Source organism: Erpetoichthys calabaricus, chromosome 5 (genome assembly GCF_900747795.2).
Source record: "Erpetoichthys calabaricus chromosome 5, fErpCal1.3, whole genome shotgun sequence".
Taxonomy (NCBI): domain Eukaryota; kingdom Metazoa; phylum Chordata; class Cladistia; order Polypteriformes; family Polypteridae; genus Erpetoichthys; species Erpetoichthys calabaricus.
The window spans coordinates 32,064,140-32,182,310 of NC_041398.2; the positions used below are offsets into that span (position 1 = coordinate 32,064,140).

The 118,171-nt window shown below is 40.0% G+C and overlaps 1 protein-coding gene across 1 annotated transcript; it reads right to left on the reverse strand.

The window, feature by feature from the left end:
* Positions 1-52,868: 52,868 nt before the first annotated feature.
* On the reverse strand, positions 52,869-97,338 carry LOC114644670 (sodium- and chloride-dependent GABA transporter 2-like). Its single transcript, XM_051928520.1, has 14 exons — positions 97,167-97,338; positions 91,681-91,815; positions 76,077-76,217; positions 74,874-74,961; positions 74,352-74,484; positions 74,088-74,222; positions 70,470-70,573; positions 69,338-69,462; positions 63,576-63,688; positions 63,349-63,486; positions 57,228-57,330; positions 53,399-53,499; positions 53,093-53,260; positions 52,869-52,979 (listed from the first exon to the last, which is right to left on the reverse strand). Exons 1-14 carry the CDS (start codon positions 97,336-97,338, stop codon positions 52,869-52,871), a joined length of 1,767 nt encoding a protein of 588 aa, XP_051784480.1.
* Between the last annotated feature and the right edge of the window lie 20,833 nt (positions 97,339-118,171).

The following is a 118,171-nucleotide window of genomic DNA, read 5'->3' on the forward strand; positions in this document are numbered from 1 at the left end:
TATAACCGGAGAAAAAGAAATCAGGTTAGTGCTGCTTACTGTCCCGCCTTCTTGGGTAGTATACTGATTAGAACTACCGACTCCGACTCATAAGGTTCTGGGTTTGAGTCTTAACGTCTTCCAAAATAAATATTTTGGGTAGTAAGCTGTTCTTATTGTTAATATTATACAATAAAAGCATACATTTGATTTGCGACTGTAACAGCTGCTGTAAATGTATAGTACTTGTCAAAGTTAGCGTCTTTTTTTTTAGTTTTACTAGTTTTACTTTATTTACTTATCTTCCTACAGCATAAAGTCACAAGTATACTGCAGAACTTCCTCTGTTTGATCGTCAAGGGCATGCTCACAAATTACACGTTTAATGCCACGAAAAATACCTGCTGACACTTTAGTACGCGAGCAATGGTACGAGAATGCAGTTTGACTTTTTTTGGGCACATACACCACGCTAGTGTTTAGATCTGGACAGTGTAGCGTTGGCGAGCTCTGTAAGCCCTGCTGTTTCTTTGAAGGACAGGTGATTGACAGGATGACGCTGGACTTTTGACTTTACGCCTGGAGCAGCTGCATTGTTCTTATATGTGAGTGGACATTTCTTGAGGGGATGGCTTCTGTTTTCTCCGATCTGAGTTCACCTCTGTTATAGCACGTCTTTATTTGAAAACGGCAGTGTCTGATTGGGGTGAGCGTAAACGCTGACTTTGACAAGCACTATAAATTTACAGCGGTTGTTACAGACGTAAATCAAATGTATGTATTTATTGTATAATATTAACAATAATAGCAGCTCTCTTCTCAAAACGGCAAATTTGAGAAGCTGCCAGCATCGAACCCAGAAGCTCTTGATTGGGAGTCAGCAGTTCTTAGCATTGCACCACGCAAGCTGTCGCATCAACTGCTTACCACAACCTGCTTTCTTTTTTCTTTTTTCTTCAGTTATATTCTTGAACAAAAGTGCACTTGTTCTGTTATACTTGTACTTGTGAAAGTGTTTCTTTGATATTTGGACTTCAGGCTTCACACCAGTCATTCTCAGTCACACACACCACTCACATCCACGTCCACAGTTTTCCCAGTCTCGTTCGCGCACAAGTTCTGACACGGTTTTATATACAATCATCAGAATCAAATGTTAACAGTTCCCACACACAACTGCTGATTCCCAATCAAGAGCTTCTGGGTTCGATGCTAGCAGTTTCTCAAGTTTACCGTTTTGAGTAGAGAGCTGCTGTTATTGTTAATATTATTCAATGAAAACATACATTTGATTTACGTCTGTAATAACCGCTGTAAATTGTAAAGTGCTCATCAAAGTTAGCGTTCACGCTCGCTGTTTTCAAATAAAGACACGCTATAACAGAGGTGAACTCAGATCGGAGAAAACAGAAGCCCTCCTCGCAGGAAATGTCGACTCACATATAAGAACAACGCAGCTGCACCAGGCGTAAAGGCGAAAGTCCGGCGTCATACTGCCAATCACCTGGGCCCTCATGTATAACGCCGTGCGTAGAACTCACACTATAACATGGCGTAAGCACAAAAGCGGGATTGTGCGTACGCACAGGAAAATCCAGATGCAGGAATCTGTGCGCACGCATACTTTCATGTTCTTCCACTACATAAATCCCGATCAGCGTGAAAAGTAACGCACGTGCACGCGCCTTCTGTCCCTCCCCATCTCCTCCCAGAATTACGTCTCTTTGAATATGCAAATCAATATAAATAGCCTTCTGTGAAAAGACAATGGGAAGAGCACAGGGGAAAATATAAGAATTTCAGTGAATACCAAGTGGAGGCAAAGGAAAAACATACTATTTGTTGGTTTAAACAGTGGTATAATCAACAAAAGAACGTTGATCGAGTGACAGAGTGTCGGAAAAACTCGAAAGATCAAATTCACAAAGTCGCACAGTGCCCGAAATAAAAAAGAAATCACATATCAAAGTCGCCGTGAAAAGGGGAGTCGTAGCCCACCGTCTGAGTGTCATATGAAAGCTTATTAGGGTACAAACAAAAAACATAGGCACACAGTGCGGAAAAAGCACGAAATGTCAACTTTAATCTCGAAATTTCCACTTTAATCACATAGTTTATTTTGCCATTAAAGTAGAACATCATAAACTTCATCTTAAAATCGTTTGTTTTACTAGTTTCTCAAGTAGCACGTTAAATGCTTTGTTCTGTGTTTGATCTTCTATGTGCTCTATGAGTGTGAATCACTACGTGCTTCCGTTCTTTCTCTTTCTCCGACAGGACACAGAATGCATTACATTTGAGATATTACAGCTCTCTGAATAATTAAAATACTGAGATGTATACGTGATATCATTTTCATGATGATAGGAATGAAAGCATGTTATTAAACATGGGAACACGGTGGTGCAGTGATTGTTCATATCTCACGCAAGAGGCTTGCTGCACTATGCGCAACCTTCGATGAAATAATTTATTACAGAAGTACTGTCTCTTTCAAACGTACTAACCTCCAATTCCTGTCCATACTTTTCTTTCTCCAATCGCCACACAATCAGCTCTGTAATAGACGTTAAGCCATTTGTAAGCTTAGAACACTGATTCTTCAAAACTTTTAAGGAACATTGAAATATCTTCGTAGTACATGTTTAATTATTGTATTCGTCTATCCTTCCAGTGTCGCGTCAGCACCAGCAAGAATACAGCGCAAGGCAGGAGCTATTCTTGAACTAGCTATACGCTGCGGCACAGTGTCCTCACATGTTTAATTATTAACAATACAGATTATTTAAATGAAGTTAAAGTTTTATCTGTATACTATAAGCACCATATTTTGCTGCATTTCATCTTAAAAATGATATTGTCATCATACGCGCTTTATAAAGTAGCGCAGGTTGTGCAATATTATAACTGTAGTGTAAGTTTACAGTGAGGTGATTGTACTTATAAGTACAAACAGTTCTACAAGGAGCACTTGATGGACTGATTGAGTGCGTTTATAGTTCTTGGGATGAAACTGTTTCTGAAACGCGAGGTCCGTACAGGAAAGGCTTTGACGTGTTTGCCGTGGCTGAGGTAGTGTGTACTTGAAACTGTATACTGATAATTCTCTTTCCGATCATCTGCTGCTGTGATTCACACTCAGATACAGTGATATAAATACTCCGAGTGGTGCAGTGAGAGTAATATGGAAAAAGATGATCCGCTGTGGCAACACCTAACGGGAGCAGCAAAAAGAAGAACAAGATGCAGTGAGAGTAACAACGCTAAAGCAGTTATGGTATTTGGAATACTATGGCTATTCCCTGGACCATTATATTGCTACAGGTTAATTACGATCAGATGCATTACACTAATAAACAATATGCAGTTAATTTCAGTGTATTTATAAAGCCGCGTCAGGAATGTGGAGCTAAGAAAGAAAGGATGAGCACACAGGAACAGTAGTTTGACCATTCTGTGGACCATTATATTGTTACAGGTTAATTACAATCAGATGCATTAAATTTATGAACGATATGCGGTTAATTTCAATGTATTTGATAAAGCCGCCGCCGTGGTTGTGTATCTAAGAAAGAAAGGGTGATCACACAGGAACAGTAGCACTGCTTTGACACTGGGTGCCGCCAGTCTGCAAAACCGAGCGGAGAAATTGCGTACGCCAAGGTATGAGTTACTGTGGAAATGTGCATGGCTTTACGCCAAGTTTAGGTTTTATACATCGCGATTTGAGCGTGGAAAGGTTCTACGCAACATTTCTGTGCGTATGCACCGTTTATAAATGAGGCCCCTGATCTTGAAAGAAACAGCACGGCTTACAGAGCTCGCCAACACTACACTGTCCAGATCTAAACACTAGCGTGGTGTATGTGCTCAAAAAAAGTCTAACTGAATTCTCGTACCATTGCTCGCGTACTAAAGTGTCAGCAGGTATTTTTCGTGGCATTAAACGTGTAATTTGTGAGCATGCCCTTGACGATCAAACAGAGGAATCTCAACAGTTCACTTGTGACTTTATGCTGTAGGAAGATAAGTAAATAAATAAGCTCGCATGTTATTTATTTGGATCAAATAAAGACGCGCTATAGCTATTTATCTATTCCCTTAGCTGTTTTTATCTATATTATATAATAACAGTTATAAAGACACTTGTTCATGTTAATTGCAGTCTCAATTGTTAAAAATAATATTTTAAAAGGAGCATCCCACATGAAAATACAACGATCTGACTAACTGACAGTGCATACCACTTTATATGGTTAAAAAGAAAAAAAAATAACACTTTCTTTTCAGCGGGGAATCGAACTCGGGTCTCTAAGGTGCAACAGTCCTGCTGCGCACTGATTGGCTGAGCAGTCTGTGTCAACTATCAGCGACTTAGTATGTATCGTGATCGTGATTTAGAGAGAATAAAAGTGAACAAAAAAAAAACGGAAACTTTTACAAGTCCTATAAATGTACACCGTGTGTTACAGACACAAACCAAGTGTTTGTGTGTACTGTATAATATTAACAATAAGAGCAGCTCATTACTGAAAACAGCAAATATAAGAGTGAGTCGGGATCGAATCGGGGACTCTTGATTACAAGTCAGCAAATCTTACCACTACTCTACAAAAACTGTTGTTTTTGCTTTAACCTTTTGTGAAAGTGTTTACTTGATCTTTGGACTTCAGGCTTCATATATTATATAGTTTATTCCTACATTTTGTCATTTACTACTAAAATATGAAAAATGTTTCTGTTTTAAAAATGTGTTTACACAGATTACTGTAGAAACAGAACACACATGAAATGCATGTTTTGCAAATAACGATCTATTATTTCCACACTAAAACTCTAGCAGTTCAGTCACTCCCAGATAATCAAACAAGGCATGATCTGGGAAAACTTAGTGAACGTTCTGCGACGGTGGGGGATGGAATAGCCGGCTGCTTGCTGGCTCGTCTTAATCGGCACATTTAGAAGACAAAAGAGAGGTGAGAACCGTTTTAAGGTGGGCCGGATCTACGAGTTTTTTCGTAGACTCTGGTAATTCTAGTGTTAAATCTAATCCAGGGGCCAGTGGGAAACTATAAAGTGTTATAAGCATAAGTGTAATAGAGTAAGCATAAAGCATAAGTATATTAGAATAAGCATAAGGCAAGGGTATTAGGTACAGACCCTAATTTATGCAACATTCTCAATGAACAAGGAAGGTTAAGGGAATGCTAAATCTCCACCCTGTTCATTACAAATAAACCGCAAAGGTCTGAATTAGCATAAGCCACACTAATTCAGCTGCTTCATAAGAAATGCAATGATTTAATATTTGAAATTTTAAAATGTGTGCTTCAATTTAAATGTTTAAATACCATTATAGTATAAATATTCTTGATTGTAATAGAAACGTGTCCCTTTAACCCTCTGAAAGAGGTCTATAGAAAGTTAGATCCCTAATAAAAGATCAAGAATCAAAATAACATCATATTTGTAATGATTGAGTTTGAAATAGTCTAAAACGATACTCCTTGTGGTTATTTCTAATTTGTTTTTAACCTTCTGGGGTGGTGCTTACAGGACTCAGACCACTGGTAAAGAATCAGATATGAAAAATAGCTTTTTTTTTTGATCAGCAACCTCAAAATAGCATACAAGTATGCTTCACATATCTACGTTATTGATTTCCAACTTTTTAACAGTTTCACCCCCTCATATTTAATCAGCATGTGAACCCCTGGGGTCTGTTGATGCTGCATGCAGAACTTCAAGTTCTTCTGATCATTTTTTGCCGCAGACACTCTTGGCTTACTCCTTATCATAGGGATGTCATTTCATGCATAAAACCTGGTCTCAAAGGGGCCTAACGATGAGTGTTTTTCAGGTCAGGAGAGCCAAAAATAGGAGGAAATCTCAAAAAGCTCAACATCTTGCATAACTAGTCATTGAGAAGAGTCGAAGTGTATATCATATGTGGGGTTCCCTTGTAAGTTAGGAGGCACCAGACCAAAACATAAAACCTGAAGTGATTTCAAAGCATTTGTAACTAATTGTTATGAACGCAAAAATCAATCAACTAATTCCAAGAAAGAATGGCCAGTCAAAACAAAAAACAGTCAGGAAAGTTAAATCAATCTAAACCTTACAGTGACGGAGGAACTACTTCATTAAACAATCTTCAGAAATGAGATGGTAGAAAGAGCCTAAAATGATGGAAACCATCCAGCCATTTGTCCAGCATTGTAGGGCATCAATGGCAACCAAGGTGGATGGGAACAAACCCTTGACAGGGTGCCAGTCTGTGACTGGGCACACTCACGTTCACATTCACACCAACATTTATTTGAGACTAATTACCTACCTACACATTTTTGGCATATGGGTGGACAGTGTCAAAAATTAATAGAATACAGTAAACAAATTAAATTGAAATCCACGCCTGAATGTTACTTCATTAATTGGAATTCCTGACTGCATGCTTCCACGTCCCCCTTCCATGCCTTTCGCATTGCTGACCTTGAATATTTAAACAGTTCATTCAATAACAATGTGACACCGTTGATTCTGGTGCGCGCAATTTGTTTAATCAGGAAAAACAGATCCGACTTTAGGCACCCTTCATTCAGGAATCCAGAAAATCTGAAAGGACTGATGAACCTTTACTCATAACTTTAGGTGACCTTTATATTTAAGAGAAGAGAACCTCAGACTGATTTACAGTATACTATAGCTACACAGAGGATGTGTTGTGAAAAATACACAACCAGCACAAGTGCTTCAAAATATTAAATATTTAAAAAAGATGAAGCTGTTGTTTCGAAGTGCAAAAGCCCACTTACCAGGGTGATGAGTCTCAGTTCAGAACGTGTGACCAGAAGATGAGATTAAGGAAAAAAAATGGGAATTAGAAAAGGAGTTATTTACTTTATTTGTTTCAGTTTGAGAAGGGCAGTATTAATTCATGCAAATTACCAATGGATGAAGTCCATTATGAAAATGAAGCACAATATTCAGGTCTGCTGAAGTTAAAATAGCAACATGCAAAACGTCTGCTTCTCAACCACAAAAAAAAACTTTAACCATTTAAAATTCATAAAAGTGTAGCTCTGCGTAGTTCATAGATGGTTGGCTGTGCCTGCCGTTTCAAAGTATACGAGCATTTTTCACTTCCAAGTATTTTAACAATTCAGACTTACTACTAACCAGCATGTTAACCAGGTACAAATCCACTAAGACCTCCATGTCAAGGAGCAACATGCCGTCTTTGGCAGCAATCTTACTTCACTTATTCAAGTGATTGAAATTTCTAAAGCTCAACATGTCCATAGTCAATCCTTCAAACCTGCTCCCAGTCCAAACGCTTCATCCTGAAGAGCAACTCTGTAGGACCAGAATGAAAATAACCCTTTGGTCAAATGGAGAATAAGGAAGACTGGAGAATGAGACCCATTGGTTGTACAGTGAGGTCAGAGTGGCAAAAAAATTTCTAAAGAAACCTTTGAGATTGTATTTATCTTTCAAGTGAGGTAGTGTAGAACATAGATCATCCTTAAACATGAGACCAGAAATACCAAGGTTAAAAAGGTGATTTAATTAATAAAATAATAATAATGGGAAGGAAATAAAAACAAGGAGGTACAATGTATCAAACAAACAAGCATAGGTAAAAGTCCTGCTGGGCCCACCTGTATTACTGTGATATTTCCCTCTACTTACCCTTTACCTGTTTTGTTCAGGGATAAAGGTACTCATCAGGTTCTTTACCGTTTTGGTCTACTGTCGCACCTTAAGATTAACACACACATACATTGATATACACATACACACAGACCCTAACCACAAAAGTACCATATGAAAGATGAATATACAGCACGTTATTTCCTAGCACTTTAACCCAAACAAGTACCGTATTAATAACACATGCACAGTTTGCTTTCCTTAGTACTTTAAGAGACTTTCTTTTCATAGGCTCGAACAACGTGCAATGTCTTAGATATATCTCAGACCTAAATATTACCTTTGGTCTCCAAGAATACAAAGACTCAACATCCCTGGCTAATGGGCCATTTATCAAACCAATGAATGTCTTACTTTAATGCACTGTTCATTACTGGATAGAGAAAAAAAGAAAGAGACACCTAAAACGTTTGGGATCCCAAATGGGTCAGATGCCATTTATTGATAATGATTTGTAAGGTGTATAAAACCAGAACCAGCGTTGTCTTTTGTACAGTAATGTGTAACTAATTATTTTTCTTCTTGGTCATCTTATTAAAGGGGACGAGGAGTGGGGTATGGCAATAAGCAGTGTGGTCGAAGGTTCGAAACAACAGCAGACAAACACAAATTCAAACAAAACAACTTCTTTTATTATTTCTTGATCTTTCTTAGTGAGCAGAGACCCGCTGCAGAATGCTGACAATTTGTCACTGACAGCATCCACGTCACAGGGGGCCCTTTGCGGTTTTCCAAACCGGCTTTTATTTCCTTTTAAGCACGTACACATAGTTATCTCATTTTTGCACCTTTACAAGTAGCCTTTCCTTAGAAGTGGAATGAACTTCTGCTTTTGCTAACTAGGACAGGGTGCGGTCCCTAGAAAGCTGATCCACCCTTTATTTATTTCTTTTATTAATCTTATGGCTATTTTATATAATTAGGCTCTAATGCTTAATATCCTTAACTTTCCTTCATCACAATCTCAATGCATTTCATATAATTTAACACACAGAACTCTTATACTTGCAAATACAATATACATATACACTTTCTTATATATATTTTTATACACTCAAATACACACAGATAGTAATCACCAAGGCGTTTTCTTTAGACTTGTTTACCCAAATATTCATTGCACTAAGGCGTAGTCCCCAAATCTTCTTCCCCTCCCTTGGACTGGGTTAAAAGCCCTCAGCCCAAGATTATTTGTTCAACTTTTATTTAATACATTGATTCAGATTTTTATTATTCCACAGCAGAAAGGAGCAGCGTTGTGGAAAAGTATTTGTCCCCTTCCTGATTTCCCCAATTAATTGTTTTTATTTCCAGATAAATTTAAAAAAATACAATGCATAGTTTTGATATGATCTTTTGATACACTATGGGGCTCTGCCCCCTGCTCGCTTCGCTCACCCACCTCTGGGTTTGGTTTACCGGATATACAATTTAAAGAGATTGTTTGTTTCATGGGAAGTGTTACATATGCAGTATTGTCACTCTTACTTTAAAACTTCTGTAAAAACAATACTTGTCCTTTATTTCCGGCCCCGGGTGTGGTTACATCTCTTTCTCGCAGGACGTATAACGCTGCTCGCGTTGTGAAGGGGGTGCGGCTGAATGCACGCTAAGGAGAAGCGGTCGGATCATCTGCTGCCGTTCTGCTGCTGGTGAGCTGCATGTTTTGCTTGTCACTTGTCGTTGTTTTAAGAGCTGGGAGCAAGTTAAAGTGTCTCTCGCAGGACTTCAAATTGTCTTCAGAGAAGATCACATCTCGTCTCCCTAGTCTCCCTCCCAAAGATTTTTTTTTATAATAGAGAGACATCGAAGGAAAAAAATGCTTCACCAACATCTATATCACCCATGAGAAAAAGTAATTAGCCCCAACTTAACACTTGGTTGTGCCACCTGCAAGCAGCAGCAACTACAATCAACAGCTTCCAGTAGCAGCAGATCAGTCTATGGCATTGCTGTAGAGAAATTTTGGCCTACTCTTTTGAACAGAAATCTTTTAATTTAGCAACATTGGTAGGTTTTCGATTATGGATTGCTCATTTATTGTCCTACCTAATGTTTGGGGAAGGACTTTGACAAGGCCACTCCAAAGCCATTCAGAGGTGAACTTGCTCTTCTACTTCAGGTCGTTGTCTTGCCACATAACCTAATTGCACTTGAATTCAGATCATGGACTGATGACCGGACATTCTCCTTCAGTACTTTCTGGTGGAGAACTAAATTCATGCTTCCCTAAGTTATGGCAAGTTCCTCAGGCCCAGAAGCAGCAAAACATCCCTGCACCATCACACTACCACCACCATGTTTGACTGTGGCCATGATGTTCTTATTGTGGAAAGCTGTGTTAGCTGTACACCATACGTATTGGGAATTATGTCTTCCGAAAAGGTTCAGTTTTAACTCAGCTGTCCACAAATCACTGTCCCAAACGTTTTATGGGTAATGTTAGATGAGCCTTTGGGTTCCTCTTGTTTAGCAGTGGTTTTCACCTTGTAATGCCCATCGTCTTTCTAATGGAAGACTCTTGAACGCTGACATAAGCTAAGCTGAGAAAGGCCTTCAGTTTCTTAGATATTCATCTGAGTTCTTCTGTGATTTCTACCTGCTCTTGGAGTCATTTTACAAGGATGGCCGCACCTGGGTAGATTTACATCTGTTCCAAGTTTACTCCAGTTGTAGATGATGGCTCTCAAAGTGGTTCAGTGGACTACATGGGTCTCAGTGGTCGCTTTGTAATCCCCTGCCGAATTATATTCTTCGGAAATTTTCTCTCTCAGGTCTTCTGGGATTTTTTTCGATCAAGGCATAGTGTGCTGCTTGTTGAAATCTTTTTAGCCATCTTCACACTGCTGGAATGGTTCTGTTTTAGTGAGGTTTACATTCAGTAAGGGCTGTCTGCAATCAAGCTTGAGTATGCCTAGTTTAATATAACCCGTGTTGATTTAAATTTGGGTCAAATCTCCTCTTTCACCTGGGTGTTGATGAGCTTATTTTTCCTTTAAAAAATCAAATGATCGTTTAAAAAGTTTTTTAAAATGTCCTTTGTCTCAGTCTAGTGCCTTTTGGAGGTTTTAACACCATTATGCTCTTCTCTTAATTCAGTCTCTGGTCAGTGACCCGTGTGATTTTACCTTTTTGTGTCATGTCATGTGAACAACAACAGTTTGTATTTCTATAGCACATTGTCATGCAAAAAATGATTTGCAGCAGATACGGCTATACAACTTTACAAAAAGAAGGTAAAAAACTAAAGAGCATTTATTTACAATAGGAATGAGAAAACAAATGTCCAGAATAGTAACAAATATTATGGACAGAGGAAATCAAAACGTACACCTACATTTACAAATTACTGTGCTTTCTGTCAGTTTATTTTTGGGTTTCCATTTTTTTGTGTTGTGTGTTTTTTTTCCAATTTGTTTTTATGTATTCAATTTGCTTTTACATTTTCTGATTTGTTTTGGTGTTTCCTGATTGGTTTCTGTGCATTTAGCTTGTTTATGTATTTCCAATTTGTTTTTGCTCTTTCTGATTTATTGTTGCATTTTATAATTTGTTTTTTGAATATTTTTTGTGTGTTCAATTTGTTTTTGTGTTTTCAATGTGTTATTGCGTTTTATAATTTATTTTGTATTTCCAAATTGTTTATGCATTTTGTATGTGTTTTCTGATTTGTTTTTGTGTATTAAGTTTTTTTGTATTGTAGCAGTGCTACTATTAGTTAAAACTGCATCTCCCAGCAGTCCCTGCAGGGTCTGTTGGGGTCAAAGGTGGTCAGAGGGGTTTAAAAGAAGGGCAGGTGTCCAAAAGGGGAAGAGTGTTTTTTGTTGTTGTATTTTGTGTTTCATTTACCTGTCGGATTGCCTTCTGTTAATTAAGCCATATTTAGTCGCGGTGTCGTGGATTGTATTCATTGTTGGGGTCTGGATCGTCTTCTGTCTACCTGTTTGCTGAGGACTGATGGTGGATTCATGGCTTTCCTGCAAGTATAGGAGTGCTCCTGAACCATCCATCCGTCTTCACCCTTGCAGTGTCTACCGGTAGGACTGTTTTTTCATTCCCTTTCAACATACAGATCTCTGGACTTACTCTCATCATCTCTCATTACATCCAGTGTGGTTTTCCATGGACTTTGCTGTGTGCAGTTGTGTTTTTGTGTTTAATGTAATATTGCTGTAGGGGTACTGGGGTGGTATTATTGTTTTCATTTATATTATTTAATTTAATTATATTCTTTAATTGTTGTTAGTTCCCAGTGTGCTTTATTTTGTCTCTGTTTGTGAGTGTGCGCCGGCCGGGCCAAGGCTGGGAGTGTCCCTGGGATCCTCTATAAAAATAAATAAATCACCATCATCTTGACGGTGTGAATCTTAGCGGCACCGGACCGCTACAGTATATTAAAGTAATTTCTGTGTGTTCAATTTGTTTTTGTGCATTTAATTTGTTTTATGCATTTTCTGATTTGTTTCTGTACATTTAGTTTGTTTATGGTCTGTGTTGGTCCGTGTACTTTTTGGTATTTGAAATTGCATTTTAGAAGCAAAAACGGAAAAATGAAAGGAATTTTCAGATTTTGATTTTTAATCAAAGAATGAAATGAGGGAAAATAAGGTATTTTTTAATTCTGTGGTAACAAATAGCAGTCATAAACTTAAAATTACACATACTTTTCTCGATTTATTTGTGAATCAAATAATGAAAGTGTTATAGCTCAGAAACAACAAAACAGATGCATTTTCGTTGTGTGAAACCGGAGGTGTTCTTCTGCGCGATTTTTGACGACACGTGCGAACAGCCCTCCTCCTCACAACACATCGACGACGGCCTTGAAGGTACACTGCATGGCATCAGCAGAGGATGGATCATTAGATAGATAGATAGATAGATAGATAGATAGATAGATAGATAGATAGATAGATAGATAGATAGATAGATAGATAGATAGATAGATAGATAGATAGATAGATAGATAGATAGATAGATAGATAGATAGATAGATAGATAGATAGATAGATAGATAGATAGATACTTTATTAATCTCAAGGGGAAATTCACATACTCCAGCAGCACCTTACTGATACAAAAAAACAATATTAAATTAAAGATTGATAATAATGCAGGTAAAAACAGACAATAACTTTATATAATGTTAACATTTACCCCCCCCGGGTGGAATTGAAAAGTTGCATAGTTTGGGGGAGGAACGATCTCCTCAATCCGTCAGTGGAGCAGGACAGTGACAGCAGTCTGTCGCTGAAGCTGCTCCTCTGTCTGGAGATGATCCTGTTCAGTGGATGCAGTGGATTTTCCATAATTGATAGGAGCCTGCTGAGCGCCCGTCTCTCTGCCACAGATGTCAAACTGTCCAGCTCCATGCCAACAATAGAGCTTGCCTTCCTCACCAGTTTGTCCAGGCGTGAGGCATCTTTCTTCTTAATGCTGCCTCCCCAGCAGACCACCGCGTAGAAGAGGGCGCTCGCCACAACCGTCTCAGATTACGTTGTTTTTTCGGAACAGTAAAAGAGTGACACTCCGGGACGAGGACATAACTGCAGAAAAATGAGTCGCATCTTTTAGGTAAAAATACAAGCTTTGCAAACTTTGCTTCATTGATGTGGCAGTTCTTTTATGAATGTTATTGTTATTACTTACTGTGAAACTGATAAAATTTGGTGATTTCATTTACTAACACTAAGTCTGGCAATTTTTATAGTGCTAGCATTTTGAATGGTTGCTCATTGACTTTTACCGGCTACTATACAGTAAACATTTCGAGTATTAACAGTGCGCACAAATGTAACACATGTTAGGAGAGCAACGTAATTTACAGAAAGTTTTCTTAACATGTGTTACACTTGTCAATGAGAATCCATTCACACATTTACACACATTCAAAATGCTAGCACTATAAAAATTGCCAGATTTAGTGTTAGTAAATGAAATCACCAAATGTTAGCTGCTTCACAGTAAGTAACAACATTAACGTTCATAAAAGAACTGCCACATCAATGAAGCCAAGTTTGCAAAGCTTGTATTTTTACCTGAAAGATGCGACACATTTTTCTGCAGTTATGTCCTCGTCCCGGAGTGTCACTCTTTTACTGTTCCGAAAAACAACGTAATGGTCCATCCTCTGCTGATGCCATGCAGTGTAACTCAAGGCCGTCAGTCGATGTGTTGTGAGGAGGACTGTTCGTACGTGTCGTCAAAAATCGCGCAGAAGAAGAAGTACCTCCGGTTTCAGACAACAAAAATGCATCAATTTTGTTTTTTTTGAGCTATAACACATTCATTATTTGAATACACAAATAAATCGAGAAAAGTTGTGCAATTTTAAGTTTATGACTGCTATTTGTTACCACAGAATTAAAAAAATACCTTATTTTCCCTCATTTTATTCTTTGATCAAAAATCAAAATCTGAACATTCCTTTCATTTTCGTTTTTTCATTTTTGCTTCTAAAATGCAATTTCAAATACTAAAAAGTACACGGACCCATGACTGCAGAAAAACTGAGTCGCATCTTTCCGGTAAAAATACAAGCTTTGCAAACTTTGCTTCATTGATGGTTCGTGTACTTTTTGATATTTGAAATTTCATTTTAGAAACAAAAACGAAAAAATGAAAATGAAAGGAATTTTCAGATTTTGAGTTTTGATTAAAGAATAAAATGAGGGAAAATAAGGTATTTTTTAATTCTATGGTAACAAATAGCAGTCATAAATTTAAAAGTACACATACTTTTCTGGATGTATTTGTGATTCAAATAATGAAAGTGTAATAGCTCAAAAACAACAAAACAGACGCATTTTCGTTGTCTGAAACCGGAGGTACTTCTTCTTCTGTGCGATTTTTGACAACACGTGCGGACAGTCCTCCTCCTCCTCACAACACATCAATCGACGGCCTTGAAGTTACACTGCATGGCATCAGCAGAGGATGGACCGTTACGTTGTTTTTCGGAACAGTAAAAGAGTGACACCCCGGGACAAGGACATGACTGCAGAAAAACTGAGTCGCATTCTTTCCGGTAAAAATACAAGCTTTGCAAACTTTTTCTGATTTATTTTTGAGTATTCACTTTTGTTTTTCGTACATTAAATTACTTTTCATGTGTTCAGTTCATTTTTGTAGTTTCAGATTTGTTTTTGCGTGATTTAATTTGTTTTTGTTGCACTGCACTTCAGAGAATTATTATTTTATGATGTGCACCTGTTCTGTGGATGGGTACCCCAAGAGGTGGGACCACCCTGACAGCAGCACTCAGGCCAGAGATGACAAAGGTCAGGCAGTGGTGCATTGAAGCTGTTGGAGTCTGTAAGTATTGTGTTGTTTGCTCAGATTTCCTGTTTTCTATTATCCTGGATTGCATATTGGAACTTTGTACTCAGGATTCCCTTTACGCAAAGCAGTTTTTACTGTTTTTGAGAAATTGTTGTTATTCCTGATTTTTTATAAATAAATATATTAATCTATAAAGAACACTTTTTGTTTTTTTGTTACAAGCTGGAAGTTTCATTATTATGCTTATTTGAGCTTCCTGGACATCCCCTGTCAAAACCATTGATATTTACTTTCTAAGAAGGCTTTGGTGTGCCTGGATTTGGAAGTGGGGATTGAACGAAAAGACCTGGCACAATATCATCCCGTAAGCATTCCACTTCATTCCAAAGGTGTTCAATGGGGTTGTAAAAAGAGCTCTGTGCAGGTCACTCATGTCTTTATGGACCTGACTTTATGCAAAGGGGACACAACCATATTGGAGCATTAAAGAACCGTCCACAAAATATGGCTGCAAAGTTCAAATTGTAGAAGTGTCTAAAATGTCTTTGTCTGCCACTGAAAAGCAGCCCAGCCTCTTATCCGTCGTTAACCAAACTCATCAGTAGGCACTGTGCAGTCCAGAAGTTACTGTTCCCATGACATTTGCCAATCCCAGATAATGACATGTGATTCATTCCTCCAGAGAACATATTTCCACTGCTCCAATGTCCAATGGCAGCGTCCTTTATACCAATCTAGCTGACACTTGGCAATGCACACTGTGAAGTTAGGCTTCAGTGCTCCTGCTCACCCATGGAAAGCCATTTTAAGAAGCTCTTGACATATTTCTTGTGTTGAAGTTGCTTCCAGAGACAGTTTGGAACTCTGTTGTGAGAGGAGAGGCAATTTTAACATGGTATGTTCTTCAGCTCTTGGATACCCTGCTCTCTGAGTTTGTGTGGTCCACCTCTTCATGCTTGACCTGTTGTTCCTTCTAGATGCTTCCACTTCACAATAATAAATGACAGCACCGCATTTAAATACACTGAGCTCGTAAGTACGACCCTTTCTACTGTCAATGCTTGTTAATAGAGATTTTTTTTTTTGATTTCATATAATAACAATCCCAGACGGGAATATTTTGCATGATGTTTTGGGACCAGAGTGCAGGGTCAGCCATTGTACAGCACCCTTGGAGCCATTTTTTTCAGGTTAAGGGCCTTGATCAAGGGTGAAATGGAGTAGGACCCCTTCCGGCAGTAATGGGATTTGATTGTACGTGTATGTGCTTGATTTTACTGAAACATCTGAGCTTAGATATTTGGATAGGTCTCCACATACTTTTTCCATATAATGTACTAGCTGTCCCCTGCAGCTCCGTCCATGTAGTAGTGAAACAGGACAACTTTAAAAATCAATAAACAAACAGGTATCGCTAGCTAAGCGGAGGCAGGGTACACTGCAAAACGTGGCCAGAGGTAAAATGACTCAAACAGAAACTGGCGTGTGAGTGAGGAGGGCCCTGCCCGGTTCCCCACTCCTGATATCACGCTTCCCCCTCCCCTCGGCACACAGCCTCTGTGTCTCGGATTAGTGCAAATAAATCACTCTTGCAAGTGAACTATGATACTAAGCGCAATGAGAGAAGTTGCAAAATCAACTGGAAAGTTCAAGCAAATTATAGAAAAAAACCCGATCTAAATCCGTTAAGTAGTTCTCTCGTGAAAAGCAGACAGACAGAGAGACAGACGTTGGATTTTATATATATATAGAGAGATGTTGATTGAGAAGATCTGATGTAGAACAGTAAAGTCAAGGCAAAGCTCACTTCAATACAACATCCATTACCATCAGAAACCTAGAAACTGCATGAGAAAATGTTTTTGTACCGAGCGTGTCAGCATTATTCTCTGCCTCAGGGCTTCGAAAATTCAGTCCTGGGGGGCAAATGAGGCTGCAGGCCTTTATTCCAACCAGCCTCACAGATCAATGGGTCAGTCTTACTTTTAGTTGATCTAATTGTTTAATTAACTGGCTTTTTTATTCTTCTCTTGCATTGCATTCAATAAGAATGCTCCAGTATGAGAAGAGCTTGAATTTGTCTGTCTGTGCACGGTGGGGTTCATCCTCAATGGCCTCATCACATTCTGGTATGGCATCTCCTTGGCACCAGATTGTAAAGCACTGCAGTGGGTGGTGAAGGCGGCACAGAATTTGACCAACACCCAGCTGCCTTCTGTTCAGGACATACTCGACACTCACTGTTTTAGAGATGCAAAGAGGATCGTCAAACACCTCAGCCATCCTGCTCAGCAGCTTTCCTCATTCCTGTCTTCAGGGCCATTGGCATTCACACCCGTGGATTCAGGTTTAGTTTCTACTGACAAGTCACAAGGACACTGAACAGCCTGTTTATACAGTCATATGAAAAAGTTTGGGAACCCCTCTCGGCCTGCATAATGATTGACTCTCCTTTCAACAAAAAAGATAACAGTGGTATGTCTTTCATTTTCTAGGAACATCTGAGTACTGGGGTGTTTTCTGAACAAAGATTTTTAGTGAAGCAGTATTTAGTTGTATGAAATTAAATCAAATGTGAAAAACTGGCTATGCAAAAATTTGGGTCCCCTTGTAATTTTGCTGATCTGAATGACATGGAACTGTTCAATACTGATGACTTGTAACACCAAATTGGTTGGATTAGCTCGTTAAGCCTTGAACGTCATAGACAATCATGAGATATAAAGGTATTTAAGGTGGTCAATTGCAAGTTGTGCTTCCCTTTGACTCTCCTCTGAAGAGTGACAGCATGGAATCCTCAAAGCAACTCTCAAAAGATCTGAAAACAAAGATTGTTCAGTCTCATGGTTTAGGGGAAGGCTACAGAAAGCGATCTCAGAGGTTTAAACTGTCAGTTTCAACTGTAAGGAGTGGAATCAGGAAATGGAAGGCCACAGGCACAGTTGCTGTTAAACTCAGCAGGTCTGGCAGGCCAAGAAAAATACAGGAGCGGCATATGAGCAGGATTGTGAGAATGGTTACAGACAACCCACAGATCACCTCCAACGACCTGCAAGAACATCTTGCTACAGATGGTGTATCTGTACATCGTTCTACAATTCAGTGCAATTTGCACAAAGAACATCTGTATGGCAGCGTGATGAGAAAGAAGCCCTTTCTGCACTCATGCCACAAACAGAGTCACTTGTTGTATGCAAATGCTCATTTAGAAAAGCCAGATTCATTTTGGAACAAAATGCTTTGGACTGATGAGACAAAAATTGAGTTATTTGGTCAGAACAAAAAGTTACGCAGGGGTTGGATATTCCAACAAGACAATGACCCAAAAGACAGTTCGAAATCTACAAAGGCATTCATGCAGAGGGAGAAGTACAATGTTCTGGAATGGCCGTCACAGTCTCCTGACTTCAATATCATCGAAAATCTATGGGATGATTTGAAGCTGACTATCCATGCTCGGCAGCCATCAAATTGAACTGAACTGGAGAGATTTTGTATGAAGAATGGTCAAAAATACCTCCTTATAGAATCCAGACACTTATCAAAGGCTATAGGAGGACAGTGTCTAGAGGCTGTTATATTGGCAAAAGGAGGCTCAACTAAGTATCGATGTCATATCTCTGTTGGGGTGCCCACATTTATGCACCTGTCTAGTTTTGTTATGAGGCATATTACATATTTTTTGTTAATCCAATAAACTTAATGTCACTGCTGAAATACTACTGTTTCCATAAGGCATGTCATATATTAAAAGGAAGTTGCTACTTTGAAAGCTCAAGCATGGGTCAAATGCGTACCAAAAAGAAATCTCTCCCCAAAAAAGGTTTGTTTTAAAAACATTTAATGAAAGTTCAAAGCAAACAGTCCACAACAGAACAGAGAAAAGTTGTAACACACGTAGAATTAAAGGCAAAAAAAGTAAAAATGTTTCTTCTTGTTAAACTTCATTTATTTCTATACTTAAGGATCTCAATGTTTTATTTCACAGTCAGTACATTCTAAATGTACGGCTCTGCACATTCAACTGAGCACGTGAAGGCCTGGTTTGAAACTTTGTGCCCTCCATGATTTACTTACAGCAAGACAGTAGTCAGTGGGACAAGAAATAGTTAGAATATACGAATTCAATTCAGCTTGGGGGTGTTATAAGAACCTCCCATATGCTATGCACTAATTTATGGGCAAACATTTAATATAGTTTGAATAACTAGCAAATGACTCTTACAGTATTACTGTCACTATTCTGAGGAGACAAGCAAGAAAGAATTAAATTCTATTGTGTACAATTGACAAGAAACTAGAACTTGAACCGTTCGACAGTTAATGTCGGTTTGTGAATATTAGCTGTTGCTGTTTTGCTGTTTTCTTAAGTTGATGTTTTTTGTTCTTTATTACTGCTTTGCATGCAATAAACAGACTAGAATGGTTTGTTTTCAAAGCACATTGTTAAAGGTTTGTAATAAAATCTGAGACAAATGGAAATTTCAAACAGCCCCGGGGCCAGAGAGATTAGCTGAAGAGCCAAAGGGTGGCCATGAGTCAGACACATTTTCAAATGTTAATGGCTGACATTCATTGGAGTTTGGTTTCCTAGCTTCGCTTTGTGTTTTGCAAATAATGGGCCTGTAGCAGTGGGCCAAAAACAGATTTGAATCCTGCTCAGCTTGGCAGAGGTATTGCTCAATCCTGGTTTGGTTGTTTCCTTTTAACTGAGGCTGCCGGGTAAAGTAACACTGAACAACGTGGAGCGATGGGTGAGTGAGTGCAGATGTGTGTGGGGGGGTCTCTGTTGCTGCATTGCACTTGATGCTGCCAGAATAGGCGCTGAAGACTTACAGTACACCGTGACACTAAAAGGAAAGCAGGTTCAAAAATTGTAAGTGAATGTGGGTTTGCTTATGAATGTGACAGGTGGAGGTGTAGCCTTTTATCAAGGCCTAGTCCCGCCATTCCGTCATTGTTGCTGGAATTGGCTTTGGCACATCATGACACTGAATGGAAGGCAAGTTCAAAAAGTAGATTGTTGCATAGACAGATAAGTGTGGCCTGGGCAGAGGTAACCTTACGTCCAATATAAGTTCTTACATTGCACTTGGTGCTGCTGGGATAGACTCTAGCGCCAACATGACTCTTAAAAGCAAAAAGTGGAAAGATGGATGGAGAGATGGCTCTGGATCTGTGCCTGAGTGAAGCAGGAAATATGGCTGTCAGTCAAGTGCTGTTAGGTGTGGCCTTGATGTTTAGATGGACGTTTAAGTAAGTGTGGGTGGGTGAGGGAACCTTTTGACAGACTCCTGTCATCAATCCATTGGAAAAATGTACTGCTCAAAGGTTGATCTTTGATGGCTTAACAGAGATTCTCATTTACATTTCATTTAAGTATTAACTTTGTCACATGTGGTTCTCTTAAGATTCCTTAGATTAAAGGAGACACAACTAGGGTGAAAGGAGTCAAAATTGACCTTTTGGTTTTAGAAAAGCATTCTGTGAGATCTCTTTGTAGTCTTGTTTCAAATTTATTTTTGCTTTGCACCCTCACCCATCATAACCTATCACCTACACAGAAAGTCCAAATGCTTTAGATTCATCAATAAATTTGATTTCCGGTTTTCGAGGGATTTTGACATTTTAGGGTCCTCTGATAACGAAAACATTGATACAGTGCATCCGGAAAGTATTCACAGCGCATCACTTTTTACACATTTTGTTATGTTACAGCCTTATTCCAAAATGGATTAAATTCATTTTTTTCCTCAGAATTCTACACACAACACCCCATAATGATAATGTGAAAAAAGTTTACTTGAGGTTTTTGTAAATTTATTAAAAATAAAAAAACTGAGAAAGCACATGTACATAAGTATTCACAGCCTTTGCCATGAAGCTCAAAATTGAGCTCAGGTGCATCCTGTTTCCCCTGATCATCCTTGAGATGTTTCTGCAGCTTCATTGGAGTCCACCTGTGGTAAATTCAGTTGATTGGACATGATTTGGAAAGGCACACACCTGTCTATATAAGGTCCCACAGTTGACAGTTCATGTCAGAGCACAAACCAAGCATGAAGTCAAAGGAATTGTCTGTAGACCTCCGAGACAGGATTGTCTCGAGGCAGAAATCTGGGGAAGGTTACAGAAAAATTTCTGCTGCTTTGAAGGTCCCAATGAGCACAGTGGCCTCCATCATCCGTAAGTGGAAGAAGTTCGAAACCACCAGAACTCTTCCTAGAGCTGGCCGGCCATCTAAACTGAGTGATCAGAGGAGAAGGGCCTTAGTCAGGGAGGTGGCCAAGAACCCGATGGTAACTCTGCCAGAGCTCCAGAGGTCCTCTGTGGAGAGAGGAGAACCTTCCAGAAGGACAACCATCTCTGCAGCAATCCACCAATCAGGCCTATATGGTAGAGTGGCCAGACGGAAGCCACTCCTTAGTAAAAGGCACATGGCAGTCCGCCTGGAGTTTGCCAAAAGGCACCTGTAGGACTCTCAGACCATGAGAAAGAAAATTCTCTGGTCTGATGAGAGAAAGATTGAACTCTTTGGTGTGAATGCCAGGCGTCACGTTTGGAGGAAACCTGGCACCATCCCTACAGTGAAGCATGGTGGTGGCAGCATCATGCTGTGGGGATGTTTTTCAGCGGCAGGGACTGGGAGACTAGTCAGGATAAAGGGAAGGATGACTGCAGCAATGTACAGAGACATCCTGGATGAAAACCTGCTCCAGAGCGCTCTCGACCTCAGACTGGGGCGACGGTTCATCTTTCAGCAGGACAACGACCCTAAGCACACAGCCAAGATATCAAAGGAGTGGCTTCAGGACAAATCTGTGAATGTCCTTGAGTGGCCCAGCCAAAGCCCAGACTTGAATCCGATTGAACATCTCTGGAGAGATCTTAAAATGGCTGTGCACCGACGCTTCCCATCCAACCTGATGGAGCTTGAGAGGTGCTGCAAAGAGGAATGGGTGACACTGGCCAAGGATAGGTGTGCCAAGCTTGTGGCATCATATTCAAAAAGACTTGAGGCTGTAATTGCTGCCAAAGGTGCATCGACAAAGTATTGAGCAAAGGCTGTGAATACTTATGTACAAGTGACTTCTCAGTTGATTTATTTTGAATAAATTTGCAAAAACCTCAAGTAAACTTTTTTCACGTTGTCATTATGGGGTGTTGTGTGTAGAATTCTGAGGAAAAAAATGAATTTAATTCATTTTGGAATAAGGCTGTAACATAACAAAATGTGAAAAAAGTGATGTGCTGTGAATACTTTCCGGATGCACTCTATCTTGATGATGGGTGTGTGTCTGTGTGTCACAGTTTCTGGAGGACAAATGGCTGGATGGGAAAATACCAATATTTGAAAATTAAGCCTGTAATGAGACAACGATGTGTTGATAAGTTTTTGAGCCAAATCTTGTAAGAGAAAGAGGCACTCTAGAGAACCCTCAGATACCGTAATTCTGCCATTAATTAGGAATTCTTCTCGTCAATTGCTACTGTAATGACATATTTTATGATCAGAAAGATCAGCATCAGAGCAGTAAATAATTACTGAAATGTTATACAATAATTTGGGTCATTTGGTTCCAAGGGTGCAAAGCCTATCGACACTCACGTCCAAATATTTTACATTCTTGGCTGATGCTTTTATCCAAGGTGACTTACAACATTTCAGATACAGTTGGCTCCATTTCTTTTTGTCTTTCCAATGGGAGCACAGACAGGTGAAGCAGCTTACAGAACAGTGTCATCACATATGACCAATTTCCAGATAGCCTGCCCTTGAGAAATAAACAGCCTGAAGTTCAGTAGTTGGTGATCATTTGGAAGCCACGTTCTTAAAAGATGGAACCTCCGTTGAAGAAGCAGCTGTATTTGTGGGGTGCATTTTTTGCTTTTATTATCAAATATCTGTCTGATTATGATCTCATATCTAGGTATATTGCTGGGTATATGTTATTTAAACAAATTTCATATACTTTTTTCAATGGGTCATTAATAGGTTTTAACAGGTTAATAATCTGTCTAGTCATTGAATCATTTTCACTTATTCAAAAAACAGCCAAGGATTGCTCAGGTGTGGCCACACGTTCTTGCTGCTGTGTAGTTTGAATCACTAACATACAGAAGATCAAATCCAGTGCCTGAACTTTGAACGTATTATAATTTATGCAGATAACTGACCAACTTCACAGATAAATAAACATCTCAGTACCCAGACTTATCAATGCTGTGCTGAGGTTTATTACTGCAGGAGAAACTCTGGTGTAGTTTGTATGTAATGATGTCAAAGGTCAATCTGTCTGTGCAGATCAAAGCCCAGAATGCATTAGTGCTTCTCAAGCTTTATTTCTCCAAGGTCACTCAGTGAGCTATGAAGAAATATGTGACCCCCCCCCCCCTTCCTCCAAATACCTCCCACTCCCACACACACCCCATTTATGCTCTTTTTCATTTGCTGCACTCTTGACAAAGCTGCTTCTTTTTGAACTTACTGTACTTTTATTAACTAAATGCTATTTGCTAATAGTGTTGCTACACTGCCTGTATTTTTAAAAGCGTAATATAAAAATTAATAGCCATTTCCAGAATGGCCTATGTGTTTTTATGAAATAAAAGCTTTTCTTAGTAGTGCCTGAATACTGTATCTTAATCACAACATAAAATGAGTTGGCATTTTTTGAAGGATAAATAAAAATCAGTAATTACGAAAATGTAGAATTTCTCAGAGCTAATATTTTTATAACAAAGGCTACTTGCTTGTCTTAAGTTTTACTTTTTACATTTTGCATAAAATAATTACATACTTGTGAAAATAGGCAGCACGGTGGCCCAGTAGTAGCGCTGCTGCCTTGCAGTAAGGAGACTCAGGTTCACTTCCCGGGTCCTCCCTGCGTGGAGTTTGAATGTTCTCCCCGTGTCTGTCTGGGTTTCCTCCGGGTAATCCGGTTTCCTCCCACAGTCCAAAGACATGCAGGTTAGGTGCATTGGCGATTCTAAATTGTCCCTGGTGTGTGGGTCTGTGTGGGTGTGTGCGCCCTGCGGTGGGCTGGCACCTTGCCCGGGGTTTGTTTCCTGCCTTGTGCCCTGTGTTGGCAGGGATTGGCTCCTGTATTTAGGATATAGCGGGTTGGATAATGGATGGATGGACATTTGTATGCATAGCCCCATTTGCCCGTTTTCATTTTTTTTTTCTTTCTTCAGTAATATTTCAGCAAACCCGGAGCTTGTCAGTTCAAATCCTGGTACTGACACAACTGTGTGACCCTGAGGAAGTCACTTCATCTGCCTGTTCTGCAAGAAACAAAAGTAATGTAACAAATTGTACCTCAGATGATGCAAGTTGCTGGAATAAAGGCATAAGTCAAATAGATAAATATGTATTATACACATAGGAACTATTCATTTATTTTCAGTTAAGTCATCTGCAGCAAACCTTTATAAATGAGGGTTTCTCCTTTTTAGATAGTGCAAACTGTTTCTTCTTCATTGAGGTTTTCTCTTGGAGAGCTTTTTTCATCTCATTGAAAATTAAAGCAGCAGCTGCCAAAATATGTAGCTTTCTTATTAATTTTTCAACATTGTGTAAAATAACTTTATAAAGTAACATAAAAGGTTTAAATACTGGTTATCCTTTTACACTAAAATATTACTAAAGAGATACAAAAAAAGTAAAATGCATATGTTGTTTTTCTTTAAGGAGATTAAATATTACTGAAGAAAGAAAAAAAAAACTAAAACAGCCAAATGGGGCTATGCATACGAACTTAAAAGGTTTAAATAAAACAGAAATATATACCTTTATTTTTACTTCCTTAAATTGTGGAGGGTGTATCCTGTAGCAAAGCCCTAAGTTTTTTCGTGAAAGCCCGTTTCAGTCAATAAGTCTTAAAAACAGGTGTAAAGATATTGACAATAAGCTATGCAAACCCACCAAGACATGGAATTGTTTAAATCAAGGCGCTGCGCTACCTTCTTCCAGATCGGCCCCAAGGCGTTCATATTTTTCCAAAGCAGTACTGGTCTCCATCGGCATCTGCAGCTGAGTCGAAAAACACCATCCCATACTTTTAGTTAACAATTAACACGTTTCTATATGTATTGTAAGTATACAATACAATTGATAATATGTTGCGCTTATTTATCTGTTGTACCAACATTTTTGCACGTTTAACGGCTGAAATCCAACGTGATTTGTGCCCTTCAGAATGAAAACAGTTTGCATTTACCTTTTTAATAAAAGGCGAGCTTTTAAGCCTGAGAAATCACCCGGTAAATGCACACGTTTAATTGCACATGTGTTAATATGTATGCTTACACAGTATTAAAAGACACTCAACAATTAACGTCATTTACCTTCGTTCCCGTGTTTGAGTTGTGCTGTAAATTCTTACTGTGAAATATAATTGACAAATAATTTGGTGAATGAACTTGTGAAGAAGGTGGAGCTGGAGTATTACGTCACTTCATTAATGAAACATGCCGTGATGTGCGGAAGGGCGGGGGGAGTGTGGGGGTTGACGGAGAATGTTTTCTTCAGCGCTCTTTGGGGCTCTTCCTTTTTTTCAGTTCATGTGATTACGTAGGAGGCGTGATGACGCGATACGCGACTCCACCTCCTCCATTACAGTATATGGACAAAAAAAAGGTTCCAGTTATGACCATTACGCGTAGAATTTCGAAATTAAACCTGCTAACTTTTGTAAGTAAGCTGTAAGGAATGAGCCTGCCAAATTTCAGCCTTCCACCTACACGGGAAGTTGGAGAATTAGTGATGAGTGAGTGAGTGAGTGAGTGAGTGAGTGAGTGAGTGAGTGAGTGAGTGAGTGAGTGAGTGAGTGAGTGAGTGAGTGAGGGCTTTGCCTTTTATTAGTATAGACTAGCAAAATACCCGCGCTTCGCAGCGGAGAAGTAGTGTGTTAAAGAGGTTATGTAAACATATACAGTATATACATAAACATATATACATATATATACATATCTACATATACACATATCTACATATACATGTATATCTACATATACACATATCTACATATATATATACATATACACATCCACATATACAGTATATACATATATATATATACACACATATCAACATATACTGTATATATACACATCCACATATATACACATATATATTTACACATATCAACATAGATATCCAGATACATATACACACATACATATATACATATACACATACATACATACATACGCACACATATATATATATATATACACACACATACAGACACATATATATACATATTTTCATATCTACATATATATATATATACACATATATATACATATCTACATATATCTATCTATCTATCTATCTATCTATCTATCTATCTATCTATCTATCTATCTATCTATCTATCTATCTATCTATCTATCTATCTATATATATCTATATCTATAAATATCTATATCTATACATATCTATATATTTATATATCTATATATCTATATCTAAATCTCCGCGAAGTACTGCTTTTAAATTTTTATTAAGAAGAAAAGAAAACCTTTTTAAATGGAGGGAAAATATACCAATAACAATTTGTTAAGGATCTGTTTTTTGTGAAGCAGCCTTAACACAGCTTTTCCGCTGTTTTATAAACGAACGCCATATAAGGTCTTCCTTTTTCCTTGCTTCGCCAACGGAAGGAGCCATTTTATTTAATCCACGGGTTCTTTGCTTTTTTATTTTTCCTTTTTTACGATTGTTATAGTTCTGTTTGTATACCATGTTGTCAGTTCAGCACTCCGGTTGTAATATGACCAAGCCGTGCAAGCTTACTGTTAAGAATGCAACGTATAGTTGTACAGGAGAAAAGCAATCTTGCCTCAAATCAATGGCAACCTTTTGTAGGTCTATGAACTTAATTTAAACTTTAGGTTCACACGGTGCTTTCTTTCCGAAGTACCTGCACTCATGAATATGTCTGTATGCGTCAGTCGCTCAAATCCCCGCGCTTCGCATCGGCGAAGTACTGCTTTTAAATTTTTATTAAGAAGTAAAGAAAACCTTTTTAAATTGAGGGAAAATATACCAATAACAATTTGTTAAGGATCTGTTTTTTTTGTGAAGCTGCCTTCACACGAGTGATCACTTCGAGCTGACTTGCTGGCCAACCATAAGCGTTACCTGGTAGGTAACCACCCATACAATCAGATTGTGATTCAGAGTGCGAATGCCATGAATGTAATTACCCCGATCTACATGCTGTCAAATAAACGAACCACACGCCGTGGCGCAATTTTAGGGACTTCGCCTCTAGCGCTGACGTCCGAGGTTCGATTCCCGTAAGGGAGTGCAGTGAGTGGGTGGTTACCTACCAGGTAACGCTTATGGTTGGCCAGCAAGTCAGCTAACATCAGCCACGGTGCCTTCAGTTGTGAGAAGCAGATCATAGAATGGTTGAAAATAGTTTACTGTCAAATAATGCAAAGAGTACGCGACACGTGTTTTGCCCTAATTCTTGGCTCATCAGGCATATATATCTAAATCCCCGCGAAGTACTGCTTTTAAATTTTTATTAAGAAGAAAAGAAAACCTTTTTAAATTGAGGGAAAATATACCAATAACAATTTGTTAAGGATCTGTTTTTTTGTGAAGCAGCCTTAACACAGCTTTTCCGCTGTTTTATAAACGAACACCATATAAGGTCTTCCTTTTTCCTTGCTTCGCCAAGGAAGGAGCCTTTTTATTTAATCCACAGGTTCTTCGCTTTTTTTTTTTTCTTTTTTTACGATTGTTATAATTCTGTTTGTATACCACGTTGTCAGTTCAGCACTCCGGTTGTAATATGACCAAGCCGTGCAAGCAAACTCTTAAGAATGTAACGTATAGTTGTACAGGAGAAAAGCAATCTTGCCTCAAATCAATGGCAACCTTTTGTAGGTCTATGAACTTAATTTAAACTTTAGGTTTACACGGTGCTTTGTTTCCGACGTGCTGAGTTCTGTCTCATTAAACTTGTATCTCGCGAATATGGTATTGCAAACGGCAGCGGTAGCGTTTCTATAAATTTAATTTAAACTTACGTTTTACACCGTGCTTTGTTTCCTCAGTATCGAAGTGATCACTCGTGCTGCATTCAGTCAGTTCACGCGAGCCGCTCTTTTGTGCCTTCTCAATTATGTAATGAATGTTTTCTTCAGCGCTCTTTGGGGCTTTTCCTTGTTTTCAGTTTACGTGATTACGTAGGAGGCGTGATGACGCGATACGCGACTCCGCCTCCTCCATTACAGTATATGGACAAAAAAGAGATTCCAGTTATGACCATTACGTGTACAATTTCGAAATGAAACCTGCCTAACTTTTGTAAGTAAGCTGTAAGGAATGAGCCTGCCAAATTTCAGCCTTCCACCTACACAGGAAGTTGGAGAGTTAGTGATGAGTGAGTGAGTGAGGGCTTTGCCTTTTATTAGTATAGATGTATATAAAAACACGCGCATATTCGAATGCAACGTTGTGTTAAAATTTCAAAGCAATCGGTGAAGAACTTTTGGATAGGGGTGGGCGGTATGACCAAAATTCTATATTACGGTATTTTTCTAAATTATCCCGGTTTCACGGTATTCGACGATATTTTTTTCCCCATGCATGAGTGGATGGTAACCACATTTTCCACTGCAATTACTGGCTAAGAATAATCTATTCCACTGTCAAGACTATTGTACATTGTACAAAAAAAAAACATTTTAATGTTCACACAAGTATTAATACAGTTTTGCTTTGCCCCATAAAGTGATAGTTTTCATGGGGGTGGCACTAATGGAGAAGGTATCACATTGCATGACAGATGCAGTCAAAATATAGAACCTTTTTATTGAACAAATTTTGCAAAAACAAACTATAATTTTGACAACATATTTTCAACCATACAAAGAGGCATTTAGACTTAGTAAAATATCCAGAAGTGCTTGTCAAAAATTGTATTGCAACGAATATGTCTTAGAAAAGGAATAAATAGTAAATATTTTTTTTCGGCTACTTTCGACCGGGAATGGAAGCAATTGCCGAGTAACAAAAATTATTTTTAAGTGATTTCGCATTGAAGAAATAGTAAAAACTTGATCACTTGGGTCAATACCTATAGAAATACACATAGCAAATGCAATTGAGAATACACCAGAATCTGTATGATTTAATTGTTGCTGTGCGTCTTCATAAACTATGGGAGGTTTGTAAGGAAACAAAGCACGAAGGAAACAAAGCTGCTCTTCGGTGAGGTTGAATTTTTTATCAGTGTTTAAACTGTCATAGACATGAATTACAGCACCATCATAATAGGTACACACCCAGTGAGTCACTCGTTCAGTAGCTGCAGAAGGTAATATTTGAATAAGTTTTGCATTTTGTGGAATGGACATTATAGGTATGTCAGGAGTCCACATTAGCAAAACCTTTTGAGGTTGGAAAATTGTATGCGCAGCTAAAATTTCGTTGAATTTGCTCATGTGATCTGTTGATAAATAATCATTATTTACCAACTCATTCATTGCAAAATCTGACAGTGGTAAGATCACTCCTTCCATAACACTAAACACAAACACTAAGTAGACACTAACACTAAAAAACGGCAACACCGCCGGGAAGAACACTAAATGAGATATAATAAAGAAGTTTAGTAGACTTTTGCTTTAACTGCTTTATTATAGCAGGTGAGGGGACGCTGGTGCACGCTTGTTGTTGCCGCTCCTCCCTGTTAACAACACTTTTAGCAAAATTTGTCTTAATTCTGCACTTTCTTACGCTTGTTTTATTTCGTTTATTGTACGTATAGTTCGTGGATACAGCTGACTCGAATTGCATGGATTTGGCTTAATATTTACAGATTTTATGGACTCCACTTTACTGGGAACAGCTGAGTCTGTGGATCACAGGAACGAGACCTACAAACATTTCTTTGTACCTGGTGATCTAGCATCTCGGGATGATATGTCTCCGTGATTATATTCGCTATGCTGATCTGCTCCCATTTCATCTTACAGTACCCAACGACCGGGAACGCATCTGATGTTCATACTAACCTGGTTTATGGCTTATGGCTCTGGGGCGATCACGCCTGAAATTACCAAACGTTACTGTTTATGGCTGTGTATTGGAACATCCAAATCCTGCTTCCCCCTCCTGCTGTGCTTTCTGCTGCTTGCTATCGCCGCTCACCTACACTACCACACCCGCCTGTCCTACCGGCTCCGTTGAGCTGTGCTGCTTCTACACTGCTATCAGCTAAGTATCACTCACTATTTTAGTGCTTTGAGTACTGAGAAAAGTGCTATATAAATGTAATGAATTATTATTATTTATTATTAAACACTAAAGTACAAAAACGAAGTAGAAAGTAACACTAAACCGCAACACCGCCGGGAGCACCGACACACCGCGTCTACTAAACACTAAGAAACACTAAAGGAACAAATACTATTCAGTAAGTACCGCATCTACTAAACAGTAAATCAGTAAATCAGTAAAGGACTAACCGCGTCAGCTCGGAGCGAAATGAAGTGAATGAAATCAGGTGAATGGGAGGGGAGATGATCACGTGACTCCCCCACCTGCCTTAACTCACCATCCCTCCACAAACATAGTCTCTCGGATCCCAACTCTCCTTTCGCACACCGCATCTACCAAACACTAAGAAACACTAAAGGAATAAATACTATTCAGTAAGCACCGCGTCTACTAAACAGGAAAAGAGAAAGGACTAAACACTATGGAAAAAGAACGGCAAGACCGCGTCAGCCCTGGAGCTCAGCTTGGAGCAAAATGAAGTGAATGAAATGAGGTGAATGGGAGGGGAGATGGTCACGTGACTCCAACACCCGCCTTAACTCTCCGTCCCTCCACAAACACACAAACACAGCCACATGGATCCCAACTCTCCTTTATAGATATAGATGTGACACAGGACAGAAGCAGCCGAATGAATTCTGAGGTGTTCAGAGACCTACTGTCTGCTCAAATCCAGCTAAATGCAGTCAAATTGATTGGGCGGCGTTTCATGATACAGATGGACAATGACCCAAAACATACAGCCAAAGCAACCCAGGAGTTTATTAAAGCAAAGAAGTGGAAAATTCTTGAATGGCCAAGTCAGTCACCTGATCTTATCCCAATTGAGCATGCATTTCACTTGTTGAAGACTAAACTTCAGACAGAAAGGCCCACAAACAAACAGCAACTGAAAGCCGCTGTAGTAAAGGCCTGGCAGAGCATTAAAAAGGAGGAAACCCAGCATCTGGTGATGCCCATGAGTTCAAGACTTCAGGCTGTCATTGCCAGCAAAGGGTTTTCAACCAAGTATTAGAAATGAACATTTTATTTCCAGTTATTTTTTTGTCTAATTAGTTTTGAGCCCCTGAAATGAAGGGATTGTGTTAAAAAAATGCTTTAGTTGCCTCACATTTTTATGCAATCATTTTGTTCACCCCACTGAATTAAAGCTGAAAGTCTGCACTTCAACTGCATCCGAGTTGTTTCATTTAAAATTCATTGTGGTAATGTACAGAACCAAAATTAGAAAAAAGTTGTCTCTGTCCAAATATTTATGGACTTAACTGTATTTGCATAGCATGTTCAATGTTTACATGTTATTGTTAAACTGATGATGTGTAAATTAAAATAAAATTAATAATAGTTATTGAAAGACTATACATTATATTGAATACAGTTTTTAATATCATGTACACATTTATATTTCCATGATACAAAAAATGCGGATGGTTGTTTAAACTACTTCCGGTTGAGTAATTTTTCTCAAATTTCATATCTGTTTGCTTTTTATCGTTATGTCTATACAAAATTTGAATCATCTGTCTGTAATTATAACCATAGCTTGAAAATTCGCAAACATATTCAGTTAAAGTACCACTTCCGGTTGCTAGAAGTGACCCAAAAGTTAATACGATTCCTTATTTTTGATATAAAGCAGGTGTACAAAATCTTATTGACCGAGGGCAAAGCAATTTCGAGTTATCGTGTTTACATACAGACAGACAAAATTTAAAAAATGTTCGGTGTCAGGAAGGTCTAAAACATCAAGATTCATCAAAATCTCAAGGTCAAATTTTTTTCACGATTCCTATACTTTCTTTCTATTATGTATAGGATGAAGTAAAAAGTTCACTAACACCTATAATCACACATCTGAAAAAGTAATTGGACCCAACCTAATACTTGGTTGTGCCACTTTTAGCAGCAGCAGCAATTGCAATCAAATGCTTCCTGGAACAGACCAGTCTTTGGCATCACTATGGAGACATTTTGACAACTCTTCTCTAAAGAATTGTTTAAATCCAGCAACATTGAAAGGTTTTTGACTATGAACTGCACATTTAAGGTTCCACAACATTTCAACAGGGTTCAAAGCAGGATTTTGACTTGGCCACTCCAAAACCTTATTTTTGTTTTTCAGCCATTTAGACATGGGCTAGCTTTTGTGTTTCGGGCCATTGTCCTGCTGTATAATCCAATCGCTCTTGAGATTCAGATCACAGACTGATGAGCGGACGTTCCCCTTCAGTACTTTCTGGTAGAGAGGTGAATTCATATTTCCCTCAGTTATGGCAAGTCACTCAGGCCCTGAAGCAGCAGATTCTCTCTACACCATCACACTACCACCACCATGTCTAAATATGGGCTTGATGATTTTATTGTGGAAAACTGTGTTAGCTTTACACCAGACTCATGTCGTCCAAAAAGTTTCACTTTTGCCTCATCCTAAGTCTAAAGAAGTTTTTTGGAAGTAATCAAGGTTTGGTTTTTTGGGGCAAATGTTAGATTAGACTTTATGTGCCTCCTGTTTAGCAGTAGGTTGATTTCACCTTGCAACTGCCCATGGATACCATTTTTGCCCAGTCTCCTCCTAAAGGTGGAATCATGAATGCTGATATTATCTGAGCAGAGAGAGGCCTGCAGTTTCTTAGATGTTCATCTGGGTTCTTCTGTCATTTCCCGCCTGAGTTTTCTATGCATTCTTGAAGTAATTTGGCTAAGCCTGTCACTCCTGGGCAGATTTACCATTGTTCCATGTCTTCTCTGTTTGGAGATGAGTTCAAGGGTGTCAGAGATTGCAATCTTTGTAGTCCTTCCTGACTGATATATTTCAGTCATTTTCTTTCTCAGATCTTCTGAGATTTATTTTGATCAAGGCCTGTTGGGCTACTTGTTGAGACCTTTTGGCCAGCTACACATTGCTGGAAAGGTCCTACTGAAGTGATGTTTTAGATTGAGAAGGGCTGACAGCTGTCAAGTCTGAGTGTGTCCAGTCAAATTTAACCCGTTGTCATTTAAATTTGGGTCATTGGTTGATTGAGTGCTTAAGGAGCAATTACATTTTCACATGGGTGATGTAGGTGCGGATGAACATTTTTCCTTCAATAAATGAGACAATCCTTTACAATGTGTGTTTTATATTTATTTGCTCAGGTTGTCTTTTGCATTATGCTAATTTTTTTAGGAGATAAGAAACAATTATTTGTTATGAAAAAGCACAAATTGAGGAAATCAGGAAGGGAGCCTTTTATTTTTCTTGGCACTATATGTGGCGAAGGCAGCACAGAATTTGACCAACACCCAGCTGTCTTCTATTCAGGACCTGCACAACACTCAGTGCCTTAGAAACGCAAACAGCATTACTGAAGACGTCAGACATCCTGCTCACCTGCTTGCCTCATTCCTGTCTTCGGGGCTATTGGCACTCACACCAGAGGATTCAGGTAGAGTTTCTACCCACAGGCCACGAGGTCACTGCACAGCCAGTCTAGTAGTGTATGCCTGTTCATGACTACACAACTAGCCATAACACTAATATGTATTATATGTCCATGATCCTGTATATAAGCAGTATAATATGTGTACAATTGTGTATATATTTTCCATGCTACATATATATGTGTTTTATTGTGTGTCAGTGAGCGTGTTGCCTTGTTGTTGGTATTGTATGCAAGATAGAATTTCATTGTATTGTGTAGGTTGAGGAGGCCCTGGAGAGCTGGAGCTATGCTCTGGAGAGGAGAGGAATGAAGGTCAGTAGGACCACCAAGACAGAATACATGTGTATGAATGAGAGGGAGGTCAGTGGAATGGTGAGGATGCAGGGAGCAGAGTTGGCGAAGGTGGATGAGTTTAAATACTTGAGATCAACAGTACAGAGTAATGGGGATTGTGGAAGAGAAGTGAAAAAGAGAGTGCAGACAGGGTGGAGAAGAGTGTGAGGAGTGATTTGTGACAGACGGGTATCAGCAAGAGTGAAAGGGAAGGTCTACAGGACGGTAGTGAGACCAGCTATGTTATATGGGTTGGAGACAGTGGCACTGACCAGAAAGCAGGAGACAGAGCTGGAGGTGGAAGAGTTAAAGATGTGAAGATTTGCATTGGGTGTGACAAGGATGGATAGGATTAGAAATGAGGACATTAGAGGGTCAGCACAAGTTGGACGGTTGGGAGACAAAGTCAGAGAGGAGAAATTGCATTGGTTTGGACATGTGCAGAGGAGAGATGCGGAGTATATTGGGAGAAGAATGCTAAGCAGGGGTGTGGAAATCAATTTTTTTTCTACTTGTCCACAGACAAGTAAACTTAGAAAATCCACTTGTCCGCCAGTTAAATTCACTTGCCCATAAACAAATAACAAAAGTGAAAAATAGTTTATTTTTTCTGATTACTTTTATTGATACCAAAACTGCCTTCCATTTTAAAACTTAAAAAAGTTCTTTCAGGGAGTAGTATTTTGCCACCTTGCTCTAGAACATTATATAAAAGATTCTCTTATCATTTTAACTCACTAATAAACAATGCCTTCATTACAGCTACACTAGTTCTGTTTCTCATATTACAGTTACATAACAGAACACTGTCCTGATTCATTTTTTGCCATGTTCTTCAGCTTTTGTCTTGCAACATCTTCTCCCCCAAGAATCTTTACCATCTCAGACAGCATGGGCTGAATGCTGTTCATTTCTGCTTGAGCTGAACTGCATGGTTCCTGGACTGATGGTCCTGCAGAAGTGGATTGCTGATGACTTTTCAGGTTTTTATGAGTGATGTGCCTGTTGCCAGATGACAGCCAGAATTCCACAGCTGGTAGTGGGTCATACTCTTCTAAAGGTTTGCCATTAACAACAATGCGCATCTGGTTTTGAAGGTTTTCCTGAGTCAGGCGGGTTCTTAGAGAACTCTTTACTAAATTCATATTGGAGAATAATCTTTCACAAGAAGAAAAAATAATCACGTCTAAGTGAAGATTTTTATAGATATTTCATAACATTTGGAAACCGTTAGAATGTTTTCTTCTTTATTTTTAATAAACTGACAGCGTGAAACCAACTTGTTTTATATGAAAAATTCTCTAATCAAAAACGATCTATAGACAGCTCATCAAAATTGATGTTGTCACGCAATAAATTTCTTAACTCCTCAATATATCACAACCTACGCGAAATCGCAAATTTCAGGAAAGATTAACTGCCTAACAAGCTTTGTTATGTGGTGAAAACATTTGCATTGTAAGTAAAATGACCGCATTTTTATGTAGAAACAATGAATTTTATCAATCGTCTTCTATAATACGCTACCGTGGCTGTTCGTTTGTCTGTCCAGGATTTTAAATCACCTGTAGCTCACAAACCGTTTCACCTATTGACTTGAAATTTGGTACACATATACTACGTGACGTCTACTATCCGCTTTCGTGGTGATGATTTGTATTACTCTTCATTTTTATTTTATTTTATTGTTGAATCAACTCTCAGCACCGCGCAGCAGGGAGGCCGTGCGGCGCATACGTATATGCGCCGTTCTCATTCCCTACCACCTTCGCTAATCATTCTTGTGGCAGATTGAAGACTTAAGTGCCAGCTTAAGTGAAAAATTAAAGAAAACGTACTAAGTAATTGCAACACAAAAACTAACTTAATCAGTTTTAACGCGAAAAGATGCCAACGAAAGAAGAGAAACAGTGAGCCGCTAGGGTGGAGAAAAGAAGAGCTGCTCAGGAAGCAGCAAGCGCGTCAACCTCTGAGCAAACGAATGCTAAACAGAGACAGAGAAAGAGGATGAAAACTAGAAATGCTCAAGTCAAGTGTATTCACTGCACGTTATCGTGCAGTACGCCGTTACTGGTAATATATAAAAGTTATTGATTAAAATGAAAAATCATCAGATTACATCGTAATGTCAGCATGAAAAAAATGATTGCATCTCCAAGCGTGTAAATAGTAGGGTAAAATACTTATGTAAGACCATAAGAGTGCTTCCCCTTTGAAAAATCAGCTGTCATTTTGAAAACAATATTGAAGACCAATTTCAGACATGAAGAACATGCTTAAGTAGACGGTTTCCATACAAAGTACATAACCAAATGTTTAAAATTTGAAAGTAGTGTTAAAGATGTGCCCTGCACAGCACATAAAATTATTTTTTCTCTTGTCTCTTGCACTTGTCCGCGGACAAATGAAACCAGAAAAACACGCTTGTCCGACGGTCAATTTACCTGTGTCGGACAAGTCGGGCGTTGGATTTCTGCACCCCTGCTAAGGATAGAGCTGCCAGGGAAGAGGAAAAGAGGAAGGCCTAAGAGAAGGTTTATGGATGTGGTGAGAGAGGACATGCAGGTGATGGGTGTGACAGAAAAAGATGTAGAGGACAGAAAGATATGGAAGAAGATGATCCACTGTGGCAACCCCTAACAGGAGCAGCCGAAAGAAGAAGAAGAAGAGTACAAATGACAAGAAGCAGGAACTTGAACTTGAAAGTTAATGCAGGTGTGAGAATTTTATGTTATTGTTTTCCTGAATGGCATTTTCTTGTTTTTTATTACTGCTTTGCATGCAATAAACAGACTAGAATGATTTGTTTTCTAAGCACATCATTAAAGGTTGTAATCAAATTTGAGATGAATGGAAATATCGAACAGCCCCGGGGCCAGAGAGGTTAGCTGAAGGGGAAAAAGGTGGCCATGAGTCAGACACGTTTCAAATGTTAAATCCAAGTCATATGGTTTCGTTTGAGTGTTTAAAGGTTTGCACTATGGCTGACAGACATCTTGGGTTTGGTTTCCTAGCATCTCTTTGTGTTTTGCAAATGATGGGCCTGTAGTAGTGGGCCAAATACAGATTTGAATCCTGCTCAGCTTGGCAGAGGTGTTGCTCAATCCTGGTTTGGTTGTTTCCTTTTAACTGAGGCTGCCGGGCCAAGTAACACTGAACAACGTGGAGCGACGGATGAGTGAGTGCAGATGTGTGTGTGGGGGTCTCTGTTGCTGCATTGCACTTGATGCTGCCTAATATTTTTTAAAACTAACAGCCTCCACCCCCTGCTCGCTTTGCTCACCCACCCCCGGGTTTAAAGAGATTTTTATTTTCATGGGAATTGTTACAAATGCATTATTTTCACTTTTACTTTAGAAATTTTGTAAAAACAATATTGCGTTATGAAGGGGAGGGGGTGGGGCGGATGAACGCACACTAAGGAGATGCCGTCGGATCAGCTGCTGTCTTTCTGCTACTGCTGCTGCCGAGCTGTGTGTTCTGCTTGTCGCGCTGCGCGTTGATCATTTAAAAGCCTGTACAGCAGCTGTCATTTTGTCTCACTGCCTTGTCTCACATGACGTTAAAGTGTCTCTCACGGGACATCAAATTGTCTTCCGAGAAGATCACATCTCGTCTCCCCTCCCAAGATTTTCCAAGATTTTTATTTTATAATAGAGAGATTTTTAAATCAACAGATAAAGATTATGTTCTCATATGAGCACATTTTATGTTGTAATTTAACACTGAGACAAGTTAAATGACCCATAGCACAGAGACATCTGATGTGTATTAAGTGAGCACAACTGTTAAATTGATGCTTTAAATGAAATGATGTAGCCCATGTTTACTTAAATCTCTGAGGGCTGAATATTTTTTCCAAAAAACACAGTTTTCTGAAAGCGTCCAAAGCAATGGTTTCACACAGAAATCAACATAAAACATCTGGTACTGCATGCTGCGCAGGCTGTCTTCACGTGGAGGGGAGTGGCAGAGCAGTCACGGTTCGCAGTGCATCGTGATATGGTTTGTATCTCTGGTCATTATAAGTGGTGGCCCTCCCAGGCGAATGTTGTCGTACGAGTGTCAGCAACACGATCAGCTGATGCTGGTACCTCACATTCGTTTTCGATCACTTGTATCAAAATCAGAGTCCGACAAGTCAGAGTCCAATTCAACGATGATATGCATAACGTCGTCCACAGAGTATTTTGCTTTGCACATTCACTTCTATCTCTCGCCAGATGTCAATGCCATTTTTTCTGTTATTTGCTACTCGCGCAAGGAATCCAGGTCATACCAATGAAGGCTAACTTGCCTTCTAGCAAAGAAAGTCCATTTACGTTTGATTACCACGGTCCACCCTTCCTTTTGACAAAAGTCAACATCCGCCCTGAAAGAGTTAAATATAAAGAATAAAGATGTATTGTAATTAGGTAATTAGTTCGCTTCTCTTACTCATTTCCTCATCTGTAAGAAGACCACCGGTAAAGCAGTTGCGATTATTCATCTCTGTGCGTGGAGTCAGGCTAAGAGTGTGGAAGAAAATACAGACACCCGCTACTGGAATGCACTGATTTATGGAATAAAGCACAGGCAGGAGAAAGCGTCAATCGATATTCTTTATCTAAATCTCACAAGAGGCAAAAACTTGTCATATAATTCATTGATTAGGTCACTACTCAAAAAAGGAATTCATTACAGAATCAGGAAACGTTTAACATGATTGGTTACACCTATGACAAACATTGATACCTTGAATGACCACAATTTGATTGATAGTCCTGTTAGCTTAGAGTGTGCAGGACTTTTTAAATGTATTATTTTTATTCTTATTTTAGGAAGAATGTGAGTTTTTCCACGTTTATCCTGTTTCTCATGGTTTGTAGAACAATGGTCTAATTTTTGAATGGTCTAGCTGGGTACAAAAATAGGAAACTTAGTACCAAGCAAAATATAGAAAAATGATTATGCCATGAAATATGACATTTTCTCTTAAGGGGTTATATATAAAATATATAAAAAATTTATTTTATCATAGTAAATAATAAAATAACAGCATCAGCTTTTAAGCATAAGCTCAGAAGGATTTAAGACTCAGGCACATACCAGGTGCACATTGGACCAGGGTTCAAATTCAGCTCTTACACAAATCTTTGATATTCCAGTAAAATGACTTGGGAATATACTGAAGTATACAATATCGAGAGAAATACGTCTCACTTAAGCCACTTGTGACTGTCCTAAAGTTGTTATTTTAGCAAGTCACACTCTGAACAGATGAATAACCACTTTGCGATGCTTTACAAATGTCATAAAGAACAATAAAGGCTTTAGTTTCGGTCTTGTTTTGTAACAGTATATGAGTAAAAGATGCATTTTTATATCACCTAACTTAAAGTATTACCAGCATTTTAAGGACCATCCCCACAATGGATTAATGAATGAATAAATTAATAAGTGCACATGTACTGTAAATATTCCGAGATGTAAATTTAATTAAATACATTGAAATATATTTATCCTCATATCAGCATATAATTCATAAAAACTTAATAATTTTTACTGTGAAACAACTTGGAGAGTGCTTGACACAGGCTTATCTAGCTTTATTTATTTATTTACTTATTTAATATTTATTTTTTACTTTTAACTAGTTATAAATGCTCAAAAAATAGATTTGTGAGCTGTTTATATTTGCATATCTCCCAGACATCCACTTATCATGTGACCAACATAAACCTTTCACATTGGCAGATTCAGCAGGAAAGAAAGTAAGCTAAGACAGTAGGTTAGAAAATGGAGAAAAGTAGCATTTGAAGGAATATCAATAATACAAACAATATTAGGGCACCATGTCATAGGTCACAATATTGCAAGGTTTTATTTAAATTTGCAAGTAGTACTTCTTCTGAATAAATAGCTGTTTGGGAGTCAGCATATCCAACTTTTGCTCATAAGCTGTAGCCAAAATGACTCGATTCACTGAAAAGAACTGAACAGCCTGTTGATGGCCCAGGCTTTCTTTTTGTATTTCTGCAGTTGGCTGTCTGTATATGAATGTCAAGAAATTCAGACAAGAGAATCATGGCGCTTTCTAGACAGTTGTTCCCACAGATTAAAATGTAAAGGGTGTGGCTGAAGTAAACAAATAAATAGATAAATAGATAGCACTTTCATTACGACACTGTGTTAAAGTAAAGCATTTCTACTTTGTAAGATTTCCCATGCCCGGCCAGGACGCCCCTGCTGCTTATGTTCCGGGGGAGCAGCCATGGGCAGCTCAGTACCTCCCCCGGGATGCTTAATGGCAGCCTCCCTGGCCAACGGTGATTCCCCAACCTCACACAGGGCTCCATGGTAGATGGAGTCCTCCACAGCCTAGTTGGGGCCCGGGGAAGTCGCTAGGGGAGGCTGTCTGGTTTCAACAGCCTGGCTGGACGAATCTTCAGCCCCACCCGGAAGTGCAATTAGGACCAGGTGGTCAAGCACCTGGAACGCTTCCGGGTGGGCTATAAAAAGGGCCACCCACCACCACTCAGGGAGCCAGGGTCGGGAGGAGAAGGACTAAGCTTGAGGAGGAGTGGTGGGAGAGGAGAAAGGATTGTTGCTGTGTTGGAATTGTGCTTTGGGACTGTGTATTGCCTGTGGGTCACGGGGAAGACGTGCGCCCACGGGTGAAGAAAAATAAGTCTTGTTAGTTTTATACATGTCTCTGTGTCCTTCTGTGTTGGGTCAGGCGCCTGCACTCTCTTTTTCACCTCTCTTTCACAATCCCCATTACTCTGTACTGTTGATCACAAGTATTTAAATTCTTCCACCTTTGCCAACTCTACTCCCTACATCCTCACCATTCCACTGACCTCCCTCTCATTTACACACATGTATTCTGTCTTGTTCCTACTGACCTTCATTCCTCTCCTCTCTAGAGCATATCTCCACCTCTCCAGGGTCTCCTCGACCTGCTCCCTACTATCACTACAGATCACAATGTCATCAACAAACATCATAGTCCACGGGGACTCCTGTCTAATCTTGCCTGTCAACCTGTCCATCACCATTGCAAATAAGAAAGGGCTCAGAGCTGATCCCTGATGTAATCCCACCTCCACATTGAATGCATCCGTCACTCCTACCGCAGACCTCACCACTGTCACACTTCCCTCGTACATATCCTGTACAACTCTTACGTATTTCTCTGCCACTTCCGACTTCCTCATACAATCCCACGACTCCTCTCGATTCACCCTGTCCAGGTCCACAAAGACATAATACAACTCCTTCTGGCCTTTTCTAAACTTCTCCATCAACATCCTCAGAGCAAACATTTCATCTGTAGTGCTCTTTCTTGGCATGAAACCATACTGCTGCTCACTAATCATCACCTCATTTCTTAACCTAGCTTCCACTACTTTTTCCCATAACTTCATGCTGTGGCTCATCAATATTATTCCCCTGTAGTTACTACAGCCCTGAGCATTCCCCTTATTCTTAAATATCGGCACCAGTACACTTCTTCTCCACTCCACGGGCATCCTCTCACTTTCCAAGATTCCATTAAACAATCAGGTTAAAAACTCAACTGCCATCTCTCCTAAACACCTCCATGCTTCCACAGGTATGTCATCTGGACAAACAGCCTTTCCATTTTTCATCCTCTTCATAGCTGTCCTTACTTCCTCCTTGCTAATCCGTTGCACTTTGTGATTCACTATCTCCAAATCATCCAACCTTCTCTCTCTTGTTCTCTTCATTCATCAGCCTCTCAAAGTACTCTTTCCATCTGCTCAACACACTCTTCTCACTTGTGAGTATGTCTCCATCTTTATCCTTTATCATCCCAACCTGCTGCACATCTTTCCCAACTCGCTTCCTCTGTCTAGCCAATCGGAACAGTTCCTTTTCTCCCTCCTTAGCGTCCAACCTCTCATACAACTCATCATACACCTTATCTTTAGCCTTCACCACCTCTCTCTTCACTTTACTCCTTATCTCCTGGTACTCTTGTCTACTTTCTGCATCTCTCTGACTATTCTACTTCTTCTTTGCCATTTTCTTCCTCTGTATACTCTCCTGTATTTCCCTATTCCACCACCAGGTTTCCTTTTCCTCCTTCCTCTGTCCAGATGTCACGCCAAGCACCCTTTTTGCTGTCACCCTTACTACAACTTTTCATCTTCAAAACACTCTTGACATACTGTTCCTTCAGAATAACTCCTATCTCATTTCTCCTCCCTTCCACACCATGATAGAACAATTTGAATCCACCTCTGATCCACCTGGCCTTACTCCCTTTCCATTTAGTCTCTTGCACACACAGTATATCAACCTTCCTTCTCTCCATCATATTGGCTAACTCTCTCCCCTTACCAGTCATACTGCCAACATTCAGAGTTCCTGCCCTCAGTTCCAATCTCTTTACTTTCCTCCTCTTCTCTTTCCTCCGGACATGTCTCAACCCTTTCCTTCTCTTTCTTCGGCCAGCAGTAGCCCAATATCCACCAGCACCCTGTTGGCTAACAGTACTGGTGGCGGCCGTTATTTACGCGGGGCTCGACCGATCTGGTATGGAAATCCGTATTGTTGTTCACATATTGAGTTGGTAAAATTTTACACCAGATGCCTTTTCTGACGTAACCCTCCCCATTTATCCGGGCTTGGGACCGGCATGAAGAAACACACTGGATTGTTCATCCCCTGTGTGCTGGGTGTTACAGAGACAAGTGTCTATGCCTTAGATAGCTACATCTCAGCTCTCTCAAAGCTGACAGGCTGATTTTTTAAAAATGAAACTGAATAATGGCTTGCACATCAACTGAAGGTGCTTGGAAGAGCGAATGCTTATCACACTGTAAACATTTTATCAGGCAATTGCTGTAGCATAGAGTGTCAAATGTATAAATATATAAAAGAAGGGTTTTTACTTAATAAACAGCTGACCTTTGACACAAAGGAGATCTTAGTTATAGATTGATAACTTTGCGCACGCTTGGACTAAATGTGGCGATTTGGTAGGTTCTGATTAAAGTGAGAAAACCTGGAAATATAACATTTAAAGAGGAAAATTGTGAACTTCAAGTACGTATAACAGTAAATAAATAAATGACTAGAATTGTTTAGTGTTTATATTGTGTGATAAGAAAAAGATGTCCACAACTTTAAAAAGAGTTGGGGACAGTCCCCATATAATGTCCAAAGAAACAAAGAAAATGAAAAGGCAAAAATATGGTGATCAAAATTACTTTTATAGTACATCACCACAGCTTTTACAAAATGGCAGCTTTTATACAAAACAAAGATGGCAGGCGGAAATGAGTTGGCAGAAAATGACGTTGAAGCTGATAGACATCATAAAAAGTGACCAGAAGTGATGTATGGGTGGAAGTGATGTCATCAACTGGAGACGGGAAGTGTCATCATAGGTTGGAGCCGGGCAGTGATGTCATCAAATGATGCCTGAGGTGACGTTCCGGCGGCCATCTTGGAACCCAGAAGTAAGGTAGGTTTAATTTTCTTCCTTTTGTCTGAAGAAAGAGAGAGAGAGAGGCATTAGTACCGCAGATTGACCCTCTGTCTTGCGATATTTCACTCATCTCCAGGCTTGTTGACTGCCTCCTAATCTCATGCGTGTGTCAATTGTTATTAATCAATTTATTAAAATCTTTTTCTATATCAGTTAAAAAGAGTGGATTTTGAAACTGAGGTAGTTTATAGTAGAAATTTAACATAATAAATATGCCTTGCTCAGAAGAGTTGCAGCATCATAATATCGGTGGAGATTCAACTGATGCTGATGCATATGTGAAAACCAAATATCGGCCCAATATGAAGGTGCCCAATATTGGTCAGGCCGCAATTCTAAACACATGATAAACGTTAGTGATAATTAGCTTCTAATCCAAGTAGGCTCTGGTATTAAGTTTAATTTTGGCTCTGAGTTTGGTTCTGACTTTTGACCTTTGATTTTTTCTTTGCCCTTTGTTTGCATTTACTCCATGGCTTTGTCCTTTGGCTTGTTCCTGACACATTTTTTCACTTCATGTATCATCTCCTGGGGCCTCATGCATAACGCCGTGCGTAGAATTCGCACTATAACATGACATAAGCACAAAAGCCAAAATGTGCTTATGTACAGAAAAATCCAGATGCAGGAATCTGTGCGTTCGCCATCTTCCGCATTCTTCCGCTACATGAATCCCGCTCAGCGTGGAAATAAACGCATGTGCACGCGCCTGCTGTCTCGCCCCAATTCCTCCCAGAATTATGCTTCTTTGAATATGCAAATCAATATAAATAGCCCTTAAGCCCAGCATTCTGTGAAAAGGCAATGGCAAAAGTACGAGGAAAAATAGAAGAATTTCAGCGAATACAAAATGGAGGCAAAGAAAAATGTACTATTTGTTGGTTTAAACAGTTATATAAGCAACAAAAGGAAGCTGATTGAGTGACATAGCGTGTCAGAGAAACTCGAAAGCTTAAGTTCACAAAGTCGCACCGTGCCGAAATAAAAAAGTTGTCACATATCAAAGTCGGTGTGAAAAGGTGACTCGTAGCCCACCGTCTGAGTGTCATATGAAAGCTTATTAGGGTACAGTGAAAAAAAAGGCACACAGTGTGAAAAAAGCACGAAATGTCAACTTTAATCTCGAAATTTCCACTTTAATCACGCAGTTTATTTTGTCATTAAAGTAGAGCATCATAAACTTCATCTTAAAATTGTTTAATTTACTAGTTTCTCAAATCCCATCGTAACTAAAGTAGCACATTAAATGCTTTGTTTTGTATTTGATCTTATATGTCCTCTATGTGCCTGAATCACTACGTGCTCTTCCTCCGACAGGACACAGAATCCATTATGTTTGTAATATTACAGCTCTCTGAATAATTAAAATACTGAGAAGTATACGTGATATCATTTTCATGATGATATGAGTTAAAGCATGTTATTAAACATAGGAACACGGTGATGCAGTGATTGTTCATGTCTTACAGCAAGATGCTTGCAGCTCCATGCGCGACCTTCAATGAAATACTTTATTGCAGCAGTACTGTCTTTTTCAAATGTACTAACCCCCAATTCCTGTCCTTACTTTTCTTTCTCCAAATATCCAATCACCACACAATCAGCTCTGTAATAGATGTTAAGCCATCTGTAAGTTTAGAACGCCGATTCTTCAAAACTTTTAAGGAACATCAAAATATCTTCATAATGTTTAATTATTCTATCCATCTATCCTTCCAGTGTCGCGCCAGCAACAGCATGAATACAGCGCGAGGCAGCAACAAACCGTGAACGAAGCTCAAGGTTGCTAGCGCTGCGGCACCGTGTAGTTAAAGTTAAAGTTTTATCTGTATAATATAATCAACATATTTTGCTGCATTTCATCTTAAAAATGATATCGTCATCATATGTAAATACGCGCTTTATAAAGTGGCTCAGGTTGTGTAATATTATAACTGTATCATAAGTACAATTACCTCACGGTAACTTGCAAGTACAAACAGTTCTACAAGGAGCACTTGATGGACTGATTGAGTGCGTTTATAGTTCTTGGGATGAAACTGTTTGTGAACCGCGAGGTCCGAACAGGAAAGGCTGTGAAGCGTTGGTCAGATGAGAGCAGTTCAAATAGCGAATTGCTGAGGCAGTGAGTGCTTGATGCTGTATACCGATAACTCTCTTTCCAGTCGCTGTAGATCTGTGATTCACACTCAGATACAATGATATAAATACTCTGAGTGGTGCAGTGAGAGTAATATGGAAAAAGATGATCCACTGTGGCAACCCCTAATGGGAGCAGCTGAAAGAAGAAGAAGATTAAGGTGCAGTGAGAGTAACAACGCTATAGCAGTTATAGATAGATAGATAGATACTTTATTAATCCCAAGGGGAAATAGTTTGACTATTCTGTGGACCATTATATTGTTACAGGTTAATTACAATCAGATGCATTAAATACATTAATGATATGCGGTTAATTTCAGTGTATTTGATAAAGCTGCCGTCGTGGATGTGGATCTAAGAAAGGGTAACCAAACAGGAACAGTAGCACTGCTTTGACGCTGGGTGCCGCCAGTCTGCAAAACCGAGCTTAGAACTTGCGTACGACAGGGTATGAGGTTGTTATAACATGTTTGTTATAATATTTAAGTTTAATGTCACTGTCTCTGTACACACTATTATGGATTCATTCATACAGGCAGACCAAGTATGGTACGCAGGGGCTCAGCATTTAGAATTGCAGAGCCAAGCACAGGATTAGATAGCTAAAGACAACTGGAGGATTGAATAGTCAGCCTAAAGACAGAATAGTATATTTATGTCCTCTGTCAGCACAAAATCCTCTTTCCTTGTTGGGAGAACGAGAACTGCATGTAGGCATTGTGCTATTACTGTATTTTTGAAGGTGGGGTTTGAGTCCTTTCCTGTCCTTGTTTGGAGACCAGAAAGGGTCTGCACGTGGAGCAACCAGTATATGAGGATGGGCTTACTGCCAATACACTTTGAAGCTATCGGACGGAAGATTATGTCCTCTGTCCGGAAAATCCTTTCAGCATGGCGACAAAAGATGGCAGACTGCATAGATCAAGATTCCCACCTTGATAGAGTCTGTCATAAGCTTTCCGTCTGTAATACCGGGTAAAACCGTCAGTAAAGTAAGCTAAAGTATATCTTTGTCACTCATGTGATTTTATTTGTATTGCCATAATCACTATGGGAGGGATATCGCCTTTTATGTCATATTTCTATATTTTTTGGTTACTTAACATGCTGCAATTTCAAAAGAACACATTTCCAAAGAGCTAATGCCTCCTAAGGAAACAGAGGTACCATGGAAAAGTGCGTGGCTTTACGCCAAGTGTAGGTTTTATACATCGCGATTTGAACGTGGAATTGTTCTTACGCAACATTTCTGTGCGTACGCGCCGTTTATACATGAGGCCCCTGGTGAGTAGTGATATCAGACAGAAACTGTCAAAGGGGGTGATATGAATGATTGATGACCTTAAGCCCCCCAAATATGATTAATGAAATATGATTTATGAAAAGCATCCATCCATCCATCCATTTTCCAACCCGCTGAATCCGAACACAGGGTCACGGGGGTCTGCTGGAGCCAGTCCCAGCCAACACAGGGCACAAGGCAGGAAACAATCCTGGGCAGGGTGCCAACCCACCGCAGGACTATGAAAAGCATGATGAATGAAAATTATGCATTATGAAATAGGATCGATGAAAATATGAATTATGAAATATGAACAGCTGCATCCTGTGACATAAAGTTTATTGATAAAGCCACGGTTTGAACATCATGGCCATATGCTTTCAGCTGAAGTCACATCAGCTTCGTGTTGCTTGGTCAGTACTTTAAAATCTTTAATTGTCTCCTAGAATTAGTAAATGCAACAGTAAAGGACGTCTGTTCGATGGGGATGATCATTTTAATTAGGCTCTTATTATTATTTGCTTTTAATTTTAAAGAGATACACACAAGAAAGAGAAATCCATCCATCCATTTTCCAACCCGCTGAATCTGAACACAGGGTCACGGGGGTCTGCTGGAGCCAATCCCAGCTAACACAGGGCACAAGGCAGGAACCAATCCTGGGCAGGGTGCCAACCCACCGCAGGACACACACAAACACACCCACACACCATGCATACACTAGGGCCAATTTAGAATCGCCAAAGAAAGAGAAATGTATATTTTTATATTTGCTTTGAATTTTAAAAACATGCACACTTGCCTGGCTTTGTATTATAATCAAGATAAGTGTTTATCGTAATAAGATTCCTATTATTCTATATTTTCTTAATATTAATAGTTTTGAATCTAGTGTTTATAAAATGAAGTCCCTGTGTCATAGGCATTATAAGTATCATTATTGATAATTCTGGGGTGAGGTTATAAATTTCAGGCTGGGGGTACATAAATCATAATTTGGAGTGGGGGTACATTGCATAGCTCATATTTAATAATTTTTTTTTTCATAAACCATATTTAATAATACATCATTTTCATACATCATGTTTTTCATAAATCTTATTTTGGGGTGGGGCTTAAGGTCATCAATCACTCATATCACCCCCCTTTGTCTGATATTACTACTTTCCATTTTTGTGCCCTGTGACTGTACTGTGAACAAAGTAGATTTAGGTATTGGATAAATGGTGGAATTAAAACAACAGAACAGAGGGATTACGTTATGCTAGCCCTCCAGCTTGTTGATTACTTTTCCTTATTGGTCAGCTCCTCCGTTAATTGGTGATTGGTGAGTATATAGAAGAGTGGTAAGATGAGAGGGGTGCTTTAATTTTTTAATTATTTATTGATTTTAGCACAACCCGTTTTAGCCCGTGCTGTTGCACAGCCCAGGGGTGAGCACGTGTCTCCAACTTAACAAGGCGATTACCTCAATTATGTTGTTGGCAACACAACAATCTGCTGTTTCAGGAGCTAAGGAAGATATGTACGGACAGCGATCGTTAGTCATAGAGAAAAAAGAAGAAAGCACAAGGCAGCAGGGTTTGCTTATGGTTTTTAAAAGAGCAGGACCAAAAACTGAAAGTTTCTGCGGATAGTGAGCAGTGGAGTGGGTGAGAAGAGGAGAGGCCACTGGACCAAGTTGGTGGAAGGTGTCGTAAGTGCAGCGGCATCCAGTAAATGGGCAAGGCATCCTGGGAACGGTGAGGAAAGTTGTTGGGCAACCTGGATCCAGGTACGTGATTAGAGATACAAGCCAGATGCAGCTGCATCAGAAAATTGACAAGGAGCCCTTGGAGCTGCCGGCGCCCACAGCTTGAATCTGCTTGTTGGATTGGAGATGCGTCAGATTGCGACACTGAGGTCTCTTGCTGTCTTGACTCGGATCAGGGAAGGAAGAAAAGGCAGAATGTTATGATTTTTAACTCTCTAACATTTGGGATTTTAATTGTGTTTATTTGGATTATTTATTTGCACACTGTAAGAAAGTTTAATAAGGTCATGCCCTCGAACCGGAAGTGATTGCCTCCTTCATGAGAGACTATTCTTCCACCATATTGGTTTCCCTACAGAATGTTTGTTTGTTTATTGTTTTCAGTTGTTTGTTACATTAAATAAAATATTAAATACTGGAATTCGACAGTCCCTCATCTCCAGTCATCTGACCGTGACTCCTGCTCTCGGCTTTCTGTTAGCTAAACCTTGCCACCCCTCTTTTACACGCACCGCAGGATGCTGGTTTTCTGGCACAAATTTACTGGATCTCTTTATTTGAAATATTTATTTCAGTGCATTGATGCCCTTTTGTAATTCTATGTATTTAGTCTTCCTATTATGTTGAAAAACTGGCCCACACTGTCTACATAAAGTTAAAAATCACATTAAAGCTAATAGTATTTCATGGAGTACAGCAAATCGTGTAGGCCCTGGAACCATTTTAATTACATCAGAAGCTAAAAGTCTGCCTTGGCATGGCGGCAGTGAAGGTGCCCATCAGGGCCGGATTTTCCTATAGGCTAACTAGGCTTCAGCCTAGGGCCTCAAGATCAAGAGGGGCCTACATTCAATTTGTTAGCAAAATTAAAATTACACTATTCTAAAAACAGTGAACACTAAAACACTGAACCGAAAATAAGGAGAAATTCTATGCATATGACTAATAAACAAACATAAAAATGTATTGGTTAATCACAGTAATGATGTATTTTATTATCTCTCATGTAATTTACAAACTTAAAAATGGAAGATGAAAGGGCCTCATAAGTGGAATAGCCTAGGGCCTCTTTTCATATAAATCCAGCCCTGGTGACCATTCTACATTACAATCTTTAGATACTCCTCTTGATAGTTGCTGTGTTCCATTCTTCCCATTTATTGGAGGGCGTGTAATGGCAGACTCATCCTCGGAATCCTCTTCACCTGAGGCACATTCAGCATCTGGATCTTCAAGTTTAATGTAAATCATGATAAGTTCAGACGAGGTTCAGCAATTCTGCTCTGTACTTGTAATATTTCTTCTCTGTTATTATATTGTACTAGCCATGTGCGCCCAACTACGTTGCGCGTGTTAAAGTTGTCTGTGAAGGGCTCCCTGTTTAAACGCGGCTGCCAGTCGTGAACTGGGCCCTTCGTTGCACAGCATTATGATTTTTTATAAGGGAAACAAAATTACAAAACAAAACCCTTGGACATTGATTCAATAGGAACGGCCTACTCGGAATCACTGTCCGAATAGTAATTATGTGGTGGTGGAGGAGCATTTCTGCTTCTCTTCGTTCACAGTCCGTCTCGTTTTCATGACGCTGTCGTTTCCTCTCACAATCTCTTCTCAACCTTTCTCCAGTCTCGCAGGTTGCTTTGTGGCAATCCAATGAGTAAGGAAGAACCAATACTTCTTTCTTGAACTCCAAACGCCGACTGATGGAAAATCACAGAAGTGTGTCTGACTTATATACTCTGACTGCCGACTCCAAGAAGTGGGTGAACATTCGATTTGGATGAAGTGCTGCCAACGATGGTTGATAGAAACACAATAAACCACAGTCTCGACAACGAAGCAGGTGTCAACGCCAGATCTAAACACAAAGCACGGTGTCGACGCCAGATCTAAACACAAAGAGTGCTATCGACAGTGTTTGTAAACAAAAGTAACAACCAAGGTGTTGTGTGTTCAGCCAATACAAACAGCACGTAGTCTCCTTTAGTTCAATCCTCTTTAATCACCACACTCCAACCTCATCCAACGATCCTTCCCCTCACTTCCTCTCCTCCTCCATCACTACTGCCCTCTACTGAACACAGCAGGAACACCACACAAGGCAGTGTCAGGGGAACATGAATTCGCGGACAAACAAAGATCAAGATCCAAATGAAGATTATATATAAAGATTGAGGATGCCTTGTGTTCCATTCTGTGTATTGTATTGTATTGACCCCCTTCTTTTTTGACACCCACTGCACGACCAACCTACCTGGAAAGGGGGTCTCTCTTTAAACTTCCTTTCCCAAGGTTTCTTCCATTTTTTCCCAACAAGGGTTTTTATTGAGGGTTTTTCCTTGTCTTCTTAGAGAGTCAAGGCTGGGGGGCTGTCAAGAGGCAGGGCCTGTTAAAGCCCATTGCGGCACTCCTTGTGTGATTTTGCGCTATACAGAAATAAATTGTATTGTATTGCATTGTATAATGTCCACTGTATTAGAACATTCTTCCCCCTCTGAAACCTCTTCCCCTATTTCACTGTTTGGACATCTTGGATTGTGTTTTGCAGAGCTATTTTTGTATGAAGTCTATAAAGGTTCTCAGTCATCCAAGAGACTTGTTACGTTCTATAATCACGTGGGTACTCCACTGGCATATAAACTCACAGGGGTGGCCTGAGCGTTGGCACTCAATGAGAGTTGTACATGGATGTCTGGCTCAAGTAAAAAGATGTGTGATTTGTTTTTGATGATTGGCGGTAAGGTGTATATTATTTATTGTATGTCACTCAATCCAGAGAAGAAAATACACTGAGGGGGTCGATTATGCCCCCCACATACTGTAGATACAATAGAGTCTAATCAGCTGCTGCCCTATTCATCAAAAACAATCCATACTTTTTTTGACTTTAGTCAGACTACCACCCTCAGCAACCCACCCAGATGCTTTTGTTTTGGGTCTGGGCACATTTTTCTGTACCTTAAACTCAAAATAACCAGCAGCTTCATCTTTGTATAATACTCTGCACAGATTTTCCCAAATGCATTAGGGTGATCACACTTGGAGTGTAAGTTCATAAGCCTAAGCGACAAAACGAGAAAAAGTTTCAGGGAGAAAAATAGACAATAACATGGGTGTGTCGGAGGACTCCTCTATAGGCCGGGGAAAGGTACACAATAAGACGAGAGGGGGGCTACTGCTGACTTTGTCCTGTTGTTCTTCTTCCCTCCCAGCTCTGAGAAGCCACCCGGTAAGGGCACTTAACCCTGCCCCTTCCGGATGTTGCGCTATAAAAGAAGTGCCGGCAAAGAGAAAGGGGTCTTTTGCCGGGAGACCGGAACGAGCACGTGACACTTGAAAGATTCCTTAGAAGAAAGAAATCCCTGATCGGGATGGTGCATTGGCTCTGTTTTCATTATTTTTTCTTTATTTTGCTTGTTTCGTCTTGATGATGATTAAAAGGGACAACCCGGTTGGCATCCCAACATTTTAACTGTTTCCAGGCTGTCCTTCCACTGCCCGACCACAACTCAGAAATGGAAACGGGTCAGCTTGACCCATAACATCATAAACTGCCATAAACCGGATTTTAGTCTTATTTTCTGCCTCATTCAGCTTGGCTCTTCCTGATCATGAAAACTGATGTCCCAGGCCTCACAAGAAAGCTCTTTTTCCCAGACTGCAGTACTCATCGAGTTTATCTGCTAATGTGAGTTTTATTCTGATAAATGTTGGTGTGCCATGTTGTCTCTTTGCTATGTGAGATGGAATTCTTTTAAGTATTGTCGGCTGACTTTAGTCTGTTGGCATGAGTGGGGTGATGTAGAAATGTTCCTGGGGGTCTGCCACTTCATGGTTTGTGAATGTCTCTTCATGACACTAGACGACTCAACGGCCATACAAAAGAGTTGATGTGGTTGACTTTTTCTGCAGTTGAAGTTTCTTTCTTCCAGTTTCATTGTGTTCTTATAGCATGCCATTTTATGCAAGCTTTATTTTACCTTGAAATTGTTTCTGTGCTCTGATAATGGCATCAACCACGCCACGCATCCCACGGTCTATTGCAGTATATTGTAGGAAGTCAGCATGTCACTGCAAGCACTTGATAATTAAATTCAGCTACAAAAATGTTTCTTAACTTTATTCATATCTTTATTTTGCCCTGTTTTGTTTCATTGTTTTTCATTGTCTTCACATCGCAGATACAGCTCTGTGGCATCCATTTTGACTCGTATTTTACTCTTGCTTTGCTGAAGTCTGGATTTACAAAGTGAGTGGAAGCGCTGCACATGAAACACATAAAAGATCCACACTTGAGATCAAGTCGCATAAAGCGTTTGACAAAACAAGAGGAGACCATTCAGCCCATCAGACTTACTAATACTCCCCTGCTTACCTCACAAAGTGTTCCTTTTGCCCTAAAAAGTCCGAAAAGCATCCAAAGTGGTATGAAAGTAACAGAAGATAGACTTAAGATCCATCCCAGGACATACCCCCATGCTGGATATACGTAGGTGTTGTATTTTAATGGGATGTAATCCACCAGAGAGAATATAAAAGTGCCCTTGAAAAACAGAAAGACAAAGACAAGAAGAAAGAAGGCCAGGATGCAATTTCTTACTTCAGTTCGGCTACAGATTCATTAATGGTCTGAGGGTCTACAAATAATAGGTGCAAACATACTGTAAAATAATGGTCTTACACTGCAAAGGACAGGTGTGAAGATCATCCAGCAGTATTTAATGAATGGTCTGGGACGATAGCCTATCATTTCTTCAATGTTCTCAAAAAAGCAATCAGCGCCTGAAAAGAGAAAGGTATGGACAAGGACATCGGCCATGGTGAGCAACACCAGGAATTAAAATGAGAGGGGGGCTCTTTGTGTAAGCCGGGACGCTGTATTCTCTGAGGTGGATGAATGATAAAAGATTCATTTTAAGTATTTTAGACTGATTCAGATGGAAATAGTGAGAGTAAGTCACAATTAAGAACTTGATAGATCCCTAACCGATTAACTGCTCTTGTAATAAGTTAAGAACATAAGAAATCAGACAAACAAGAGGAGACCATTCAGCCCATCATTTAGCTAATAGGTAAGCTGTTCTAATATTTCATCCAATTTCTACTTAAAGGATATCACGGTTTCTGCTTTAACTTCATGTTTCAGTAGTTTGTTCAAGACTCTCACAACTCTTTGTGTAAAGAAGAGCCTCCTGGCTTCAGTTCTAATTGCACTTCCTCGTAACCTCCACTGATGTCCTTGAGTACGTGATTCACTCTCGAGCTGAAAGAATGTTGCTGGATCTCCTTTATCAAAGCCTCTAAGGATCTTCAATACCTGGATGAGGTCCACATGCTGTCTCCTCTGCTCCAGACTAAACAGGTTTAATTCTGTGAGTCTGTCACAATAGGCAATGTCCTTCATCCCCATGATGCACTTGGTTGCTCTCCTTTGCACAGCTTCATGTGCTGCTATGTCTTCCTTGTACCGTTATGACCAGAACTGCACACAGTAGTCCAGATGTGGTCTTACTAGTGCATTATATAGTCTGAGAGTAAAGTTCCTTAACTTAAATTCAACAGTTTTTATGGTATAACCTAACATTTTATTTGCCTTTTCAATTCCTTCTGTGCATTGTTTTGTTGATGAAATTACTGCATCAACATAAACCCCTAAATCCTTTTCAGAGGTTGCTTCCTGTACCTCAGTGTCTCCCATCGTATATATTTGTAATTGATGTTCCTTATCTGCGATGGGCTGGTGCCCTGCCCGGGGTTTGTTTCCTGCCTTGCGCCCTATGTTGGCTGGCATTGGCTCCAGCAGACCCCTGTGACCCTGTAGTTAGGATACCTTTTATCTTTCTCTATATATTGTAACAACCTTAGGGGGGTGAGTTGGGGGAGACAGTGGAATGAAATGAGCCTGTTTATGCTGATTGTTGGTCAATGGCCTTTGAACAGATCATTGGCATCTTCAGAGACTGCTTCCGCCATGCTGCTCAGGTCTTCGGCGGTGACACAAGTTCCCAGTTGCTTTGTGCCTTTGTTTGCTCACACACCCTGGCCCACTTTGCTTCACTCCACTCTCCCGGGATCAAATTCCCCAGCTCCACAAGCTGACCCAAGGCCATTATCCACATCCGAGGCTTGCTGGCAGCCATGCATCCAGGCCGATGTCTTTTAGGAATGTGGAGATGAGATTGTGGTTCTCTCTAAGTTCTGACTGCAACCCCATTACTTCTCACAGAGCTAATTATTATGGCCTACTTTTCACAGTATTCTCGACCCCTCAGATAGGTCTCAGGTCCAGACCCTGAAGTCACTACACTGCCTCTTTCTATTAAGCTCTTGTCCTGAGGGTAGCGCAGATCCTTCTAGAGCGTGCGAGGCAATCTGTTCCGGCCTGCCTGAAGCAAGCCATCGTGAGCTTCATTGAGTGATCCACCAGTGTCATATGATCTGTCTTTTACTCACTGCTTTAATTAAAGTGCAGCGTTCTGTTTTGCTGTTAAAATGATGTATTGAATTTGCCTATACCACATCAGTGTTTATCGTTTTTCCATCAAAATGCAACATCACCGTCAAAAGCTCCTTGGCTTTCTTGAACATCCTGATTCAGCTGCATACAATATGATGTGATATGATATGATATGATATGATATGATATGATATGATATGATTATCTACTAAATGGGTGGGGTGTTTCAACTTTCAAACGACAATTTCCATGTTTTCCACTTTCTATATTTCAGATTTTTCTTTTTTTTGTGATGATGTTTTTGAATCTTGCAACTACTGGTGTTGTCGTGTGGATGCACATTATAATTTCTTTACAAAAATAAGTACATTTACCCCCAAGGGGTATGCGAAAACTAACAAATTTCTAATACGAGAAATCGTATAAGACGAAATAAAGAACAAAAAAAACAAAGAGTAAGTTCTGTCCTTCAAAATGATTCATAGTCCATGGGTTTTCAATAATGGATAGGTATGCAATGGATAATTATTTAAAAACAGTATAATACAGTAACAGTACAGTAGAACTACACATATTACTTGTAGATATGTCATTAAAAAATGACTGGTTGAACCTGAAACATTCACTGACACTTTTATAGTTGTTTGATGCTTTTACGACGCCCATGAAAATAAGAATAAAATAAAAAATTGCATTTTATTACTTACTTATTCTTCTGTAACATGTGATTACAACATAACTATGACATTCTCCAGCATAACTATGACTGTTTCTCTGCATTTTATTATGGTTACCTGTCTCTTGAAGGCAGAGTGTTGTTCTCTGAGGCTAGGGATCTGTGCCAGCAATTAGAAGGTTGCCGGTTCGAATCCCGTAAATGCCAGAAGAGACTCTACTCCATTGGGCCCCTGAGCAAGGCCCTTAACCTGGGTATGATGTTAATCTTCATCCAACCCAGCCAGCAGGTCCTCTAACTTGCAGGGATTGGTGGCAGGTTTGGCTCTCCAGCCACTGTAAAATAACCTCACACTGTTCAGGGTGGTGCTGAGGTGTCACCTATCTATCTATTCACTAGATAGATTAGTCTTTGTCTGGCACTTGGGTCTCAATCCGGGTGGTTCGCCGTGTTGTGGGTGCGGCAACACGCTGTAATCAGTGCATGTTTCCAACCTCCTGCTTTCCCTTGAGAGTCATAATGAGATTATTTGGGACATTTTAAGTATTTTGAAGTCAAAACCCCTTTATAGGCCTGTGTAGGCTAAGGCAGGTCAGTAGATGTTGGGATCAAGCTGCCTCGGGTCAGGTCTATTCTGGGTAGGCTAAGGGAGGCCTAGCCTGGCTTTTTTTAATCTTGTTTTTCTGTGTTACACCCTTTTTGCCATTTCCAGGTGAAACATCATATTATGTATTGCAATTTTTGTAAATACATCTGTTGATTTCCTAGCTATAGTGGATAATGTTGCTTTATCTTTGGACTCTGGGTATTGAATAAAGGATTATGTTTGTTAGCCCTTTGACTCATGTTTACCTCTTGTCCTGTTTGCTTTATTTCTAAGCTTCCTCTTTGGGGTCAGAATGCCTGGGGTGAGACCAGGCAATTGAAGGTAATAGACTTGTTTGTGGGTGTTTTTAATGGCCTGTATTACACTTTTCATCATGTTTCTGCCACCTTGTCACAGCACCAATAATGACACTGTCAGAGAAGGCTAACAATATCCCCTCTAAGCACTAGAAGGCAGATCGTTTGCTGAAAGAGAAGTATAGAAAGGGATTGGATACCTTCTAGATAACAGGGGGCAGCATCAAGTCCTAGGTCAGGAAAAGTTACATACTAAAAATATGTTAATTTAGCAAAACACATTTTATAAACTATAAGAGGTTAGAATCTTTATTAAGTAAAAGAGAGAGAGAGAAGGACTGAAGGAAAAAGTGGCACCCATGGGCAGCTGGCCACAGGCTACAATACCTTCCAGCCAATAGACAACAGCACTCAGTCCCAGGTGAGGAGATGTCAGACACTGAAAACAAGAATCTTTAGGGGGAACCTGCTCACCATAAATCCAGCCGATGCAAATGCTCTGAAAGATCGCGATGAACAGATAACATCTCCCACTGCATCCATAGTAGTCGATGATCTGGAAAATGTATATTCCACCCTGCAAATGTAAAGAAGACAACATGCCCAGCCAGTGTGTCAATGAGATCTAAACAACAATGTGATGTATCTGTTGTTAGTTGTTGGCATATTAGCTTAGTGGTTAGCATCACTGACTCAGAGACATAGAGACTCGGGTTCAACCTCTCATTAGCTATATTGTGTTTCCACACTCTCCTCATGATTGCAGGACCCTTCCAGCAGTTTTACTGAATGCTCATGACTGGCAAAGTCTGCATGACTGTCTTTGTGTGTTCTGTGATGAACTGGTGCCTTACAAGGTCGGTTATTGATGTGTTCTTTGTATTGCTGTTTTAATGACTCCAACTTGCAATGAATTAATGGAGGGATGAATAGAAGTATGGATGTATGAATGAATGGATGGATCAATCGATCAACACGTAATGGTTAGTCTTTGTCTGGTATCATCTGTGCATCCTGATAAAAGAGGCTTCTAGATCTGAAAATGAAGGGACCTTTGGATGTTAAAATAAAAGCTCGATCACAAAAACAGTAGGCTACCTAGCAGGCTTTCAAAAGATCAAGAAAACCTGAACTTAGCCTGTGTGATTGTAATCATCAAGAGTCACATTAAAATCAGGGGACCACTGGCATTTCACAAACCTGTTAGTCAGTCAATCAGTCAGTTATTTTCCATCCTGCTATATCCTAACACAGGGTCATGGGGGTCTGCATGTAGCCAGTCCCAGCCAGCACAGGGCACAAGGCTGGAACAAATCCTGGTCAGGGTGCCAGCTCACCACAGGACACACACACACACTTTGGACTGTGGGAGGAAACCCATGGAGACACAGGGAGAACATGCAAACTCCACGCAGGGATGACCCCCGGGTAGCGAAACCCAGGCAAACCAGTTAGCATATATGTATTATGTTAACTGTTAATGGATCTAAATAAATAAAACTTCGTTCTGGATTCCTCTTATGGATGGTTCTTATTGAAACAAAAGATAGTGATCCTATAGCATGATTTTGAAGAACCACTTTGACACCTTTATTTTTATCTGTGAATATACATCAGCAAGTGTTTCAAGTCTTTCAACATCATATACTCTCCTCCAGGTGACCCCACCAGGGTTGGTCAGACCCCTGCCTCTGTCCAGACGGCTAGCTGCTCTGACCCCAAGCCTCTTCCCTCTTGAGCCTTATCCATTTTGAGGCTCTCACTACTAATTCAATGATACTGTGCATGGCTCTCTCCTCTTCCTCACTCCTTTGATGCCCAAACTGCTAAAGGCTCTGACCAAAGAACAGGCCACAAATACCTTGCACCCGACCTCCACTGGGAGACACCTAACTATCCATCCTGACTGCTGACACATGCTGAACGGTTCCATGTACATGGAGAGCCTCCTTTTAAAGTCTTTGTCCAATCAAATAGTGTATAAAATATATTCATCCCCTTGGAAGTTTTCACATTTCATTGCTATATTTTTATATTCTTATTAAACCACAGTAGATAGTATTAGACTGACTAATATTAGTTTGAAAACAGATCTCTGCAAAATAAAATAAACTGATTACAAATATAAAACACAAAATCGTTGATCACTTAAGTATTCACCCCCTTCATGTCAGTATTTGGCAGATGGAGGCCATGACAGCCTTGAGTCCAGGTGCACAGGCCACTGTCTGCCAGTTCAGCCATTTTTCTCCCATTTTTTTTTTTGCAGACCTGCTCTATCTCTGTCAGGTTCCATGATGATTGTGAGCGAACAGCCGTTTTCATGTCCAGCCAAAAATTCTCAATTGGATCGAGACTAGGGCCCATATTTATCAAGCATTTCAGAATTGCACTTGAAGTCTGACTAGAATAAGAATGTGTCTTACCAAAAGAGTAGGACATGAGAAGAAATTATGAAACGTCCAAGTCTCAGTTCCAGTGAGGAGTAGAAGGCAATGTGTGAGAGCAAACAATGTCATGAATTTATAGCACTCTTTGCCACAAACTAATATTAATGATGACAGTCATGGTGTACAAAATCTCTAAATTTTGGTCTATATTTTCATTATATTTTGTTCAAGACAAAACAACAGATGAACTTAAATACAGGTCACTTGCATGGACAGTTAACGTCAAAGGCAATCTGTTTTCCTGAATTGTACCTTTATCAGAACCATCTTTGGAGCTGAACAAGAATTCAGGAGATGCCTCAAGCTGTATTGACGATTTTATCACCTGTGAAGGAAAAGGCACCAGGACTAAATTGATTTACAGCTTGGGAAAGGAAGACATGCTATGGTTCAAGCTGTACTCGATTATCTTACAACCTGTGAACAGAAGGAGATGCCAATGGACCTGAAATGACATCTTGAGACAGGAGATTGTTAAAACATTAGAAACGTATGTACTTAAACAAGATTAAAGAATCGGAGTGAATTCATCCATCATAATGAGGTAGAGTTTCATAGTAAACTAGGGGGCTCTGCCCCTGCTCGCTTCGCTCACCCACTCCCGGGTTTGGTTATCCGGATATACAATTAAAAGAGATTGTTATTTTCATGGGAATTGTTATATACTCTTTCAATTCTATGTTGCATTACTTGTCCGTGATCATAAATATACACCTGACCGAATTGTAGTTTCTTCGAAATTAAACTTGTCATAGCTTTAATTGTTGCGGGACCTCAGATTCTCATAGCGTATGGTCCATTATTGTGTAAATCTTCGTTTTGAGCATTGAATGATGCAAACGCGAACAGATTATTGTAGACTTTGATTTTTTGCCTCTGCTGTTTGTGGATTTCACTTTCACCAAACAACAAATCTTTTAATTCTCACAGATACGCCTCTTCATTGGGAAGAAACACTACTTTTCCCTAATGGCAGCATGAATTAGACAATCTACAAGTCTCCGACTTAAACTTTAAAGCCTTACAATACCTACATACTTCTGAAATATCACTTATGTCCATATATTTGATCTCTTTTTGCTTTTCCGGTATTTCACCGAGTAATAATTTCCTTTTGTTTGCACTAATGTGACCTTTACTTTCTTTTTTTTGATACTTTTTAATTTTACTACTTTCATATTTTGTAACTTGCTCTGCATGTGTATCACACCAACCTTTTTGAACGTCTTTATGAAGTCTTTTATTTCTGACCCCGATTGGACCTACGAGGTTTTCAATTCAATTGGTCCGGGCTGATTATTACTTTCCTTATTTTCAGAATTTGCACATAACTGCTCATTCTTCTTCGCTTAGTCGTTGACGTGCCATCCAGAACGTATAAAACTTTTAAGAGCTCGGAGCACATGAAGTGTGTCTGCCAAAAGCATTCCAACAGCTTCAAGGTTAGATGTCCGTGATATTGTTTTAAATTGTTTGTAAGTAGGGTGTGACATGCAAAATGGGTCTTGCTTTCAAAGGTTGTAAAGTCTAGTCTCGTTGGACGTCAAAGTGTCTTTCCGAGAAGATCACGTCTCGACCCAAGAATGTTTTATTATAATAGAGAGATATGCCTCGTCTGAAAGCGACGTCAGAAGAGGAACAGCGATGATGGAAGAGTGACATCAGAAGAGAAAACAAAGACACGTGTGACCAGTTTCATCCAATCGTGTCAGTTAATAGCATTTCATGAACATCGTTTGCTAAATCAACACCTCCCTGGGACATTCATCCTTGACATCTCTAATTTCTTTCAGTAAGCTTTTTTAAGACTACTGCATGAATGTTATTTTCTATTATTCTTTGTTCTATTTGCTATTATTATTATTCATGTGATGAATACCATATTACTTTTGAAAGTTCTATACTTTTTTTTATATCTGAAGTGATTGAAGTAATAAAGTAGATTTTTTTTTGAGCACCTGGGGCAGCTGGAAGTTTGCCATATGCTCTGTGTGCTAGCTTTATTAAGGCTGAGGGTAAGAGCACCACCCAATAGTAGGGAACAGTATGTAAAGTAATATATCTTTGATTTATAAATGACGTATAACCAAAGATGTTGAGCCTTTGTATGTTTAAATATATTCCTAGACACAAAATTAATATTTAGGTCTGAGATATATTTAAAACATCATATGTTGTTTGTGCCAATAATAAGTAAGTCTTTTGAAGTGCTAAGAGAGTGACAAGTTGTTTTATTCATAAGGCGTTTGTGTGGTTTGAAGTACTAGAAGTTAACCAGACGTGTGTGTCATTCATAGGGCACTGTTGTGGTTAGCGTCTGTGTGTATGTGTACATCTATGGATGTGTGTGTTATTCTTAAGGTGCGGGAGTAGACTATCCCAATAACGAACCTAGCAAGAGCATCTGTCCCAGGAAAAGGTAAGTAAAGGGTAGAAAGAGGGAAAAATCATGATAACACAGATAACGTTTTGTAGTTGTTTTATACTAACACAGAGGCATAACCACAATAATAATAATAATATTAATAATATTCAAAGTAGAAGTAGAAGGAAAATATAATAAGATAGGATATTGCTCTGAGGTGCACATAATTATTGAAACTTTACAACATCATGAATAATATTGCAACAAACACTGAGAGGGAAAGACAAAGGCTCACACACTGAATGAGAGTTAATGCTGACAGATTTAACAACGAATGATCTACAGCCGTACTTTCAGAAGAATCACCTGTTATAGCCATAGGAGATGCCTCATTAATTATACTGAAGTCACATTAACACTTGCACTGCTCTCGAGGATCTTCCAGAGCTGAGTGCCATGCCTTTCTCTGTTTATTCTGCAGGGTTCTATTTTTCTGATACAGTACTCTGGGAGTTTCTGCCTGCCTTCTTAAACCTTTCTGTGCTTATACAGTATAAAGTGAATGTTCCAGGGGTTCATGAAATGCAGAGCTCATCCTTCTTGTGTGACATTTTACTGTCAATCACCCATCCTGCCCCACCTATCTTCTGGGTAATATGCTGGATGCTACAGAACATCCATGACCACCTGTGTGTTGATACCGTGATATCGATTGTGATTCACATGTGTGTGTTCATCCATACAGTGGGCAATGACCTTAATATACATACTAATTTGCATGAATGAGGCTTGCTTTAACATTATCTTACATGGAGTGGTGGGGAAATGCATTAACCTGTATTATCCCACACGTTGTAAGGGTTTTCAAAGTTGGGTGCAAAATGCGAGAAAGGCCTGGTTGTGACAGAATTAAATTACAGCTATTACAAAGCTGCCTTTTCCCTGTGGCATATATGTGTAAGGTTACCAACACTTCCATTTTGGCTGACAGCACATGGTATCTCGGTGTAGATGGACTGATCACATTATGTACAACAATGTTATACTGTAAGCTTCTTGCTGCAGCCTTGTCATGGTCTTGTCCCTGATGTCTTTTGAAAGTACTCTGGTCTTGCCCATGGTGGTGGAGAGGTTGGAATGGAAGAAATGGATTCTGTGGATAGGTGTGCTTTATACACGTAACGAGGTGAGATCAGGAATATCAGTGACTGATTGACTGATTGATTGATTGTAATTGGCACACAGTCAATCTCTGGGAGCCGGAATTCTGGCTGGGTTGCAGGGGATCAGATTCTATCAATTTATAACTTGTATGTAATGTGTTTTTTCTGGATTTTTGGTTGATATTCTGTCTCTCTCCATTAAAATGAAACTACCATAAAAATTAGAGACTCTTCATTTCTTTGTAAGTGAGCAAACGTACAAATTCAGCAGCAGGTCAAATCTTATTTCCCCCACTGTATTTGTATTTTAATTGAGACCACTTTGAAGAGAATTGCTATTATTTCTGCTGATTAGTGCCATTAAAAGCCAGAATTCAGTGTAATTCAATGCCATATAACAATGAAATGTGAAAACTTACAAGAGTGTAAATACATTTTATAGGCACCGTTTAAAGGATTTTTATTTCCATATATTTGATCTTTATAATTTGTATATAACTGACCACATCACCGTTTGAATGTTTATGATGATTGATACATGGAAGGAAGACCTGATCAGTTCTGTGTGTCTTATAACAATCCTATATAAAGCACAAATTGTTTTTTCTTTTTCTTACCTCTGAGATCATTGGGAGCTCTAGTATGTAAAGAGAAATACAGATGAGCAGCAGTAGACCCTGTAAACGTCTTTCCTTCTGTAGCAGATGAGCAAACATGTCCTTGGCAGTGGCCATGATGATTTCAAGAATCGTAAACTGATGAATGACAGAGGAACACAGAGTTATCCAAAGTAGAAGACGCTGGACAGCACTTCAGAAATTACTTAGTTAGCAGGCACGTTTACCTGAGTGTCCAGTCCAAGAAGAAAAATCATGAGAAACAAGCAGAAGGTCCACAGTTGAGGAAGAGGCATCATGGAGATGGCATATGGGTACACAATGAAGATGAGGCCTGGACCTACACATGAAATATCAAAGGAAAGTCACCTTTGTCACACTGATGCAACCCACACATAAGGATCTATCAGTTTAATGGGAGGGCAACATAAAGAGGACATGTTATGTTTAGGGGCTTTTCACTTTCACATACTGCATTTCACTCAGGGAGGGGACACTGGCGCACGCATGCTGTTACCGCTCCACCCTGTTAACAACACTTTTCGCAAAATTCGCCTTAATCCTACACTTTATTATGCTTGTTTTATTTCCTTTATTGTACGTATAGTTTGTGGATGCAGCTGACTCGAATTGTATGGATTTGGTTAATATTTACAGATTTTATGGACTCTACTTTTACTGGGAACAACTGAACCTGTGGATCACGGGACGAGACCTACGAACATTTCTTTGTACCTGGCGATCTAGGAATTCGGGATAATTTGTCTCCTTGATTATATTGCTATTCTCGTCTGCTCCCGATTCATTTTACAGTACTGAGTTACTGTTTATGGCTGTATGCTGGAACTTCCAAATCCTGCTACCTCCTCCTGCTATACTTTCTACTGCTTTGCTATCGCTGCTCATCTACGCTACCGCACCCGCCTGTCCTACCGGCTCCGCTGTGCTGTACTGCTTCTCCACTGCTATCAGATAAGTATCACTCACTATCATGCTAAAATACTGTCATGACAAACTCCTTCATATTAAACAGTTTGTCCAGAGCAAATGGTCTGACTGGAACATCCTAAAAGATGGAGGGATTTTGCAGCGCCCGAAATATGTACATCGCGGGTCAGGTCACTGCCACCACCGGGCTGCAAATGAAAAGACCACTGGCGGCATTTGCTCAGGAATATGCCATCCTACTCATGGCCCTGGAAATAGAAGTGTTAGTATGCCAAATTTACATTATATGAAAATAAACTCCAATCACGGCTCTGTGCAAAAAGAAGCCTCATTAACTAATATTGTACTGTTTAACTCGAGATCTCTTAATGGCAAAGCGATGGTGCTGTCAGAATTCATCACTGATACCAAACTTGATATACTGTGTTTAACAGAGACTTGGCTAAAACCAAATGAATTTATGTCTCTCACAGAGGCGACACCTCCTGGATTCATTTTCCACACAGAGCCCCATAGCTCAAGACAAGGCGGTGGACTTGCAGTAATTGTCAGAGTGGATTTACACATCAAAAGAATCCCAATTGACTGTCTTTATCGTCCTCCAAAATACAATGCATCCTTCTTATCTGATCTGACTGAACTTTTAACCCACTTAAGTTCCTTTTCCCAGAGAATTATCGTTCTCTGCAATTTTCAACATCCCTATTGACATTACTACATCTAAACTGAAAAATGAATTCCTATCCTTACTGGACTGTTTTGACCTGACACAACATGTTGATTTTCTCACCCACTCTGGTGGTCATATACTGGACCTGATCAGTACTTCTGGATTATCTGTTGCCAACATTTATAATGCCAACAACTCTATCCATTCTGGATCCATTTCTGATCTTTTACTATCTGCACCTATTCCGTCAACACTAGATAGTCTTGTTTACCACTATAACTCAGCCCTTCATTCAGCATTAGATAAAACAGCACCTTTAAAACATAAGGAGGTTTCCTTTAAACGTTTAGCTCCTTAGTGTAATTCAGAATTGCGATCTATGAAAGCAGCTGGCCGATGCCTTGAGAGAATGTCACGTAAGTCTGGCCTCACCGTGCACATCCAGGCTTTCTCTGACCACCAAAGAGCTTACAGAGAAGCACTAACCGCTACCAAGAACACCCATTATGGCAGAATAATAGAAAGTGGCCACGATAACCCAAGGGTTTTGATCTCTGTAGTTAATAAACTACTCGAACCCGCATCTGGCCCAACTACCTCTTCTACTGAAGTCTGTGAAAAATTCCTCCACTTTTTCCGTAACAAAATTAAAGATCTAAATAATTCAAGTAACATAAATACATCATCTGTTTATATCTCTCCCTGTTTTCCCACTCCATCCAGCTACTTCTCTAAGTGTTCACCAGTCACATCTGCGTCTGTTAATAACCTGCTTTGTAAGATGAGGCCGTACTACTTGTGTACTGGACCCCATTCCCACCACACTACTTAAATCCTGCCTTCATGCCATAATCCCGACTGTTACAACAATAATAAACTCATCCCTTGACACTGGCTCCGTGCCGCTCACTTTTAAAATTGCTTCTGTAACCCCAATGTTAAAAAAGTCTGACCTTGATGCTGACAATCTTAACAATTTCCAGCCTATTTCCCACTTGCCTTTTCTAGTCAAAAGTTCTTGAGCGTGCTGTAGCTTCCCAACTCACTAATTACTTAACCTCTAATAATTTCATAGAACCCTTTCAGTGTGGTTTTAGGGTGCAGCACAGCTGTGAAACTGCTCTGCTACGGGTAACCAGTGATTTGCTTATGGCAGCAGCCTCTGGACAAACCAGCATATTAATTCTGTTAGATCTCAGTGCAGCATTTGACACTCAGGTAAGACATGACATCCTACTGTCCAGAATGGAGAACATGCTGGGTATCTCTGGCACTGCCCTCCAGTGGTTCAAGTCCTATCTGACTGATAGGCAAGAGTTTGTTAGTCTTGGCAACAGCAGATCCAACTCAGCGCCAGTCACACAAGGAGCTCCTCAGGGCTCTGTCTTCGGCCCTCTTCTCTTCTGTATCTACAAGGGGGCTCCGCCCCCTGCTCGCTTCGCTCGCCTACCCCCGGTGTTTTGAACCCGTGCCCGCTGGGCAGCCACGTGTGAGGATGACGCACGTTTAATACGGAGCGTTCGCCCGTGTACCTGTTTATGACGTTTTACTTTGCTTTCTACTCTGTCTTTTATTTCTGATCTCGCTTTTTTCTGCTTTTGTTTTAATGACACGTGGTCCGTGGTGAATATATTTTGCCTTTTTCGAGTAATAATGTTGATTTGTTTGCGATACTGTGATGTTTATCGTACTGTTACTAATACATCACTGTAATGTGATTCACTTAGGGGGGGTAAACGTTAACATTTAACATTCTACAAAGTTATTGTCTTTTTTTCACCTGCATTATCATCATTCTTTAATTTAATATTATTTATTGTATTAGTATGCTGCTGCTGGAAAATGTGAATTTCCCATTGGGATTAATAAAGTATCTATCTATCTATCTATAGTTTGGACGTGTGAGGATGACGTATGTTTAATACGGAGCGTTCGCCCGTGTCACTGTAGCTCTTTCCGCACTATTATGTGGTGCATTGTGGAGCACTGCGGACTCTGTAGTGATTGCCGTTTGACTTTGTATCCCACGTTCATTAGATCTGTCCACGCGGGCTCGTTGCCGAAGCTGTGTTAGTTGTTGAGCTGTTTGGTTTTGGAGCCGAGACAGTTTTGCTTCCGCGGTTTCAGGCGCGTGTCCGTACCATCTTGGGTTTGATGTATGAACCTTTGTGGACTCCGTACGCATTAGTGCCACTCACAATATGGCGCATAAGTGCCACTCACAATATGGCGGCGACGCCTGCGCCTTCCGTATTATGTCAGTTCTTACCATGCTGTGTAGGCGCATTTGCCTTTTGTACTTCACTGGGCGTTCTGACGCCCGATGTAGGCGCCTGAACCTTCAGGGTCCGCATCCGCTGTGTGGTGTGGACGTTTAACTGTCGTTGTTTGTGCCTTTATATTCTGTATCTCGGTGTGCATGTGTTTAATTCCATAGGTTTTTTTTGTAGCTGTTGCATTCCAGTTTTCATCATCTGTAAACCGCTCTCCATGTGTTCGTCCCCATTCTTTAATCCCTTTATGAAGTTTTGGTTCGTTTCCTACTCTGTGTTTTATTTCTGACCTCGCTGTATCCTGCTTGCGGCATGTCAGACGGTCCGCAGTCTTTCTCGTTTTACTTTGGGGAGGGTGGCTTTGCTTTGTAACCTGCTCTCTATGTGTTGGTCCCCGTTCGTGAACCTGTTTATGACGTTTTACTTTGTTTCCTACTCTGACGGTTTGTAGTCTCTCCCGTTTTGCTCTGGTCCGGGTTTGCTCTGGTGCTTGGTGCTTTGTGTGGTGTCTGTGCACGTGCGTAGTCTCTCCCGTTTAACTCGGGGGGGAGGTGGGGGGTGGAGGTGTGCTTTGTTTCTTTAATCCCTTTATGAAGTTTTACTTTGTTTCCAACTCTGTGTTTTATTTTGTTTCCAACTCTGTGTTTTATTTCTGACCTCGCTTTATCCCGCTTGCGGCATCTCTTTATGACGTTTTACTTTGTTTCCTACTCTGACGGTTCGTAATTTCTCCCGTTTTGCACTGTTGCGGGTTGTGTGGCGCCTGAGCACGTGCGTAGTCTCTCCCGTTTCACTATGGGGGGGGGGCTTTGTGTGGCGCTTGCGCACTATGTCTTTTGCGTCCACGGGCATGTCCCTGCTTCCATATCCGGTTTACCATTCTCGTTTAGTAATATGGATATGCTTCCCCTTGGCCATATTATCCGTAGCTATGGACTGGGTTATCATTTTTATGCAGGTGATACTAAACTCTACTTCAATGTTGAAAGTGAAACTTCATCAGAGCTTTCTCAGCTCACAACCTGCCTCAAATGAAACTAAAACCTGGATGGAGCAGAACTCTTTAAAATTAAATTGCAACAAAACTGAACTCCTGCAAATTGAGACTGAAGTGCAACTTAATAAAATGAGCTCCTTCCCATTCCATCTTGGTGATGATCTCATCAGACCTGCCTCTACTGTAAAAAATCTTGGTGTTATTTTTGATTCCTCCCTTTCTTATTCCACCCACATAAATCACATTAAGAAATTTCTTACTTTTACCTCCATAACATATCCCGTGTTCACTCCTTCCTCTCTTTCTCTAATGCTGAGAAACTTGTCCATGCTTTTATCACATCCCGCATCGATTATTGTAATTCCCTACTGGCAGGTGCCCCTTCTAATCTTATATCTATCTATCTATCTCAGCTCCAGCTGATTCAAAACTCGGCTGCAAGAGTCCTTACTCAAACCAGCAGCAGCGAGCACATCACACCCATCCTGCTCCGTCTTCACTGGCTCCCTGTGTCTTACAGAATTGAATATAAAATTCTACTAATAACCTACAAAGCCTTAAATAACCTCGCACCAAACTACATCAGTGACCTTCTCCATCACTATGTGCCTGTCCACCCACTAAGGTCCTCTGATTCTGGCCATTTTGTTGTGCCCCACACTAATCTACACTCCATGGGTGACAGGGCCTTCAGCTGTATAGCGCCCAGACTCTGGAATGACCTACCGAAATTAATCAGGTCAGCAGACTCCATGAATTCTTTTAAAAAACAACTCAAAACTCATCTGTTCAGGAAGGCTTTTAGCTCTACTTGACTTTATTACCTTTCTCTCAGTTTACCTTTATGTCAAGATGCTCACGTAACCTGTGTGTGTGTGTGTGTGTGCATGCGATACCATCAATTATGTTGTCTGTTAGGCTTTTTCTCTGAATTTACTGTCTTAATCATGTTTATTTATTTATCTGGTTTAGTACAATGCTATATACTGTATACCCTGCCGTTCTTTTTTTAAACTCTGTGAAGTGCCTTGAGCATGGGAAAGGCGCTATATAAATAAATTGTATTATTATTATTATTATTATTAATATTATTATGCTTACCAGACTCTGCCACTTCATTGATGGACACACCTTGTTCATAAGCCATGAAGCCCAGTGTAGAGAAAACAGCAAAGCCAGCCAAGATACTTGTTCCACTGTTCAACAGGCACAGGTGAATGCAGTCCCTAAAAATAGACCAGATCAGTACATCCATTAAAATGATTACATCCTGCCTGAAGAAGGGGGCTGAGTTGCCTCGAAAACTTTCATATTGTAATCTTTTTAGTTAGCCAATAAAAGGTGTCATTTTGCCTGTCATCTCACTACATATAAAATGGCTAATATGGTACAACACCCTAATACTACATTAAAATGAAGTAACCTAACCCAAATGCATGGTCACAGGAGGCCAGAGCTTATCCAGGCAACATCTGGCACAAGGTAGAAACCATTAGTGGATGTGACAGCCGCCCACCACAGAGCACTCAGGCTCACACACAACACCCAGCCAACGGGTGTCACTGATTAACCTAACAAACAGGGTACCGGGGGCCCACAGAGATTCATCATGGCAGACACACTTAGAACATGCAAGCATTAGAACCAGTGAGACACAATAATGTTATCATTTATTTTTTAAACCTGATTTTTTCCAGTGTAGATGGTAGGGAGATGTAATCAGGCCGGGTAATGGAGTGTGCAAAAGGAAAAAGAATCCTGATTGATTAGTTGAGTATGTCCATTGATAGTTTATATCAGTATTTCCCATCCACCAGGTTGGTGTAGGTGGGTCACAAGTGGTTGTTTCAGTTTCTGCCAGCTGCCAAAGAAATCGACAGCACTGCACAAAATTGTTCCCTTTTCTATTTTTCTAACCACGCTTGCTTCACAATGGGGGACATTCTTCTAATTGCACTCATTTCACGGGCTCCTTAGTTTTTGCCTGTGGGTCATCACAGAACCTAAGAGCTAAAGAGCTATGGTCCTGAGACCATAAATATGGAGAAATACTAGTTTATATGATGCATCTTAATAATGAAAGATTATTTGTACTGTGTAAATTGTTTCTAGTATCTCCTAGAAGTCATGGATTATTTCTAATAGCTCCTTTATTATGATATGTAATTTGAAATTTAGTTTGCAATATGTTCAAGAACAGAAGCAATTACAGAGAAGCAGAAGAAGGACTTACTTGTAGCAGTCATTTGTGTACTTGTTGTAACTGCTGAGGGTTATCAGATTGCCAATGCAAATAGCGTAAGAGAAGAAAATCTGAGTTCCAGCATCCATCCAGACCTGAAAGGGAAATAAATAGTTACAGTACTTTGTTTTAAGAGTTAGATTGATGTGTTGAGCTGTAGTAACTACAGAGGGATAAAACTGATCAGCCACAGAATAAAGTTATTGGAAGGAGTAGTGGAAGCTCGGTTAAGAAGTGAGGTGATGATTAGTGAGCAGCAGTATTTTTTCATGCTGGGAAATAGCACTACAAAGGTGATTTTTCTTCAGAGGTTGTTCATGGAGAAGTATAGAGAAGGCCGGAAGGAGTTGCATTGTGTCTTTGTGGACTTGAAGAAAGCATACTGTATAACAGTGTGCCTCGAGAGGAGTTATGGTATTGTATGAGGAAGTCGGGAGTAGCATAAAAGTATGTAAGAGAGGTAAATGTCCACCCTGGGGTTTCGCTGAAGTCAGGTGTATCTTACATAAAAGGTTTGTCATTGGTCAGGGCTATTTTGAATACAATGGGCACCAGGCACCACTGCCATTGCTAAACCCTTCCTATGTTTATCCCAGTTACAGCAACTGTACTGTTCCCCGTGTTATTATTGAGTTTAAACACCATTTAGCGGTTGGTTGATAATGCCAATTATTTACAATAAAATATCTGCAGATAGTATTATTCAATCAATTCTGTGTTAATTATGTTGACATAATTGCTTTCCCCTTCCACATATTTCCAGAGAAGTGACTTTTTTTGCACTCTCTTAGCTAACTTACCTAAAGCAGCAGAAGGCGCTGCTGTGTGAGCTGTATGTACTCACAGCCCAGTGTCTGACTCCCTTCCATTGGGAATTAGAGAGGCTATCAAACGAATAAATGAGAAAAAGACACAAAATATACAAGTTCAAGCAACCGCTCCGACGGTAAAATTGAAACAGTAAACTAATTCTTAGTTGAACTCGCAGAGTTTAAAGATTAACGTGTTTGCAAATTTGCCAATGCTTTTCAATGGGAAATTTTGAAATTTCAACACTTCATAAAGCATGATCTGTTCGAGATATCTCAACAAAAATTGAACTGTCTCGACAAATAATAAGTGCCCCACATCTCAACAAGATTGGTTTCATGCAGACAAACAGACAGACAGACATATCACCATGGACTATTGCAATAGGTGCTTCTGAATTTATGTGAACACACCTAAAAAAAGTTTGCTTGTGTAATTCAATAATTACAAATAACAACTGTGTCAAGAGCTTAAGAGCTAAATATGGTAATAAGCAATAATTATCATCATAAAATTGGCTAACAACTTTATCCATCTTTTATCCAAAATGACTTACAGAAGTGGGTGGCACAGTGGCAGTGCAGCTGCCTTGCAGGTAGGTGACCCGGGTTCGCTTGTGAGAGGGGGACATTTTTTTTTGTGCACTGGGTGGTTCCATTAGGCACCCATTGTTGGGACTGGGGGGTGAGAAGTTAAAAGGCTGTCTGCAGGATGTATTTATTATTCAAAGGAGTCACCACTTTGAAGTTTATGGCTGGTTGAGATTTACAAGCAATGTCACGTGTGATAACAGAACTGCTGCTTCCTTGGAGGATCCTGGATAATCCAGTTACTGATTGTGTCAGGATTGTTTGTGTAAGTATTTACTGTCTTGCAAAGGAGTTGCCGCTTTGAAGTCTGGCCTTGGAGGATGTCTGTGTTTACCTGACTTGGAAATATTAGTTTCTAATCAGCATATCTGTACTTATTCATGATTGGTAACAATTCCTTTTTTTAACTTGTGTTTTCATTAATTGTTAAACCCAGAAAATGCAGATGTACCATTGTTTAATCTGATTGTCCAGAACTGATAATGACAGGGACTGAAGTAGATAAAAACTCCTGGCAGCAGAAGGCAGAGGGGAGAGTCCACAGAAAACGCTGCCAAGGCACTCAGACAGAGCACAGGGGCTTGCAGGCAGACAAGGGTACCTGGCTGGCACAATGTGAGGCACAAGGACGGCAACACTTCCAGGGAGGAAGAGACAGTTCTACAAAGAGACGCCGGATGTGGGTTCAGGGAGAGAGGGAATCCGCATGAAAGGACCAAGCGAAGCTGACAGACGAGAAATGAGGCGTGCCTAGGTCCCAGCAACACAAGGAGTCCAGAGTGGAAGAAAAAGGAACAACGAAGAGACTCAACAATTTGACACAACTTCTGTAGGGGAATGAGTGTCCGGGGAACAGAGTGCATCCATGGACAGTTGAACAATTAAGTGTTGGGGTAACACAGTGCACAAACTGGACTCTGCACCACTAAAGGTTGTATCCTCCAATTCTTGTTTTTAACGGACTTTTAGAGGGTGGACTGTGAATTTTCCTTTTTTAAAAAAAGGGAAATTGATTCCTGATATGTTTAGTTTTTGTTATGTTCGTTTATCTTTTTAATGGGGTGGCGCAGTGGGTAGCGCTGCTGCCTCGCAGTTGGGAGACCTGGAGACCTGGGTTCGCTTCCTGGGTCCTCCCTGCGTGGAGTTTGCATGTTCTCCCCGTGTCGGCGTGGGTTTCCTCCGGGCGCTCCGGTTTCCTCCCACAGTCCAAAGACATGCAGGTTAGGTGGATTGGCGATTCTAAATTGGCCCGGGTGTGTTTGTGTGTGTCCTGCGGTGGGTTGGCACCTTGCCCGGGATTGGTTCCTGCCTTGTGCCCTGTGTTGGCTGGGATTGGCTCCAGTAGACCCCCGTGACCCTGTGTTCGGATTCAGCGGGTTGGAAAATGGATGGATGGGTCTTTTTAATGTACCTTATATTGTGTTGTGTAATAGAACTTACTGTTGCTTTTTTCTAAAATTACTGTTGTGTCTTTCATTGTGTGTTTACTCACCACCCAATTTAAAGAAACCTGTGTGCTATTACTGGTAAATTTCAGCAGTTCCCAGTCTCTTAATAAAACTGGGTGGCGTAGTCGGATAATTTAATGGTGTCTAAGTTAGATTACCTATAAGTGTGACCAGACACCTGTGACACGCTTCCCAGGTCCTCCCTGTGCGGAGTTTGCATGTTCTCCTCGTGTCTGAGTAGATTTCCTCCCACAGTCCAAAGACATGCAGGTTAGGTACATTGGCGATTCTAAATTGTCCCTGGTGTGTGTGTGCCCTGTGGTGGGCTGGTGCCCTGCCTGGGGTTTGTTTCCTGTCTTGCTCCCTGTTTTGGCTGGGATTGGCTCCAGCAGACCCCTGTGACCCTGTAGTTAGGATATAGCGGGTTGGATAATGGATGGATGGATGGATGGACTTACACTTGTACCCTGACAGGAGTCAGCCTTGAATAAGATGCCCCTCAATTATATAGCACACTCATGTGTAGATCAAGATTTGGAGTCAGCATTAAAACATATTATGTCTTTTGATTGATGGAGGAAATTGGATTGGTAGATATGATCCATGTGAACACATAAGTAACATGCTAATTCTGCTAAATGATCTTTTTAAACTGAACTGAACTGAACTTTGGCCCAAACAGTAATGCTACACAAAGTAAGGTACCATCTTATCATTAGAACTCATTGAAGCAACTGTATTAATTAGATTAGTTTTGTCACCTGAGGATCTGCAAGTCGAGATGGCTCTGGATACAAGTAGTAAATAATACCATCCTTGGCCCCAGGGAGAGTGAGTCCTCGCACCAAGAGGATGATCAGCATAATGTAAATGAATGAGACCGTAAAATACACCACCTGTGAGAAGCAGAGACAAGTCTATTGATATTGACATTGTCAAACTCTATCTGCTTACTTAACTTTGGTCAAAAATGTCCTCTTAGTTAACCTAATTCTTCAGTACTGTGTGTTACATTCAGACCTCACCTTGCCTACGGATCTCACTCCCTTCCAGACACAGAAGTAACAGATAATCCAGGCGAGAAGGAGGCACAACGCCATCTCCCAGTTCAGGCTTCCCAGTTCGTCAATCCCTCCAGAGATGTTCAGCACCCGTCTGCTGTGTGATCAGAAGGCACAGTGGTCACATTCAGCACTGGACTCTCGAGCTCATTCTGCTCAGGCCAAACCACTGCTGCTTTAGAAAGACTTTTAAAACTTACTTGGATTTGCTTTGCTTACACAGTTGTCTAAAAAGACTGTGAGTAACAGCAGGAGAAGCATATTGTTTAGTGCTGGGAATTGAACTGACAGATCTGTGGTTTGAAGCCCAGGCCACTCTGACTGTTATATTTGTTCCCACAAGTTTAGAAGAGCTGATTATCTGCCACACCAAGTGGTCCTCAGCTATACTTCACTTTTTTCCCAGTATTTATAGGTAAACCCTATCTTCATTAGCTATACTGTACACTCACTTAAAGTATATTATCCAAAACAAGGCTGGCTTACTCCCAGAATTCCACTGCTGGTGAGGTGGCATTCTCCAGTTTCGTCCAGTTGGTAGAAAGGCTACTCTTGTGAAACTCCTCGCAGGTGGCTGCAGGGTATAGAAGGACAAGTCAGTGTGTCATGCTCCTATGGAGAGAAGCAGGAGCATATACTGCAAAGGCTTGTATTGGTAGATGGTTTACCAGCTCACCACCATGAAGTGGTCCTTATTCACATAAGATCTGACTTACTAACATTTTTTTTTGGACAACAAAGCTTTTTAAAAATAAACCAGAGCTCTCTGCATTGGCAAAATGTGATTTCAAAAATCCATTTAAAAAATGTCTGGGGTATTAAGAACATAAATATTGAGAACACTGTCACACTAAACAACCCAAAGGCATTTTAATATGGACTGGATGGACCGATCATAACCAATAAAGTTATATCCAGTTATGTGCAAGTTTTCCAAAGCTCCAAAAACAGATTTCATTGGGTACCATTCTAATATTTGACAATTGGGCCATTTCTGCACTTAGGTAAAGCAGAAAACAGATGCTGCCTCATAAATGACCATAGCTAAGAATAATAAAACAGAGTGACAATAAAGATTGATATTATTTTCAAGCCAAACACAACTTCTGCCCTTTTTACTTACTTTGCTTTCAAATCTAACAATAAAGGATCATTAGAAAACTTCAAGAACGCTGTTTGCAGAAAGTGCTTCAAAACAGAAGCCATTACATTGCCACATATCAGCAATTTAAGGAAACACTCAGAATACAATGAACACAATGCTTTTGCTCAGTTGATGCTCTCCCTATGTTGTTGTTCGCCTCCCCATGGCTCATAATAAAGTTCACCTCATAATAAAGTTGATCTAATCTAATCTAATATACTGCGGTGGGCTGGCGACCTGCCCGGGGTTTGTTTCCTGTGTTGGCTGTGATTGGCTCCAGCAGACCACGTGACCCTGTAGTTAGGATATTGCGGGTTGAATAATGGATGGATGGATAATCTAATCTAATCTAATCTAATAAATCACTTGCAGAAAGTCCCTGAAAAATTCAACAAAAACACCATTTATGACTGTATGGGAGTTCTCCATGGGTTACCCAGGTACATTAAATTCATATTTTCTTTTACTTCCTTTTACTGTTTCTCATGAAAAGTAATTTCAGATGGATGTTGTCCCTTGTTTCCCCTTTTCTGTCTTTACATTACCTGTATTCCATGTGTTACTGCAGCTGGCCCAGGGTAGCACTTTGCTAAAAGAGTGGAAAAGATAGAAGAGTGCCCAGGCCAGGATGATGATGTACATGATGGCAGTGTAAAAGATAATCATCAGGCCTGCATATCCAATACCTACAAAGATAAATGCACATTAGTAAAAGCTTCTAATATCACAGTTCTAGGGGACCTGTAATACAATGCAATAACAGCAGCAACATTTATTTGTATGAAACATTTTTGTCTATAGAATATGTGCATGTCAAAATCACCCAGGCTCTCCACCTCAACTCCGACCTCTCCTACTAGTAGATAGATAGATAGATAGATAGATAGATAGATAGATAGATAGATAGATAGATAGATAGATAGATAGATACGTTATTAATCCCAAGGGGAAAATCACATACTCCAGCAACAGCATATTGATAAAGAACAATATTAAATTTGAGTGATAACAATGCAGGTATACAGACAGACAATAACTTTGAATAATGTTAACGTTTACCCCCCCCCCCCCCCCCCCCCGGGTGGAATTGAAGAGTCGCATAGTTTGGGGGTGGAATGATCTCCTCAGTCTGTCAGTGGAGCAGGACATTGACAGCAGTCTGTCGCTGGAGCTGCTCCTCTGTCTGGAGATGATACTGTTCAGTGGATGCAGTGGATTCTCCATGATTGACAGGAGCCTGCTGAGCGCCCGTCGCTCTGCCACGGATGTCAAACTGTCCAGCTCCGTGCCTACAATAGAGCCTGCCATCCTCACCAGTTTGTCCAGGCGTGAGGCATCTCTCTTCTTTATGCTGCCTCCCCAGCACACCACCACGTAGAAGAGGGCACTCGCCACAACCGTCTCTCTTCCCACTCCAGTAACTTCGTCTGTCTTTAATCTCGGAATCAAAATGGATTCGTTCCTGAAAATGGATGCTCAAGTCAACAGCACCGTAAAATCCTGTTTTTTCCAGCTCAGGCGTATCGCCAAACTCAAGCCTATTCTGTCTAACCATCTCCTGGAATCAGTAATCCATGCATTTTATTACGTCCCGGCTTGATTACTCTAATTCCTGCCTTTATGGTACCAGCAAAGCCACTCTTTCTAGACTACAACTGGTTCAAAATGCGGCTGCAAGGCTTCTAACAGGGAGTGGCAGAGGCCAACATATTACTCCAATTTTAAAAACCTTACATTGGCTGCCGGTTAGATTCAGAATCGATTTTAAGATACTCCTCCTAACTTATAAGGCATTAAATGGTCTAGCCCCCGCCTATTTGAGTGTTTTGCTCCATCGATACAATCCCCCTCGCGTTCTTAGATCCGCAGATCAGCTGCTTCTAACCGTTCCCAAGGCACGTTTCAAAGCTCGTGGTGAAAGGACTTTCTCCGTCGGTGCACCCAGGCTTTGGAACTCCCTACCCTTAATGGTTAGGCAAGCCACTTCAGTTGCCACATTCAAATTACGCTTAAAAACGCACTTCTTCACATTGGCTTTTAATTCTTAACTTGTTTCATTTTCTACTTGTTTTTCGCTATTTTCTCTATTTTATTGGGTCCTCTGACCTGTTTTTAGTTTCTTAGTTCAACTTCTCTCCTAATGTTTGTTTTTAATATTTTGTTTTTAGTCCTGTTTGTTTTAACTGTACAGCGCTTTGGTTGGTTGTAATGCTGTGTTTTTAAGCGCTCAACAAATAAATATGGTATGGTATGGTAGAACATCTGCAGCATCTTATTGCAGATGTTGAAGGAAGCCAGCCTTCTAAGGAAGTATAGTCGGCTCTGTCCTCTCTTATACAGAGCATCAGTATTGATGGATGGATGGAAGATGAATACGTTTAAGCTGTGCAATCCATGACAAAGTTGTGGTAGCTAACTCCTTTGGCAGTATGGGTTGGTGAACAGATGAGGAAAGGCAACCTAGCAGTTAGCTGGGATATGGCTTGGCAAGATGGCACACATCGACAGCAGGGTGTGCTGCTTGATATGAAAGTGGTCCATGGTATCATACATAAGCCAAGTGAGGAGGCCTACTTTGAAAGGATGAGTAACCTCAATTGCCATGGTGAAGGCAAAACACCCTGAAATGAAAGTATCAGGCCCACCAGGTTAGGGATTGCTCAATACCCCTACACCATCAAACACTTAAACTATCAAAAGCCCTGAGATGATAGCCGAGTGGAAAACGTGGTTAAACCTAAGCAAGGTAAAATGGATTTTGATTTACAGATAGCGACATGGAATGGGAGGAATCTCAAGAAACAACTCTTAGAAGAGTTAAAAAGTGAACACAGAAGCAATTCAAGCAATATGTTGGATTGGCAAAGACATCATGAATATTAAAGACATTATAATATATTACAATGAAGGATGTCATGTTCTGGGAACTGGGTTAGGTGGTGAGAAATAGAGAGACAGGGTTTGAACTGGAGGATGAAAGGACATGCTCACTAAGAATAAGAGAGAAGTTCAATTATATATGTGTGCATGAACTAACAGAGGAAGTGGAGGAAGAAGGAAATGTTTTATGAAAGATCAGAGAGATTATATGACAACCAACACAAACCATAATAAAAGGATGAAAATTGCAGATCTAAATGCTAAAGTAGGGAATGAAGAAGAGTATTATCCGATTGTTGGAAGACACAGTCAGCATGCAGAATATTGTTGTATATTTAGGTGTATATATGTGTTTTATTGTTGTTTTTGTAAATTATGAATAATTATGTCTTATATGTATATTTGTGCTGTTATTTGGCTAATTATGCACTGTGTCTTTAAATGGCAGTATGTTCCATGTGTTTTGTGACAAATCACCACCAGGAAATAACCTCTGTCTTATAAATCTAGAGGGTTTCCCACAGTTCCTTGATAGCTTGTTTTGAATATCTAGTACACTTTTAATTCATGAAGGGAAATTGTCTTTCTGCATGACCTTTGGGGGTAAGAACACAGGGTCCCCTGGAGACCTTTTCAGGTTAAAGGCCTTGCTCAAGGGCCAACAGAGTAGGATTCCTTCCGACAGTAACAGGATTTGGACAAGAGGAGCACAAAGATTCAAGAAAATATGGGAATGAATTCAATGTGCTTTGTGATTTTCCAGACTGTTTTTTGACCTAACTTTCGGATTCTATATTGTGACTTGTTTGCTTTGGATTGCCCTTTGTGTTACAGGCAACTCCTGAAGCCCTTTTGGATCTAGCTGGGGCATTTGACAATGCGCACCCATCCCCACAATGGGCATTTTTGGAAGTACATACACCAGGGTAGAGTGCGGCAGTGATCGTAACATGGTGGTAGCCAAACTAAGGCAGAGACATGAAATGAGAAAAACAAAATGAACGAGTGTTAATATTAAGCAGGCCTTTAAAAGTAGTGTAGTGCTGCTCGCGTATGGGGATGTGGATGAACAATTTAAACAGATTGGTGGCGGAAGACTGGATATTGTTAACGAATGTAGATATTCTTCGGATATTGTAAGTTGTTGTTTTCATCTTCCGCACAATCATCACCAACAGTTTCAGCATTGTCTATTGATACGCATTTAACCATTTTGCTGTGTAACCGATCGACAATTTTCGCGTTAATTCATTTGACTTCATTCTTTCTCAGTGCTAAGAATGCCCGTGTACTAATTTCTTCGGTTGATTACCCTTTGGGATGAAATTCTTCAATCAGATTTGGACATACAGTACAGTCTCGCTTATCCAACCTTCCCTTATCCAACATTCTGTATTATCCGATGTCCCACCGCAAAAAAAAAAACAAAAAAAAACCGCATCAATCGGCAACAAGAACTACAAGTTGCGAGCGTGAGTGTAGTCTATTTTTTGTTGCTAAGTTCATTTTTTCAGTTAAATTTTTCTGTTGTTTTGTTGTAAAACATGATTACAGTGGATTATGTGGCTGGCCCTCTCTGGCGTGCGTGTCTCTCTCGTGCGCATGTGTGTGTGCGCGTGTATCTCTCTCTCGCGCAGGCGTGCGTGCGTGTGTGTGTGTGTGCGTGCGTGCGTGCGTCTCTCTCGCGCGTGTGTGTGCGTGCGTGCGTACGTCTCTCTTGCGCATGTGTGTGCGTGTGTCTCTCTTGAGTGCGTGCGTGCGTGCGTGCGTGCGTGCGTCTCTCTTTCTCTCGCGCGTGCGTGTGTGTGTGCGTGCATGTATCTCTCTTTCTCTCGTGTGTGTGTGTGCGTGTGTCTCTCTTTCTCTCGCGTGTGTGTGTGTCTCTCTCTCTTGTGCGTGCATGTGTCTGTCTGTGTCTCTCTTTCGCACTCTCTCTCTAACGCTGCACAGGGAATGCACAGGGAAAGACTGAACATGTGCAGAAATCATTGGCGCTCACAAACCGAAAAGAAAACTGGCTTGTTCCTATACCGAGTGTGTGGTCGTGCACAGATGCAAAAGTTTGGCGAACTTTTTGGTCATAACTCGATTTGTACGTGTTCAGAGATGTTCGTGAACTGAGGTTCCACTGTATTAGTCTCGTAATGTGTAAAATTATAACATAGTTTGACATTTAATAGGCTTTTTCTTAACACCTTCCATTATCCAACATTTTCGCTTATCCGACGTTCTGCCGGCCCATTTATGTTGGATAAGCGAGACTCTACTATAATAAGTCTTCTTTATTTTGGATCTTAAAGTGAGGAAAACATAAAGATTTTTAAGAGCTGAGAGAGCAGGAACTGTGTCTCGTTTCACAGAACTTGAAAAAATCTCTTGGAAATAGTGTTGTCTTGTCTCGTCTTAGGATTTTCTTTGATAATAGAGAGATGTCTTTGCATCCTTTGAACAATTACACTCCAAATTTAATCTCCCATCAACACAATTTTACCACTATGTCCAAATTAGAAACTTTGCTAAATGAAATCTGCCCAATTTTCCTCACCCCTGACCTATTTGTACTCCAGAAGAGATATTGATCAGTCTTGGGGACTAAGACAGTATTTCTATAATATATAAAACCATTTTAAAGTCCCTTCCTTTTAAAGTTCCCAGAGTACAGTGGGAAAAGGATCTCTTACTCAACATTTTAGAAAAGGAGTGGAATGCAGCCATGCACAGAATTAACTTGAGCTCCATATGTGCAAAACATACAATTATTCAACTTAAATGTTTTCATCAAGCACATCTGTCTTGTTTGAAATTGTCCAAAATGTTTCCAGGGCAAGATCCAACCTGCGAATGTTGCAATCGAGCTCTAGCCTCACTGGGCCACATGTTTTAGGCCTGCACCAAATTAACATCATTTTGGACCAAAATCTTTAAATGCCTCTCAGACAGCCTTGGTGTTCCTCCTAACCCATTAACAGCTATGTTTGGTGGACTTCCAGGTGGGCTTAAAGTGGAGAAGGACAAACAAACTGTGATTGCCTTCACTACACTATTGGCACGCAGACTTATCTTGCCCAACTCGAAGAATCCTAACTCTCCTCTGTTAAGTCAGTAGGTATCTGATGTTATATACTATTTGACATTGGAAAAAATCTAATTCCCACTTAGAGGATCTGTGCAAACCTTTTTTAAAATCTGGCAGGATCTAATCAATAAAATTTTAGAATAAGCTTTTAAATTTGTGGAAAAGACTCCTTTCTCTCTCTACTACTATTAAAAGTTTTGCTCTGGCTGTTGGCCTTCCTCTCTTTCGCATAGGTCGTAGTTGATTTGAATTTAGTTTTGTTAAGTTTGACTTGATTGTATGGAATGTTATATCCTTTTAATAAATTCAATAAATAACATTAAAAAAATAAATAAAAAAATAAAGAGTAAAAATAAAAAAGGAGTAAGAGAACTAGAAGGAATAGAGTGGACTATTCAAGAAAAATGTCAGTGGATTTAAAATGGTTTTCAGAAAGGTAGTGGAGGAAGAGGTGGGATTCAAGCAAACAATGTAAAGAGTGGTACACTGAAGAATGTAAAAAAAGCTGTTCAGAGGCATAGTGAAACAAAAAGGAGAATGAATCAATAGATAACAAGGCAAAGTACTGAAGAATACCAGACTAAAAGAAAAATGATAAACCATCTATGTAGGCTAAAAAAGAGAGCGACACATCAAGAAAAGTTACATTCATTGGAAGAGATGAATGAGGAAAGGAAGTGAGGAATGTGCATGCATTAATCAAAACGGAGAAAAGAGAGTATCAGCCATGAACAACATGCTGCAAAGATAAAGATGAAAATATAGCAAGCAGTGAAATAGAGTTGCTGAACAGGTAGAAGGAGAACTTGAAGGAGAGTTAAGCTGAGAAGGTGAACGAGATGAATTAGAAAGGGAAAGAGAGGAAAGGACAGTTCCTGAGCCACTTGTAGAAGAAATGTCTTTAGAAGAGTTTGAACAAGCTGTTGAAGAAGGAAATAATAACAAGTCTCCTGCAGAGGATGGAATCAGAGCAGAATTGTTGAATGCAAGTGGTGGGGAAGAGCAAATGCTTATCTACATGAACTTTTTGGTGGAAGTATGGAGAAAGGAAGAAACTGATAGAGTGCATTGATTGGACCATTACAAAAGGTGATAAGATGGTTGGCAATTGCTGATTGTTGACTATTGCTGGAAAAAAACAGTGAAAAAAAATTTAAAAGGATAAGCCTCAAGAGAGGTTTTGAAGGAGAGTGAAAACACCATTGAATGCATGCGTAAAAACCCGTTTTTTAATACTGTTTTATTCTATTTTTTAATTTTTACTGGTTCTGTTTTTGTTTGATTTGAAAATAATTTACAATGGAGATTATCCATAAAATTTGAAAGGAATGAGTCATGTAAATACCGATGATCGGAGCATTTTTTTCTAAATTTTTTTCCTTGTGTTTCTTGGAAAAACCTTACGTGATAGGAAAAAAATGGATATTTTCGAATTCTGTGCCCCAAAAAACATAAGGAACCGTTGAAACATTGAAGACAATTTTCAGGTCATTGAATTTTGCAGGCCTGAGTTATAGATGAATATCATTGCTGAATGTACCCTACAAAATTTTCACAAAACTGCTTGCAAGACTACTCCAGACACATACGGATGAATGCCTAGGTGACTACAAGTGTGGTTTTAGGAAGGATAGGGATAGGGATAGGGATAGATCTCCTATACACCCTGTTTTTTGCATTAAGAAACATATAATGAACACAATGTGAGAACCCATGAGTCATTCATAGATTTACAACAAGCATATGACGAAGTAAAAAGGAGTAAAATACTACCAATTATACTAGAATCCAGTTGCCCATCAAAACTTATCAGACTGGTAAAAATGACAGTGACAAAAAATATAAATAATGTTAAAGTGGGGCGGAGTGGTGGCTCTGAGGCTAAGGAGCTGCGCTGGTATCCCATCACTGCCAAAAAGGCCACTGCTCTGCTGGGCCCTTGAGCAAGGCCCTTAACCTGTAATTGCTCCAGGGGCGCTGTACAATGGCTGACCCTGCACTCTGACCCCAAGGGGTATGCGAAAACTACCAAATTCCTAATACAAGAAATTGTATAAGGTGAAATAAAGAACAAAAAAAAAAAAAAAGTGCGAGGAAAGTATATCAGGTTGGTTTAAAACTTACACTGGAGTTCGTCAGGGAGGTGTACTCTCAACAATGCCTTAAACGTGTGTTAGAGAAAGCAAAGGCGCACTCTTTCATCTATTATTACAGAGAGGTGCATATCTCTGCAGCCTGGATACTTCAGCTAGCACCTCCAAGTAAGTGGAGCTATCTTACTTGACAGTCCTTGGCTTTATTTGAGTCAGATAACCCTCTCACAACCCTAACCTTAACCATAGCATAGCCAGGTAGAACTCTGGAGGTCTGCAACTGGGTTCAGTTGATGCCTATTGGAGTCAACTACACCTACTTGGAGCTCCAATGTGGAAGTTCTGGGCTGTAGAAATATACACTTAGATGATGTGGTCATTGTTATAATACTCTGAGAGAAGGTGTAAGAAGAAGAAGTAGGTTTTAAAATGAAAGACCAGAAAACCAAGTACATGCCATCGCTAAAGAGGTGGACTGGAAGTTAATACTATATAATAGATAGTCAAAACTTTGAACAAGGTGATACATTTAAATATTCAGGTTTAGTAGTTGACAGAAAAGGAAGTATAAATGCTGAAATAAGGGAAAGACTTGCAGTTGCAAATAGGTGTTACTTTGCGCTCCAGAATATTTTAAAGTCAGTGATGGCAAACAGGATGACACAGATTAAGATATATAAAACAGTAATAACACCAGTGATTTTATATGGACCAAGGAGCTAGAAAGGAAGCTGGAAGCATTTGAAAGAAATATTATGAAGAGGATTTTCAGAACAGTGTTTGGAGATGGAAGTTGGAGTGTCAGAACAAAGCAAGAGTGGAGATTATTATATGGCAAACCTGATTTAGTGGCTGAAATTAAATCAGCAAGAATAAGATGAATAGGGCATGAAAGGACAAAAGAGAAGAGAAGTGTCAAGAACAATTACGTAGGAGTTCCAGATGGAGGAAGAGGCAAAGGCCAACCAAGGAAGACATGGAGGGATGAAGTTCTAAAGGATTTGGAAGAACACGGGTATCCGGACTGGAAGAGGAAAGTAGGGGACAGACATTAATGGGCATCTATGACAAGGGAGGCCAAGGTTCTTCATTGACTTATACCACCAAGGTGTAAGTAATGCTTAAAGATGCTAAAAGTCAGTGTCAGATTTTATAACATATTCTATGGGCAGGTGGTCAGGCCAGGTAGAAAAGGAAAACTGAAAGCTGTAGGTATATTATTATTAATATCTTTCCTTAAAATCCTGCTCTATTCACTAATGGGGCTACCATGTGGGTGTAATAGTTCACCTGATGGATAAAGTCCTCCTCACTATATGAGCAGTACCAAGGAGGACGATCTTGTTGACCTGTTGTATCTTAATATTACCAGGGTTTTTGTTTGTGTAGTTTTCCATCTCTTTCTTGACTAGTCTGAAAGCATCTATTACCTCTGGTATTATTGCTGTTTTCATACCTCACATTTTCTCAATTTCTACTTTTAGATTTTTATATTTGGAGAGAAATTCTGTAGTTTTTAGAGGGATATTTCTTTAAGTGGGGACAAACATGTCAATGAGCAGACAAGATCTCTCCTTCTTATTCTTCACTACTATATTGGGTCTTTTAGTCTTGATTTCTTTATTCATTTTGCATTGTAATATCCCATAACAACATGGGTTAAATAGAGACAAGAGTTTCATAACTAGATATGAGGATTGTTTGCATCTCTCGGACTGACCCACAACCTGACTACAGATGCACATTGTATTGAAAAACTTCAAAAGATATTGCTGGACAATTATCTTATCAAAAGATCTTGAGTATACATTGTTCTCCTCTCTTGCTAAATGAATCTTAGCCTGAAGAGGTCTATTAATTTTTTACATTTAAGATGTCTCACTTAAAGGTTTTCCAATGCCGTATTTGTCCTGGTGTCCATATAAGCACAGGGAACTCCAGTTTCTGTTTTAGGTCTTACCTGAAGAAGGGGTCTGAGTTGCCTCAAAAGCTTGCATATTGTAATCTTTTTAGTTAGCCAATACAAAGTTTAATTTTGCTTGACTTCCCACTCATATCCCATAATATAGTCTCCTGATCATTTTCAGTTACCATTGACGGCTTGTGCTCGTAACATTTTGCCTTTGACTTGGATGTTATATTGTGTTTGCATATTGCCCAATGGAGGTATGCTGCTGTTTTCTTATGTCTTTGTACGTATTCCGTTTTGGCTACTTCTGAGCTGCCAGAGACTAGATGGTCTTTTGCCTCTTCTTGTTTGTTGCGTATCCTATACATCGCATTAGTGCCGCCTTTCAAGATCTTGTTTTGGTAATAATTGGTTTTGACGCATTAGTCTTGAGCAGCAATGATGAGCCCTTCAGTTTCTGACTTTAGGCCGGCTGTTTGTTTGGGCTTGGTCCACATCTTTGTCATTTATTTGTTTCAGGTAATCTCCATGTAAAGATTTTTCTTCCCATATTCTCTTTAATTTTTCTAGTGCTTGATGTTTGGCTTTCATTTTTGTTCTTCTATTATTATTATTATTAGTAGTAGTAGTAGTAGAAGTATCACTGTTATTGTTGTTGTTGTTATGTATAACTAATAACAATACCCAATTAATAATAACTACTCTATATATCAGTTTGTTTTTTTTTTTCTAAAATTATCTTCTACAGAGCATAGCCATTATTTTTCAGCTGAACTGTTTCCGTGTTGTGAAAGGTTTTTTTTAACACTCCTCACTATTATACAGAAATATACTGTATATTGAATTAGTCAAATGAATTAAGTTGAATCTGTGGTAACTCTTCAAAACTATTCATTCATTCATTTCCTTTAGTGTTTAGTTTTGCTAAACATGAGAATCAGAGCCTAGACAAGCAGCAAATTCAAGAAGAAGACAGGGTGGTACACCATTGTAGGTCCATACAAAGCCAGTTTAGGGTCAACAGTACTGTGACAGGTACATTTTTGAAGATGAATGGACACTAGCGTACCAAGATAAAACCAACAGACAAGAGATTCAAATCTATACAGCTGTGAAGCAGTGGGGTCACCGTGCTACCTCTTTCACTAAATATTTTCACATTAAAGGAATACTCTAGAAAAAAAAAGCACATTTTTTTATCTGGTTCATTTCATGCATAGTCTACGTTTTTAGATTACGTAATACAAAGAGATCAACATCATCACCAGTTTAGCAGCCATTTCACGTGTTTTTTCGGGTTGCCCCCATATCTTTTTCCTCCAATCTTCATGGTCCTACTTTATACATCATCTGACAAGACCTCCTTCCATGTCTTCTTTGGGCTCAACCTTGGTCTCATCAGTTACTGTATATCCTTTACATTGTGACAGATGTCCAGGGACCTTGCCCCACCGTGACGCTGTGAGAAGGGAAGGAGCGGGAGAAGGGCAGTGTTTTCCCTGGAATGGAAGAGAGCAGCCACCCTGGATTGTGTTGGGGCCATGGACCTGGGGAGCTCAACCCTGTGGAGCAACGTGGCCACCACCAGGGGATGCCTGGGCAGTTCCGGAACTGTGGTTCGCAGCACTTCCGCCACACCCAGAAGTGCTACCAGAGGAGGAGCTGAACGACTTAACGAGCCCATCTGGGCTGTGATGCAGTCACACCCGGAAGTGCAGCCTAATTAGGCTAATTACCACTTGAAGCACTTCCGGGTGGGATTTAAGTGGAGCCTGCAGCCACCACTCAAGGAGCCAGAGTCGGGTGGAAGTGGACAGAGTTTGGAAGGGAGGAGTGGAGGCGACAGACAGACAGACAGACAAAGGAAAGAAGTCTGAAGGACTGATTGATGGTGATTGGTGCACTGTTTGGGGTGTTATTGTGTGTTACATAATAAAACGTGTGTGTTAAGGACATTCTTTGTCTGCCTGTTTATGTCCGGGTCCAAATATTTCACAACACTAAGACTTTCTCTTTAATCAGTAATCAGCTGCTCCTAACTCCTGATCATTTTCATCTCTGCTCTTTCAAGCTTTGCTTCATGTTCTGCTCCAGCCCCTCTCTCCCTCAACTCAATCTGCACTCAACATGTGACCTAAGTAACAGAATTTGAGTACTTTTTCCAAAACAACTCCCCTGCTAATTTCTACATTTTCATGCATACGTCACCATTCTGCGCCCCTCTGACATACACTTCTGCAAATAAGGGTCACAAACCACCCTTTATAGCGCCACATTTATTATACAACCACTTCTGGCAAACCATACATTAGATCAACTTTCTTCCACCATCTTTACCAAAACCCCAGCATGGCCATACATGCCTACTCCCCCTCACATCATCACCTCTGTCTTTTTTGCATTTGCAATATCTTAACGTCTTCCAAACTAGCTTATAACTTTTGTATCCTTTTCATCATTTTTGCTTCACTTTTTTCCGTAAGTATGAAAGCATCTGTGTAACAGAGCTCCCAGGGCAATCCTTTACAAGCTTCTCTGGTCACCACCTCCATTACTTTCAGGGGAATCAACGGACTCAGAACACTACAGAACATTCACTACACCCATCTGCTGTCCTGACCACAGTTTATGTTTCCTCCTAGCCTGACATCACTACAAACACTAACCAGTTGTCCACACCTAGTGTTCTCAATGCTCACTTCATTACCTCATATCATACTGTCACACTCCTTCTCCAAACCTACAAAAGCATAATGCAGTTTCTTCCCCTTTGCCTGTTGCTTTTCCAACATTTTCCTGACAACAAAGATCACATTTGTTGTTTCCGTCCCAGGCATGAAAAGAAACTGCACTTTGCTATCTTTCCCCTGATCACTGACTGTTTTCTCCAGCACTTCATTACCTGCTCCAAATGCTTGATCACTCCAGATGGCCCACACTCTAATGTGTTCCACTTATTTCTCTTTACTGGACTGAGCACAACCCCTGCCGTCAACATTTCTAATACCAGCTCATTTGTGTCCTGCGATCTTACAGCTCAATGCAATTTGCTCACATAAAACATATCCCATTTGTAATCTTAATTCAGCAAATTCTCTGTGTACTTCTTCCAAGATATCCTTAATCCTGTTACTATCAATTACGATTTTTTCCTTAGTATTTTAGAAGCAATGCACACCTATTACATCCTGTCTTTCTTCTGCCATCTGCAGCTCACTTACAAACTCCCGTCGTTTAGTTTCTCGAACTCAACTTCTTTTCTAGCATTTAACTTTACTTCCTTATAGATTTTCCTGTCACCTTCTTTTTTGTGGCTACTTCTAGCATCTTCTCTCTCTCAAGATCCTCATCTCCACCTCATTATTTCACCATCATGTTTCTTTTTGTCTTGGTGGTATTTTTGTCCAATTGTTGCCTTCTTCTATAGTTTTCAACCAGACATTCATCATCACCACACAATTTACACCCAATGCTTCTGAAACCTCATTGCCACCCATGTTATGTCAGATTTACCTCTCATGCCCTCTTCCTTCAACTTTCAACCTCAGAACTTATTCCCTCTTATTTTCCACATTTTTGCTATCCTTTGATCAACTCTCTTCACAAACAAATGATCTTTACATGATCAAATGAAAATGCCCCTGCTTATTTTCCTTCTTCTTAAACATGGTGTTGCACACAGTCATTTCCAGCACAATACCAAACTCAAGAGTTCTCTGAACCTCAGCATTCCTGGTTGTGAAGCTAAAGCCCCAATGGGCTCCCTTATAATAATCAACATGTCCATTCAAGTCACCACTTTACCCTGAGACACCCTGTCAACTTGGCTGAAAACTCACTATTTTCTTCATCACTTCTTCAAACCATATGGCACATATTCCAAGGCTATTTCATCTGTCATTTGCCAGCAATCATCTGAGCCTCTGCAACCTGCTCATTTATCTTCTTTTCTTCCACCACTTTTTCTTCCCATTTCTGTGTCCCCAGAATTGCCATCACTGCTTTCCTGCCAGAAGAATGTGTATTTTCCACTATTCCTACTAAGCATTATAAAACTTTACATCTTATTTCATCAGATTTTCCCATCATACTCCCAATATTACAAGTCACAGTCCTTAAACTCTCTCCCTCACAACCTAACCTTCATGTCCAAACCAGCCTCATCATACTGTGTCAGGTCTGAGAACATCATTAATTAGGTTTCTGCCTGTGGTTTTTTCAGGTTCTACAATGTTTTTTTGGTATTTGACGGTAGATGGTGGCACCCATGTGATACTGTGGACTGTAACACTCATCTTTGTGTGTCATCATCAAAGAGGTATTGGGGCAGATATTATAAAAAATCTATCAATAATAGATACATGAAAGTATGGTGTAATAGCCTCCATAATTTCTTTCAACATTACAAGTCTTGTTTTATAGACTGTAACACCCTAAACAACAAATTGCTACAGTGTGTGGTAAATCAAACAGGTACTGGGCCTTTAATTACGTTTGCCACTAACTGGCTTGATATTAATGAGTGATTTCCCAACAAGAATGATGTCTGACCAAATAGTAATGAATGATAAATTAATTTGTAAATTTTGAGAAACACAAGATCTGATGCATGGAGTTTTAATCATTTAATGACTTTTATAACTATTTGAACGTGCATGAATAATATTTTTAAGCACTATAGAATATATTGTTTGTAATGACCTAATTCTTCTTTTTTTGACTGCTCCCATTAAGGGGTTGCCACAGCTGATCATCTTTTTCCATCTCTTCCTGTCCTCCACATCTTGCTCTCTCACACCCAACACCCACCTGTCCTCTCTCACCACATCCATTAACCTTTTCCTCGCAGCTCTATCCTTAAAAGCCTTTCCAAAAATACCTAGCATCTCTCCTCTGCCCCATTCAAACCAACACAATCTCGCCTCTCTGACTTTGTCTCCCAACCGTCCAACTTGAGCTGACCCGCTAATGTACTCATTTCTAATTCTTTCCATCCTCATCAAGCCCAGTGCAAATTTTAACATCTTTAACTCTGCTACCTCCAGCTCTGTCTCCTGCTTTCTGCTTTCCATATAACATAGCTGGTCTCACTTCCGTCCTGTAGACCTTCCCTTTCACTCTTGCTGATACCCGTCTGTCACAAATCACTCCTGACACTCTTCTCCACCCATTCCACCCTGCCTGCACTCTCTTTTTCACCTCTCTTCCACAATCCCCATTTCTCTGTACTGTTGTTTCCAAGTATTTAAACTCATCCACCTTCGCCAACTCTACTCCCTGAATCTTCACCATTCCACTGACCTCCCCCTCATTTACACACATGTATTCTGCCTTAGTCCTACTGATCTTCATTCCTCTCCTCTCCAGAGCATATCTCCACCTCTCCAGAGTCTCCTCAACCTGCTCCCTACTATCTCTACAGATCACAATGTCATCAGCAAACATCATAGTCCACGGGGATTCCTGTCTAATCTCATCTGTCAACCTGTCCATCGTCATTGCAAATAAGAAAGGGTTCAGAGCCGATCCCTGATGTAATCCCACCTCCACCTTGAATGCATCTGTTGCTCCCACCGCAGACCTCACCATGGTCACACTTCTCTCGTACATATCCTGTACAACTCTTACGTACTTCTCTGCCACTCCCGTCTTCCTCATACAATACCACAGCTCCTCTTGAGGCACCCTGTCATATGCTTTCTCCAGGTCCACAAAGACATGATAAAACTCCTTCTGGCCTTCTCTTAACTTCTCCATCAACATCATCAGAGCAAATATTGCATCTGTGGTGCTCTTTTCTGGCATGAAACATATGGCATGTAATGACTTACTAATGAAAATTATTATAAAATGTTGCCAGTATATGAATTACCATTTAATGACATTTAAATATTTGAATGGATAATCATCTTTTAAACATTATATAATGTACTGTATTTTAATGAAAGTTATCATAAAGGGTTACCAGGTGCTTTGTGTTTGGCTATATTTACAAACCTTCATTGCTGTTTTTAGGTAAAAACCCTTTTGTGGTTTCAGTGTCATTGAGGGCAACAGGTGCTGATACTGTTAAATTAAACAAATGCAAAAGAAAAAAAAATTGCATTTATCTTAATTTTCAAATACTGATGCACACAGTACCCTTCTTTAAACTCCTTAAAAATGATAAACAAGCACCTTTAGCATCTCACCTTTAAAGAGCGGGCAGATGTTCCTCCAGGAGATTATTCCAGATTTACGGGTGTACTGTCCCAATGCTGTTTCCATGAGGAAAAGGGGAACACCACAGGTGATCATGAAAAACAAATAGGGAACTAAGAAGACCCCTGCATGTAGGACAAAAGAAAATTTAGGATGCAAGCCTTAATGTCCACTCAGTTAACAAATTCATTCTGTCATCATGGACACTGTCAGAGAGCTGACCATATGCTTTGTTTACTGCAACTGAAGTCTTCAAATCGTTAATCATGGAGTCCATCTGACACCGAGACACAAAGGTGTGCAGACAGATACAAAACCTTATGGACATTGGGGGTGTCAGCAAATGTCTATCCAAAATGGTGCCCCACTGAGATCACTGTCAGAATGTTAAAAGTTATAAACAAAAAGAGAACAAAAGTCTAAAAAAGAAAATAAAAGTCTGAATCTTAAACATCCAAAACCCAGATTTATCATATGGGGTAACATAAATAAGGCCCAGTGTCATATGGGAGGGACATTCTGGCTACCACAATGTACTCCTGCTTCACTAGAGATTCTTAACACAAGAATTACCAGAGCTTACGAAAAAAACTCGTAGATCCGGCCCACCTTAAATCCCATTGCACCTCTCCATCAGCATCTTTTGTCCTGTAAATGTGCCGATAAAGACAAGCAGCAAGCAGCCTGCTATTCCATCCACCCACCGCCACAGAACGTTCACAGCTCATGCCTTGATTGATTATCTGGGAGTGAAGTGCTGGAGTTTTGGAGTGGAAATAATAGATCGTTATTTGGAACACATGCATTTCATGTGTGTGTCGTTTCTACAATAATCTGTGTAAACACATTGTTAAAACAGAAACGTTTTTCATATTTTAGTAGTAAATGACAAAATGTTGGCATAAACTATATGAGGCATGAGCGGAGAACTTTGTGTACGTTGTGCGTGTAGTGTAGTCAAGACTGCCAAAATACCATTTACCCCTTACTGCAATGCCTCATCAGACGAAGGTCATGTAAATTGCTTTGTTTACTGCGCTTCAGTAAAAAGATAAATTTCTCCCTTTCTGATGAACAAAATCTATCTAACAATCTATCTACTGTCAGGTCTATAAGTATTTGTACAGCGACACAATTTTCATAATTTCAGGTCTGTTTGCAACCACTTGAAATAAAGCAATCAAGATGTGATTGAAGTGTAGACTTTCAGCTTTAATTTAAGAGGTTTACCAAAAATATTGTAGGAGCCATTTAGGAATGACAGCCATTTTTATACATGGTCTTCCTATTTTCAATGGCTCAAAAGCCTTTGGAGAAACTAACATAATCATAAATGTCAGGATCATTTTCAATATTTGGTTGAAAATCCTAAACAGTCAATGACTGCCTGAAGTCTTAACCCAAGGCCACCTCCAAGTGCTGGGTTTCCACTCAAGAGATGCTTTGCCAGGCCTTTACTGCAGCTGTCTTCAGTTGCTGCCTGTTTGTTGGACTTTCTGCCATCAGTTTTGTCTTCAGCAAGTGAAATGCAAGTCCACTTGGGTTGAGGTTAATTGATTGACTTGGCCTTTGAAGAATCTTCCACTTCTTTGCTTTGAAAAGCACTTGGTTTGCTGTCACAGTATGCTTTGGCTCATTGTCCATTGTGGGAAGCAGCCCGGACACAGACAGATGGACACCGTTTTAACTCCCAACACACTTTTATTTACACAGTATAAAAAGTGTACAAACCCAGTGCCGCAGCACCAATCATCCCACAAGTCCAGGCCAAAACCACACTCTGCCATTCCTCTCTTCAGGCCACCTCTTTCCTCTCCCAGACCTCGTCCTCTTCCACCTGACTACAGTCCTGAATGAAGGGAGGCGGCCCCTTTTATTGTCCCCCGGATGTGCTCCAGGTGTGCTCCGGCAATCTTCCACCGATACGCCCCAGTGTGGCGGAAGTGCCAGCTGTATCCCCGAAAGCACTCCGGGTGTCCCTGCTCCTCTTCCCCCCAGCACTTCCTGGTGTGGCGGAAGTGCTGAGGTCCAGGGCTCTCCAGGCATTGGGGTGCCCCCTGGCGGTGACCACAGGACCCTACAGGGTTGGGCTTCACAGCCCTGTGCCCGTGGTCCCCAACACAACCAGGGCGGACACCGCCTCGTGGTCTGGAGGAGGCATGAGCCCTCCTCCGGTCCTCTTGGGTGTCCCAGGTGAGTACCACCCCCAGCCACGTGCCACACCATCTGTACTGTGAAGCGTCGTCCTATCATTTCTGCAGTATTTGTCTGAATCTGAGCTGATAGTATAGCTCTATACACTTCAGAATTCATCCTGCTACTTCTGTCAGCAGTCATATCATCAGTAAACATCAGTGACTGACTTCCATTCACAGTCATGCAAGATCAGGCCATAAAGCTGCCTCCACATGTTTCACAGAGCATGAGGTATTCATCAGATTATGAGCTACTTCTTTTCTTCTCCATAGTCTTCACTAGCCATCATTCTCATATATACTGATCTTAGTTTCCTTTGACTAAAGAAAATTGTTCCAAAACAGGACAAGCTTTTAAAAAAAAGTTTTCTGGCAAAGTCTAATCTCTTCTTCCAATGCTTGAGGATTACCAGGGATTTGCACCTTGTGGTAAACCCTCTGTCTTTACTTTCTTGAAGTCTTCTTTTGATTGTAGACTTTGGCGATGATAGGTCCACCCCCTGGAGAGTGCTGTTGGTTTGGCTAAATGTTTAGAAGTTCAGAATTCTGCAATCATCCAGCACTGTTGTCTTCTGTAGTTTTCCAGACCTTCTGGTGTTGCTGAGTTCACCAGTGTGTTCCTTCTTTTAAAGAATGTACCAAATGGTTGATTTGACCACTCCTGGGGCCTCATGTATAACGCTGTGCGTAGAACTCACACTATAACATGGCGTAAGCACAAAAGTGGGAATGTGTGTACGCACAGAAAAATCCAGATGCAGGAATCTGTACGTACGCAAACTTTCACGTTCTTCCACTACATAAATCCTGATCAGCGTGAAAAGTAACGCACGTGCACGTGCCTTCTGTCCTGTCCCAACTCCTCCCAGAATTACGCCTCCTTGAATATGCAAATCAATATAAATAGCCTTCTGAGAAAAGACAATGGGAAAAGCACGGGGGAAAATATAAGAATTTCAGCGAATACCAAGTGGAGGCAAAGGAAAACCCTACTATTTGTTGGTTTAAACAGTGGTATAATCAACAAAAGGAAGTTGATCGAGTGACAGAGTGTCGGGGAAACTTGAAACCTCAAGTTCATAAAAAAGCACAGTGCCCGAAATAAAACAGAAATCACATGCCAAAGTCGCCGCGAAAAGGCAAGTCGTAGCCCACTGTCTGAGTGTCATATGAAAGCTTATTAGGGTACAGACAAAAAAATAGGCACACAGTGGGGAAAAAAGCACGAAATGTCAACTTTAATCTCGAAATTTCCACTTTAATGACGTAGTTTATTTTGCCAATAAAGTAGAACATCATAAACTTCATCTTAAATCGTTTAATTTACTAGTTTCTCAAATCCCATTGTAACTAAAGTAGGACGTTAAATGCTTTGTTCTGTATTTGATCTTCTTTGTGCTCTGTGTGTGAATCACTAACTGCTTCTTAAACGGGATTTCTCTTTCTCCGACAGGACACATTATCCATTACATTTGTGATATTACAGCTCTCTGAATAATTAAAATACTGAGATGTATACGTGATATCGTTTTCATGATGATAGAAATGAAAGTATGTTATTAAACATGGGAACACGGTGGCGCAGTGCTTGTTCATATCTCACGCAAGAGGTTTGCTGCACCACGCGCGACCTTCAATGACATAATTTATCACAGCAGTACTGTCTCTTTCAAACGTACGTTTGAATTTCCGTGCTTCCGTTATCTCTAACCTGCTCTGCATGTGTACCGCGCCAACATTTTTCAATTCTTTATAACGTTCTACTTTGTCATCTACTCTTTGTTTTATTTCAGGCCCCAGGCCCGCTTAAATCTCTTGGCACAAAGACTCTTCTCGTGGGACGTGAAAGTGTCTCTCTGAGAAAATCACGTCTCATCTCCTTCCAACCTTCCAAGATATTTTTTTATAATGGAGAGATTTTGCAAATTATTTTTCTTTAATCATTTTTCATGAATTGGAAGCTTCTTTAAAAGTATTACATAATATATCTTCTTTACAGAATTATTTGAATACTAAAAACAATTATATTTTGGTCTCTATTTTTGCTGTTCATGTTGTTATGGGATTAGAACTCGGTCGCTGCGAGAAAGAAATATTGTCGACAGAACGGCAAGCTTACACCAATACTTCCTCACCCTGATCGTCAAGGCCACTCCTTTGCAAGAGTAAACAAGTAAAGTCGGCACACATATTTACACCCTCCACTCACTGGAAGAGGCAAGTAGGGGCAATCCGATGCGTCTCTCACTTGTATGCTCCTATATCACACTATATTCTCTCCATCATTGCTGTATGTGCCTTAATTGGAATTGCTTAACCACTGATTATGGTGAAATTTGTTACTTAATTGCACCAGTTTTGACAGATTATTCTGTTATCATCAATACTGAACACGTATGCAAAATTTTAAGAAATTCACTTTGCCAGAAGTGAGTTTAAAATCAGTTGCAAGATTTGACCCAGACAGAGTCAAGTTAAATAAAATCGTTCAATAATAACAAAAATGGCTCTCATTCCTAAACGGAACATATGATATTTTTGGTAAACCACTTAAATTAAAGCTGAAAGTCTACACGTCAATCACATCATGATTGCTTTATTTCAAATCCATTGTGGTGGCATACAGAGCTGAAATTATGAAAATTGTGTCGCTGTACAAATACTTATGGACCTGACAGTAGTTAGATTGTTAGAGAGCATTTTGTTCATCAGTAAAGGATAAATTTATCTTTTTACTGATGTTCATGTTCAGTAAACAAAGCAAATTTAGGTGACCTTTGTTTGTTGATGCACTACAGTAAGATGTAAATGGTATTTTGGGAGTCTTGACCTCTTCTTGTAAGTAAGGAGCCTACTGGACTCCTCATGCCCCTTCGTGTAAATTGTGTTTATTATGGGGCACAGGCTTACAGTAAGTACTGAAATGTCCCTACATATCCTCTGGACCTTCAAATTCTAGCTGTTATGAATCTGTGTTGCAAGCTTTATAGATTTGAAGTGAACATGAAAACCCGGCTGAAAGTTAGTTTTGTGGACTGTTTCAAAATAGTAATGAAAAAGAATTCATCATGTAAGTGAAAATCTACCCTGTTAATATAATCCAAATATATGACACCTTTGCTTTGTGATGGCCTAGGTTTCCATAATTATACTGAACATTTGAAGACCCCACAGGCCAAGTCAATGTTTATAAATCCCAAGATGACCTTCTTATCTTACACGTTAGACATTTTTAGGTATGGAAAGATCTTTACTTTCTTGTTTGAACACTTTTCCCTCACCTCCTCCATTCTTGTAGCACAGATAAGGAAACCTCCAGACGTTTCCCAGGCCCACAATGTTTCCAGCAACAGCCAAAAAGTATTCGGCCTTCTTCGCCCACTGGCTTCTCTTGTTCTCTTTAGTCTCTGCTTCAGTGTTGATCTTATTAAGCTGTAGTGAAGTGTTGTCCATGGTTCCTATGCTAAAAATTCCAAAATAGCATGCGGGATAAGAAATATGAAAGAAACAGAGCAGAAGCAGTTCTATTCATTGATATGACGGCACATCGTAATGTCTCTCCATAGAGCCTGGAGTGCAACTCAATGCCTGGCTGTGGCAGCCTGTGTGTGAACTTTGCATGTCTCCTGCTCAGTCTGCCACTATCCGAAGTCACATTTTTAGGAAAACTGGTGACACTAAACAGCCCCAGTGTATCTGCAGAAAATTATTTATGTTTAGGGTGACATTAAAATTAAAGAACATTAATAGAGACTGAGAAACCTATCAGTTAGCTAAATATACCGAACTGGTAAAGTCTAAGATTGTGAGGTTGAATACAGAAGACAATAGTATGATTAAACCCTTATTGTAGTTGGCACCTTATTTTTCTAAACTTGTCAATAGCTCATCCTTACAGTCAAGAATCTTCCATCCATTATTATTATTATCCAACCCGCTATATCCTAACTACAGGGTCATGGGGGTCTGATGGAGCCAATCCCAGCCAACACAGGGCACAAGGAAGGAAACAAATCCCGGGCAGGGCGCCAGCCCACCGCAGGGCACACACACCCACACACCAAGCACACACTAATCGCCAATGCACCTAACCTGCATGTCTTTGGACTGTGGGAGGAAATCCACGCAGACACAGGGAGAACATGCAAACTCCATGCAGGGAGGACCTGAGAAGTGAACGCGGGTTTCCTAACTAAGAGGCAGCAGCGCTACCCACTGCGCCACCATGCCGCCCAGTCAAGAATCTTAGTTTAATAAAAACTCATCCTTCACAATTCAGATAAAGACGCATGCGATATTGATTACCTGTGCTCTGCCACGTCTTCACATTCTTTAAGTGACCTTTCCACTCTGCAAACTGATACAGATGATTTTAAAGCAATACAAGTGGCTTGTTCAATATCAAGAGAAAGCTCAGTACACTTCAGCAAGTCGTGTACACGAAAATGACTGAAGACTGCAGCAGTTCTCTGGAATTGTGCCAGAATTAACTTCAGGGAAGTCCAGTGTCCTTAATGAGTTACCAACTGGGCTAGTAAAATGTCCAAACACACACACACACACACACACACACGCTGCTGCACAGCTTGATATTTAAGCCCCTTCCATATATAAAATTTGTAACTTTTTCCATCAGTGCTGGCAGATTCCCCCTTCACACACTTGCAGCCCACTGCAGCATTACACCAACTTTCCCAAGATTTGGAGTGTACAAGGAACTTCCTCCAATAAGTTATCTGAGAATAAAACCGCATGTGTGAAAGAGGCTTTGCAAAGACAAATGTTAACCTCACTAATTTAACTAAATTCCCAGACATTCAAAAAATGTAGCAAATGACACACAGCTTCTGCAAAGTGACTTTAGTATTTTATTTACTGCTCTAAAAGTCAAATAAACTGTTTGAAGAAAACCTTGGAGCCCTTTAATTTAGATTACTCCTCCAGTGATCTAACCACATTATTGTTGTTAAATTTAGGCAAATTTAAAGGAAGTAGAGAACTCCATGATTTTTTTTTTGTATTTTTATCTACGCAGTACACGCTACAATTGACAACATTACCATTTCACCACATAACAACCTTTTTCATTTTGCATTTCCATCTGTTAACCTAAACCCTCATCCCCCCCAATACATTTGTATGAAAAAGTCTTATTGTTCACACATTTTGGTTTAATTCCAATTCTCAATTAAATTCTTAATCCCCATTGACCACAAATCCTTCCATCTCTCCTTCACAGCTGCATGATCCCATCTCTCAATATCGCTCTTTATTTCTCTTTGTATTCATCCATCCATCCATTTTCTAACCTGCTGAATCCGAACACAGGGTCACGGGGGTCTGCTGGAGCCAATCCCAGCCAACACAGGGCACAAGGTAGGAACCAATCCCGGGCAGGGTGCCAACCCACCGCAGGACACAAACACACCAAGGCCAATTTAGAATCACCAATCCACCTAACCTGCATGTCTTTGGACTGTGGGAGGAAACCGGAGCACCCGGAGGAAACCCACGGGGAGAACATGCAAACTCCACACAGGGAGGACCAGGGAAGCAAACCCGGGTCTCCCAACCGAGAGGCAGCAGCGCTACCACTGCGCCACTGTTCAGCCCTTTCTTTGTATTTCATTTTCCAAATTCTTTTCAACCCTCTGGACGCACACCTTCTTATCATAGTACACCTTGCATCTCATATGTACTTCTTTGTTCCGTTGATAATCAGCCATATCAAACAGACCTCCCTTTCACTTGTTGCATTTCTCTCCCATTTCTATATTAACCCTTATGACAAAATGTTACCATTCTCAATAATCCTATCACATTTGCCCATACTTCTCCTGTCCAGCTGAACTCCCAAAGCACATGTCTGATAGTCTGGTCTTGGACACGTGTTTGTGTGTATCAAGCCTTGTCTATACATCCTCTCCCTGACACATAATCTTTCCTACACCACCACTGAGTTTAAATCCTTGAAATTATTTTCAACGATAACCCACTGCAATGTCCAACTCTGGACGGGATACCCGTCAGTAGCAGGACACTCTCCTGCATACATAAACACAGACTGGAAAAATAGCAAGTTTTTGGACATGTGGAGTAAGGACAAACTCCACACAGATAGACTTTAGATATTAAAACATCACCTGAATAAGAACTGAGCCAAGCGCTACAGAGTTGTAAGCTGCCAGTGCCTATTACTGTGCTGATGTGCTTGGTGCATTATCACAATACCATCTGCGACCCTTAGGTGGTGCTATAAAGTAACTAAATACAGAGACCCACTTAAATCTAATCCAGGGGCCAGAGGGGCACTATAAAGTGTTATAAGCATAAGTGTAATTGAGTAAGCGTAAAGCATAAGTATATTAGAATAAGCATAAGGCAAGGGTATTAGGTACAGACCCTAATTTATGCAACACTCTCAATGAACAAGGAAGGTTAAGGGAATGCTAAATCTCCACCCTGTTCATTACAAATAAACCGCAAAGGTCTGAATTAGATAGATAGATAGATAGATAGATAGATAGATAGATAGATAGATAGATAGATAGATAGATAGATAGATAGATAGATAGATAGATAGATAGATAGATAGATATGAAAAGGCACTATATGATAGATTAGATAGATAGATAGATAGATAGATAGATAGTAGATAGATAGATAGATAGATAGATAGATAGATAGATAGATAGATAGATAGATAGATAGATAGATATGAAAAGGCACTATATGATAGATAGATAGATTAGATAGATAGATAGATAGATAGATAGATAGATAGATAGATAGATAGATAGATAGATAGATAGATAGATAGATAGATAGATAGATAGATAGATACTTTATTAATCGTAAGGGGAAATTCACATTCACATCATAAGCCACGCTAATTCAACTGCTTCATAAGAAATGTAATGATTTAATATTTGAAATTTTAAAATGTGTGCTTCAATTTAAATGTTTAAATACCATTATAGTATAAATATTCTTGATTGTAATAGAAACGTGTCCCTTTAACCCTCTGAAAGAAATCTATAGAAAGTTAGATCCCTAATAAAAGATCAAGAATCAAAATAACATCATATTTGTAATGATTGAGTTTGAAATAGTCTAAAACGATACTCCTTGTGGTTATTTCTAATTTATTTTTAACCTTCTAGGGGTGGTGCTTACAGGACTCAGACCACTGGTAAAGAATCAGATATCAAAAATATATATATATTTTTGATCAGCAACATCAAAATAGCATACAAGTATGCTTCACATATCTACGTTATTGATTTCCAATTTTTTAACAGTTTTGTGAGAAGGAATACCTTTCATCCCCTCATATTTAATCAGTGTGTGAACCCCTCGGGTCTGTTGATGCTGCATGCAGAACTTTAAGTTCTTCTGATCATTTTTTGGCTTACTCCTTATCATAGGGACGTCATTTCATGCATAAAATCTGGTCTCAAAGGGGCCTAACGATGAGTGTTTTTCAGGTCAGGAGAGCCAACGATAGGAGGAAATCTCAGAAAGCTCAACATCTTGCATAACTAGTCATTGAGAAGAGTCGAAGAGTATATCATATGTGGGGTTCCCTTGTAAGTTAGGAGGCATCAGACCAAAAAATAAAACCTGAAGTGATTTCAAAGCATTTGTAACTAATTGTTCTGAACGCGAAAATCAATCAACTAATTCCAAGAAAGAATGGCCAGTCAAAACAAAAAACAGTCAGGAAAGTTAAATCAATCTAAACCTTACAGTGACGGAGGAACTACTTCATTAAACAATCTTCAGAAATGAGATGGTAGAAAGAGCCTAAAATGATGGAAACCATCCAGCCATTTGTCCAGCATTGTAGGGCATCAATGGCAACCAAGGTGGATGGGAACAAACCCTTGACAGGGTGCCAGTCTGTGACTGGGCACACTCACGCGCACATTCACACCAACATTTATTTGAGACTAATTACCTACCTGCACGTTTTTGGCATATGGGTGGACAGTGTCAAAAATTAATACAATACAGTAAAAAAAATTAAACTGAAACCCACGCCTGAATGTTACTTCATTAATTGGAATTCCTGACTGCATGCTTCCACGTTCCCCTTCCATGCCTTTCGCATTGCTGACCTTGAATATTTAAACAGTTCATTCAATAACAATGTGACACCGTTGATTCTGGTGCGCGCAATTTGTTTAATCAGGAAAAACAGATCCGACTTTAGGCACCCTTCATTCAGGAATCCAGAAAATTTGAAAGGACTGATGAACCTTTACTCATAACTTTAGGCGACCTTTATATTTAAGAGAAGAGAACCTCAGACTGATATACAGTATACTATAGCTACACAGAGGATGTGTTGTGAAAAATACACAACCAGCACAACTGCTTCAAAATATTAAATATTTAAAAAAGATGAAGCTGTTGTTTCGAAGTGCAAAAGCCCACTTACCAGGGTGATGAGTCTCAATTCAGAACGTGTGACCAGAAGATGAGATTAAGGGAAAAAAATGGGAATTAGAAAAGGAGTTACTTACTTTATTTGTTTCAGTTTGAGAAGGGCAGTATTAATTCATGCAAATTAACCAATGGATGAAGTCCATCATGAAAATGAAGCACAATATTCAGGTCTGCTGAAGTTAAAATAGCAACATGCAAAACGTCTGCTTCTCAACCACAAAAAAAAAACTTTAACCATTTAAAATTCATAAAAGTGTAGCTCTGCGTAGTTCATAGATGGTTGGCTGTGCCTGTCGTTTCAAAGGATACGAGCATTTCTCACTTCCAAGTATTTTAACAATTCAGACTTACTACTAACCAGCATGTTAACCAGGTACAAATCCACTAAGACCTCCATGTCAAGGAGCAACATGCCGTCTTTGGCAGCAATCTTACTTCACTTATTCAAGTGATTGAAGTTTCTAAAGCTCAACATGTCCACGCTTCATCCTGAAGAGCAACTCAGTAGGACCAGAATGAAAACACCCCTTTGGTCAAATGGAGAATAAGGAAGACTGGAGAATGAGACCCTTTGGTTGTACAGTGAGGTCAGAGAGGCAAAAAGATTTCTAAAGAAACCTTTGAGATTGTATTTATCTTTCAAGTGAGGTAGTGTAGAAAACAGATCATCCTTAAACATGAGACCAGAAATACCAAGGTTAAAAAGGCGATTTAATTAATAAAATAATAATAATGGGAAGGAAATAAAAACAAGGAGGTACAATGTATCAAACAAACAAGCATAGGTAAAAGTCCTGCTGGGCCCACCTGTATTACTGTGATATTTCCCTCTACTTACCCTTCACCTGTTTTGTTCAGGGATAAGGGTACTCATCAGGTTCTTTACCGGTTTGGTCTACTGAACACACGCTAAGGAGAAGCGGTCGGATCATCTGTTGGCGTTCTGCTGCTGGTGAGCTGCATGTTTTGCTTGTCATTGTTGTTGTTTAAAGAGCTGGGAGCAAGTTAAAGTGTCTCTCACGGGACTTCAAATTGTCTTCAGAGAAGATCACGTCTCGTCTCCCTAGTCTCCCTCCCAAAGATTTTTTTATGTAATAGAGAGATATCGAAGGAAAAAAATGCTTCACCAACATCTATATCACCCATGAGAAAAAGTAATTAGCCCCAACTTAACACTTGGTTGTGCCACCTGCAAGCAGCAGCAACTGCAATCAACAGCTTCCAGTAGCAGTAGATCAGTCTATGGCATTGCTGTAGAGAAATTTTGGCCTACTCTTCTGAACAGAAATCTTTTAATTTAGCAACATTGGTTGGTTTTCGATTATGGATTACTCATTTCTATCAGATGGTTGTGGCGAGCGCCCTCTTCTACGTGGCGGTGTGCTGGGGAGGCAGCATTAAGAAGAAAGACGACTCACGCATGGACAAACTGGTGAGGAAGGCAGGCTCTATTGTAGGCACGGAGCTGGACAGTTTGACATCTGTGGCAGAGCGATGGGCGCTGAGCAGGCTCCTATCAATTATGGAGAATCCACTGCATCCACTAAACAGTGTCATCTCCAGACAGAGGAGCAGCTTCAGCGACAGACTGCTGTCAATGTCCTGCTCCACTGATAGACTGAGAAGATCGTTCCTCCTCCAAACTATGCAACTCCTCAATTCCACACTTGGGAGGGGGGTAAACATTAACATTATATAAAGTTATTGTCTGTTTTTACCTTCATTGTTATCACTCTTTAATTTAATGTTGTTTTTTCTTATCAGTATGCTGCTTCTGGAGTATGTGAATTTCCCCTTGGGATTAATAAATTATCTATCTATCTATCTATCTATCTATCTATCTATCTATCTATCTATCTATCTATCTATCTATCTATCTATCTATCTATCTATCTATCTATCTATCTATCTATCTATCTATCTATCTATCTATCTATCTATCTATCTATCTATCTATTTAAAGTCCTACCTAAGGTTTGGGGAAGCACTTTGACAAGGCCACTCCAAAGCCATTCAGAGGTGAACTTGCTCTTCTACTTCAGGTCGTTGTCTTGCCGCATAACCTAATTGCACTTGAATTCAGATCACGGACTGATGACCGGACATTCTCCTTCAGTACTTTCTGGTGGAGAACTGAATTCATGCTTCCCTAAGTTATGGCAAGTTCCTCAGGCCCAGAAGCAGCAAAACATCCCTGCACCATCACACTACCACCACCATGTTTGACTGTGGCCATGATGTTCTTATTGTGGAAAGCTGTGTTAGCTGTACACCATACGTATTGGGAATCATGTCTTCTGAAAAGGTTCAGTTTGTACTCAGCGGTCCACAAATCACTGTCCCAAACATTTTGTGGGTAATGTCAGATGAGCCTTTGGGTTCCTCTTGTTTAGCAGTGGTTTTCACCTTGTAATGCCCATCGTCTTTCTAATGGCAGAATCTTGAACGCTGACATAAACTAAGCTGAGAAAGGCCTTCAGTTTCTTAGATATTCATCTGAGTTCTTCTGTGATTTCTACCTGCTCTTGGAGTCATTTTACAAGGATGGCCGCTCCTGGGCAGATTTACCTCTGTTCCAAGTTTACTCCAGTTGTAGATGATGGCTCTCAAAGTGGTTCAGTGGACTACATGGGTCTCAGTGGTCGCTTTGTAATCCCCTGCCGAATGATATACTTTGGAAATTTTCTCTCTCAGGTCCTCTGGGATTTTTTTCAATCAAGGCATAGTGTGCTGCTTGTTGAAATCTTTTTAGCCATCTTCACACTGCTGGAAAGGTTCTGTTTTAGTGAGGTTTACATTCAGTAAGGGCTGTCTGCAATCAAGCTTGAGTGTGCCTAGTTTAATATAACCCGTGTTGATTTAAATTTGGGTCAAATCTCCTCTTTCACCTGGGTGTTGATGAGCTTATTTTTCCTTTAATAAAACAAATGATCGTTTAAAAAGTTTTTTAAAATGTCCTTTGTCTCAGTCTAGTGTCTTTTGGAGGTTTTAACACCATTATGCTCTTCTCTTAACTCAGTCTCTTGTCAGTGACCCGTGTGATTTTGCCTTTTTGTGTCATGTCATGTGAACAACAACAGTTTGTATTTCTATAGCACATTGTCATGCAAAAAAATGATTTGCAGCAGATACGGCTATACAACTTTACAAAAAGAAGGTAAAAAACTAAAGAGCATTTACCCTGTATTTACAATAGGAATGAGAAAACAAATGTCCAGAATAGTAACAAATATTATGGACAGAGGAAATCAAAACGTACACCTACATTTACAAATTACTTTACTGTGCTTACTGTCAGTTTATTTTTGTGTTTTGGTGTATTCAATTTGCTTTTGCATTTTCTCTTTTGTTTTGGTATTTCCTGATTGGTTTCTGTCCATTTAGTTTGTTTATGTATTTCCAATTTCTTTTTGCTCTTTCTGATTTATTGTTGCATTTTATAATTTGTTTTCTGATTTGTTTTGTGTATTCAATTTGTTTTTTGTGTTTTCTGGGTTGTTTTTGTGTTTCCAATTTGCTATTGTCTTTTGTAATTTATTTTTGCATTTCCAATTTGATTTTGCATTTTATTTTTTATGTGTTTTTTGATCAGATTTTGTGTATTAAGTTTATTTTTTGAATATTTTTTGCGTGTTCAATTTGTTTTTGTGTTTTCAATGTGTTATTGCATTTTATAATTTATTTTTGTATGTCCAAATTGTTTATGCATTTTGTTATGTGTTTTCTGATTTGTTTTTGTGTATTAAGTTTTTTTTTGCATTGTAGCAGTGCTACTATTAGTTAAAACAGCATCTCCCAGCAGTCCCTGCAGGGTCTGTTGGGGTCGAAGGTGGTCAGAGGCGTTTAAAAGAAGGGCAGGTGTCCAAAAGGGGAAGAGTATTTTTTGTTGTTGTATTTTGTGTTTCATTTACCTGTCGGATTGCCTTCTGTTAATTAAGCCATATTTAGTCGCGGTGTCGTGGATTGTATTCGTTGTTGGGGTCTGGATCGTCTTCTGTCTACCTGTGCGCTGAGGACTGATGGTGGATTCATGACTTTCCCGCAAGTACAGGAGCGCTCCTGAACCATCCATCCGTCTTCACCCTTGCAGCGTCTACCAGTAGGACTGTTTTTTCATTCTCTTTCAACATACAGATCTCTGGACTTACTCTCATCATCTCTCATTACATCCAGTGTGGTTTTCCATGGACTTTGCTGTGTGGATTTGTGTTTTTGTGTTTAATGTAATATCGCCGTAGAGGTACTTGGGTGGTATTATTGTTTTCATTTATATTATTTAATTTAATTATATTCTTTAATTGTTGTTAGTTCCCAGTGTGCTTTATTTTGTCTTTGTTTGTGAGTGTGCACCGGCCGGGCCAAGGATCCTATATAAAATTAAATAAATCACCATCATCTTGACGGTATGAATCTTAGTGGCACCGGACCGCTACAGTATATTAAAATAATTTCTGTGTGTTCAATTTCTTTTGTGCATTTAATTTGTTTTATGCATTTTCTGATTTGTTTCTGTACATTTAGTTTGTTTATGTGTTCCCAATTTGTTTTTCTGTTTTATAATTTATTTTTGCATTTTATTTTTATATGTTTTCTTTTGTGTATTTTGTTTTGAATATTAAATTAGTTTGTGTGTGTTCATTTTCTTTTTTGTGACTTCTGATTTGTTTTTGTGTTTCCTGATTTGTTTCTGTGCATTTAGTTTGAGTTTCCAATTTGGTTTTGCTCTGTCTGATTTGTTTTTGCATTTTAAAATTTGTTTTCTAATTTGTTTTGTTTTTGTGTTTCCAATTTGTTTTTGCATTTTATTTTGTATGTTTTCTGATTAGTTTTTGAGTATTCACTTTGTTTTTCGTATATTAAATTACTCTTCATGTGTTCAGTTTGTTTTTGTGTTTTCAGATTTGTTTTTGCGTTATTTAATTTGTTTTTGTTGCACTGCACTTCAGAGAATTATTATTTCGTGATGACTGCTGTTTTCGTTTATTGTTCCGTTTTTCTGTACTGCTACTCTACATGTGCACCTATCCCATGAGTTCTGTGGATGGGTACCCCAAGAGGTGGGACCACCCTGACAGCAGTGCTCAGGCCAGAGATGACAAAGGTCAGGCAGTGTTGCATTGAAGCTGTTGGAGTCTGTAAGTATTTGTTGTTTGCTCAGATTTCCTGTTTTCTATTATCCTGGATTGCATATTGGAATTTTGTTACTCAGGATTCCCTTTACGAAAAGGAGTTTTTACTGTTTTTGAGAAATTGTTGTTGTTCTTGATTTTTGATAAATAAATATATTAATTTATAAAGAACACTTTTTGGTTTTTTTTGTTACAAGCTGGAAGTTTCATTATTATCTCCCTCCTGTGAGGCATTCCTATGTTTTTCAGACTGTTAAGGCAATTCTGAACAGTTCACCCATTTTGGGACTCCTCAGGGTGAGGCCTGCAAGTAGTGGGTGGGCTGCAGACTCCTCAGGGGTCACCCTTTTCTAGGCTGGACAGTAAAAGTTCTGGTCTGCTTTATGATTCTTTTAGGCCAAATACAGAATAGAAAAATAAAATATAAACACAATATTAATTGAAACCATAGTATGACATAAATACAACAGCAAAATATTCAAAAGGCAACATTAATATTACATGAAAGAAATTTTTACTTGAGCCAAGGGCAAATCCCTGGCTAAACCATAACACTGAATCATCTGTTGCTGTCAACAAATCAATCTGTGTTGTATTCATTGCTCTAGTTATTCAGTTTATGTCTTGTAAGGGATGACAGGCATGGGCTGGCATCCCAAACAGGACAGGCCTTGGTTCATTACCCGGAGGCTAATGTAATTAAGCAACAGGGAGAGACCCTGTATTTGGAGTAGTGGCTTTCATGATACGCTAAATGGCAGCACACCCAGACCAGGATTCCCACACAGACACCTGCAAGGCATAATGGGAGTTGTAGTCCCATGAGACAGCCCAGTTGGGTTCTGTGGGGGCTGCCAGAGGGAGCCATTGGGATTAGTAATCTCTATTTTGCAAGACTTCCAATTGAGCCAGAAGTGCTTCCATTGGGCTATGCCCTGGCACCAGAAGTACTTCCGGATACAAGATAAAAGGAGCCTCGCTGTCATATTCAGGCGAGATGGAGCCGGGAGAGGAGATAGGCAGCACTCGCCTGGGAGGAGTGGAGGAGAAAGAAAAGAGATAGAGGATATTTTGTGGTGGTGTGATATTTTTAAAGGAGCCTTTTGTAAAGTATTTGTTAATAATAAACCTTATGTTTTTACCGAGGACTTGTGCCTGTGCAGTTGTGTTTGGGGTCTGAGGCTCTCTGACTCCCCCTGTGGGTCACAATTTTGAAATACCTAATTGGATCATGTAGATTGAGATAATAAAGGATGAAAATATAGATCCCTGTGGCACACAATACATAATAACATGGATCTTTAAAATACTGCATAATCAACACATGTGACCAAGAAGTTTCTTGCTATGATTTAAGAGTGAAACCAACTCAAAGCACAGCAGATATTCCATACCAGCGTGTAAGGCGGTCAATAAGACTGATGTGTCAAATGCTGCCCTCGGGTCTAATAGAACCAGAACTGATTTGAATCTGTGTTAAGTTATTGACTACTGAAACCAACACAGTTTCTGTACAATGATTTGGTCTGAATCCTGACTGATACTTATCCAGAAAAGTTTTTTTATTCAAGCAGTAACTTACTGTAATTGTGAAAAAAAACCTACATTTTCTAAAATTTGAGTTAAAAATGGAAAAAAAAGAAGCTTCAAAATTACTTTTCGTCAGTAGTGGCTTAACTACAGCAGTTCTTAGAGGGTCGGGATAAAGGCCCACGTCCAATGAACAATTAACTAAATTAAAGACACAGTTGATCAACGAGTCAGGGACATCTTCAAATAAACGGTACGGGCCTGATCAAGGACACAAAGAGGATTTCCATTGTACTCTGTACATGTAACCATAATGACCCTATAAACACGAGTTTATAATTAGTTAGTGAGTCATTTTTTGACGAAGATCAGTAAGGCTTATTTTAGTGATGGAGTTTAATTGACTGTTCATTAGGTTCTTGTTTTTGTTCTTCAGGTCAGTGGTATACTACAACATACGATGCACTTTATGTGAAAAGGAATGCTGTGAAAGTCTCAAATTTCGCCAATAATTGTTTGAACATCTATTCTACTGACTGTACCGAGTGCCACAGGTTGTCAATAGTTGTCAAGAAGATTCTTGGGCTTCCAGCACTATCAATGATAGCTTTGGAAAAAATGGACCAACATCTGACTAAAATATTGTACTTTCTGATATGAGCCTTTAGTGTTCGATTGTTCGTTTAATTTTTCTCCTTTGATGCTCAGCTTTAGCATACTCTCTTTTGTGTTTTCCATGGTATTACATCAATAATTAATTATATTACAAGTTAATCAGGGGTTGTTGTGTTATTTATTTCTCTCAGTTTTTTAATTAAATTTTTGACCTTAGTATTTACATTGCTGACTCTACTGAAATAGGTACTAGAGTAAAACTGATTAATATTAGATAAGGAGTAGCTGGGACATGAAAGCAGGAGACAGAGCTGGAGGTGGCAGAGTTAAAGATGCTAAGATTTGCATTTAGTGTGACGAGGATAGACAGGATTAGCAATGAGGACATTAGAGGATCAGCTCAAGTTGGATGGTTGGAAGACAAAGTCAGAGAGGCGAGATTGTGTTGGTTTGGACATGTGCAGAGGAGAGATGCTGGGCATATTGGGAGAAAGATGCTAAGGATAGAGCTGACAGGGAAGAGGAAAAGAGGAAGGCCGAAGAGAAGGTTTATGGATGTGGTGAGAGAGGACATGCAGGTGATGGGTGTAACAGAACAAGAAGCAGAGGACAGAAAGATATGGAAGAAGATGATCCGCTGTGGCAACCCCTGAAAGGAACAGCCGAAAGAAGAAGAAGTACCTGGGACATCAAAAAACAACTTCTTGAAAATGTACTGCATTTTAGTCCTAGTAAAAGACATTCCGACTTTTAAGAAAATTACAATTAGGGTTAGAAAATACAGTAATGATTTGATATTTATTATTTGAATCACATAAATGTTATGTCCCCTCAAGATAACTAGATGTAATATGTTGACTGGGTGATATGTTTGATCAAATTTGGTCAAAAAATCCATACATTCTGTAGCTTTGGAACTTCAGTGATTGTCTACGTAAAAGATGAAATCACCTATCACAGTATTAGAAAGTTGTCATAAGTAGTTATCAATACAGATAAAAAGTCTGGAAATTAATTAATAAATAAGGCCGTATATTTAGTCAAATGCTAAACAGCAAAAAATTATGTGGAACTCCTTTAATAAATAGGGCAAGATAGTCAAAAAAAACAGAAACTGCCGAGGCCAGAATCTTTACAATATACACAATATGGGCAAAAGTATTTGGAAACCTGGCCATCACACTTATTTCAGCTTCCTGGACATCCCCTGTCAAAACCATTGACGTTTACTTTCTAAGAAGGCTTTGGTGTGCCTGGATTTGGAAGTGGGGATTGAACGAAAAGACCTGGCTCAATATCGGCCTGTAAGCATTCCACTTCATTCCAAAGGTGTTCAATGGGGTTGTAAAAAGGGCTCTGTGCAGGTCACTCATGTCTTTATGGTCCTGACTTTATGCAAAGGGGACACAACCATACTGGAGCATTAAAGAACCGTCCACAAAATATGGCTGCAAAGTTGAAATTGTAGAAGTGTCTAAAATGTGATTGCCTGCCACTGAAAAGCAGCCCAGCCTCTTATCCCTCGTCAACCAAACTCTTCAGTAGGCACTGTGCAGTCCAGAAGTCACTGTTCCCATGGCATTTGCCAATCCCAGATAATGACATGTGATTCATTCCTCCAGAGAACACATTTCCACTGCTCCAATGTTCAATGGCAGCATCCTTTATACCAATCTAGCTGACACTTGACAATGCACACTGTGAAGTTAGGCTTCAGTGCTCCTGCTCATCCATGGAAAGCCATTTTAAGAAGCTCTTGACATATTTCTTGTGTTGAAGTTGCTTCCAGAGACAGTTTGGAACTCTGTTGTGAGAGGAGAGGCAATTTTAACATGGTATGTTCTTCAGCTCTTGGAGACCCTGCTCTCTGAGTTTCTGTGGTCCACCTCTTCATGCTTGACCTGTTGATGCTTCTAGATGTTTCCACTTCACAATAATATAAGACAGCACCGCATTTAACTACACTGAGCTCGTAAGTACGACCCTTTCTACTGTCACTGCTTGTTAATGGAGATTTTTTTTTTTTCATTTCATATAATAACAATCCCAGACGGGAATATTTTGCATGATGTTTCAGGACCAAAGTGCAGGATCAGCCATTGTACAGCACCCTTGGAGCCATTTTTTTCAGGTTAAGGGCCTTGCTCAAGGGTGAAATGGAGTAGGACCCCTTCTGGCAGTAATGGGATTTGATTGTACGTGTATGTGCTTGATTTTACTGAAACATCTGAGCTTAGATATTTGGATAGGTCTCCACATACTTTTTCCATATAATGTACTAGCTGTCCCCTGCAGCTCCGTCCATGTAGTAGTGAAACAGGACAAACTTTAAAAATCAATAAACAAACAGGTATCGCTAGCTAAGCGGAGGCAGAGTACACTGCAAAACGTGGCCAGAGGTAGAACGACTCAAACAGAAGCTGGCGTGTGAGTGAGGAGGGCCCTGCCCGGTTCCCAACTCCTGACATTCCCCTCCCCTCGGCACACAGCCTCTGTGTCTCGGATTAGTGCAAATAAATCACTCTTGCAAGTGAACTATGATACTCAGCACAATGAGAGAAGTCGCAAAATCAACTGGAAAGTTCAAGCAAATTATAGAAAAAAACCCGATCTAAATCCGTTAAGTAGTTCTCTCGTGAAAAGCAGACAGACAGAGAGACAGACGTTGGATTTTATATATATATAGAGATGTTGTTTGAGAAGATCTGATGTAGAACAGTAAAGTCAAGGTAAAGCTCACTTCAATACAACATTAATTACCATCAGAAACCTAGAAACTGCATGAGAAAATGTCAGCATTATTCTCTGCCTCAGGGCTTCGCAAGTTCAGTCCTGGGGGGCAAGTGAGGCTGCAGGCCTTTATTCCAACCAGCCTCACAGATCAATGGGTCAGTCTTACTTTTAGTTGATCTAATTGTTTAATTAACTGGCTTTTTTATTCTTCTCTTGCATTGCATTCAATAAGAATGCTCTAGTATGAGAAGAGCTTGAATTTCTCTGTCTGTCCTCATGAACTTATACAGGTGCACGGTGGGGTTCCTGGTATGGCATCTCCTTGGCCCCAGATTATAAAGCACTGCAGTGGGTGGTGAAGGTGGCACAGAATTTGACCAACACCCAGCTGCCTTCTGTTCAGGACATACTCGACATACTCGACACTCACTGTTTTAGAGATGCAAAGAGGATTGTCAAACACCTCAGCCATCCTGCTCAGCAGCTTTCCTCATTCCTGTCTTCAGGGCCATTGGCACTCACACCCGTGGATTCAGGTTTAGTTTCTACTGACAAGTCACAAGGACACTGAACAGCCTGTTTATACAGTCATATGAAAGAGTTTGGGAACCCCTCTCGGCCTGCATAATAATTGACTCTCCTTTCAACAAAAAAGATAACAGTGGTATGTCTTTCATTTCCTAGGAACATCTGAGTACTGGGATGTTTTCTGAACAAAGAGTTTTAGTGAAGCAGTATTTAGTTGTATGAAATTAAATCAAATGTGAAAAACTGGCTGTGCAAAAATTTGGGTCCCCTTGTAAATTTGCTGATTTGAATGACATGGAACTGTTCAATACTGATGACTTGCAACACCAAATTGGTTGGATTAGCTCATTAAGCCTTGAACTTCATAGACAATCATGAGATATAAAGGTATTTAAGGTGGTCAATTGCAAGTTGTGTTTCCCTTTGACTCTCCTCTGAAGAGTGACAGCATGGAATCCTCAAAGCAACTCTCAAAAGATCTGAAAACAAAGATTGTTCAGTCTCATGGTTTAGGGGAAGGCTACAGAAAGCGATCTCAGAGGTTTAAACTGTCAGTTTCAACTGTAAGGAATCCATATTACTAAACGAGAATGGTAAACCGGATGGATGCAGGGACATGGGCCGTGGACGCAAAAGACGTAGTGCGCAGGCGCCACACAAAGCCCCCCTCCAAGCACCGGAAAATGAGAAATGATGCGCCACGCCCATAGCAACAGACCCATGCAACAAAGCGCCACACGAAGGCCATACCACACGAAACAGGACACACACAAAAAAGAGGATTCAGACCCACGACACACAAAGCACCCCTCCACTAACAGAAATAAGAAATGAGGCAACGCGCCCCTAGCACACCAAAAACAAAGGAGTCAGACGCAAGCGCCACATAGCACACGAAACGGTACGCACACAAAAAATGAGGATTCACACCCACGACACACAAAGCTCCCCTCCACTAACAGAAATAAAAAATGAGGCAACGCGCCCCTCAAAGAAAACGCACGCCAACAAACGACGTCATACATAGACAACAAGAGACCGGACTACAATACATATACAGGCGCGACACCTGATGGGTAATAATACGAAGAAACCCTCCAAGCACCGGAAAATGAGAAATGATGCTCCGCGCCCATAGCAACAGACCCATGCAACAAAGCGCCAGACGAAGCCCATACCACACGAAACAGGACACACACAAAAAAGAGGATTCAGACCCACGACACACATAGCCCCCCTCCACTAACAGAAATAAAAAATGAGGCAACGCGCCCCTCAAAAAAAAACGCACGTCGACAAACGACGTAACAGTGAGTGCGATCCTCCTTATTACTTATCCATATTACTAACGATAAAGAACAAACAAGTCATGAGTTCACGATCAGAAAAGGCTCCATATTAACAGTCAGTGCGATCCTCCTTTTTACTTATCCATATTACTAACAAAACTGAACAAAAAAGTCATGAATTCACGATCACAGTACAAAACGATACGGCTCGAGTAATGGGACCACAAACACGAACCCGCATGAAAAAAACCAATACACGTCGGCGCCTACAACGCGCTTCTGAAACCACAGAAGAAAAAATGTCTCGGCTCCAAAAACACATGTCACTCCTTATTCAAAATACCGGTCCCAATCACAGAAACATCGGTATCCACTATGAAAATGAACAGTAACAATGCACGTGACATCCGTCTTGCAAAACTATTCATTATAGATGAATGTACAATGGCATCCAGTCACTTACTCAACACCATTGATAAACTTCTACAAATGTTGATGAATAATAATATTCCCTTTGGAGGAAAGGTACTTTTATTAGGAGGAGATTTTAGACAGTGCTTAGCTATTGCTCCACATGCCATGCGCTCAGCTATTGTTCAGTCCACCTTAAAATACGCGGACGACGTCATACATAAACAACAAGAGACCGGACTACAATACATATACAGGCGCGACACCTGATTGGTAATAATACGAAGAAACGAACAGTCCGCATATTAACAGTGAGTGCGATCCTCCTTATTACTTATCCATATTACTAACGATAAAGAACACACAAGTCATGAATTCACGATCACGGGTACAGAACGAGACGGCTCAAGTAACAGGACCACAAACACGAACCCACATCAAAAAAAACAATAAACATCGGCGCCTACAACGCGCTTCTAAAACCGCGGAAGAAAAAATGTTACGCGGCCAATTGGCATTGCTTTCAAAAGATACAGTTGGTATAAAACATGCGATGTCCAGATCCAGATCATAACAATTGGTTATTACAACTGGGAGATGGTACACTCACCAATACAGATGGACTTCACCCAGATATTATTACAATTCCTCAAGCCTTTATCTGCGACGACTTAGTTACGGAGATATTTGGAACAGCGGTCTCATTAGACCAAATACCCCTTTTAACACAACGGACTATATTATGTCCAAAAAATATTACTGTTGATCACATTAATAACCAGGTCTTTTCATTACTTCCTGTAGAGGCACAGCTCTTTCTAAGCTCTGACAAAGTTGACTCTAATGACAACAATGACCATCTTACTTTCCCCTTACAATATTTGAACACTATTAACCCAGCCGGATTACCACAACACAATCTTAACCTTTCAATCGGAACAATAATCATGCTATTAAGAAACCTTAACACTAAACAAAGTTTATGCAATGGTACACGTTTAGTCGTCAACACCATGACACACAATGTTATTGAAGCAAAACTTCTTACAGGATCACATGCTAACAATACTGTTCTGATTCCTACAATTGACCTTACAAGTTCTGACCTAGAATTACCTTTTACACTTAAACGGCGACAGTTCCACATTAAACCTGCATTTGCCATGACCATCAAAAAATCACAAGGCCAAACCATGAACAAGGTTGGCATCTACCTCTCTGACCCCGTTTTTGGACATGGACAACTTTATGTGGCCTTCTCACGAGTTCGACGTTCATCTGATGTTAAAGTTAAGGTTATAAATGATCCATGCCAAGAGAAACTCATTCAAGAACAAGACACCATCTTTACTACTAATGTTGTGTACAAAGAAATTTTCCAATAAATCTTTACACTGTGCCTTGCAATTTATTCTTGGCTTCCTATATGCGTCATCTACACCTTCACACTATGCTATATCTCATACATACATCACGCTATTTATAATTACCCAACACCAGGGGTTGGCGAGCGAAGCGAGCAGGGGGCGGAGCCCCCTAGTGGAATCAGGAAATGGAAGGCCAAAGGCACAGTTGCTGTTAAACCCAACAGGTCTGGCAGGCCAAGAAAAATACAGGAGCGGCATATGCACAGGATTGTGAAAATGGTGACAGACAACCCACTGATCACCTCCAAAGACCTGCAAGAACATCTTGCTGCAAATGGTGTATCTGTACATCGTTCTACAATTCAGTGCAATTTGCACAAAGAACATCTGTATGGCAGAGTGATGAGAAAGAAGCCCTTTCTGCACTCACGTCACAAACAGAGTAGCTTGTTGTATGCCAATGCTCATTTAGACAAGCCAGATTCATTTTGGAACAAAGTGCTGTGGACTGATAAGAAACAATTGAGTTATTTGGTCATAACAAAAAGCGCTTTGCATGGCGGAAGAAGAACACCGCATTCCAAGAAAAACACCTGCTACCTACTGTCAAATTTGTTGGAGGTTCCATCATGCTGTGGGGCTGTGTGGCTAGTTCAGGGTCTGGGGCCCTTGTTAAAGTTGAGATAAATTCAACCCAATATCAACAAATTCTTCAGGATCATGTTCAAGCATCAGTGACAAAGTTGAAGTTACACAGGAGTTGGATATTCCAACAAGACAATGACCCAAAACACAGTTTGAAATCTACAAAGGCATTCATGCAGAGGGAAAAGTACAATGTTCTGGAATGGCCGTCACAGTCCCCTGACTTCAATATCATCGAAAATCTATGGGATGATTTGAAGCAGGCTGTCTATGCTCGGCAGCCATCAAATTTAACTGAACTGGAGAGATTTTGTATGGAAGAATAGTCAACAATACCTCCATCCAGAACCCAGACACTCATCAAAGGCTATAGGAGGCGTCGCGGGTTCACTCTATCGCGGATTTTATATGCAAGCATATTAAAATATATATCGCAGATTTTTTGCTGGTTCGCGGATTTCTGCGGACAATGGGTCTGTTAATTTCTGGTACATGCTTCCTCAGTTGGTTTGCCCAGTTGATTTCATACAAGGGACGCCATTGGCAGATGGCTGAGAAGCTACCCAACCACAGCGCGTATTATGTATTAAATAAAACTCCTCAAATATATTGTGAGCACGGGGGCTGTTTGCACCCCTAGAGGACACGGCCGCTCCTCAAAAAACGCTGAAAGATTACCTTCACAGTGCTCCCTTCTTTGCTGGGCTTACATGTGGCTGCTTTGCAAGCGATATGCTTCCTGCATGGTGCTTCGCATACTTAAAAGATCAAACAGCACGTATTGATTTTTGATTGTTTGCTTTCCTCTCTCTCGCTCGCTCTGACATTCTCTGCTCCTGACGAGAGGGGGTGTGAGCAGAGGGGCTGTTCGCACACTGGTCTAGAGGATACGGACGCTCCTCTAAAAAATGCTGAAAAATGCTTACTCCCTTCCTTGCAGCTACAGTACTTTGTCCGGAGGTGCTTCGCATACTTAAAAGCCAAACAGCCCTATTGATTTTTGACTGTTTGCTTTTCTCTCTCTGACATTCTCTGCTCCTGATGCGCACTCCTTTGAAGAGGAAGATATGTTTGCATTCTTTTAATTGTGAGACGGAACTGTCATCTCTGTCTTGTCATGGAGCACAGTTTAAACTTTTGAAAAATAGACAAATGTTTGTTTGCAGTGTTTGAATAACGTTCCTGTCTCTCTACAACCTCCTGTGTTTCTGTGCAAATCTGTGACCCAAGCATGACAATATAAAAATAACCATATAAACATACTGTATGGTTTCTACTTCGCAGATTTTCACCTTTCGCAGGGGGGTCTGGAACGCAACCCCCGCGATGGAGGAGGGATTACTGTATTGGCAAAAGGAGGCTCAACTAAGTATCGATGTCATATCTGTGTTGGGGTGCCCAAATTTATGCACCTGTCTAGTTTTGCTATGATGCATATTACATATTTTTTGTTAATCCAATAAACTTAATGTCACTGCTGAAATACTACTGTTTCCATAAGGCATGTCATATATTAAAATCAAGTTGCTACTTTGAAAGCTCAGCCAACGATAAACAAAAATCCAAAGAAGTAAGAGGGGTTCCCAAA

Coding starts and splice junctions, on each gene's coding strand:
- LOC114644670 (XM_051928520.1), bottom strand. CDS start 97,338: ATGGACAACACTTCACTACAGCTTAATAAGATCAACACTGAAGCAGAG. Junction 74,223..74,351: donor GAGTGAGATCCGTAGGCAAG/GTGAGGTCTGAA, acceptor TGCTTCTCACAG/GTGGTGTATTTTACGGTCTC. Junction 63,487..63,575: donor TTCTTGGACTGGACACTCAG/GTAAACGTGCCT, acceptor GTCATTCATCAG/TTTACGATTCTTGAAATCAT.